At 43.1% G+C, this 142,479-nt stretch overlaps 8 protein-coding genes and 1 long non-coding RNA gene across 14 annotated transcripts; 1 reads left to right on the top strand and 8 right to left on the bottom strand.

The window, feature by feature from the left end:
* Positions 1–1,408: 1,408 nt before the first annotated feature.
* STX7 (syntaxin 7) lies at positions 1,409–31,899 on the bottom strand. Of its 2 annotated transcripts, none has more exons than XM_081187800.1 (10): positions 31,754–31,899; positions 22,839–22,980; positions 14,290–14,359; positions 11,594–11,684; positions 10,008–10,145; positions 8,176–8,228; positions 7,681–7,771; positions 6,848–6,920; positions 5,375–5,457; positions 1,409–3,391 (listed from the first exon to the last, which is right to left on the bottom strand). In XM_081187800.1, exons 2-10 carry the CDS (start codon positions 22,921–22,923, stop codon positions 3,296–3,298), a joined length of 780 nt encoding a protein of 259 aa, XP_081043926.1. In that variant the 5' UTR covers positions 22,924–22,980; positions 31,754–31,899; the 3' UTR covers positions 1,409–3,295. The 2 variants fall into 2 exon arrangements, with proteins under 2 accessions (XP_081043926.1, XP_081043927.1); XM_081187801.1 differs by having other exon boundaries at positions 31,758–31,877.
* Positions 31,900–40,673: 8,774 nt separating this feature from the next.
* Positions 40,674–41,687, bottom strand: LOC308583309 (trace amine-associated receptor 5-like; the record flags this gene model as incomplete). The annotated part of the gene is made up of 1 exon (XM_081187121.1): positions 40,674–41,687. The coding sequence occupies one exon, from the start codon at positions 41,685–41,687 to the stop codon at positions 40,674–40,676; it is 1,014 nt and encodes a 337-aa protein (XP_081043247.1).
* An 8,749-nt stretch (positions 41,688–50,436) lies between these two features.
* Positions 50,437–70,438, bottom strand: TAAR2 (trace amine associated receptor 2; the record flags this gene model as incomplete). The annotated part of the gene is made up of 4 exons (XM_081187779.1): positions 70,350–70,438; positions 55,271–55,361; positions 52,734–52,810; positions 50,437–51,478 (listed from the first exon to the last, which is right to left on the bottom strand). The coding sequence occupies exon 4, from the start codon at positions 51,469–51,471 to the stop codon at positions 50,437–50,439; it is 1,035 nt and encodes a 344-aa protein (XP_081043905.1). The 5' UTR covers positions 51,472–51,478; positions 52,734–52,810; positions 55,271–55,361; positions 70,350–70,438.
* LOC308583612 (trace amine-associated receptor 1-like) lies at positions 57,103–70,481 on the bottom strand. Of its 2 annotated transcripts, none has more exons than XM_081187780.1 (2): positions 70,350–70,481; positions 57,103–59,926 (listed from the first exon to the last, which is right to left on the bottom strand). In XM_081187780.1, exon 2 carries the CDS (start codon positions 59,832–59,834, stop codon positions 58,800–58,802), a length of 1,035 nt encoding a protein of 344 aa, XP_081043906.1. In that variant the 5' UTR covers positions 59,835–59,926; positions 70,350–70,481; the 3' UTR covers positions 57,103–58,799. The 2 variants fall into 2 exon arrangements, with proteins under 2 accessions (XP_081043906.1, XP_081043907.1); XM_081187781.1 differs by lacking the exon at positions 70,350–70,481 and adding an exon at positions 60,645–60,728.
* A 5,390-nt stretch (positions 70,482–75,871) lies between these two features.
* VNN1 (vanin 1) lies at positions 75,872–87,184 on the bottom strand. Of its 2 annotated transcripts, none has more exons than XM_081187719.1 (8): positions 86,990–87,184; positions 85,271–85,501; positions 85,071–85,201; positions 81,425–81,617; positions 80,132–80,423; positions 78,715–79,085; positions 77,079–77,249; positions 75,872–76,188 (listed from the first exon to the last, which is right to left on the bottom strand). In XM_081187719.1, exons 1-8 carry the CDS (start codon positions 87,167–87,169, stop codon positions 76,063–76,065), a joined length of 1,695 nt encoding a protein of 564 aa, XP_081043845.1. In that variant the 5' UTR covers positions 87,170–87,184; the 3' UTR covers positions 75,872–76,062. The 2 variants fall into 2 exon arrangements, with proteins under 2 accessions (XP_081043845.1, XP_081043846.1); XM_081187720.1 differs by lacking the exon at positions 86,990–87,184 and adding an exon at positions 86,086–86,168.
* Positions 87,185–92,281: 5,097 nt separating this feature from the next.
* LOC308583592 (pantetheinase-like) lies at positions 92,282–103,215 on the bottom strand. The gene is made up of 7 exons (XM_081187740.1): positions 102,960–103,215; positions 102,571–102,701; positions 97,813–98,005; positions 96,556–96,850; positions 95,136–95,506; positions 93,571–93,741; positions 92,282–92,519 (listed from the first exon to the last, which is right to left on the bottom strand). The coding sequence occupies exons 1-7, from the start codon at positions 103,173–103,175 to the stop codon at positions 92,403–92,405; spliced, it is 1,494 nt and encodes a 497-aa protein (XP_081043866.1). The 5' UTR covers positions 103,176–103,215; the 3' UTR covers positions 92,282–92,402.
* A 2,499-nt stretch (positions 103,216–105,714) lies between these two features.
* SLC18B1 (solute carrier family 18 member B1) lies at positions 105,715–126,167 on the bottom strand. 3 transcript variants are annotated; one of them, XM_081187749.1, is made up of 14 exons: positions 125,859–126,167; positions 124,268–124,407; positions 123,129–123,224; positions 122,020–122,093; positions 121,201–121,348; positions 120,272–120,428; positions 118,953–119,089; positions 113,200–113,301; positions 112,575–112,666; positions 111,440–111,535; positions 110,695–110,769; positions 107,687–107,780; positions 107,543–107,592; positions 105,715–106,289 (listed from the first exon to the last, which is right to left on the bottom strand). In XM_081187749.1, the coding sequence occupies exons 1-14, from the start codon at positions 125,890–125,892 to the stop codon at positions 106,223–106,225; spliced, it is 1,362 nt and encodes a 453-aa protein (XP_081043875.1). In that variant the 5' UTR covers positions 125,893–126,167; the 3' UTR covers positions 105,715–106,222. The 3 variants fall into 3 exon arrangements, with proteins under 3 accessions (XP_081043875.1, XP_081043877.1, XP_081043876.1); XM_081187751.1 differs by lacking the exon at positions 107,543–107,592; XM_081187750.1 differs by lacking the exon at positions 125,859–126,167 and having other exon boundaries at positions 123,129–123,220; positions 124,268–124,394.
* Positions 126,168–132,535: 6,368 nt separating this feature from the next.
* RPS12 (ribosomal protein S12) lies at positions 132,536–136,999 on the top strand. The gene is made up of 5 exons (XM_081187833.1): positions 132,536–132,581; positions 134,477–134,593; positions 135,750–135,852; positions 136,118–136,219; positions 136,910–136,999. Exons 1-5 carry the CDS (start codon positions 132,568–132,570, stop codon positions 136,970–136,972), a joined length of 399 nt encoding a protein of 132 aa, XP_081043959.1. The 5' UTR covers positions 132,536–132,567; the 3' UTR covers positions 136,973–136,999.
* Positions 137,000–137,044: 45 nt separating this feature from the next.
* LOC308583660 lies at positions 137,045–139,026 on the bottom strand. The gene is made up of 2 exons (XR_014006321.1): positions 138,928–139,026; positions 137,045–138,551 (listed from the first exon to the last, which is right to left on the bottom strand). It is a non-coding gene; the product is annotated as an uncharacterized lncRNA (long non-coding RNA).
* Positions 139,027–142,479: the final 3,453 nt, after the last annotated feature.

A 142,479-nucleotide genomic window follows, 5' to 3' on the forward strand; every position in this document is an offset into this window, starting at 1 on the left:
GAATGGGATACCATCAGAGCAAACCCACATATTACGAAGTTCCAAAAAAGCTTACAACTTTCCAAGTGTGTTGTTGGCAAATTGAACGCTGAAGAATCCAGACAACAAGAGCATTTGGCACCCCACCTCTCACCCCACGCTATACCCTCAAAAATGGCTGAAAGGGAACATGATTAGTTCAGCCACTTTGGCATAAAAAAACTAGTGGGCATTTATACATTATTCTTGTAAATAAGAAAGGCTGAATTGCAAAATTCTAGAGCAATTTCTCCACAACAGTTGTGGGAACAAAAATACCTCGTTGGACATATATTAGAGGACATTTATGGAAAGGTTTCTTATTCATTAGGACTGAGTTTTTTTCATTCCTGCACCCCTTTCCTTTGGTCATAGACAGTGCCCCAAGAAGTGACAGGATCTGAGGAGCAGAATGGTGCATCTCTCCCATTGAAAACTATATGGCTAACTTTTTGCTCACCTGAATAATATACCGATGATCAGATATGGGGTTTAGGAGAAATCCAGTTCAGGCTGACTAGCAACCAGGAGGAGTCTTTACTTTCATGTCCATTAAGTTGTTCATTAGCTTAGTTCATCAAAAGCTACTTGTACTAGCATCTTTTTAAAAATGTGCTTATTCTGAATCAGATAGGCTGAATTGATGGACAGAACAGTTGAGCTGCCTTTTGGATTCCCATTACTTCTGAGATGGACAAGGATTCTTCCAAACAATAGGTTTCTTGAGCTACTAAACATTGCTCTTTGCCTACAAGCTACTAGGGAAATTGCAAATCATCTTGTAGCTTACAGCAATTTTTAAAGCATGTTTCTAATTAGCACTGTAATGCTCTTATTAATTTATGTAAAGCTGGAAAAGTTAGTGCTGTGTATTGCTTTTCCTGGATTATGTTCCAGCCTAATGTTGCTTCCTTTCAAAATGCTGAGATTTTTTTCCTCATTGGTAAGCTTTATGAACAGAAGGCAATTGGCAAAGGAAGGGATGCAGGTGGCGCTGTGGTCTAAACCACTGAACCTCTTGGGCTTGCTGATCGGAAGGTCAGAGCTTTGAATCCACACAACAGGGTGAGCTCCTGTTGCTGTCCCAGCTTCTGCCAACCTAGTAGTTCGAAAGCACACCAGTGCAAGTAGAAAATAGGTACCGTTGTGGCAAGAAGGTAAATGGGATTTCCGTGCGCTCCGGCACTTGTCATGGTCCTCTGTGCACCAGAGGTGGTTTAATCATGCTGGACACATGACCCGGAAAACTGTCTGTGGACAAACGCCAGCTCCCTCAGCCTGAAAGCAAGATAAGCGCCACACCCCATAGTTGTCTCTGACTGGACTTAACCATCCAGGGGTCCTTTACCTTTTACCTTTACCTAAATGGCAAAGGACAACCTGCAAAGCATTCACTTTCAAAATTGCCTTTATTTAGATGGTGCAATCCAAATTTCGATTGTAGATACTTTCAGTTTTCCCCAAATCACAAGTCTCAGAGCTTATCATGTAAACATTGCTTCTCTATCAAACTGCATACAAAAGATGTATAAGCTAGAGATAATATTTGTGCAATACATTTTAATTACTTCAATAATATATTAAAAAATAACCTGATTAGTTCGCAGATAACAATGAATAACTTTTCCAATATATGTTATTACAAAATGGAACCAAAAATAATAATAATCAAGTTGTTGTTTTTTTAATAAAAAAACCTCAGGACTCGAGAGAATTAAATTCAGCTTAATCATCGGGAAGTCAAAACTTTCCAAACTCTGTTCTGGACTCCTAGTACTTACTAATACAATGAGGGATCAATCACTTTGTTAAAAACAAAAACACCAGGTTTGATGTTTATATTGGCCTGGGAGCCCTGAATTCAAGCAGTACACAACTCAGAATCTTCACTAGTCACCATCATATACAGGAATATGAAGACCAAAGTAGTAAAGATAGTGAGGTTATCCATCACCAGATGGCCTGTTGTTTTTAAAGGGTAAATGCAGAGGCAAACCCTTTTCCCTTCAGATTGGGGCCATGAAATGGGACATGGTTGATCCTGTCCCCATGCTGTATTCCCAATCCAAATGGCTTCCTTCTTCTCAGCTGCTTTGGTCCTGTGGGGGATCTTGTACAGATGTTCACAAGTATACAAATCGATGATTGTGAATCCCCCACTGCCCCAATCCAGCTGTGTTGCCTTGAGTCACAAACCAACTAAAAACAGTTTTCTAGTTAGGAATGTGTACATTATTGGAGATTCAAATCAGAGAGCCAAGTTTGAAGCTAAGCCACTATACATATTAATTTCACCAGCATACTTTAAACTTCAAATACCTAACAAGTACATAAATTAAGGTGCAAATCTTAGCTAATTTTTAAATGTATTCCAATGACTTATCTTTTAAAGATAAGTACAAACACACAGCCTATCATTATCAAACCCTTTTTGCTAGATTAGCCTTTGCCAAGTTTGCTGATACCCAGTATCAGGTTTTTAATATCAAAATATGAAGAGAAAGATACCGTTCTTTTGTAAAACAGAAACTGCACATTTAATCCAAAAAAGTTCCAGAAAGATTAAGTCAGAAAGATAACAACAGAAGCAAGGCTCCAACCTCCAGTAACCCAGTTATTAGATTTGAACTGTGCAGAGAGTCAGTCAGTGGACAGAGATTTCCACTAGTTTATGGAAAGAAATCCTTGGGACCATATGTCTGTCTGTGTGTGTGTGTGTGTGTGTGTGTGTGATCTCAGAAATGAGAAATGTTTCACTTAGTCCAGAGATACAGGTTAATAGTAACAGTCATTGAAAGTGATTGATGAATTAATTGTTGCAGTAAATTAACTTGGCCCTATAAAGTTGGGGGTTAAGCTGACATATCAAACAGTGTGTTTGACAATTTGCATCCTGCTCACAAGCCCCTCTATGATGCCTCTAAAGGGTTCAGCTGAATGACCTTGCAAGACAACTGTGTGTGTGTGTGTGTGTGTGTGTGTGTGTGTGTGTGTGTGTGTGAAATCCTGGCCTACTTGATCAACAGATCCACACCTGGAGGTAAAGAGAAGAGTAGTAAGCACCATATAAGAAGTTGCCTATACCTTGATCGAGTATTGGCAAGTTACATTGCCACGATGAATTCAAATTAATCGTACTACACAAGCTGAGGGGGAAGCACTCGTGGATTAAAAATGCATCTTGTGACAAAGCAGAAGTGATAAAGATGGGCACATCATTTACTGAACAGCTTCACAATGAGACATGACTGGAAACTCTACTACGTAATTTAGCACATCATGATTTTGTTACTCCCCAGATGATGAGGCCAAGGATAGTTGCTCCTGCAACGAGCACAAGAATGAGGATACACAATTTCTTGCGGGACTTGCGCTGTGGGGAAGCAAAGAGGAGATTGTCAGCGTAGAAATTCCTGAACTGAACGGTTCAAAGTGCTCCATCGTCAGATGATCTACCATCCAGTTCTCACCAGTGGCATGGAAAATTGTGTTTAAACCTTTCAGACTTCAGGTGGGGATACCCATGGTTTGAATATTGCTCTTCCATTTGAAGCAAATTCCCTCCACATAGAAAACTCAACATTAACAAAACTCTACAGAACCCAAAACTGAGACAGTTCACATGTTTCGTTGAGAGACAGAGTGCAAGTTGAGAACTTGCAAGTTAGAGGTCTCTGGCGATTTCGAGATAGCAACCATGCAATCCTAACCGTGTCTACTCAGAAATAAGTCCTACAGAATTCAATGCAATTTACTGTTAGTCAAACTGGGTTAGAATTGCAGCCTTAGTCACTATTTAGATTTACAGAAAAGACTAAGTTATGGGCACTCAATAGTTTGCTTTTAAAACCTGAAAAACCCCAACTCATAGGGAAACTTATTAAAATTTGTGGTACTTAGATCTCTCAACAACTTTTTAGATTACACATTACTTATTCTGTTCATAAAAAGAATAATTTTACTACTGGGGAATCAGAACTAAGTAGGTTTGATGAGTGTAACATTCACAACTGTGCTAAAGTTAGTTTTCATAAATACTATACATGTGATGGGACAGTCTGCCCAATAAACGTGAGAGCACACCTCTTAAAAGCCACTTGCTTTCCATTTCAGTGCAGTGTATTAAATAGGTTCATGGTCATTACGGTTAACAAGTGTTTTCAATCTGTGCCTCAGGGCTGTCCCCAGGTCAGCAGTCCTGGGCTTCCCCTTCCTTAAGGGCTTTTGCATGGCTGAAATGTATCCTTGAACTGGGATCATAGTTCTTGCTTGCCTGAAGAGAGGATGGTTTTGTGTGTGTAGAGATCTCTTGACCTTCTTACGATTGCAACACACGACTCTTACTGTACAAAGGTAAAAGTCACATTTGTTGCTCTACCCACTTTGGTCTCTGCTCTCACCCACTTTTTGATTCTGCTGCATCCCCTAAACTTTGACCATGATGGAATGCAGCCCTAAGCCTGACAAATGTTTCCCAATACTGTACTACATTATCAGGCTTGCCGCTTGAGACTGCTTTTAGATTGGGCCTTATCCTCGGAGGCCCAAGTGGCCCCTGTGGATCAAACTGCATCTCCCCAACTTAGCTATCCATGAAAAGTTGCAACAAAGTGCTTGCTACAGTTATCCATCTTCTGGTCATGGCATGGTTTAATGTAATGCACTCTACATGGAGCTGCCTTCAAAGGCTTTCTGCCTGTCCAAAAGGAGTTGGCAAGGCTTCTGGTGCGTGAGTGTAATTCAAAGTGATGGTTTTGATTTAAAACCCAAGATGGCCATGTCTCAAAGCATCTGAAGGACCACCTTCTCATATAATTCCCTTGTCATATCTGCACTAGAAGTCCTTCTCTGGATCCCTCCACTTGTTGAGATAAGGCAGCTGGTGATTAAATTGTTGCTGGCACCCATCTGTCTTTGAAGACGATGGAGCAATGTGCCTTGGAGGTTGAAAGATGGGTCCTTTTCTGTTTCAGCACCACACATCTGCAACCCACCCTGTGGAACCAAGAGGTCTGCTTGTTGCCTTCTAGGTCAGCATTCAGGAACCGTACAAAGATATTCCTGTCCATGCATGATTTTGAGTGGTGTATGTTTGTGCTTTAACTCATCCTGCCTCCCTTATTACAAATGGAATGTTTAGTATGTGTTTTTTTTAAATACGATTGTAAACTGCTCTGATTTTTTGTTGGAAAAGCAGAGCATTAAAAACGATCATTAAAAATATGGCCTAGAGGAGAGTGAGTCACCTGTACCTCACATTGCTAGCCTCTTAGTAAGTCTGAGAATTAAGCTTCAATTTTTTAATCAAAGGATGGAAAATTCCCAACATAATCTAGCTGCTTCTGCTCATATTTACCTGGTAGTCTGCTGCTCTGGACAACTGCTGATTTGCTTGCTGGACATGGACTTCAGCTGTTTCTACATTGGCTTCTATGCTGTCTTTGAGGAGAAAAATAAACCACAGAGACTTTAATCTGAAGGCAGAGTGAAATTCTCAGTAACAGATAGAGATTGCTCGGGAACCTTACATCTTTAGTCCTGTTACTTGACTATGACACAGGAAAGGGGGGGGGGAATCATAAGCATACTTATTTGCAAGAACGTTCAGCTGAAACAAACCAGGAAAAAACTACAGGTAACAAAGGACACGGGGCGGATGGTGGCTCATTCAGCTTAACACATACACCCTCCCACAATACCAACCCATTGACATCGCACCCCTGCAACTTGGGTATCTGGCTAGCATGAGAAGGGTTATGGTGACCCAACTGACTGATTCACATACCAGTCAGATGCACAGGCAATTATGGTGGGAGGCTGCTACACGTGTGGGCAGCAAGGGGCAGCCCCCGCAGTCCTTTGACCTGCCTTGCACTTTCTTCCAACATGGGAGTGTGGAATTGCCTGAGCCTCCACCTGAGATCATTACAATGTGCATTATTTGCTCCTGCTGGCAGTAGTCAAAGATGAGCCATTGGCAGGGACATACATACTGTACTGATACTGGGACAGGAGACAAGTTGAACTACACATACAGTGGGTAACTTTAAGTAGTGGCAGGGGGTGGGACTCAATGCAGGATCATCATTTTTAATGGCAGCCCTCCACTGTCCTCCCACTTTTATTTTTAAAAGGTGTGATTCCACTCCTACTAAATGTGCTTAGGATTTTTCACCCCAACTAATAGGCTTCGGTTACACATGCAGAGAAGGAAAACGTAAGCTATTTCCCCAAGGTATGATCATAACCAACTTGTGGAAACAGACTGTATCCTGGACAAAAATGACTGCAACTAAGGCCACCGTGGTGGCATTGCTCACCCACTCTGTATGCAGGCACAGTTTTTCTTTTTTTGAAAAAAATCTGTTTAAAAGTTCAGCGCCTTCCTGAGCTTAATGTATAGGTCTATAAAGTGTATACTTAAAACATAGATTTTTCTTATGCATAATGCTTTTTCTGTCAACTCTTCATTCTGAACATGCTCTGAATTTAATCCTAGGAGGGCACAGCTCCTTTGAAATCTGAAAAGCTGTCAAGAACCATGTAAGTTGTAATACAAGATACCAAGCTGAAGTACACTTTTCCCACAACAAAACAGAACAGCCCCTTGAGCACATTTCATATTGTATCTCTTTTAGCCTGAAATATAAGGCAGCTACATGTCAGTTAATAAAATCCAGAAGACGCATGGGCATATTCAGATTCTTCACAAGCCAAATTTTGCCTAACCAGATGATTGGGAAACAGCTAACTCTAGCTTTTATCAAATTACCGGGAGATTTCTAGATGCTAACTGAATCCAGCTACTGTGCCCAAATGTTATGCTTACCTATCACATCTCCTTGTTCATGAATCATCATCCCCAGATCTTTAAATATTTCATTAATATCCAAAATGTCTGCCTGTAAACACAGAAGATGTTCATGTTTATACATCTCCAACAGCCCTTAGCACAACTGCAGGAATTCACTCCCAGCAACGTGTAGAAAAAAATGGAAAAAGTGACAGGACAAATGGTTGGGGGAAAGAGATGTTTGGACTACGAAACCACAAAACAGCAAGCAGCACACACAAATCCTTTAACATTCATCATGCTACTTTTAACATATCTGGAAAACAAATTGGATGTCGTGTATTTGCATATGGAATGTTTTAGCTAATTAATTAGGGTATAACCATGATCAGTTCCAGTCCTGATAGTTTTGTGTTAATGAGACACCAAAGTGTTCAACTCTGTGCAATCCATGTCTTTTTAAAGGTACAATCTAGTCTCCCTGTTTTAGCTAGATAAATCAGAGGTGTAATTCCTCCAATGAAATCAATAGGATCAAGTGGGCCTAGACTGTGCCATTTAGCAAAAAAAATTGTTATCTTTACTTAGACACTGTTTCACTCCATTTATGGTTTAGGAATTAAAATTCTGAAATATAGATGTACTTTGGTGAGCATGGTTCACTAGGTGGTGCAGGATAAGACCTTTTCTTTGGTTTTAGAAACTGACATTCAATCAATGACATGGAACCACAAGACTTAAGGGCAACAAATACTGGGGTAGGGAGAACCAATACCATAAGAGAAGTTTTTTAAAATACACTGTCAAATTAAGGAAAGAAAATTCCGCTCTTTATCTCAGTGCATTTCTAAACTTTGCCCTCTGCTCACCTCAAGCTGCCTGATGGCAGACTCTCTCTCCTCAATAAGACGAAGGTCATCTTCTGTGATTTCTTCTTCTAGTACTTGGGTCTGAGGCTGGCTATAAGTTAAAGCACAGGATATCCAAGCAGATTATTAATTAATATACTTTACACAGGAATGTTGATTGCTAGCTGCCACTGACAACCAGATTGTGGGACCTATTTGAATACCACACACAGTACCCACCGAGTGAAAGTCATTAATTGAAGCTCTTAAGAGAAAATACATATAAAAGCTGTTAAGTTTTTCTAACAGAACAATGCAGGATTAAGATCACATCACACTTTGGCAATGAAAGCACCACATTTATGACACCTCATAAAAAAAAAACTTCAACAGGTTTTATTGCCTACTTGTGAGTGATTTCAGAATTTATAGCAATATTATGTGCGCACAGTGTTTTTTACCTAGTTTACTTAATTCAATAAATGAAACAATGTCAGGTTTTACAGCACTTCCTACCTGTCCCAGGACACAAGCGTTCCTTCTTTGTAGCTTTCCTCTGGGGCACCACCCTGCAAAGTTAAGAGTTGGAAAAACAACTTATTCTGAGGCATGGAATTACATCTGCTTCAATATGACACATCCACAAAAAGGAAGGTATAAGGAAAAAGGAAAAGTTGGATCAGCCCAATTTAATTTGTGTTATATCCTTAGCACTCCCTGAAGGGCGGAAAGTAATGCAATTGCAGGTGTAGGTTTCTACACTAGGGGAAAAAATAACTTCCTTCTGTGAACTTCTTTAACTTCACTCATCTTAGGATCCAAGTCAACGTCTCCCCCCACAAAAAAATAATCAGTAAAAACAGAAAAGAAGCAAGATCACTTCAGTGTCATAACACTTCTTAGAACCACCTTAACTTCTTGTTCACATTAGGTTGGTCTGGGCCCTGCTAGATTTGCATACCCACCATACCCAACAGTTATGGAATATTTAATGCACAAAGTAGAGCAGCCATGATAGAATAAGATGGATGAATTTATATTCTCTTAGGCGGTGCTTTTTTTCTTTAAAAAATGTTTAGGGGTACTCTCATTTTCCTACTCATATTGAGTAGGCCAAACTTAGATTCACAAAATGTTTAGGGGTATGCGCACCCTTGCGTCCGCCCCCGCCCCCTCCCCCCAAAAAAGCACTGATCTTAGCACTTAGCTAGACAGGTAAAGAAAAAGCGATTTATATGTGCTGTATGCATGATATAACATTGTGCCACCAGATGGCGTCGTGAAGTCCCGTTTTTCTCTACCTGTTTTCCCTGTTTAAACTTACAATGCTTTAAACTGAAACGCCTTGGGTGTCAATTCTTGCAAAAGCTTATTTCACCTTTATGCTAGTTTCTGCTGCCCTAGATGCTACTAGATGAGACCTGTTTGCAATTATGTGGAGTATCACATGGTAATTCCTACTCACGTAAATATCACTCAGCTTCAGATCAACAAACATGAGAAACCACACCGTGTTCCCCAGGCAATTGCCCGCAAAGCCACATGCTGACAAAATCAGGCATGCTGACAGGGTCTTCTGGGTCCTGCATGCTATTGTATTCAAACCCAACTCTGACCACATGAAAGCTTCCCGTGTTCTATTCCACCCCAACCAAAAAGCTCCACCCTTGCTTGCGGCCCTAGGAGATTATCTGGTGCTTTAATAATAACAATTTTAAAAGCCACAACTTTTTGTTACAGGTGAAATTCGAGAGCTTGTCATTCATTCACAAATGGAGCTTAGCAACTGATTGCATGTGAAACACACATTTCACCATGCATCCTAATATGGAGATAACTGCTAAAGTAGTATTAGAGCAGATAAATGATAAATTCTACCCTGATTCCTCCATTATTCTATGTAATTTGTTTATTTGTTCATTTTTTAAAATTTATGTACCACGTGATTGTAAAGAAAACCCTCAAAGCGGTTTATAAAAGGTAAAACAGTATAACCAATAAAGATTTACAAACCTACTTTAAAACATGCAAAAGTTAAAACACTGAAACAGATTTTATACAGTGGTACCTAGGTTTTTGAACAGAATGTGTTCCGGGAGTCCGTTCGACTCCCGGAACAGTTCTAAAACCCAAGTGTGGCTTCTGATTGGCTGCAGGAACATCCTGCAGCCAATAAGAAGCCGCGGAAGCTGCACCGGAAATTTGGCTTCCGACAATTGTTCAAAAACCAGAACACTAACTTCTGGGTTTTGATCGTTCAGGAGCCGATATTTTCGGGAGCCAAGCCGTTTGGCTTCCAAGGTACAACTGTAAATGGAAACATCACACACACATTGGTATATACTTACTGATACCCTAGAGCTGGCTCGCACTCTGGCTACAAATTCTCTCTCTTTCTCAGCAGCTTGTCTTTGGACCCTCTGGAAATTCGTCAGTGCTGTAGTGAACTCATTTACAAGTCGGTCCTTCTGTATTTTTCTCTGACGCTAAGGGGCAAAATGTAATATATATTACATACGTGATAAAATGAGATAAATTTATTGTACAGTTGTTATTTAACTGGGCCAGAGTCGGTCATCTGTTTATTATTCAGTGCAGGAGTTTTCTACAAGCTGCTGGACAGAAGCAGCATATATGACTGCACATTTCATTAAGGCAGACATCAAGTAAGGTCAGGGGCGATATGGACAGAAGTATTCTACACATTGATGCATCCTCGCTCTCTTTTCAACTATGCAGTGTGATGAACACACATTTATCTAAGTTATGGAAGGGCGTTTTATTATTGCAAAGCCTCTGGCCACTGAATGACGTCAAAGCCTTGCACATCAAGGCTTTGGAATGGATTGCAGTGAAAGTCCAGCACTTACACAGACAAGGACAGCAATTTTAAGTTGCGCCATGCCGGAACAGGATCACATGTACACCCCTTCCCCTGAAAGGGACCCACAGTAAAGATCTGCAATTAATATGCATTAACGATAGTGTAAAGGGCTTTATCGCTAAGCAACAGTTCAAAATTGGCACCCCATAGCTATCCCCTAGTCCATGCTGGGTTCTAGCTTCTGACAAAGAGGCAAGAATGCAAGAGAGGCAGTCATTTAAACCAGTGTTGCCCCACCTAAGCACTACTCTATGAGAGAAATTTGGTGCTGTGTGTCCTGTAGCATAAAAATGCTACCAGGATAAAAGTGGTGAGATGACTGGGAAAATAATTTTCCCTAGAGTTAACATGACGACGCCTCAATTTTTAACACGATACAGAAGAAGCTGAAGGAGAACGCTATATAATTGCACATATTTTGAGCAAGTGGGAACCTGCAGCTCTCTGGATATTGTTGGGCTCCAACTCCCAAAAGCCTCAGCCAGCATGGCCAATGTTCAGTGATAATGTCCGTTGTATTCCAACAATATCTGGAGGGCTACAGTAGGGCAGGATTTCCTCTGCTTTTATTCCTTCCTCAAAGCCAGACACAGGCAGACCTGTACTCTTTTTGATGGAATAATGAGAAAATATTAAGCTATTTGTTAGAATGGCTGTAAGACAATTGCCCTGAAATGAATGTTAATTTCATTTCCCCATACAATACCATACAAGCACACTCACAGTTAAGACAAAAATGTCCAATGTTCTGCACATATTTAGACTGCTTAAACCCCACTAAAGTCAATAGGATTTAAGCAGCCTAACTGTGCACAGGATTGCAGTCAAAATGATTAAAATGATCATAATCCAAGTGCCTGTACCAAAGTAAATCCTATAATCCTAGTAGTTCAAAAAATACTTGGCCTCTTAATTATACTACAAACCAAGTTCCATTAATGTATTTTGCTTGATGTGCCTCAGGAGTAAAATGTTTTCAAACACACATGGCAGAAATGAAAAAGGCAGTTTTAGGGTTGTTGTTTTTAAAAAAATAACACATTTTTATACCTGCTCGCTTATTGAAGGCAGAGATCCAAACTCCTTAATGTATTTGTCTGTCTCTTTGGCAAGTTGGTTTGTATACTGCTGCTTCTGCTGCCTAAAACAGAAAGTTATAGCTCAGTGACGTGATTACTCAACCAACGTTTTTACTCCATTGCTGAATATCTTTAGAAATAAATCTTCAGGAAAGGCACCTATATTATTTCATATTTGCAAAATAACTGCTGGTTCCACTGGTAGAAACCAAGAATGAAGAATTCAGAAATAGTGGACCAAACTTTGCTTTAAATATATATTTTTTAAAATGAGTACTTAAATGATAAAGATTGCATTTGTCTGACAGGTTGATAGATGGGCCATGAAAAGTAGATTCGGTATTTTAAAATGTAAATAGTCAATATGGGAAGGGGAAAGAGAGAAAACATTTTTAATTATGACTAACACCATGTTCATCAGGAGGAGGCTTACATATTCTTTTTTGGAAAAGAATAAGAGTAAAAATCTCTTCCCCCCCCCCAACCCCTGAATTATGATCACAAGTTAATTCTAAGGAAAATAACATATTCTAATGTAGAACCATGATTTGAGTAGCAACATGATGTACTTGATTACTGTAAGCATTCCTAAATCAACAGCTCCTGCGTCTATTGAAGAAAAAGGCCATCTAGAGAACAGGTTGCAGTAAACTCTTCCTGTTTTAAAAAACACAAGGCACCCTGATCTACCCGTTACATCTGGACAAAGCACTGGCAATCAGGCCCAAGTGGAAGTTGGTAGGCATTACCGTATTTTTCGCCCTATAAGACGCACTTTTCCCCCTCCAAAAATGAAGGGGAAATGTGGGTGCGTCTTATGGGGCGAATGCAGGCTTTCGCTGAAGCCTGGAGAGCGAGAGCGGTAGGTGCGCACCGACCCCTCTCGCTCTCCAGGCTTCGCGGACCTCTCCCCAAGCAGCGGGAATGCTCCCGCTGCTTGGGGAGAGTTGCCGGCATCCCGAAGCCTGCGCGCGCTGATCCCAGCGCCTGCAGGCTTAGCGGATCTCTCCGCAAGCAGCGGGAACGTTCCCGCTGCTTGGGGAGAGTTGCCGGCATCCCGAAGCCTGCGCGCGCTGATCCCAGCGCCTGCAGGCTTCGCGGATCTCTCCGCAAGCAGCGGGAACGTTCCCGCTGCTTGGGGAGAGTTGCCGGCATCCCGAAGCCTGCGCGCGCTGATCCCAGCGCCTGCAGGCTTCGCGGATCTCTCCGCAAGCAGCGGGAACGTTCCCGCTGCTTGGGGAGAGTTGCAGGCATCCCGAAGCCTGCCCGCGCTGATCCCAGCGCCTGCAGGCTTAGCGGATCTCTCCGCAAGCAGCGGGAACGTTCCCGCTGCTTGGGGAGAGTTGCCGGCATCCCGAAGCCTGCGCGCGCTGATCCCAGCGCCTGCAGGCTTCGCGGATCTCTCCGCAAGCAGCGGGAACGTTCCCGCTGCTTGGGGAGAGTTGCAGGCATCCCGAAGCCTGCCCGCGCTGATCCCAGCGCCTGCAGGCTTCGCGGATCTCTCCGCAAGCAGCGGGAACGTTCCCGCTGCTTGGGGAGAGTTGCAGGCATCCCGAAGCCTGCCCGCGCTGATCCCAGCGCCAGCAGGCTTCGCGGATCTCTCCGCAAGCAGCGGGAACGTTCCCGCTGCTTGGGGAGAGTTGCAGGCATCCCGAAGCCTGCCCGCGCTGATCCCAGCGCGGGCAGGCTTCGCGGATCTCTCCGCAAGCAGCGGGAACCACCGCTGGGCTCCCACGGCTTGCAGAGAGCTGCCTGTTTGCGGGCTGGGGTCGGGGGAAGCTCGGGCTGCCCCAGCCCTGCGCCTGGGGGGGGAAATAATTTTTTCCCTTTATTTCCCCCCCAAAAAACTAGGTGCGTCTTATGGGCCGGAGCGTCTTATGGGGCGCAAAATACGGTAGTTAGCGTGCCCAGTGGTATTAACTGCAAAGCCAGCTCTTTTAGTGTCCATGTATATGCCCAACACCCCTCTTTCAGGAGATTCTATTCTTATTTGCAGGAATTCTCTCACTAATGAGCAGGGGCACAAAATATATTAACAACCAAGATCTGTAGAAACCACCAATAAAAACCTGTAGGCACAGGACTGTATACATCTATAATCATGTGGCTTCAGGCTAATCTAAATATTACATTTGATCTACATAACCTTCCGGTGCATGAGTGACACTTGCCAACATAACATTATAGAAACAATGCATTCCTAATTTCTTTCTTTCTTTCTTTCTTTCTTTCTTTCTTTCTTTCTTTCTTTCTCTCCTTCGCAGTTATTTTGGAATATATTCCTTCTTTTGATTTCATACTATACTATACTTTTGCATCACTTAACAAAACCTAACTTGCTGAAACTGTTGTCAAAATCCTAAGAGTCATTTCCAAAATGCCGGAAGTAGCAAACATGAAAGTGGTTTGAACTTTTAAAAGAACCTCAGTGGGCTTTGTTGGCTCTGTACATTCTTGCTTCCAACACCATCTGGGTGCTTAATAGTGCCAACAATGCAACTTGGAGGATTAACAAGTCAACATACAGCTAAGATGTTGGTTTATCCCCACACTCCTTTTCTGTTCTCAAATGTTTCAAAGACGCAGAGCACTTTGGTAAGACAGGAACACATATTGAGAGGCTATCTACAATGCAGTTAAATGAAGGTCATCTCATGAAGCGCTTACAGCTGTTGCCGCAATTCATGCGTGTCTTGTGGCGTTCCAAGTTGATTCAGTACTCTTTGTATTTCTGCAGCTGTTTGCAAAAAGAGGAAGAGGGTTTTTGTAAATGATACATTTCCACCACAATTTCATGCATCTCTAATTGACAATTCAGAAACATATACCAGTTGACAGAGCTGTGGTAGGTCAAATTCAGCGAAGTTTTCAAAAGCAAAGATATACATACACATACACAAAAAAGATCATGTTATAGCTGAACTGCTGAAAACGAAAGCCTTTCAAATAATGTTTTTAAACTTAAAACATTTCAAGAGCCTCAATGCACCTTTTGTCTGTCCTGTCTAGTCCAACATGCTCTTCCACAACAAAATGTCTATGGGAACCCTAAAAGCAGGATATATGTGCAAGAGCGCACTCTCAATGTGTGATTTCTAGCAACTCATATTCAGAGGCATATTGCCTTCAATACTGGAGGTCATATAGGTAAAGGTAAAGGACCCCTGGACAATTAAGTTCAGTCAAAGGTGACTAAGGGGTTGTGGTGCTCATCTCACTTTCAGGCCGAGGGAGCCAGTGTTGTCCACAGACAGCTTTCCAGGTCATGTGGCCAGCATGGCTAAACCACTTCTGGCACAACAGAACACCATGATGGAAACCAGAGCACACGGAAACACCATTTACCTTCCCGCCACAGCGGTACCTATTTATCTACTTGCATAGGCATGCTTTCATACAGCTAGGTTGGCAGGAGCTGGGACAGAGCAACGGGAGCTCACCCCGTCGTGGGGATTCAAACCGCCAACCTTCTGATCAGCAAGACCAAGAGGCTCAGTGGTTTAGACCACAGCACCATCCACATCCCATTGGAATTTATATATTGTCATCATGACTACATGCATTGATAATATCCCACATGAATTTGTCTAATCCCTTTTTAAAAGTCATTCAAGTTGGGAATCATCGTCACATCTTGTAGCAGTGAATTCCATAATTTAACTATACCCCGTGGTCATTTTGCTTGCCCTTTTCTGCAGCTTTTCCAGCTCTGCAATATCCTTTAGGTGCGGTGACCAAAACTATTTCAAGTGTAGCTGCATCATGTGCATAAAAAGCAATATTATATTGGCTGCTTCATTTTCAATTCCCTTCCTAATGATTTCCCCAAAAGGAATTCACCTTCTTCACTGAACTATCCACCACAATCACAATCCCTTTCCTGATCCCTTTCTTGGTCAGTAACCACCAGCTCAGACTCCATCAGCATATATTTGAAGTTGAAATTATTATTATTATTGCCCCAATGCACATCTCTTTATACTTGCTTACAATGAACTGCATTTGCCATTTTAATGTTGATTCCCCAATTTGGAGAGATCTTTCTTTGAAGCTCTTCAATATCACTTTTTTATTTTATTTTACCACCTTAAATAAATTGGTGTCATCAGTAAACTTGGTTACCTCGCTGCTCATCCCTAATTCCAGATCATTTACCAATGAATTAAAAGCCCTGGCAACCAATATAAATCCTTGGAGGCAGCCCACTTCTTACATTTGCTTATTCCTACTCTCTGCTGTCTGTTCTTTAGCTAGTTACTGATTCATAAGGTTACTTCTCCTCTTAGCGTGTGATTTCTAAGCTTATCAATATTAACTAGTGGTTACCTGATCATCCCCATCCACTTGCTTGTGGAGGCAAATAGCTCCTAGAGGCTGCTGAGATAGAAGCTGCCTCTGCAGATACTATGTTAATTCTTGTCCACCTACCGTATTTTTTGCACCATAACACTCACTTTTTCCCTCCTAGAAAGTAAGGGAAAATGTCTGTGCGTCTTATTAGGGGAATGCTACGGGTGGCATGCCTACGGATTTTCCTCCTCTAAAAACTACGTGAGTGTTGTGGTCGGGTGCGTGTTATAGAGCGAAAAATACGGTATATGCTTGATAAAAGTTATCTTTGAAAGAATGCTTCAAATCAATTCACTCAGAGGGGAAGATAAGCTAGTGGGCCTGTAATATCCTGGATGCCCTTTGGATTCCCCCCCAACCCCCAACCCCCAAGTCTTTCCAGTCCTGTTCCTAAAACCCTGGAGAGTCATTGCCAGTCATATCAACAAAATGGTCTGGCTTTCGACAAAGCAACCCCCTATGTTCCAAACATACAGATGTCAGGGGTGGAGCTCATGGGTTGTGAGCCACATGCTCATTCAGTATGTGGAGCCAAAGTTGAGAACAGTGCTATCTTACTACCCTCATTCAACCATACAGTATATGAACAGTTGAACAGGTTTTCAACCTAGGTTTCTCATGCCTCAGCCATTATTAGTACAGGAAGTTGGAAGTCAGGCGTTACTATAGGGAGCATACGCCTGAGGAAATCACACACTCAGTGGAACTCAGGCCATGAGATCCATTCATAAAGTAGCTGACTTTCAGGAGCCCAAGGCACAAGTGCAAAGCCCTTTGAGATGTGCAGAATGAATCCTAGTTACAAAGAAATGTGGTTAGAAGAGGGATACAGCTCACCTGCACATGTTATGAATAAATGCCACCTGCTGGCCATCTTGAACAGACATAAGCATCCTAATTCACTAACAGGAAAGTGTTTGTCATTGTGGATCTTCTATATTGTAGGCGCTAAAGGCTTACGGGGAACCCCTTGCATTTAGCGCACAGGATGCCCTGCACACCACACAGAGCAGATGATCCTATCAACTCTTGCCTATGTAACCCCTTCCACATCTATGCTAGAGGCTTGCTACCATGTTAATGCAAAACACCAAGATCATGGACTGAAACGGAATACCAAGTCATTTTCATAATCAAATGCTAGGTTAATCCACAAGGAAGAGATTCCATCTGATCAGCCTGGATAGCTCAGTTGGTTAGAGTATGGTGCTGATAATGCCAAGGTTGCAGGTTCGATCACCGTATGGAACAGCTGCATATTCCTGCCTTGCAGGGGGCTGGACTAGATGATCCTCAGGGTCCCTTCCAACTCAAATTCTACGACATTTTCATAGCTACAATACTCTCTTTGTTCATGTCCTAAATTGATCAAACAGCAACAACCTAACTTAAAAATTAGTTAGGGCAGACCAAGTTAATTAAGACTTTAGACAACTGAAGTTTAATTGGAAAGATCATTTTAAAGCCAATGAGCTGTCATGTTCTTACATCTTATCTTTTTCTTTATGCTTGAATTTTAGCACCTAGGATTCTTGCAATGTTAACTTAGAAAAGTTACCCAATACTGCCCTCTGCAGGATGCACTGTGCAACAAGTTGTTAAAGTTTTTCAGCGTTGCTCTATGAACAGCAGGCCTTTATGACTACACACATGTGGCAGGGCTTACCAATGCACTTGTTTTGCATTTTCCTTTCTCTTGACCTTATTTCCTTAAAAATAAATATATATGTTAGCACAAACAAGTTCTGGACCTTCTCTTTCTCCTCAGCTGAATGTCAACAGCTTGTAAAAGTGGGGCTGTGCCTTCTAGTTTCAATTTGAAACCACAGACTTCTTCTAAACAGCAAGCACATGTTTTTTCTCTGACAGGGCCCAACTATGTCCCTGTTGATCTCAGGCATGGAGAGCAGTCATCAACAGCCTCTCTCAGCATGTTCCTCCTCCATTCCAACTGCTCTCTCTTCTTTCCTTCTGTATTTCCTCCTACCAGTTTAGCACAGAGTGCTGAAGCCAACTTTGGGCGGGGGGAGGCAAAAGTGCCCTCTAGACAAGCAGATATCCATCAGTTATCTGAGTTACTAACCCACATTTCCCCCCTCTAGCCCAGCTGCCCACATATACGTCTGTCAGTCACCTAGGATATAGGAGATAGTTATCAAACCCTTCCTTGCATAGAGGGTTTTCCTGTTCTACCAGATGAATAGATTTTTATGTATTATTTTCTGGCTGAAAATGGTCCTACAATTCAGATTTATTTTTATTATTTTTACAATTTAATTGAGCTCCACAGAGAAGACTCTTCAGTGAATGGGTATCAGCTAGAGAAGGAATTGCCCTTTATTGCAGCATTCTATGGGAGTGGGCTTCTTCTACAGGAAGGGCAAAGACATAAATTCAATAAATAGATTCAGTATATAAATTCAACTGTTGTTGGACTACAACTCCCATCATCCCCAGTCACCTTAGTAGCTAATAGTTAGGGATGATGGAAGTCACAATCCAACAACAAGGATATTGTACGATTCAACCTCCATTAGGTAGAATGGAAGGAGAAAAATGGTATACAGGAAGTTTTCGACTACAGTCAAATGTAGATGCTTTACTATTCTTTCAAATCACTGCACAATAGTCACCTTAAAGAAGATAACCGACCCAGTTTTGCAATCAACATAGCAGGTTCAAAGAAAAGTGCCGGCCTTTACCTCATCATTTGGAGCATTTATTAAGCTAAATTACAACCAGAAACTCAAGGGTTTAGCCTCATAGCACATCATGCAGCCTATTTGCAAAAGCTAAGCAGTTCTAGTTCTGGTTAATGATACAAAATGCATTCAGTAAGAACTGCATTATATGCCCATAGCATAAGAACTTTGCATTCGCTACCTGAAAATAAAACTTGCATTATAATTAACTCCTTACACATCACATAGGCCTGACGTATCACCTGCACAAAGCAATTGTCCAATTAAAGAGAAACAAGTTACACCATTAGAACTTGTTTGTCTTGTTTAGTCATTAAGGCAAAACCTTCATAATAATCTAGTCTGGGTGCTAGAGCAGTGATTACATCATCCATGTGGGCTGATTTTTCTGACAGCAAATTCCTCGTACTAGTAATTTATTTTCTCCTCCCTTGACCCACACAGCATTCCAATGTGAATTTAGCTCCAACCAAAATGCTTCAGAAGTTAACAGATTAGGCTACCAAGGTTAAATAGATTGTGATGTTGACAGAGTTTAAGGAGCCTCCCACTTTCTAGCAGTCATTCATTCACCGTCTTTCAATTCAAGGACTTTGGCGATACCAGAGTCCTGAAGTGGAAAAGGGGCAGGAAATCAGGAAGAAGCACTATTTGGCAATTCTGTCTCTAGATCAGCACAGGACCCTATGAACTGAGACAACCCCAAAGAGAAATTATTGAGAGAAGTACTCCCACTGCGAGATTTGCAATTTCCATGCTTTCTACCAATTTTGGAGAGAAAGAAATGGATGACAAGCTCTTCACTCCCTTTCATTTCCAACTCAGGGATCTCCCCTCTGAAGCCTCCTCCCATTTCAAGATTTTATTTTAGTATTAAGCATCTCAGTGTTTAAAACTTGGGGCACCCTCTAACCGGCTGTTTCAGTTCTTATAATGAAGTAATATGCACATTTCATCAATTGCCAACGTTCTGAAGCAGCTCCTAGCAGCATCATGCTCCCACCCCTAGCTCTTTTAGCACTCAGTCCTCTTTTTCATCTTTACCAGTTCTACAGCATCTGCCCTGCCAGCCCAACCATAAGTGCACAGGAGTCTTTCTTTCCCATGTGGTTTCCCTTCCCTTTCAGAATTTCATCACACACAAGTGGGGAACCTCCCAAGGGGCTGGGCATTGCCACATAAAGCAAGATGAGTCAAACTGGTAGAAGAAGCTTATATGTGCCAGAGAGAACACAAATGTAGCAGCAGCCACCAGTCATTTAAGCAAAGCCTGAGTGGGAAACCTATTGCCCTCAAGCTGTCTTCATGCCTCTTCCCCAGCAGCACTGAGAAGGTGGCGTGGCAGAATGAGAGCCAGGAAAAGAAAAGCGGGTGGTAACCCCCCCCCCCCAGTAGCACATTACCCCCAAGAGAATATAGCCTCTCCCCATATAAACTGTCCTGAACTCTGTGTTCATCGCCTGAGGCCTTTCTTCATGTGCCTCCTCCATGTGAGATCCTGAGAATGGAAGTTCTCTGTAGTGGCTCCCTGTTTGTGGAATGCTTTTCCCCTGAGAGACTCGCCCGGCATCTTCATTACAGAAGAGGCCAAAATGTTGCCCTTCAACCAGGCCTTGGGCTGATTAATATTCTACAGCCTTTTAAATGTGTCTGTGAGAAGGGCAGAGGGCCTTTTCGGTGGTGGCACCCGTCCTGTGGAACGCCCTGCCATCAGATGTCAAGGAAATAAACAACTGTCTGACTTTTAGAAGACATCTGAAGGCAGCCCTGTTTGGGGAAGTTTTTAATGACTGATGTTTTATTGTATTTTTAATATTCTGTTGGGAGCTGCCCAGAGTGGCTGGGGAAACCCAGCCAGAGGGGCGGGGTATGAATAATAAATAATAAATTTATTATTATTATTATTATTAGTAGTAGTAGTAGTAGTAGTATAAGGGGGGTATTGTTTTGCTGCTTTGTTTTCCTTACATTCATGTTTTTATCCGGCATTTTATTCTGTGAACCGCCCTGAGATATTATGATGAAGGGCGATATATAAATCAATCAATCAATCAATCAATCAATCAAATAAATAATTAAGCCCTTGACAAATATAATGGTTCCCCACCCCTGAGGAAAAGGTATATGAGAAAGGGAAGCAGGCAACCCACACATTCAGAAACAGTCTGACACTGTTCTTTGGAATTACCGTATTTTTCGCCCCATAAGACGCACCGGCCCATAAGACGCACCTAGATTTTAGGGGGGGAAATGAAGGAAAAAAATTTATTTCCCCCCCAGGTGCGCTGCGCTACACCAGGAGCTTGGGGCGTGCTGAGGTCAGCGCGCCCCAAGCTTCTGCATGCCGGCAAGCAGTCCGCTGCCGCCCCAAGCCTTGCGCACCCTGCCTTCAGGGCGCCCGACGCTCCGAGAAGCAGGCTGCTATCCGCAGCCTAGGCAACCCTGTGGGACCCCCCACAGGGCTGCCTAGACTGCGGATATCTTCCTGAAGCCTGGAGAGCGAGAGGGGTCGGTGCGCACCGACCCCTCTCGCTCTTCAAGCTTCAGCGAAAGCCTGCATTCGCCCCATAAGACGCACCCAGATTTTCCCTTCATTTTTGGAGGGGAAAAAGTGCGTCTTATGGGGCGAAAAATACGGTAGATTTCTTACCATGACTTAGTGGAGAAGACTATATGCTTCCCACATCAATAACACTCTGCCTATCCAAAATCAGCACGTGAGGGAGAAAGCCTCAGGCCTACCATTTTCCCCAGCATGCTAGCTTTCTATCAAAAGGATTTTCAGATGGAAGAACATCTGAATGCATATAGAAGGGCTTTTACCAGTTACTGTTTCTGAAGGTGTGGCTCGACACACAGTTCTACAGAAGGCTATGTGTTGTGACACACAAGGATTATGACGTTGTGAATCCTTTACAGCGGTATGAGTAAATATAAGTGGCCCAGTACAAAGGGAGGAGGAAGGATGAAAGTAAGGGAGGAGGAAGGAAGAGATAAGTCAGCAGATACAGCTCCTAATCATTTAAAGGAGAAGCAAGGGCATGGCAACCAGAAAGTGCCCTCTTCATCATGCTACATTGGAGCTTGCTGCACATATATTTAACAAGGTCACAACAATAATTACAGTATGGAATTTAATGAGGATTCAAGCCACCTGCTCACAGCTGAAGAATAATCAGTTGGTATGCATTGATAAGATCACCCCAAAGCTAAATTGTTTAGCAAATAATAATAATAATAATAATAATAATAATAATAATAATAATAATAATAATGGCACAATATGTACATGCAAATGGTGCGTCACTCATGATCTCTAGCACCATTCTCAAAGTGATGAATTTTCCTCCACATTCATCTGGCCCAGTGGACTTCAGTCCATGAAAATCTATGTGACAATAAGATGTATTTTAAGGTGCCACAGTACTCTCTTCCAATTTCTTCTTTTCTACAACAGTTTAATATGGGAGAGGGGGGAATCTTACCAACATATTTATGCAAACCAACAATAACAGTTTTTCTTCAAAACATAGCCTTATGACAAAAGTACTCTCATAGAAGGAAATATCTACAGAGGATTTTTGAAGACCATTTGGGTACATTGTTTTTAGACACACCTTTCCACACCATTCAATTTTGTGCTGCCTTTTCCTAGTACTGGGCCATTCTGAATTCAATCCTTCACCGCCCAGAACATGTACAACAGACTTCGGATAAGATAGTTAAGGTGTGTAATTCATGACTAGGTCCTGAAACCTCACCAGAAACCAGATATTGAAGTATAGTTGCAGAACTGCTGAAGGTTTTGCTAACAAAGTCCAGAATTTTGAAAACTGACATAAAACTAATATTGGCACAAACTTTTGAAATGTTAAGGATCTCGTCAATAAAGGGCAATATACTGTGCCTATCTGCCAGTGGAACAGATGACTGCTTGTACTATGAGACTTTCTCTGTCTCCTCCATGCTGCCGCCCCTCCACCCAAAATCTGGTCTGAAGTATTGGGTGGTCCTCTGGGCAGAGGCTAGGAGGAAGAGAGGGAGAAACAGAAGTCTGCTTGGAAAACACTGGATTTCACCCAAAGCTCCTAAACCTGTCATGACAAAAATAAAAGATATAGGGACAGGAACATTTGTAAATAGGAATAGCTTTAAGGAACTTACTGCATTGTGTGATTTTCTGGATATTTGAAGTGATGCGTTGTGCTAACTGGTTAGGGTCCCCAGCGATGCCTGCATTGTACGCCATGGCTGATTGGGACGATGCACACTAGGTCATAAACGAAAGATTCACCAATAATGCCACCTGAAAATATAAGGAGAATATCTTTTTTAAGAAGTTACACATAATAGGGAAAAGCATCATAAAAACTCAAATGTTCAAGTAAAACTTTAATCACCCTTTTTAATCACCCTTCCTATGGTACCTCCTATTTCCTTTGAATGATCTGCAGAGCAAGTTAGATTTTGAAAGGCTAGGAAGGAAATCCAAAAGTGCAGTAAAGAAGAGGTTTATAGCGCAATTAAGATATCTGGCTAACTCTGTTTATAACTACACTGTAGGCCAGTAATGCTGGTACATAAGGGGAAGTAGAGAAGAAAAGAGGCGACTTTGGAAGGATGTCAACACAGAGAATGCCAGTTTCCACATCCAGACAAACTTGCTTGCAGCTTATACGAATCAAGACAGACACTCTATAGACTATTGTGTTAATTCCCTACGAGTGGGTAAAATTATCAACTTGAGCTGGGAAAGTTTGGCCATGAAGTTTGCTGGATAATTATGAGCAGTAACCATCCTTCACTGATCTCATGGAATTGTTGTGAAAATAATAAAAGTGGGAGGCATATTCTGGCCTTTAAACTCCATGAAGAAAAAAAGAGAGTAAAAATAGGGGCTGTGAATCAGCTCTGCATGGAGGAGAAATAATGGGCATCTTCTCACACTCCTGGGTTGAAATGTGATTTCAATAAACACTCACCCATAAGCCAGATCCGCCATCCCCAAATCACTTGCCACATGGCAGTATAGTTCTTTCCCCCATATAATTCTAGGCAGGGCTTTTTTCAGCCAGAACTTACTGGAACTGGGTTCTGGCACCTCTTTGGTGAGTGCTAGCACCTCTTTCGTGCATTCTGGCACCTCCTTAGCATTTCAGCCTGATGGCATAGCAGCATGGCATTACAGAGGCTGTGGGTAGTGGCGGCGTAAGAATAGAAGCTTTTTCAGGGGAGATATCCCCTAAAAAAAGCTCAAAAAGTTCTGGCACCTGTATCTAGGACCAAGGGCTTTGCGAGGAGTGAGGTTGCCTTCAAAGCCCTGAAGAGCAATGGATTACTTTTTGTTAAAGCACAACAATGAAGGTGACAATGCCTTTCATTTTATGAGCAGCCTCAGACATTACAGAAAGAACCAGCGTAATCAGCGAGAGGAGCCCCGCAGACCATCTATTTCACTACACCAGTGTTTCCCAACCTTTTTTGGGCAAAGGCACACTTGTTTCATGAAAAAAAATCTCGAGGCACACCACCATGCCAGATGGGGAAAGGTCACTTTTTACTTATGTAAAAAAAAATAAAAAAATAGTAACAGCATAGAAGGTAATGGTTAGGCTAGCATCCCTCTTCCAAATATGCTAGGTTTTTATTTGCAGGGACTGTTCTACATGGGAAGGGGAAAGGAAAGTTAATAGAAGGAAAGGCGGGTGGGAGAGAAAGAGAAAGAAAGAGGGAAGGAAGGGGGGAAGAGAAGTGGAAAGGAGGGAGACCGAGGCGGGGGAGAAGCATCTGGAGAGTTGCTCTGAAGTTTGGGGGGCCGCGGGGGTGGGCGCGCGTCCCAGGAGGCGGAGGCCAGCCCGGGCTGGGAGCCGCGCCGCGGCCCGGGGCGGAAGGCAGACCGCGGCTCCTAGGATGTGGAAAGGGGACGGCGGCGCAGGGGGAGGAGACCCGCACAGCTAGGGCAGCGCGCAGGGGGAGGGGAGCGGGCCGGAGGCGGGCGAGGGGGGCCGCGATCCCGCGCGCTGCGAACATGGCCTCCTTCCCCACGGGCCCCGCCGAGCCCCCCGGCCGGGGAGGGCGGTGCGCCCCCGCCGCCGGAGGAGAGCAGAGGCAGGAGGAGGAGGACGAAGGCGCTGCCGAGGAGGCGCGCCAACTTCTGCCAACTTCGGCGCCCGCCCCGTCGCCGCAGGCTCCTCCCGGCCGAGAGCCAGAGGACGGCGGCGGAGCAGGAGGAGGAGGATCGGGTTTGGCGACGGCTGCTGCGTCCTCTCCAAGCGCGGGGCTGGCCTCCGCCGCGCCCGATCCTCCGCGCTCGCCGCGCTTCTCGGCGGAGCAGGTCTCGTGCGTGTGCGAGGCGCTGCTGCAGGCGGGCGAGAGCCTGGCCAAGGCGCGCGCGCTGCTGGCCTTCCAGCGCGGCGACTTCGCCGAGCTCTACCGCCTGGTGCAGAGCCGGCGATGAGATGTGGGAGGGAGCTCGCTCGCCGCCCCGCGTGTGCCTATGTGGGGCACGTTACAGCCCCGTGACGTCAGCGCCACGCAGGCAGCCAGGCAGGCAGACGGCAAGAGCCCCGCGCTGGGCGGCCTCTCCTGGCTGCCGCTGCCCCGCCTCTCGCCGCCTGACTCGCCCGCCTCCCTCCCACGGCACACCAGGCAACGTCTCGCGGCACACTAGTGTGCCGCGGAACACCGGTTGGGAAACACTGCACTACACTACCACCTCCATCTTGTAATAGGAGCTGTGCAGAGATGCACACAAGCTCTAGATGCAGGAACAGCTTGAGAGAGAATAGCCTGAAGACACAGGTCAGGGATGGGGAATTGTGGCCCTCCAGATGTTGCTGGGCTAAAACTTATGTGAAGCTAAGCAGACGACAGTGCAGGCTGTTTGGATTGTAGACCATGTTCACAGAATCATTTGGATGGTTTTCCAAGTCCCTTGGAGGAACAGCAGGACATTTGTTTTGGAGGTGAGCTATTATTTTTTTAATGTTGTTGGAATATTGCTAGATCTTATAACATATTATGAGGGGATTTAATTTCATAGTACATTTTATGAGATGTTTTCATTAACTTCTTGTTTAACTACTTGTTATATTTTGTAACTTAGTGAATTATGTAACTTTTTCACAATTCTATGATTCTGTGTCATGAGAGCATAGGCAGCATACAAATAAATGCAGATGATAACATTAAGACTGAACTTCCTCTGCTCATGTTTTCCCATTGTTACACTAGGAATTCTCACAAAGCCTCCTGAGTCCTGACCAACATTTAAATGTTCTCTCAACATAAAGATATCCCAGTGTTTTAACATAGACTGTTATTTTGAAATAGCTTTTTGCTACGTTGTATGAAAGTATATAAAAGACAGTTAAAAGAAAGTATATAAAAGACAGTTACTTCGAAACTACTCTCTGCTACGTTGCATGAAAGTGAAATAGCAGTTACTTTCTCATATAAACAGCTCCACGATAAGGACACAGTTAACTGTCAAACCAGCTTCTCATGAACAGAACTGCTTTGCATGGAATGGTAAGCCAAACCATGGCTTAGCATGAATGTGCACAAGTGAAGGTTTTCACAGAGAAGATCATGGATGCTGCACTCCTGAACTGGTCCTCCTGGTGGTATGAGCTAAACCATGGTTTGGCTTAGTGAGATGTCTGAACCTGAACTTATGGTTTGTCTCCTGCAGACAAACCATGAACGTCTAGGATCTGGAAAACCCACTCTGCCAAACCACTGCTTAGCTCATGGCAGTGCAGCAGCAGGAGGACTGGAGGTGCAAAGTGGTCTGTTCGACTTCCAAAATGTTCATAAACCAAGGTGCAGCTTCCAATTAGTTGCAAGAAGTTTCTGTAGCCAATTGGAAGCCACAGAAGCTGCACTGGATGCTCGGGTTCCAAAGAACGTTCACAAACCAGAACACTCACTTCCAGCTTTCTGGCGTTTGGGAGGCAAAATGTTTGACTCGGAAAGCGTTTGTGAACCAAGATATGATTGTAGTAGGTCAGAAATGGTGCTATTTCTGTAGAGACACAGAAATCTGCCTTACAAAGAATCAAACTGTTAGTTCATCCAACTCAGTCTACACTGAGGGTCTTCCAGGGTTTCAAACTAGGATTTTATGTGGAGATGCTAGGGACTTAATTTGGGATCTTTTGCATGAAAGGTATGCACTCTCCCGTGCACTGAGGAGGAAAGTCTATATTTGTAGACATCTATGGGCCTTCGCTTCTGCGAGAGCTGAGAGTGCAGGGTTCAAGCTCCTGTAGAGGTTTGTGCACATAAGCTTCAGTGCTCAATCAGTGCTCAAACATGAGAGCAATCTACTAAATGATCCCGAGGCAATCAGGATAGCTTCAGTACCTCTCCACATGGCTTGTAATGTGTGAAGGGGCCACTGAATTATAGGGCATGGAAGTGTGATCATCTGCTCTAGGGTAGAAGATCTATACATGAAAACCCACCCTGGCTGAGATCCTAAACAACTTTACTGAGAACACGTCTGTCAGCCACCTTGTATAGGCCACAAGCATTTTGCGCAGGGGTTCCATTCCCACTCCTTCTGCGTGCCCTACCCTGTCCCATTCCAGCCTGCCCCCATTCTGCCTTCTTCCGGATCCAAAAGGACCCACACATCAGCAATCACACATCCACTGACATGCCTAATTCATAAACCACTTTGAGGACTTGTTGCTGAAAAGCAGGTACAAATACGTAACAATAATGAAGAGCAAGCTTGGGAAGAATTCCAAGAAGACCGGGAGACAAACAGGAATAGTCTGGAATCATCAAGCCAGGTACAGAGAGCAGAAGTGGGCTGTGGTCTTTCAAATTTCAGTGACTCCCTGTGTGAGGCCAAAATTCAGCGCCTTCCATTCTTCTCAGTTCACTACATCATAGTTGCAACACCCTGTGGCACCCCCTAGGCTTGGTGTCCAGTGTAACAGAACTGGTTGCACTGCCCTAAATCCATCTCTGTGGGAAGGCAGCCCAGTCCAGCAGGGGTCCAGGCTTAGGACCATGTTCAGGGCAATACCAATGGTTTCCCGTGGGGCAACTTTCAAGACGTAGAGCTCAATTCTATTTTTAACTCCTCTTTCAGTTCCTTTTACTGCAACATCACCTCTCTTACACACCTGGTGGTACTTCCTCTTCAATTTGACTTTAAGGTGCCTGAAGTGTCCCACAGTCTTGCACTGAGATTTATGGTTACTAGCACGACTGGGTGGTGCACCTAATTATCCTGTGGAAAGAAACTTGCTGGAGTATACAGTATCTACGCAGGCATGGGAGATTTAAGATACTCTGTTGCCCAACTTTTGAGATTGTTTTGCAAAAGTAGTAGCGATTAGCAACCCTAAACACTAGGGTGGAGCATCCTAAAGAAACAAACTTGGAATAGAGGGTAGGGACAGTTATTCCTCTACAACAGGGGACAGCAAACTTTTTAAGGAGGGGGTTGGTTCACCACGCCTCAGACCTTGTGGTGGGACGGACTACGCACACATGGCGGGGGGGGGGTTCTCTCTCTCCTTCAGCCCTCCCCCTGCTTTCCTACCTCCTCTGCCACTCTGCCTGCGGTTGGGAGCCAGCAGTGGTGGCGGCGCCTCTCCTTTCTGGGCCAGCTTTCTTGGACGCCAGGCGTGCCAAGCTCCAGCTGAAGCCCCGCAACACTGCCATCACAGGGCGGCCATGGATGGAGAGGCCAGCGCACGGGCGGCAAGGCTTTGGATTGTCTGGCTGCTCAAAGCCCAGCTCCCTTCCTCTGCAGGGCAGGGAGAAGCCAGGAGGAGGGAGGGGGAAGGGAGGCGGCGCCACCACGGGGTGGGGGGGGATGGCACTCCCCAAAAATTGCAAAAAAAAAGTGGTGCAGCCCGAACGATCACGCCAATCCAAGCGGCGATTCCAGGACCGTCTGCGGGCCGGATCCAGAGGACAATTGGGCCTGATCCAACCTGTGGACCTTAGTTTGCCGACCCATGCTCTACAAGGTCATAGTGGTTAATGCCCCTCTTACTGGGAACCTCATGGTCAGAGCACAACATCCCAGGATTCTCTGCACCCGTAAAGTACCATCAGTGGTAAGATACACACCCCACTGGATTCAAAGTGTAATTGATAGGACTTTCAAAGATGACTTCCAAGGAGCCACAGAATTTTAAAGCAATTAAATAGTTGCAGTACTAGATTTAGGCTCTTTCTTTCATATAACTGCAGTCTAAGAAAAATAATAGATTGGTAATCTCAGCCACCTAAAAAGCTTTCTCAGAGATGTTCACACCATCAGTTCAATAAGCCCAGTTTTATTTTAGAACAATGCAGCATACTGGACAGATCCTGGGATGTTTTATAGATATATGCAATCCAAGTTTTAAGATCATTCACAAGATACCTTGGAAGACATAAGAGTGTTACAGAGGCAATTTTCATCCTTCTTTAAGAAAAAAAAGTGTCCTTAACTGAATTATAACATTTATTGTTTCAGACCCTACTGAAGATAAGAGACCCGCGGTCAGCAATACCTCATCTGTTTTACATTCTTGAGAGAGCAAGGACAGTTCAATCGGTAGAGCATGAGACTTAATCTCAGGGTCGTGGGTCGACCCCTACTTTGGGTGAAATATTCCTGCATTGCAGGGGGCTGGACTCAGTGCTCCTCCTGGTCCCTTCCAACTGATTCTGTGAGGTTACTTGCTAAGTGGTTATGAACACAAAAGAGCCTGCTGGATCAGGCCAATGGCCCATCTAGACCAGCATCATGCTCTCACAGTGGCTGGCCAGGTGTCTCTGGGAAACCCGCAAGCAGAATTCATCACAATGACACGCTCCCTTCCTGTGGTTTCCAACAACTGGTATTCAGAAACACTGCGGAGGCAGAACACAGCCATCATGGCTAAGAGCCGTTGATAGCCCCCTCCCCCGTGAATTTGTCAAATCCTCTTTTAAAGCCATCTATGTTGGTGGCCAAGGGGATGAGGGTGGCGCTGTGGGTTAAACTACAAAGCCTAGGATTTGCCGATCAGAAGGTTGGCGGTTCGAATCCCCACAACGGGGTGAGCTCCCGTTGCTCGGTGCCTGCTCCTGCCAACCTAGCAGTTCAAAAGCACATCAAAGTGCAAGTAGATAAATAGGTACCGCTCCGGCGGGAAGGTAAACGGCGTTTCCGTGCGCTGCTCTGGTTCTCCAGAAGCGGCTTAGTCATGCTGGCCACATGACCCGGAAGCTGTATGCCAACTCCCTCGGCCAATAAAGCGAGATGAGCGCTGCAACCCCAGAGTCGGCCACGACTGGACCTAATAGTCAGGGATCACTTTACCTTTATGTTGGTGGCCATCACTGACTATTGATAGGAAAGAGTTCTATAGTTTGACTATGTACAGAATGAATAAGTATTTTCTTTTATCTGTCCTGAATCTTCCAACATTTGGCTTTATAGTTCCCAAATGAGATTTAGTTTCAATCCATAAATGATTTAATAATCACCCTGTATTATTTATTAGGAAGGGAGACTGCATTGACAGTGGCAGTTTGATGCATACCAGTTTTTCAAGCAACTTGTCACTACCACATTTCTGCAAGCATTCAAAAGCTGCAAGAACTCACACCACAGCTTCAAAAACTTCTCACCACATCTTCATAAAATGAGGAAGCCTCCGGAGGAAATATCCACCCCAGTGTATTTTGTCTTATTAAAACAAAAGCAGCTTCAGGATGCTGCAAGTTTGAACAGAGGAACAAGAGGAGAAGGGACTGGCTAACTTTCTGCCGTCTATCCTTTACTCACTAAAACCCTCCCCACCCTGCCACTTGTCTCCTACGGCAGAGGGGCGGGGGGGGGGGGAGAGCTGCACAGCTGGTATTGCATTCAATAGGCATGGTTAACCACAATAATGGTATTTTCATTTAGCCCTTCATCCCTTTCATCTCTCCACCCAGTACTGCATCTTCCAGTGACATGCAGCAGTCGCTGCTGCCCACTGGTGAGGGGTAAGGCAGAAGGCAGGGACAGGAAGCCAGAAAAAAGCAACTGCCTGGGCAGAGTACACAACATATATTTAAAGCACACGCCTTCTTCCAAAGAATCATGGGAACTGCCATTTAAGGGTGCTGGGAATTGTAGCTCCATTTGCTGCTGCCAGATAATAATAATAACAACAACAACAACAATAATAATTTATTTTTTATATCCCGCCCATCTGGCTGAGTTTCCCCAGCCACTCTGGGCGGCTCCCAATCAGTGTTAAAAACAGTACAGCGTTACATATTAAAAGCATTAAGCATTAAGAGCTGCTGTTTAAAGCCTATATGGCTTCCTTAGCAGGTCTACTCCAGGAAATGTGTCGCCGCAGGAGCTGCCACGCATTACGCGGCCTCGGGTGTCCGCAACATGCCCATCCACACATCGGTGCGCGCCTAATACTATCTCTCCGAAGGCCCCCATTGAAAGAAACCCTGTGATTCCTTATCGCTATCACATGATGGGCTCCTCCAGCCAGAGAAGGGAGGAGGAGGAGCAGCTCCAGGGAGCCAGAAAATAACGTTGGTTTCTCATCCCCATCAGCGCTTGGAGCGCGCGCACACGCAGAGCGAGCTCATTCACACGCACACGCGTGTGTCACCACACACGTATCTCAGAGTGGGGAGCAGCCCTTCCTCTTCCCCCGCCCACATAATGACTTCCCGAAAGCAGGGGAAATCAGTTCCGGAAAAACAAGGCGAGCGGCTCGACCGGCTTGGCGGAGACTCCTGAGAAGCCGCGGAGACAGGCAGGCAGACGGCCGGAGAAGGAAGGCCGTCGTGCGGAGGGGCGGGGAAGGCGAGGGGCTATAGGAATGCGGAACTGCCAGCCAGCCAGCCCTCCGCTCGCTCGCTCGCTCCACGCTGAAGCCGCCTGCCTGCCCGAGTTCGACGGGGCGCCCCTTCCCGTCCGAGCTGACGGGAGGGCGGCTGCTCTGCGACAGGGCGGCGCCCACCTGAGCCCCGCCACGCACGCCGAGCGGCTGCAGCGAGCGAGCGAGGAAGGGACGCCCTTCGACGCGCGCGCCCCCAGCCCGGGGACTCCCGGCGCTCCTTACCCGCCTCTTGTGTGGCCTGTCGGCGCGTCCCCGCGGGGCGAAGAGGGCAGCCTGTCTTGCCCCGCTCCCGGACTTGGTCGCCCTGCCCGCTCAGCTGACCCGCGGGAGGCGGCCCCGCCCCGGGAGCCCCGCCCCGTTGCTGCAGCAGACGGAGCGGCTCCCGGGAAGGGGCGGGGCGAGGCCCACAGGCTCCGCCCCTTTTCGCTTTATGAAATGTGCAGCCTGAGTTTTCTGTGTGGAACATCTAGGGGTTTTGTTGTTTTTAAATTAACACCCAGCAACTATATGGAAATGCTGCTGGTGGAAGGTGTTTAGCTCCGTGTCTTCTTGTAATTTACGTCTTGGAAAAGACTTCTCTTTTTGCCATGGCCCCGTAAGATTGGACCCTGTTTGATGTGCTGGAATCCCCCGGGGTTTTGTTTTAATTTGCTTTTACATGTTTTTATACTGCTGTCTGATCGGTTTCGGGCTGCATTTTTGTTTCGATTGTGTGTTTTTCTGTGTTGCACACAACACAGAGGTTTTTTAAAATAGAAGTTTATAAATGCTTTTGAATAAGTAAATTGATCCGTCTGCTTGTTTGCTTTTGCATCAGCCTGCGTCTAAGCATGTGAAACAGCAACTGTCACTAAATTCCCTGGCAGAAAGACCTCCTTGGGGAGGGGGTGCCCAGAATTTCTACTATACACCTTGACTTTTTGTGCTGTGGCCCCTTTAATGTGAACTTCTTACCATTAGAAAAGAGGAATGCTCTTGACACCCATTCTTTCAGATGCACTCATACAATAAAAAATAAAATAAAATACCCAGAGCTTTTCAGAATTAATTTTTTTAATTATTGTCCACTGCTCATCTTGTATGGTTAAACTGCCACATTAACTGTATTATTTTTAGTGTATAATTGATATTCTACATTCGATTTTCTGTATGCAGTTTTCTGTGTGGAATTTTGTATTGTAAGCTCCCTGGGGCAGGGGCCTGCCATCTGGTACTCAGTGAAGTGCCGTGCATACACTGTGGAGCGGAATATATACTATAATAAATATTCAACAAAAAACTGATGGTGCACACTGAGGGCAGTGCCAGGTAATACATATAATAAGAAGATAAGGGTGTTGTCAGGCTGCAGTTTGCTTGACCACCACATGTGGTGATGCAAGTACAGCATCACAACGGAGAGCAGCTTTGCCATTGCTGCTGCACTGAACCATAAGAAGAATGGAAGTGGAGAAGGGAGATGTAGGCAGGTGTATAGTGTACCTTTGAATCACCTTGTTATGGTGCAAATTGGGGTTAACATAAATTGTTGCATCTTTTTTAAAAAAATAAAATTTTATATGTTTGTTTATTTATTATTATTTTTTGCTCACTGTTCGCCACAATGGCCCTGGGCAGGTTACAACCATGTAATCATACATCTATGCTAATCAGCATATTAATAACATTTCTCACCAATTTGCTGAAGAGCACCATTCTTATTTCTACTTGCTTTATATCATTTCAGTGACAAGATTAATCCATATTTCAGTAGTTTATTTAGAAGGGCAATTTTAATAGCATTTCCTACTAAGCATGAGGAAAACCTGAGAAACAAGGATGTACCGATTATTTTGAAATATGGGGGTGACCGTTTGAAGCAAGAGAGTCTAGTAAGGATCCTGGCATTTCATTTAGTCACTAAATTTAGCATCGAGCTCACAGTATAAATGGGGTTCTTGGGGTTCCCCCATTCAAACCCTGATCAGATCTAGTCTTAGCCTAGTCTTCAGCAAGTTGCATCATGTGAACTCAGACCATACCCTGGAATTGACAGTAAGGCTTGGAAGAAGTAGATGAACAAGAGGTGTAGTTGGAGTCTCAATCCTAAAAAAACAAAAAGTGTCCAAGGTACAATATAATAGTTACCTTGCTTTGTGATAAATATTAAATATTAGCTACCTACTTGTGGTTTTTGGGAGGTATGTCCAGCATTGCCAGGCTCTCTTGCTGAATACCGACAGCCACACTGACTTCTGGCACCAGCCATGTAACAGGGATGTGTGTCAGATTTAGACACATCCCAAGCCAAAGTGAGATGCCTCATATACCACGCAAGTGTCCTGGGCGGGGAAAACCGAGACATCCCATTTTTTCCTGTGAGAGCATTTTGGGTGCTATGATCTCTCACAATTTCCAGTCAAGATCTTGCCCCTCAAAAAGCACATTTGGGTGGGCATAATATTGTGCAGGGCCCCAAAACACACATTTGTGGGCACTATGAGAGCACAGCCACCACCAAAGTGCTTCTTTTGGGCTCTGTGATCTTGCATAGGCCACGTGATTCATGCAAGAGCACGGATGGGAAAACGTGTGTCCCAGTTTTGGGACTCAACATGTTGGAGGGTATGGCCTCAGGGCCTATCTGAGGTGAAACAGGGCCTCTGCTAGATGGTCATGAGGAAGCAGGGACCTCTGAAGCACTCTGTGGCACATTGGGAATCCAGACATCACAATACCTGAGTTTGCCATAATGACATAATACCAGAGTTCAATGATGGAGGAAGGCGGAGCAAATAACAGAGTGGGGATCAGGTACAGATGAAGTGGTCCATTATGACTGATGGGTCTAGCCTGTAATCAAGAGAGGATGATTTAAGCAGTGTTCTCCAATCCCAGTGCTTTGGGATAGGGACTAGCATTGCAAGAGCAAAACTGAATGCCTCTAAGGAAGACGCCAGGGTGGAGAAGATCCTTCACATGTCTAGTTTGTAATGAGAGGAAATGAGTTTTACCCAAAAAGCAAATTCTTTTTAGGATCCCGCCAGATGTCCTTTTTAGTGATTATTTCTGCTCATGACGCTATCGGGACAGTCATACGTAATCCTACTTTCAATACTGTTTGCACCTGCAGACGCTTTAGGGCAGTCACACTGATTCATTTCCAATCAGTGCAAATTCCATAACTTCCTGCTTAAAGCAGTATTTCTTTTATACCACAAATGATTGGGTCCTCCTCCCATTGCCTCCCACTTCTACTGCCCTTCTGGACAGGAAGATTGTGAAAGCCTTGGGGGAGCACTGCAGAATAAACTAAAGCGAAATAAATCTACAACTAATACTAGTAATGTATCAAGAACACATTTCAGAATACACCTGCAAAAAAACACCAGTCCGGAGGGGTGAGCTCCCATTGCTCGGTCCCTGCTCCTGCCAACCTAGCAGTTCGAAAGCACGTCAAAGTGAAAGTAGATAAATAGGTACCACTTCGGTGGGAAGGTAAACGGCGTTTCTGTGCGCTGCTCTGGTTTTGCCAGAAGTGGCTTAGTCATGCTGGCCACATGACCCAGAAAAACTGTCTGCAGACAAATGCTGGCTCCCTCGGCCAGTAAAGCGAGATAAGTAGGCTGGGCTGGATGAATCCCAAGCCAGAATTCAGATTGCCGGAAAAAATATCAGCATCCTCAGATATGCAGATGACACAACCTTGATGGCAGAGAGTGAGGAGGAATTAAAGAACCTTTTAATGAGGGTGAAAGAAGAGAGCGCAAAATATGGTCTGAAGCTCAACATCAAAAAAACGAAGATCATGGCCACTGGGCCCATCACCTCCTGGCAAATAGAAGGGGAATATAGAAGGGCAAATAGAATATAGAAGGGCAAATAGAAGGGGAAGAAATGGAGGCAGTGAAAGATTTTACTTTCTTGGGCTCCATGATCGCTGCAGATGGTGACAGCAGTCACAAAATTAAAAGACGCCTGCTTCTTGGGAGAAAAGCAATGACAAACCTAGACAGCATATTAAAAAGCAGAGGCATCAGCTTGCCGACAAAGGTCCGTATAGTTAGAGCTATGGTTTTCCCAGTAGTGATGTATGGAAGTGAGAGCTGGACCATGAAGAGGGCTGATTGCCGAAGAGTTGATGCTTTTGAATTATGGTGTTGGAGGAGACTCTTGAGAGTCCCATGGACTGCAAGAAGATCAAACCTCTCCATACTTAAGGAAATCAGCCCTGAGTGCTCACTGGAAGGACAGATCCTGAAGCTGAGGCTCCAATACTTTGGCCACCTCATGAGAAGAGAAGACTCCCTGGAAAAGACCCTGATGTTGGGAAAGATGGAGGGCACAAGGAGAAGGGAATGACAGAGGATGAGATGGTTGGACAGTGTTCTCGAAGCTACCAGCATGAGTCTGACCAAACTGCGGGAGGCAGTGGAAGATAGGAGTGCCTGGCGTGCTCTGGTCCATGGGGTCACGAAGAGTCGGACACGATTAAAAAACTAAACAACAACCGGCGGGAAGGTTCGCCAGAAGCGGCTTAATCATGCTGACCACATGATCCGGGAGCTGTACGCCAGCTCCCTCAGCCAATAAAGCGAGATGAGCGCCGCAGCCCCAGAGTCGGTCATGACTGGACCTAATGGTCAGGGTCCCTTTACCTTTTTAAGTAATTAAAAAAAACCTGCACTCAATATTTTAACATTTCTAACCAATGTTCAACCAGTAAAACAGTATGAAAGCATATTAAACAAATAAAGACAAGAATTCAGGGAATTCAAATGAATTAAAAACAGGGCCCAATTTTACGGGTCAGGGAAAGCCTGGACAAAAAGGTATCTCTTTACAAGACATCTGAAGCAACTGATGGTTTCTGCTTCACATATGGCAGATGAAAGTACATTTCATAGCACAGGGGCATTAGCAGGAAATGCCTGCTTTGAGGTCACCACTGTATGGTATTCTGAAGGTTGCAGTACGCTGAATAGAATTTCCCCAGATGATCTAAGTGAGACTATACAGGGGCAGTTGGCACGTAAAGTAACTAGGAACTGCAGCAGCGCCTAGACAGCAATAGAGTTACCACATTGCAGGTGGAATAAAAGCACATATCATGTGCAACTTCTAAATCAGCCACTTGTGGGAGCCAAATATCATGGATCCAAACATAGTATAAGGCTCCTTTCAGAGCTAGGTATATAAGCTTCTGGTCACATATTCTATTTGTTTGCAATTTCAGTCTTTTATGTCTTTTAGTTTGTGGGTGTATTCTTTTACCGGTAGGTTAAACATTTGCAAAGTGAGTTGCACAGGGATGAAACAACAGATAGGACTTTTTCTTTTGTACACTAGGCTACACTCCAGCCACACAAAGATCAGAGATTTCTATATGCAGACACACACACCTCTTCAGCCTGGCAAGGAAGAGGAACCACAGTTCAAGGATACAGTCTAGTTGGACCAAAAATAAAACCATGCAAAATGGCACGTTGTAGGGCTTCTGAGGGCCCTGGCTGAGGGCTCCCAAGAGACAAGCATATTTATTTATTTATAAAAACATTTATATGCCACTATAAAATTAAATATATATAATAAAAACACATAAATAAGTTTAAATTCAGAGGTTATAAACTAACATAGAAAGATGTATTCTTATTTCTTTTTTTAAAGTAAATTTTATTTATAATTTTCATCACTACAATTTCTCCACATTAAAAGTAACAATGCATTAAGCCTCGACTTCCCTTCCTGCCTTCCATGGTTTCCTCCAAAACTCCATTACTACTGCATATGCTAGTCAATCCATAGCCCCTCTATCTCACTTCATCTCAACATAACTTATAGTGCTGAATTTACTCTTAAATCTGCTAACATTTTAACCTGTTGGAAAGACATAATCAGTGCTTTTTTCTGGGGGAATGTAGGGTACCTAAACATTTTGTGAATCTAACAGGAGAAGAAACTAATAATTTTTTTTAAAAAAAGTTCTTCTATAGCACGGTGAATCATCAGTGTGTGAAGTAGTGTGGAATGTGTGGAGGTAATGCATGTTCTTTGTACTTTTGTCCATTTACTGTATTTATTTTTCCCAATTTGAACTATAAAATGGTGATTTTGTTGAGTCAAAATGAGAGTACCCCTAAACATTTTTTTTTTTAGAAAAATAGCATTGGATATAGCATTTTAAAAATCCTAACCGATCACTTAAAAATCCTAACCAACCACCCATTCAACGACCTACTATAACCTCCATGCCTTCAAAAACAAGCAGCATGCAGAGCAGGAAAGGTGGAGGAGAAAAAGAGATGAGGGAGCAGAAGCAGGGGAAAGAACAACCCAAGATAGAGAAGGGAGCGGGAAGGAAGGTAAGTAAGTAAGTAAGTAAGTAAGTAAGTAAGTAAGTAAGTAAGTAAATAAATAAATAAATAAACAGACCTCAAACCCCAAACAACAACAACAACAACAACTTCTTCTTCTTCTTCTTCTTCTTCTTCTTCTTCTTCTTCTTCTTCTTCTTCTTCTTCATACCTCACCTATTTGGCTGGGTTTCCCCAGTCACTCTGGGAGGCTCCCAACAGAATATTAAAAACACGATAAAACATGAAACATTAAAGATTTTCCTAACCAGGGCTGCCTTCAGATGTCTTCTAAAAGTTGTGAACATAGTTCTTTATTTCCTTGACATCTGGTGGGAGGGTGTTCCACAGGGCGGGTGCCACCACCGAGAAGGCCCTCTGCCTGGTTCCCTGTACCTTCGCTTCTCACAGTGAAGGAACTGCCAGAAGGCCCTTGGCGCTGGACCTCAGTGTTTGGGCAGAACGATGGGGTGGAGACGCTCCTTCAGGTATACTGAGCAGAGGCCATTTAGGGCTTTAAAGGTCAGCGCCAACACTTTGAATTTTTCTCAGAAATGTACTACTGAAAACTTGAGTGCAACCCAAGCACCCGTTATGGTCTATGGGCCACGTGTTTCAAAGTGTCCACAGCTGGTTTCCATTCTCCCCTCCCCAAGGTCAGTCAAGGCAAGGAAAGGGCCCAGGAGAGCAGGGCTGCCAGGAGATAGGTGAGCAGATTTGGCTTCTGCTATAATTATAGCTGAAGCTGAAAATATGCTTCTGCTATTTAAATATTTCTTCAGGTCAGAAGGTCAGAGGACAATCTATTTCCACAAAGAGAGTCACATTTGCTCAATATATGCAAACAGAAGAGCAATCAAATAAAAATGGAAATAATCATTCTTATGAAATAAGTTGTGATAATTATTGAGAGGCTTTGTGGATAGAATCACAGATGTCATGATTCACAGAAGAAACTGCTGATGCATCCTGCTGGAGCAAAACCTCCAAAAGAGAGGAGGGGAGGGAAAGAGAAGATAGAAAGCGCTTGTTACAAGAAATATTCTCAGCCGGGCAAAGAATTTTAGTCCATTAATCATCTTGATTGATTGATCGATTGACCATTAAATATATTTGCATATTTCCCAAATATTGTCAACAACTTGAGAATGACCGCTCCCCGCTTAAAACGGGGGGCGCCCTTTGCGTGGGCGCGTGCAGCCCCTAGATCTGGAGCGGCCCCAACAGCATAGGCTTGGCTTTGCCTTCCCTCAGGTGTGATACCTGGAGGTCTCCGCCTACCTCTGTCAGTTGTCCAATCCCACCTGGGGAAGCGTTGCCAAGGAGACCAGGCCAGGTAGGGGAGGGATTACCTGCCCACACAATAGAGGGAGGATCTTACCTAGGAATCCTCACTTGGCTCCAGAGCTTCTCCCACCCTACCCGCCCTCAGTTAATGTCTTATTTTGCAGGTTAACTTTTCTTCACAGGTTTTGCGGTTAACTTTTCTTCACAGGTATGCGGGCGCTGCTACGTTAAGGTCGCTGTTAAAGGGCCGGAAAGGAATTTCCCTGCATTGGCAGGTTTCACTTTTCCCGTAGCAAAACGTCACAACTTTGGCGGTATCAGGCCTTGGGCGGAATACTTTTGTCCATCTTCCTCTTGCGGCGGCGATACCAGGGTTCCCCGTTAAAGGGGTTTTCTGAAGGGAGGCTTTGGCCGTACACCGAAAGGTCGTCATTGCTCTCTCCTGTGGCGGCGGCGTTACGGGGGCGGCCATCTCTGCTTGAACATATGTTCTCCAGAGCCGGCCCATCCCCCCCCCATGCTGGATAACCCTGATGCTCCCTAGGTCCCCGGCTGGGGACCGGGGAGGGAGAACGCCCAATGCCTGAGCCAAGGTCTACCCACATTTGAAATTTAATAAAGTTGTGGCCAATTTAATCCCATAGCACGTTGTCTTGAGTCGTTATTCCACATGACAGGGGGACCGTGCAGGATCTGGGGACTCCGCCTGTCCACGCAAATATTGACAAATATTGACAAAAGTGTGAGGTGACTTAAAAAGAAAGCAAACTTTTAGAATTGAAATCAGTTTAATATTTTATTCATCATCCTTTGTTACAATGATGCACCAATATCGTTTCAAAAAGCAAACTGAATAAAACGTACCCTGAAATTAGGCTCCTACCGAATGATCAACCAAAAATCAAGGTGTTTACTGTACCGATTAAATCCATTTGGGCTTTCAGTCCTATTTTGACTTCTGTACTATTAACAGCTACTGTGTTTGGATAACTTTCTCTTTTCATTTGGTAGCATTTCAATCCATTACTAAAATGAATTACTCGTATGGTAATAAATACATACATACATACATACATACATACAAACATACTGTATTAATAAAGCAATAAATGAGTCCCTCTCCTCGCCATATCTTTCACTTACAGGGTTTCGTTTAATTCCACATTTTTCTCACTCTATGGCCACCATACGTTTACAACACTCTTATACCAATTTAGCAGTCATGGAGAATCCTGGGGGCTGTAGTTTGTTAAGGGTGCTGGGAATTGTAATTCTGTGGGGTCAACAACCTTTGCAAACTAAAGTTTGCAGAATCCTTTTGGGGAAGCCATGATGTTTAAAGCAGCATAAGAGTTGTTTAAATGTATGGTGTGGTTGTGACCAAAATTACTTCAGCCATGGGCATTGGTCCATGGGATGGTCCAGGAGATCTGAATCCCAAGCCTTTTGTGCTAGGCCCCAGATCTCCTGACCTCTCCATCTTTGGATGGTATCCAGCCATCTAGTAAGTTAGCACCTCTGGGTTATTCCTCCTGGTACAAGTCCACAGTAGACGTTCTTGTATAGAAGATCTGACGGGATAAAACAAGCTTTACAGCTTTCCTGAACCAGTGGTAGGAAAACACATAAATCAAAGGGTTGCAGGCTGAATTAAAGTAAGCAAACCAAATGAGAACATCAAACACAACAGGTGGGGTAATGAAATCAAGAAGGCTGTCTACCATCGTGTCCACGGTAAACGGCAACCAGCATAAGAGGTAGATGCCAACAGCGATTCCCAGTGTTTTCGCTGCCTTCATTTCTCGCCTTGTCGCTCCTGACCGACGCATGGACCCAGCTCTCTGATTGACACTGTTTATCTGCTTGGCTTGCCTGGTCGCCACGATAAATATCTTGACATACAGCCCTACCATCATGAGGCAGGGGAAGAAGAAGAGCGGGAAGTTTATCCAGCCCCAGAGTTTGTTGAACAGCAGCTGGCAGCTCCCAACGCAAGGCATGTCCTGCAAGAACTGGCCTAAACTTTCCTCAACTCTTTTGCTATAGAGGAAGATGGACGTGTAAAGCACAGGGACTCCCCACCCGACCACGACGTAGACGCCAGCGACCCTCACGGTGAACTTGGTGGTGTAGCGCAGAGGGTCGCAGATGGCACAGTGGCGGTCGATGGAGATAAAGCAGAGGTGAAAAATGGAGGCCAAGCAGAAGACAGTGTCCAGGAAGGTGTGGAAACGGCAGAAGGCATCCCCGAAGTACCAGCAGCTCTCCACCGAGCGGATCGTGCTGAAGGGAAGGACTGTTAAGCCTAGCAGGAGGTCTGCCAGCGCCAAGGAGAGCAGCAAGAAATTGGTGGGGGTGTGAAGGATTTTGAAGTGGAAGATGGAAATAATCACCAGCAGGTTCCCCAGGACTGTAAGTAGCATGCCCAGGGCACAGACCACGTAGATGGTTAGCTGGACCCCAAAGGGATGTAGGGTTCGGTAGCAGGAGCCATTAATCTTAAAGCAAAGCGGGGCTGCTTCCTCAGAAGAGCTCATTCTTCTCCACCTTCTCCACTTTCTGCCCCTCTCAGCTGTTTTGGCTCTGGCAATCTTTCTTCTGTATCTGAGGGAGGGTGGGCGTAAATACGTAGCTACTTATTTTATTATATGACCGAGTTCATTAATTTATGAATCACCTCCCACGTGAGTCTCAAGGTGATTTACAAACACACCAAGCAAACAACTAAAATTGTCTCTCTTTCCTTTTTTAAGGCACAAAAGATGGCACTTTGAAATACAGAATAAACATCTTTTTGCCCAGCTGGAAAAGCTGGTCGAAACAAAAAATGCCTTCCAACTGTGTCTGGAAAATATAAATAGTAATATTTAAGGGACTTGGAGTAGATACTCTCCTGCAGACAGCAGCAGTGACCTACTGGGTATATAAGGGGAAAGGCAGTCTTTCAAGTTACCTGGTGCCTGGCTCCAAAGGAGCCATCTCCATTTCAGTTTCTTTCATTTTCCTGATCTTAAGTTCAGTTTTCCATATTTCCACATCAGTTTGTGATATTTTTTTCTTGTGATGTTCTCATGAATATTCAACAGCATTTGAGTGACATATATACATTTTTGCAAAACAATTTCCCCTAAATAAGTGCACCTCTGTGTGCTATTTTCACTAATATCTGATTTTATTACCCTACTTTTATACACGTTACTTGGCTGGAGAATGCACTACAGAATTTGGAGAAGTGCAAATGTAGAAAGATGGCTGTATTTTCTTAAAATCATTTTGGAAAGTGAATTTAGTAGGTTCACCATTAAATGTGAACTGAACCAAATTTCTCCCTCGCCTCTAATAGGGCATTATTTGTTGATACCAAAACCTTGAACTTTGCCTGGTAATTATGAAGCACAGAGTGTAATATTTGTACAAAGAATTCTTAGGAGAGAGTCTGTCTGGCTCAAGGAATATTATTACAAAACTAGGTAATCAGTCAAACTGGTGTAACCCCACTAGTTTCATACATACACAAAATCACATCCTTTTCCTATTGATTCATTAATCTGTAATAGCCTCCTCCTCTAGTTCTATACTGTATTCATGATCACGAAAGCAGACTAAGATCCCCTTTCCACTTTTAAGTGGACAAAGAATGGACAAAATCCACCTTATCACTTTTAAATCACCCTGATTTAAGTACAGTGAAGTGTTACAGGGAAATTAATGTGAATTAGGAGGTTTGTGAGTGCTCACTAGTTCTGTTTTGTTTGTTTTTTGTTTCGCCTGAATGCCATGACACTTTATTATGATCATAAGGTTGCCTGGGGTAGGAGGATTTTGTTTTTGGCTGCACCCATTCTAGAGGCGCAACTACATGCTTGCTCTGTAACAGCATTCACAGCATTCTTCAGGGTTTACAGGACTAATGTGGTGGTGGGGCAATATTTCCATACTGAGAAGACTTTAAAATGTTGTATAAAACATTGCAAATAAAAAATAAATGCAACAGCAACTCTCCAAAAAGACAAAGTGCATTTCTGGGGTATCTTAAATATGCCCCCCTCTCAATAGAGAGGTAGATAGTCAGATAGCTATAGATACAGACATAAGAAGAGCATTTTCCCTTTGTCTCACCTCTGATAATAATAATAATAATAATAATAATAATAATAATAATAATAATAATAATAATAATAATAATAATTTTATTGTTTAAACCCTGCCCATCTAGCAGGGTTGACCCGGCCACCTTCTCCTAGAAGTCGTAAGTCTATACAGGAAACAGGGTTGTTAGGGTGAACTTAAAAATTGACTTGTTACATAATTTACAGATTTATCTTCTGCTTGTTCACTCAGAGGAAAGTCCTCATACTTTCAATGGGACTTACCCCCAAGTAAGTGACAGCATGGCTCAGTGTTGGAAAAGGGTGATTTGGGCTACTTCAGTAAATCTACATATTTGTTATACTGTACGTGCATATGGGAATATTGCACTGTGTGCACAACGGTGTATTTTTTAATCTTCAATCTTTGCTTGGTTATGAGTCCCTTTTGTATTTTTATAAATCTGTTTTTAAAAATGAAAAAATTGGTTATGTAGATGAAGAGGAGAACAAAATAAATGTTTATGTAATGGTGGTGGTGGGAACTTTATTTCTCTCAATTTCCCAAAAAATAAGTTTCAGGTTTTTTAAAAAGGGTGTTTCTTCATTTCCAGTTACTGAAAAAATATAAACAGAATAACAGGACTGAAAATCTCACATCCAAAAGATTAAAAAAAACAATAGTCAACATTTATTGATTTCTATGGTCTAGTATCACAGTTTAAATATCAAACCTCTCTTTTACAAAGCAAATCAACCAGGATAAAGGACAGTACTGAAGTAAATTTCCAAGCTGTGTGTGTGTGTGTGTGTGTGTGTGTGTGTGTGTGTTTGGAAGTCTCCAACAATTAGTCTGGATGATTTGGATTTGTTACATTCTTTGAAGCCAGAATTAAGACAAAGTCTTTCAGTAGTTTATCTGAAACTTTTTTAAAAAAGTAACTGAAATGCACGTTTATTTAGTATAAAGACTTGGATCATATACATGAAAATGAAAATCCAATTTCTTGTAGTTGGGTTGAAATAGAACAAAGTGCAGTAAGAATTACCTGCTGTTGCCCCCCGCCTTAACTTCCAGAGTTTCTCGTCAGCTGGGAAGTCTGAAGTCAGTCAATGCCTTATATAATCCAGTCCTTTCTAATGAACAGTGTAACTGAAGGTGTGGTCAGCAAGGCACATGTGTCTTCAGCAACAGCAATGTTGCTGGCTGTCAAATGTCCTGTGATGTACAGACCTCCATGCTCATTACTCACTTGGCTGTTTAATCTTAACAGCAGGGTCACCAATTGCCTATACATGTCCTGCCTATAATAATGTTGCTCTAACTGTCCACTGTTTTCCCCACAGATTTGGCCTGTTCCCTCTCATCTAAGTCCCAGATAAGGTCCCTCTCGTCATTCCTACCTCTTCGATTAAGTTGCAATTCTACTTTCTTTAAGATGAGCTGCATTTTCTTGTGAGAAATTTCTCATTCTCATCCATATTACTTACACATTCCTTTACTGGAAGCTTCGTATAAATGATTTACCTTATCAACCAAATATTGCAAGCTTGGACGACAATATGCAAGGAGGGCAGGCAATGTTATTATTCCTCAGACATGTTGTTGGGTTGTAACACCTGTCTTCAGTGCAGACCCTTTGAAATTAATGACTAAACTCTGAGCATGTCTAGAGTTGGAAAGCACGGATTGTCTCTCAGCCTAACCTCAACGTATTGTTGTGTTGATGAAATGAGAGCAGTCCATGTAATCTGCCTTGGGCTTTTTGGTGGATGGGTGGGATGCAGCAGTGATAGAGGGAAAAAATCTGGGAGGTACAGAACTTGCTCAGGTCTTGACAGGACAGTAGAATGCTGAGAGAAAACTATAATGATATTTTGGGTGCTTGCAAAAAGTGTTTTAAAAGCAGCAGTATAACAACAGTTGTTTGTTAGCAAGTAAGCCAACCCAAACAGCATCTTCTTTGTACTGTTTTACTATATACTTTGTGAAGGCTTAGAGTCGCACTTTAAGGTCAACCACACAATCACCCCCTGCCCAACGTGCTGCTCAAGGAAACACCATAGGTATGACAGAGATTATTATGGGCCAGAAAAAGAATGGGAACAACTGTCTGATTCCCAGCACAGTCCTGATGTTTCTGCCTAGGATCAGGACATCCTGTCTCTGTCAATGGACAGCTCAACTACCCGCCAGGTTTCTGTGATTTGCTACAGACAAATCTAAGGTAGAGATGAATAGAGTCAGAGCACCTAAGACCTAAGACTCCTCTCCAGGATTGGGACCGGGTCTTTGTAAATCAGACCGCTGGTGCTAAAAGACTGAATGCTCTAGAAACTGCATTGAGTGTTGAATAGGGAGGCTGGCCTGTTGACTTCAAGGACTACCCTAATGTCTTTGGTCATGCGGGATAAAGCATCTCCTCCCTAAAAGAGGGCACATGTTACGGTAAGACCTGGAGACTGACCTCCTGGTTGTGGGTGGGTATATTGGACAGCTACAACACCCGATTGGTAGGTCCCTCGTTGCTGCGTTGAATCTGGCCAATTGGGTGCAGTCTAAATGGATCGAGGGACCTATATATACACCTATGCACGTGACCCAGAGCTTCCTCTTTCGGCTTGTGCTTCGGAACACCCGCCCACCTCTCCCTATATTTAGGGCATTTTGTGATTGACCTTGCTATGCCGTCGTGTGTCGTCTGTCGTTGGGACAGGGGCACGGCGGGAATTTTCCCCACTTGGCTGATTGGCTGTTGCCATTTGGGTTTTGCCTGCCGCGTAGCAAATCGTCATAACTTGTAATGTTGCGGATAGGCACTGGTTCAGGTGATAGGGATGGGGAAACGCTCTCGCCATCCCTATGTTAAGGGTACAGTGGTACCTCGGATTAAGAAATTAATTCGTTCTGGAGGTCCGTTCTTAACTTGAAACTGTTCTTAACCTGAGGTACCATTTTAGCTACTGGGGCCTCCCACTGCCACCGCACAATTTCTGTTCTCATCCTGAAGCAAAGTTCTTAACCTGAGGTACTATTTCTGGGTTAGCGGACTCTGTAACCTGAAGCGTCTGTAACCCGAGGTACCACCGTATTCCGTTGAAGGAATCCAGGGACTCAACTTGGTTTGGTCAACCCCCCAGAGGGGGTTGTGCCCGTGCCTGAGTCCAGGGGAGCATCTGGGGTATGAACAGAGTCTGTTCCCGGGCCTTTCACCTATTTCAGGTGTTCACCCTTGGCTGACCTATGATGGAGCTCTGGGTCAGCACTACCTGCAAGGGTGCAGGGAGCTAGTCGAACCAGAGCCTATGCAGCCACTCACTTTTCTGTAATCAATTAAGTTGTGGCCTAAATTCTGCCAAAAACCCAAACTAAAATTTGAGTCAAATTGGAGTGTACTTAGGGGGGAGGTCTCTGGGTCTGAACATGTAAACATAGGAAGCTATCTTATCCTGCATCGAATTGAATTAGTGCATATACCTCCATATTGTCTGCAATGAGTGGCAGCAGCTGTCTTGCATTTTGGGCTGGAGCCTTTTCAAGCCCTACCTGGATATTATGGGGATTAAACCTGGGACCTTCTGTATGTAAAGCAGAACCTCTTCCACTGAGCTACAGCCATTATCTGAGGCACAAGACAAGGTTGGTGTGCTTTATATGGAAGACTGCAAATAACATAATGAAATTCCAATAAACAATTATGGGCATAGCCCCAGTTCAAAAATTGGTGTCAAAAGAAAAGTTCCCAGTTTAGTCATACAGATGTTTCTAAATAATATTCACTGGTGATGTAAAACTTGTTTGTGAGACATCAGTGTATTGTGCATCTCCCCTGAGGGCACTTACTTACTTTTGTGGTCTCTTCTGAGCTGTTTACTTCCGACAAAAGGTGTTTGAAGTGTCAGACCTGAACAATTATTTCAGCTGTACTCCCTGGGCTTTTTTTGTGAGCTCTCCTTGTTATTCTAGGTACGTGTAAGTAAAGCCCATGAGCTTCTTTTACAATTACACAAAGTTCAGAAAGAAGTACTCCAACCTAACGTGTTCAAGAGAGAATGGCAGTCTCAGCTTCAATCAAGTTACAGCAAAACCTTTGTTGATTTCAAGGGTGTTTGGCAGAGGTGGGGAACGTCAGACCTTGGCGTATGAAGGAGGTTCTCCAATCCTCTCTGCTTGGCCCTCAGAACTGTCCCCAGGTCTCACCCTCACCCGCCCTGCTCTTCATCCTCCTCAAGTGCTTTTGCCTGGCTGGAAGGAGTCCTTGAATCATAATCCTGCCTCTCACTTGCCCCATTGGAGAAACGCATATGTGGAATATGGGTGGGTGTAGAAACCCCTGGCTTGGCAAGGCTGGGCTGTTACCTACTGTACTAAGGCAAGAGTGTCACCTGTTGCTCCATCTGCTTTTTGTCCAGTGATATGTGGGCCCCAGAAGGTTCTGCATGAGGGAAATTGCTCATCAGGCTGACAAGGGGTTTTCCACTCCTGGAGTATGGAGAGAGAGAATTGCAGATAGAATGAATATGCAAACATAGAGAGACTGAAAGTCAATAGGCCATTCTGTATTATTTTTATTGAATGTTAAGGGGTTTTTTTTGTTAATTTTTTTGTACACACAATTCCCAATTTATGCCTGAGTTACGTTCTGGGCCTCCGCACGTGTAACTGAAATCACATATCAGCTCCCCGGAGACTCCTTCTGGCTCATGAGGAGACCCTCCCCAGAGCCTGAAGCTATTTTAATTCACAAAATGTGTTTCTACCAGCCCAGTGCTTTGGGGGGGGCTCCTCTCCCCCACATGTCTTAAACACAGAGGTTGGTGAATAAATTGTGTCTAAAGTAGAAGTAGAATTGTGTGTAAAGTAGAAATTTGTAAAGGTCTTGCTGTGACATTTGCCATTTTTGTTTTGGTGGACTACAACTCCTGGCACATCCTGTGTCTTAAACTCTGAGCTTCGGGAATAGATCGTTTCTGTGTGTTTCTGTTTCAATCAGAGGCTGGGGAAGTTAATCTGGCCATAAGCTGCTTTGTGCTAGTACCCCCACTCCCACCAGATTGCTCCCCACTTCTGCTAGACTGATTTATATGCCAGACAGGCAGACCTGCACCACAGCTGATTTTGTATACTGATGTTAATGCAATGTGCTCCTATGAACTCCTAAATGTGGTGTTCTTGTTTTCTGAACAAGCAAGAATGTCTTAAGGAGTCACCTTAAAAAGTAAGAAAGTGTATAATGGTATAAGGGTTAGTGATCAGGGTGTGTAAATAGAGAGGTCAGAAGGAAAGTAAAAATATATACAGTACTGACTGGCTTTGCATCATTACCACCAGCTGTTCACAAGAGCAGTTCACAACCAACATAGGTTGCAAGGCCATCTTCCTTTTCAGGTTCTGCACCATGGTTATTACTTAATGTGTGATGTTTAATGACATCACCATGACCCGTCATCATGACATCACTGAGGCCTGCCTCTAGACCTTAGGTTTGGGCCTCAAAATCCCAGTATCTGGGGTACTCCTGACCTGACAACCCTAATAAAAGCAACATTCCAGCAAATAAGCAATTATGAGCATAGCCCAAGATATGGTGTCGGAAGAGAAGTTTCATACAGGTGTTTACAGGTATACCTAAAATAGCTTTTGACTTTTCTGAAGAATATTCATAGGGGGTGCAAAAGCTGCTTGGGAGACATCAATATACTGGGCTTCCCCTTGGGGGCACTTACTTCTCAGCTGTTTGCTTCTGACAAAAAAGTGTGCCTCACTTGGGAAATGTCAAACCTGAACTATTATTTCAGTCGTATTCCTTGAGCTCTTTTATGACCTCTGCTTCTTGTTCTTTGTAATGTGTAAATATCAGGTTGCCATATCCTGAAGAGCAAAAAAGATGACAGCCTGAGCTGCTGCCAGCCTGAGCCAGGGAAAGAGGCATCCGGGGCCGACTCAGGCTGGTAGTGGGCACAGTGTGCAGAGCAGCCCAAGCCCCCCAAACCCAGACATTTCCTTTAAAATGTAAAAATCTCCCTAGATGGGCATGTTGGCCCCCCAAAAGAGGACATGTCCAGGTTTTCCTGGACATATTGTACAATGATGTAAAGTTAAGGAATAATTGGTCCAGCTTAGCATCTTCAAGACAGAGTGAGAGTCTCAGCTCAAGTTAAGTTACAGCAAAACCTTGTTGACTTCAAGGATGTATGGCAGGAGTGAGAAATGTCAGGCCCTGGAGGCGGAAAGAGGCCCTCCAATCCTCTCTGTCTGGCCCTCAGAACTTCACCCTGTGCCAGGCCATGTCCTCTCCAGGCCTGCTCTGCATTCTCTTCAAGGGCTTTAGCTTAGCTGGAATGTGTCCTTGAATGGTGAGAATGGTTCTTGCTTGCCTGGATGGGGTGTGTGTAGCCTATGTGTGTAAATAGACGCCTCTGGTTTCTGCATGGCTGAAACATCAGCTACATCTGCTGTTCAACCCACTTTTTGCCTCTGCCCCCCCCCCCCAGTGTGTGTCCCCACACCCCAAAGGTTCCCTGTGAGGGACCATGACCATCAGACTAAAAGGAGTGCTTCTACCACTGGAATATGAATAAAGATAATTGCAAATGAAATGGATATGCCAAAATACATAGACTGATATACAGTGGGCCAATCTTTATTGTTTTTATAGGATATGCTTCTTGACATTTTCCTTGTATGACACCATGATATTTTATTTCAGTCTCTCTATATAATTGTAAAGAAATAAATATGATTTAAATGTATTTAAAATACATTTTAAAATGTGTCAAAAGTGTTCTTAAGAAGTTCAGAGTTGACCAATTTCCCTTGTGTGTAGAGGATTTCCCCTCACTGGTATCATGGCTGCAGATACACTATACATTTGTGTGCATTCTGTAAGCTCTATGTCCTGGGTTTTGTTATTATTAAACGCATGACATCAACACTGATCTGGACATATTTCTTTTCTTTCTATGAGTTAAAGCACTTCAGCCCATGTGTGTGTACAAAAGAAAGCACGTGCAAACAGTACAAAATTCAGGTAAGTGTGAAATTCAAAGCTTAACCACATTCCAATATCTATGAGATAGATTCACAGTTCCAAGGTACAACACACCTCCAGTTCTTCTGGTACATACTTTGAATTTATTTAAACATACATGTTATGTGAGAGAAACCACTGAATGCCTCACTTGAACACATGTTAATTTATTGATTTTCAAGGAAAAGGTTAGCAGTGCAGGACTGTGAGTGGAAGATATTTCCTATGAGGATGTACCTAAGTGCTTTTTGAAACCATGGATAAAAAAACCCATATATTAATGGATTGCAGGTGGAGTTGATGTAGGCAAACCAAGTTAAGGCATCAAATAATACTTCAGGAGTGGAAAACCCTATAAAAGGGTCGATTAAAATGGTGAAGAAACATGGAAGCCAACACAAGAGAAAAACCCCCATCACAATACTCAAGGTCTTAGCTGCTTTCCTGTCCTTACTCTTAGAAACCTGGTTGTGTTTTTCATCACCCACATTTTCAGATCTGTTCTTCATGACCCTCAGGTGCTTTTTGGACACGTGGAAGATTTTTGCATAAATTCCTATCATCACAGAGCCAGGGATGAAGAAGCCAAATGAGAACAGAACTACACCCCACAGCTTATTAAACATCACCGGGCAAGAACTAGAACATGCAACTAAAAGCTCATAGCCTTCGATGCCAGAGGCATATGCTTCAGAGAAAACCACCCCGAAGGCAAAAGAAGCTGGGACTGACCAACAAACAACAATCAATTGCCTGATTGTAGGGATAGTCATTTTCAATGAATAGTGAAGAGGGAAACAGATGGCATAGAAGCGATCGACAGCAATGGAGCAGAGGTGGAAAATGGAAACCAAGCAGAGCATCAGGTCCAAGCTGTAGTGGATTTTGCAGAAGGTGATCCCAAAGTACCAGCAGTTCTCTACAGATCGGATCATGCTGTAGGGCATAATGAGGAAGCCGAGCAGGAAGTCAGTGACTGCCATGGAAAGGATGAGGAAATTAGTTGGGGAGTGCAGCTGCTTGAAATGCGAAATGGAAACGATGATTGCCAAATTCCCAAAGACAGTGACAACGATGAGTCCAATCAGGGATATATACATGGCTCCCCGAACACCTGCTGACCTGAGATTTTCAAGGCAGCTTCCATTTCCAAAGCCAGAGCAATCAATGGCAGCTACAGAGGAGTTAAGAAAAACCACCATTCTTCATCTGAAAATAGGAATATGGAATATTTAATGCAGAAAGGGACACATGCTGTTTTGCAGCTCTCCTGTAATCTGTCCAGAGGCTTTACCATAAATCTTTCTGACCTATTGTAGCTGATTGTGTTGACTGATGGCCACTGAGAATGACATGCAAGTTACCCCACACTTGATATGTCGCTGGCCTCTCCGTATCTTGTTTCTCCTTAACAAACAAGGAGGATCTTGTTTCTTATTGCAGAGGTAGCACACAAGGAGGTGAGGCTCAACTCTTCACTACCTCATCCCATGTTTTTGAATAAGGCTGCTTAAGAATGGGCATCTAGTGCATTTGGGGTGCCAATCTCTGTTCTCTGTGCAATGGGAGAGTCAACAGATAAGCTTCCCTGCCCTCTGCATGTTGCCTTCATAGTGAGAATCAGGCTCCCCAATGCCTGTATTTAGTTAAGGAAAAACAAGATAAATGGCTGCCTGCTGCTTAGTAAGAGCACATCTAGTTTGGTCCTCAGAACAGTGTCTTTGCCATGGCAGTGTGCCAGCGTATGCCACAGCTTAATTGTGTCATTCATCCTGAATCCATGGGAAAGTCTGTTCCAAAACCAGAAGTCATGAAGCAAAGTGGCCAAGATTTTTGCCAATCTTGAATTCCTCTTTACTGGTGCAGTAACTGATGGGATTGACTCTTAAATCCTATTATCGGTAATTGGCTTAGTCCTCCTAAGTAAGCCACGTTAACCAATTTGTGGATCAGTTTGTCAGGCTACCCTGTGACTAATCTGCCCCATTTGGCAAATGTGAATAACTCCCCTATGTTGTAACATGGCTTTGTGGAGAAATATACAGGCAGACAAAATCAAAAGGGGGAGGAATGGGAGAACTGAAGGCAGGCAACCCACCTTTTCCTATGCCCTATTGAGCTCATGCCAGCAGCCAGAGAAGATGGAGGGCTGCTTGGTCCCTTTTTCTTTTTTCCTGTTCTGCTTCACTGGGATCCGGGGCTCATATAATCTGCCTCCTGTTCTGGGAACATGTCAAGCAAACTGGAAGACTGTGGCTCTACAACCTCTCCCAGAACAACCCTAACATGCCTCAACATCAGACGGACGTGGAAGAGGAAGAGGAGGTCTGATCTTCCCCCACAACAGTGGACCTCTTTAAAAATGAAAACAAAACTGTGGACCTCTTTCTCCTTGCCCTTGAGATGGGTACACAAAAAGTCAAAATAGCATTTAATACATTTACATGCTTCTTTCTTCTCCTACCTGAGTCCGCTTACACACCACCATTTAAATATTAAATTTGAATGAGACGTCTGGAAGGCTCAGACCTTTCTGATATCCTGTTTTAAAATAAACTGGGATTATAAAGCTGCTGTGCTTTTATGACACGACAGCAAGAACTCAAGAGAATATGAAGCACAAGAAAAGCTGAAGTTTAGTTGGGAGGTGGGGTTAAGTACAAGTGTGAGGTCAAATCTCCAGAAAGGTTGGATCCTCTCAGGATCACACATACTCTCCAGCAGCTAGCAGACTTTATGATCAAATAAAAGGTGACTTGAATGTGATTTGAAAATGATAATAAAATGAGCTGTTTAATTATTAATGTGAAACTCCTTGTTTTCATTATTTTCTTTTTTAAATTTAGTTTCTACATTCTTTTATTAATGTTTTCTGTATTTTGCTTTTGTGCTTGTTGTATTTCACCTTAAGCCCTTTTGGACAAAGGGTGATCCCTAAATATCCTAAAAAATAAATACATACACATGCATATAAATATGTACTATGTATAGGTTTGCCCAAATACATCATGAAAAGATTGATTCTCCAAAGACCGATGAGATCATGTGACCTAAACTGCATTTTAGCAATGAACATGCATGCTTAAAAACTTTTTGAAACCAACATGGGTGTGTAGGGAGCTGTCCAAAGGAAAATCCCATCTCCCCCAAAATGCTATTAACCCTGGGACAAAAGCTCCCATTGGTACCAATGTGATAAATTCCATTTTAAATGTGGAACACACACATATCCAGTTGCCAGACAGGAAGAAGGAAGCAGCAGCATGGTGGTTTAAGCTCTACTGTGACAGACACATAGAGAGATTGACCCCTCTACTGTCCATGGTTGAGCTATGGTGATGCAATTGTATAAACAAGCCTAAGCAAGGTCTGAGTTTGTTGGCTGAGCTTCCATTCCTTCTGTCCTCCTCTGATGTGGCATCCATTTTTAATTAACCACATTTTATTGAAACATCGTAAGCGTAAGCTGTGGTTAATTTTGATATCATATTAAAAATACAACAGCTTCATAAGCCATTATTTGAAGCTGTCTTGATTCAATACACTATATCTAAGATTAACCACTGCTTGTCTGGATTGATGCTGAACTAGTTAGAAGTAAAAGCTTCCAGTCTCCTCCCCACGACCATACCAGAGTGGATGGGGGTCGGTGCACAAGTCTGAGGTTCATCTATGTACATTCCAACCATAGCCTACATCTCCACAAGAGCTATGAGGGCAGGCGGAAGGAATGGAGAAAGGAACTTCCCTGGAATTGAATTTCCTATCCTAGCAGGATCCCAGATAACCTTCCATATAACAAAGGCTATCATGGGCACAGAGAGCAGCAAAGTCCAAAGCCAACCCAAGGCCCAAGTGGTTCTAACAGGGGTTCAAGGCAAGTTGAGGGCCAGTTTGGGGGAGGTCTAGGTCAAGCAGGGACTCGGGGGGGAAATGCAAGTTGATGGACAAACCAAGGTCCAGGTAAGCAGAACACAGTGCTGGCAGCAAGATGTTGTTCCAGTAGCTCTCCCAGTCTCACATTGAGGCTTTTAGGCCAGAGCTATCAGAACCTCACCATGGGCCCAGCTGAAGCCCTTTAGAGGTTTCCATAGAGTCCTCCTCATGAAAAGGACCCTCCTCACAAGGAATCCTCTTCTGCAACCAAGCACTCCTCCTAACTGTGACTATCTTGGCCTGCCTCTAGAGGTGCTGTCATTTGCAGGGACTTGATGGTGGTTCTGCCTTCTGCTTCTTGCTTTCTGCTGGGAGTGGTCCCTGCTAGTCTCCCACAAGGGTCCCGGCTCCGACTCAGCTGCTTTCTGGGGGCTCCAGATCATCCTTGGCCAGGGCATGACAGTGATGAGCAGGAAAAGGCCAGTGAAAAATTGAACTTTCAGAATTATTACCTGAAATACCCTGAACAGAGAAAACAATTCTCTTTGAGGACCTTGACAGGTAAGGAAAGGGTTGTGGCTTCTCTTCCCATATAAAAAATTGGGGGGTCCCTACACTTGCTTTTTGGTTGCAGTTTCCAATGGCATATTCATCATCATGACTACTTTGACTCTCAGAGAGCAGCCCATAGGGAAGGCTAGAAGGAAAAGCCAGAGAGGAGGAAACACAATAGGTGTGTAGTAGGGAGTAGAAGAGAAAGTGGTCCCCCATTATGAGAGGAAGAGGCGGCGGCTATATTGAAAAAAAATTAAAGGGGGTAGTTGTGATTAGACACAACTGTCTCTTTGAATTTCTAATTCACTAGCGAATTGCTTGATTTACTTGAACCGGTTCACCAGTAGTAGTTTGCTAAGCAAATGCTTTCATACTATCAGTCTTCATGATCTTTTTAGTTCTCATGAAAGAGAAAAAGATGACATTGTCCACAAAGTACCTATTTAAAACAAAAGGGAAAGGGAGTTGGCCTCCGGGACCTGTTCAGTTAGATGAGCAATTAGATGTGCTGATCACCCATGTCTCAAGTGCTAATAAGGCTAATGATGCTTTGAAGACGTATTTGTTTACCTGCTCACAGGTTAATTTCCATCCAAAATGGGATCAGACAAAAGTGCAACACATTTCCCTCATTTGCTTCTCATTTGCTATATGACTGGATCTGAACAGAAACCAAGAGACCTCATTAACACATCTCTGATGCATTTCTCAGTTTTAGTGAGGACAGCTACACAACAGCACTGATTAGGTGCTAATGAAGCCATATACTGCAGGACTTTTGCAAAAACATGGTTGTCTCTGATGGGACATTATACTTTGAAAACAAAAGGCAGCGAGACTCTTGGGGAAACTTTGCCTAATCAGTCACAAGAGGAAGAAGTTATTCCTGAGTTAGGTCACATACTTAAATAACCATGCTGATGGATACAAGGTCAACCTTTGATCTATTTGTTAGGAAGAAATTTAAATTGTAGTAAAAGAAATATTGAACTGGCAGTGACATATTGACAAATGGGAGGTGTTTTGTCTCATTTTACTGAGTTATCACTTATTTACTGTTACCAATTGTCTGATGTGTTCATTGCTGTAAACTGCCCTGACATTGTATGAAGAAAAGTAAGATATGAACTTTAAATAAGTAGTAAAATTTTCAGTAATAATAATAATAATAATAATAATAATAATAATAATAATAATTTATTATTTATACCCCGCCCATCTGGCTGAGTTTTCCCAGCCACTCTGGGCAGCTCCCAATCAAGTATAAAAAACAATACAGCATTAAATATTAAAAACTTCCCTAAACAGGGCTGCCTTCAGATGTCTTTCAAAGATACGATAGCTACTTATTTCCTTGACATCAGAAGGGAGGGTGTTCCACAGGGTGGGCGCCACTAGTGAGAAGGCCCTCTGTCTGGTTCCCTGTAACCTCACTTCTCGCAATGAGGGAACCACCAGAAGGCCCTCGGAGGAAGACCTCAGTGTCCAGGCACAACAATGGGGGTGGAGACGCTCCTTCAGGTATACTGGACCAAGGCCGTTTAGGGCTTTAAAAGTCAGCACCAACACTTTGAATTGTGCTTGGAAACGTACTGGGAGCCAATGCAGATCTCTCAGTAAGTGGTTTACGAAACATAATCAAGGAGAATTAAATCAAGGGAAATCATGCACATTGGTACTGAGAGGAATACAGAGCACAGGAAGCCACATAGCTCTGAGTCAGTCTAGCTCAGCATTGTCCTCACTGGCTGGCAGCAGCTCTCCAGGGTTTCAAGACAAGGGATTGAACCTGCTTTCTGTATGGAAAGCAGATGTTCTACTACACATACACAGAGGAGGGCGACCAAGATGGTGGAAATCAAGCTTTATGAGGAACTGTTGAAGGAACTGGGTATGTTTAGCCTGGAAAAAAGAAGACTGAGAGGAGATATGATAGCCGTCTTCTTCAAATATCTCAAGGGCTGTCACATGGAAGATGGAGCAAGCTTGTTTTCTCCTGTTCTTGAGAGCAGAACTCGAACCCATGGCTTCAAGTTACAAGAAAGGAGATTCTGACTTAACATCAGGAAGAACTTTCTGACAATAAGAGCTGTTCGACGGTCTCCCTCTGGAGGTTGTGGGCTCTCCTTCCATGAAGGTTTTTAAGCAGAGGTTGGGTGACCATCTGTCACTGATGCTTTAGCTGAGATTCCTGCATTGCAGGCGGTTGGACTAGATGACCCGTGGGGTCCCTTCCAACTCCATGAACTATGACCCTTCCCCATAACTTTCCTTTTTGTTAAAAGTCAGGTCTTTTACTTAAAGGGGGGAGTGGGGCCACAATTTTCATTTCAGCAATCAACATACTTAAGCCAGGTTTACAAAAGCAGACATGTTGCTTTGATCAGCAAATGTGTTTTATTGTTATCTGTTGTATAACATCACATACTGGACAGATCTGGTAACTGCACAGGTTTAAGAAACAACAACAACAAAAACCCATGTGTATAGCAAAGGTTAAGTGGAGCACTGCATTTGAAGGCACTGTTCCAGTGCCCTCACAACCTGACCCAACCCCAAGCATCTCTGCAATATGCAGCTCTTTCCTTCACAATCCCTTTCTCATCAAAACAAGGGCCATTTCATTAGTGATAATGTAAAGAGAAAGAGCGGGACAGAAGCACATAGCCATTAATCCCACTTTCTGTTTCTTAATATAAAGTTGCACGTCACCCCAATCTCTGAGCAGTGCGACATTGCAGCAGTTCCAGGGTTCATGTTTCCTTTTGGAAATAAGGCATGGCAGAGACTGGGGTGTCTTTATGATATATGGTTTATATTAAACATATATACAACCTAAACCTCTGATGGAGGGGTTCACAGCATTAACACCCCAAAAGCATCTTGTTTCTTTCATAGCCACAGCCGTGGAGTCAAACAGAAATCAAACATTGCTCTCCCTTTCTCCCCAGCTTGCTACTTTCCTTCTAGGCCACATCACTGCTAACTCTCTCCTCCAAACTTGGTTTTGTCGGGGGGGGGGGCTACTTATTTTCTGTCTCGCACAGAGCCCTTTGTTCTCTTAACAGTCCATCACCCAGGCTATCACCTCAACATAGGAAGCTAGCCTGGCTTATATTTTAACACTTGCTGAAACCAGGGTTTTGAAGGATCTTGCATACAGCCTACTTCGTCCTCCCCAAACTCATAGCAGTAACAAACTCCAAATCCAAAGTAACAATAAAAATGTTGTGACCTGCTTGCTGATCAGTTTGACAGCTACAACCCTTGGCCCAGTGAACTCATGAGAGCTGCCAGGATGGTTGGGAGGGCTGCCATGGCAAAGGAAGAAGGAGGGGGCTTTTGCAATATCGGCGGGGAGGGGGGCTGGGCTGCATCTTGTGCAGCCGAGTGGAAACTTCTAGAGTTGTGGGGTTACAGGAACCTTCCAAAGGACCAGCTACCATTTCATTCTTCCTCCTTTTCCATCAATAGACAAAACTTCCTGGGGCTTGCAGCAGTGGCTGGTTAACAGGGCTGAAAATGAATTCCACACTCAATCTCAACTGGCCCTTAGTCTTTCTCTGGGTGGGTAGCAAGAGTTCTGTTACGCGTTCCTTCTTCTTTGTTGCAACTTGGCAGAAATAGAATTGGGTAGGCTGGGTGGATAAAGGGGGCTCCCTTTAGGGGACCTGAAAGGTGAGCAGCTCCCAGCTCAAGGTCCAGTGGGCTAGGCTGCTTAGCAGCCATCTCAAGCTACCAGTGGTCTCAGATGCTTGGTTTTGTACCACACTGGTCTCTCAGAGCTGGATAACCCACCAAATGGATGCCCCAGCCAATGAAGGTTGGCTTACAGGTTGAAAGTCTTTGATGTCAACAGAGTGTGACCCAATGCATGCTTGCTCTGCCTATGTCTGTTTGCCAATAAGTTGTGGCCCATTGGCACCCATACTTCTCTCTTGGTTGGTTATTTGTCTGCACCCTGTTTCTGGGCCATGATGGGGCTGCTGGAGCAACTGCACTGAAGCATCCCACATGCTTTTTCACTTTGACCTTCTGCTTCAAAATGGACAGTGCCTGGTAAAATACTGAAGAAAATGCTCTCAAAGCTCGACGTGCTTCACTCCATAAAGAGCTGAGTCCTGGATGAATCTTGCTGAAAAACCTTCCCCAGTACAATCATCTTCAAGGCCCTTCGAAACCACAGGTAAAAATACGCATAAACAATTGGGTTGAAGGTGGAGTTCAAGTAACCAAACCAAACCAGGGCATCAATGAGAACGGGAGGTATCGCATAATTCATAAAGGGATCTGTTGCCGTGCAGAAAAAGAATGGGAACCAGCAGATGAGGAAGACACCGACCACAGTGCCTAAAGTCTTGGCTGCTTTTTGTTCTCTGCTGTGTGAAATGTGATGCTCAAATCTGATCTGTATTTGGTTTGCAGCAGCCTTAATGGACCTGGCTTGCCTTTTGGCTATAGTGTATATCTTCCCATAGACACACAACATGACAAATCCAGGGATGTAAAAAGAAACCACGGAGGCCACCACTCCTGATGTTTCATTGAAGAAGACAAAGCAGCCTCCCACGCAGTAGATGAGCTTATAGAAGGTCTCTTCTGCTCCAATCATGTTTAACTTCAAAAAGACCATCCCAAAGCCAAATGTAGCAGGGAAGACCCAACTTACAAAGATCATGATCAATACGACCCCTGTGCTGATCTTTGCTTTGTATCGCAGTGGGTCACACACAGCGTAGTAGCGATCAATGGAGATAAAAGAGAGGTGGAAGATGGAGGCTGTACTCAGAGTGATATCGATGCTGGTGTGGATTTTGCAGAAGAATTCTCCGAAATACCAGCAGTTCTCAACCGACCTCACCATGCTATAAGGCATGACAAGGAAACCAAGGAGAAGGTCCACTGTGGCCATTGAGAGGATTAAGAAATTGGTTGGGGTGTGGAGCTGCTTGAAGTGCGATATTGAGATGATCACAGTCAAATTGCCAGCTAGGGTCGCCAGGATCACACACACCATGAAGATATACATGGAAATACGAATGCTGATTGACCAGCTGCTCTTTATGCAGGAGCCATTTATGTGTTCACAACACAACTGCATCCTTCCTAAAGACTCAGATTCCTGAAAGCACATTTTAGGCGCAGCCTGATTGCGGTGTGTGCAGTTCTTCTTTTATGGTCAAAACAGGATCTATTTATTGTTACCATCCAGAAGAAGGGGGCTTCCTGCCAGGAGAGAAAATTACAACATTAATATTTAGGGCTGAGACAACAGGTGTGAGTTTTATTTTCTTCTGTGTTAAGAGTTTGTAATTGTGTGGATGTTATGTGAGAGAGGGGGTGGATTTCATTAAGGGTGTGTGATTGTGTGAATGCACTTTGTAGTGTGTGTGTGTGTGTGTGTGTGTGTGTGTGTGTGTGTGTGTGTGTGCTTGCATGTCTGGGCACACAAATGGTGTGGGGAGCTGGCTCCTCTCACCACATGTGTGCAAGCGACATTGCGGCAACTTTCCCCATCAGAATATGGCCGTCAAGAGGAAAAAGTTTCCACACCTTATGTCAGCTGTGCAAGCCTGACATAAGCCTTGGAGCCCTTTCAAGGTGTTAGCAAATCTTTAGAATGGCATATTCAGCTTTTAAAGACCCGATGTGTAAATAACGTACAGAGGAAAATCATGATGCAGGAAGACTTCACACTGTCAATAATGGACTTTTAAGTCTATCACAATATTTGCCAGTGGGCTTTCCAGTAAAAAATAAAACAGTCATAAGGAGGAGGAAGGGGATGCGGCTTTTCAATCAGAAATGGAACACTGGCAATCCAGTCAACAAACCAGTTCCTTAATACAAATGGACTCTGCCTATTTGCCCAAATGAGCTGAGCAGAATGATTCCAGCCAAATAATTAATCATTCAATAGTACTGATTACTTCACTGCAGTTACCAAGAAATGACTGTGATGCAGTAGGAGCTGGCCTGGACAGTACTGCATACTCAGCAGGTAAAACTCTTTGGTATTCTCCCCTCTCCCAGGCTTCCCATTCTTCTTAGTGCCAACACAGTTGTTTGCTGGAATATATCGCTGTGGAGGGATGAAAGTTTGTTCCACTTGCCTTGCAAAGGGTGACACTTTAGCTGCTGCATACAATACTTTGCTTGCCGCTCTACAGAGGATAGTGGCAAAAAGCAAAAAAAGGATTAGACTGTCAGGATGTGGAAATGTCTTGTTCCTGGCATGATAAAAACTCAGTTGAAATGAGGATATCAATAAATAGATAAATAGATAAAGAAATACATTATTTTGGAAACACACCAGCACACTCTTCTAGCCTAGCAAATGGTTCCCTTAAGAATCTCTTTCTGGGCATTTAGCCCATGAGATTTTCTACGTTACTCTTAAGAGAGTTTCCCCACCCACACCCCCAAGTGATTGAAATGCTTTTTCCAGACAGTGAATATTTTACATGACAGGTCCAAATCCTTACTTTCCATCTTTACTGCGGTGCAGCATGGAATGATGTATGAGCTATGATTCTGGACCCAGCCTAGATGAAAACAGCTGGACTTAAACTTTCCCACTGTTGTGACAGAAGATTTAGTATCTTGAAGGTGCTACTCATCCAAAGGTTCATCTGCTCCCTTTCAGTCTGGTTTCCTTGACTTTTTGTGGGCTATTTTGTTGATTCATTTCTAAGAAATTCTCCTCTGTGTTCTCTTCATCGTGAATGAGAACATGATAAATTATGTTAAATGATGGATTCCAGAACACAAGAGGCCATGAAATGTTTTGGAGTGAAGGGTCTCAATCTGATTTTTTGCCAAAGCCATTGGTCTCTCTTTAAGCCACCCCCAACCTGATGCCCTTTAGATGTTTTACAGCACAACTCTCTTCATCCTGACCTTCCTGGCTGGGGCTGAGCATTGGAGTTCTACAACATTTGGAGAGCACTTTGTTAGAGAAATCGACCTTAGGCCAAAATATTTAAGAAGGGAGGGGAGATAAACCTTTAAGGATGCCTAGATTCACCATTGCAGCTTAAATTAATGTTTTGGGTCAATATTGTTGCAATTTACTATGTCATACTCAAGCGGTATTATACAGAGCAAATGTCAGGCTGCTGCCAGCAACTCCAGGCTGGTTGCCCAGGAATGTACAAGACAAGGGTATGTTTCTTATCATCCTGTTTTTATTTAATATTTACTTGGATATTGGCATTGTCCTGAGTGAATCTCCACCCCCTGTTTCTCCCACTTCCTCATTTGTCATTCTCATTGTCTCTTCCACGGGTGCTGCTACGTGCCCTCTGTCTTTGAGCTCTTTGCTCTCCTACTTTCAAGGCTCACCAGATTCTGGGAGATGGAGGGTCTGGAATGCTTTCTAAAGACACTGTGTCTATCAGCAGTTGCCCCTCTGCTGCTTCCTCTCCTATTATTTCCCAACTTTCCCCCTCATCTGCCTATGAGCTGTGACCTCCCTCAAACCCCTGTTGTAAATCTAAACCATCTTCCTCTTCTCTAGAAGGGTCAGGCTAGGGAGGCGGTCTCCACCATTCCTCCTCTGCCCAGTCCCTAACAGCAAATGAATACTCTTCAGTTGGACCACAGTCTTCTGAGGGCCTGCTTCCATGTCATTACTTTTACTCAAACGAGCTCCTCCCAAGTGCTGCACATGGGAAAGTGTAACACTTGTGGCTATTCAAGAATCAGACCACAGTTCAGCAGGCAGCTGAGCAGTGCAGCTCGTTTCCTATTTAGCAGATCCTCCATCTTGATTAATTTAATATTTTACATTTCCTCATTTTAGTTTCCTTGTGAGTAATTGTCTCCAGTCTCCTTTCCACCTAATGATGACAAATGGCTCTGTTTTAAGAACTAGCTAATCAGATCTGATCTAATTGGACAATTCTTAAAATTTATCAGTTAGAGAAATAACTGCATTAAGAAATAATAATTCCCATCACTATCTGTCAGTTTTGTTGAACGGACCAGGGGAATAATAAAATAATGCAAACAAACAAATTAAGAAAAGCACTTTAGCTAAGAGAAAGAGACATTCCATTTAAATGGGCCGTAGATTATAAAAATGCATATCTAGAACGTTGTTCTGTAGAGTGCCTGGCAGGGGGACTCAGATTTAGGCTCCCAGCTTTATTAGACTTTCTAGCAGTGATCTCATCCACAACATCATCTAGGCTGGGATCCTATTTAGTGCCTCAGATTAGGCCCAATCTAACCCAGGATTACTCAGAGCCAGAGATTACTCAGTGCAGGGCCAGTGACATTGTCCCTATAAGGGAGAAAATGCAGAATCAAAGAATAATCAACTGAGCAACCTAGTAGCTCCAAAACCAGCCCTCACAAATATGGTATACAGTACAAGGGCATTTTAGAAATAAAAAGATCACCATAAGACATTGCAGCAGAAAATGTGCAATTAGGCAATTTCTAATAAGCAATGCAATAGCGGTGATTGGAAATACAAAACAGTGAAATTCATCTGGTTGCAGAGTGCTGAGGCTGTTTGTTGATTCATCATTTGGTCTTCAATCACTCTCACTCACTCACTCACTCAATCAAAGAAATCTTTATAAAAATATTCCACTTCGTCTTTCTGTGCCTACCATCTCCTCTGGAACATTTTTACTGAGGAAGGCAAGAGATGTAGTATCAGAAAGCTGAGAGGTAAGGGATATGTGGCCATGTGAACCACTTTTGGAGGTGGAAATTTGTGCTGCTAATCTGCCACCTGACACTTCCTGGGATGTAGCTCTCTGGAAAAACCTATTGCAAGCCCACATCCTTGTTTCTCATCTGTCCACAAATCCAAGCTTAATAATAATAATAATAATAATAATAATAATAATAATAATAATAATAATTTTATACCCTGCCCATCTGGCTGGGTTTCCCCAGCCACTCTGCGCAGCTCCCAACAGAATATTAAAAACATGATAAAACATCAAACATTAAAAACTTCACTAAACAGGACTGCCTTCAGAATTGTGAGTGGGTGAGCATAGTTTATGACAATTTATTATGGTATATATTTTACATATATTGAAAAATGTGTTGATGCTTAAACAAATACCTTAGAGAGACCTCGTTTTACTAGACAAGTTGCAAATTATGTCAGCTTTTCTTGTATTGAAAAGTCAATATTTCTTTTTATTTATGAAGTTCAAGGGTAAGTGCCAATCCTTATGTAGCCCAAACAGTATCATCCACACACAAGAGAGAGGTTTCAAGCATGATTTTCAGAGGATGAAAAAACCTCTATGATTGAGACCCCCCCCCAAAAAAATTCCAGAATGGACTGAGCATCCTCAGTAGGCAAAGAATGCTACCTGGGGGACCCACAAGGGATAGAATGGAGTGGCTGGAAATACGTTCAGTAGGAACCCATAATGGCAACATTTTCCTGCATTCCTGGCCATCAGATGTGTTGATGGAGCATGCATATGCCCACCCAGCCCTGTTATGCCCCATTACACCTCTGCCCCACCCCATACCACCCTCTTCCAGGTCCAAAAATGACTCGCTTGTGCATGTTTGTGCATGCTTTGAACACACGCAAAATGGGGTTGCCTGTAAATGTCTCACTTTGCTTATGGTAAGATCTATTAGTCGATGTATTTAGCTGAGGTATTTCTCTAACATTAGCAAAGATTTTTAGCCCTAGAGCATCCCATCATAATGTTTGTGCTAGTCTTGAACTTTCCATGGAATGTCATGCCATCCAAATGCAACAATGTTTAATTTGGGACAATTCCTTTTTTAGTGAACTATTTTCTCAGCATTTGACAAACTAGGGTTGGCAATTAAAGGAAACCGTAAATCATATCCATTAAACTTTTTTTCTTTTTAAATAATCTTTTTTAAAAGTAGCAGACATAAAAGGTTAAACAGAAGCTATAATATCTGCATCTAGTTTACAAGTGCCACAAAAAAATGGCAAGGGAACATGCCATATTAATGCTAGGAGCTGTCAAAAACTTAACAGCTGGTGCAGCACAGAATGATTTGCCTTGTAACTAAAGCAATGGGGAGAGCAGTGAGGTTGGTACCCAGTTTCCCAGAGAATAAAATCTGTGTTGCAACAATAGGCTCCAGGTCCTCTTGCTTTCCAATCAAATTCAAGCTCCTGGATTTAACCTATAAACCCCAAATGGCTTTGGGCCCTACATATCTTACAGCCAAGTTCTAAGCATGTTTACTCAGAAGTCCGATATTCAACTCAGAAGCCTCTACTCAATGGGTCTATTCTGAGTAGGGCTAACAGAGCAATCCAAACCCCTTGTGCTGTGTTACTTGTTTGCCCAGCTCTAGGGCTGTGACAAGTGACACTCTGTCCCTGCACTCCATCTTTCATCTGTCAAATGTGCAGGTGGTAGAGCAGCCCTCGTAAGATCCTCGCCACCAGTAGCCAACAGAAAGTCCCCAATGGGATGGGATGAAGGTGGGTAGGGGATGAGTTGGCCCAGGAACTTTTGGACCAGGGGACAGAAGGAGCTGCCCCTTTCAGTTCTTTCCGTTTCTCATTTTCCATGCTTAAATTTCATTCTCCACATTTCTGCAGCAAATCTGAGATTTCTTTATTTTTCAAATCCTCATCAAAACCCACCAGCGTTTTAGAATGAATTTCTTCGTGTACAGCATTTTGTATGCAGCCTTGACTAATTTGCAAGCAATTTCCCCTCCTATGATGCATTTTTGTATGTTGTTTTCACAAATACGTCCACACTTTCCCCTAATATTTTTGGTAAGCATTGTTTGGTTGGAGAATTGCATTGCAAAATTCAGAGACATGGGAATTTCAAAGGAAGGCTGCGTTTTGGTTCCCATACAGCTTTGAAAACTGCAGATTTGATAGACTTGCATTTAAATGCCAACTGAATCAAATTTCTCCCCCATCTCTAGGCTGGGTCCCCTTCAGATCTCACTGCCATCATACCTTTCTAGGCTTGCACAGCCAGCTATCTTCCTGTCTTCCTAACTTCTGCTCCAGTTGCAGTGTGTGGTAGGACTGTGAATGTGGTAAGAGGTGGTTCAGCCACTCCATAAAGCCCTACCAGAGCAAGGGGCAAGAACTGGATTGCAGTGATGATGATGATGGCAACTTCTAATTTATATGGGGGTTACGTTCCAAGATACCACACATTTAGGTGGAATCACATATATTTGAAACACCATTGAAAAAGCCTGCAAACACCCCATTCTGCCCCTGCCCTGCCCCATTCTTCCCCTTTTTGTGTATATTTGGGTCACTTACAGGTTCAGCAAGATAGGCATGTGCATGGTCACACACATATCGGATGCACCTAAAACAACAGTTGCTGCCTGTAACAACAACTTTCTGATATAGGGCTGCATTAGCTAGATATCATCCACTGACTCAGTTTTGAAACTGCCTCTTTCTCTGTGTCTTGAATAAGAGTGATATTTTCAGGAAGAGAATATATTTTGCTCTTTCTCCCCCCCCCCCAAAAAAAATACTTTAACGTAGTCCATCTTGGAGGTCTTTTCTTTATACAGTAAGAGGAAGGTGCTGTAGAATAGCAAAAGTAGGCTTTTAAACTATCTCAAATTTCTACCTTCTCTGTTAAAATGTGGGGTCTCTGCCATAGCCTCAGTTTCCCATTCCCATGGGCTTTCTTCATCTTGCAAGACATCTTTAGATGAGAAGCCACCCAGCTTGTAAGCTGTTCCTAAAAGGTACAAGTCCCGTTTACAAACCCCATCGCAATGCTTGTTCTTAAGCCCTCTAGAAGTCAGACTGGAGTACATTATTAAAAGCCAGTATGTCCAGGAAGCAGCTGCTAAGAGAGAGAGAGGACCAAGCAAATGATTCTATAAACTTTTTCCACTCCACTCACTGGAAAGGCAAATCCTTACTACTATTTAATTAAACATTATAGGCACATAAGGAACAAAAGGAGCCACGCAGCACAGCGCATGCAGCCAACCTTTTGCGCAAGCCTCTATAAAGGGAAGAAAAGGCACAAACGGAGCTCTGTTTTGTGTTTCTTTTTCAAAGGGGTCACTGTGTACAGAAAGCAACACTCGGTGGCTGAGTTCTGCTTACTTTGTTGAGCAAACAGGCGTAATCCAGCAGATCTATCTGCTAATATTTGTCTGAAAAAGCAGAACTACTAGATACACAATTGCTGTGTATGTTAAGCACATATTACAAGACATATTAAGAGCTATGGGTGAACAATACTAATTGCTTACTCTACAGTGGAAACGGCAAGGCTTCTCCGCCCCTGCCCCCCAGCAGTGCGTGGCTATAAACATGTTGTATATAATCCCTGTTCTTTTAAAACAGATTCTACAAAAAAGCAATATAACTATACAGTGATACCTCAGTTTAGAAACTAAATCTGTTCTGGAAGTCCGTTCTTAAACCAAATCCATTCTTAAACTGAAGCATGCTTTCCCTAATGAGGCCTCCCGCCGCCGGTGCCCTTCCACTGTTCAGCTTCCGTTCTTAGACCAAGGTAAAGTTCGCAAACCAGGACACTACTTCCAGTTCTGCGGAGTTCATAAACCGAATAGTTAGTAAACAGGACTGTTTGTAAACCAAGGTACCACTGTATATTATATATCTAGCAAAAAGTTGCTGTACAGACTGAACATAAGAACATAGAAAGTGCCCTAGAGGATGAAGCATCCCCTCCTCACATTAGCTAACCACTGATTGTCATCAGTCAGAGAGGGAATTATTAGTGTGTGTTTTCGTTCTTATTTTTATTATGTATTTTGTGTTTTTTATATTGTAATGTTGTGAACTTCCCTGAGATCTATGGATGAGGGGCGGTGTACAATTTTAAAAAGATGATAGATAGATAGATAGATGATAGATAGATAGATAGATAGATGATAGATAGATAGATAGATAGATAGATAGATAGAGATGATAGATGATAGATAGATAGATAGATAGATAGATAGATAGATAGATAGATGATAGATAGATAGAAGATAGATAGATAGAGATAGATAGATGATAGATAGATAGATAGATAGATAGATAGATAGATAGATAGATACCTATGGAAAGCAGACACTTTCTCCAGCTGTGATTCCCAGCAACTGGTATCCAGAGCCATAATGTCTCCAATAGTGAAGGTAGAATATAGTCATCACAGCCTGTAGTCATTGCTAGCCTTGTACTCCATGAATTTGTCTAATCCTTTTAAAAAGCCAACTAAATGTTCCCCGTTCCAGTTCTTTGGGGATACTGCATTCCACTTCTCCATGTCCTGCCCTTCTCCCAATATACACTTAAGATTCTGTGGCCTCTAAACATGCTCAGACTTCAATGGATTGCGTCCTCCCCCCACCCCTGAGAGGGAGGTGCCAGACCTTAGGTCCCCTGTCCCAAGAACTACTCCTACTTTTGCAAACTTCAGGGCTCCCCTGAGCATGTTGATACCTTCCCCCTCCTGTTACTCAATGGCCCCACTTGGGCTACAGTCCTGCCAATACTCATCGGCTGGGTTTGCTGTTGCCCCTCATTAACAATTTCATTGCAGATGTTGCGTAAATGAAATGTGTAAGCCTCTTTCCTAAGCTCTGCAAGCAAGCCTATAACAGGATGCAGGAGCCAAGCCAAAAAATGCTTTCCCCTCATCATCTTCCCTTGGTTTCAAACATAAAGTGGATGCTCATTCTTAGATTTTACCCAAGTTGTTCACATGTTGCATTTGCTTTGTTTATAATCCCAGGAAAGTGAGTGCTACTGTTTATAGTCCCAGAAAAGTGAGTGCTACTGTTTAGGAATGTAAACAGCTTGGAATTGAGTGTGCCTGTATTTCCCATGGAGTTTATTTAAAGGAGAGAGAGAGACCCCCAAAAAACTTGTTTAGTTTTTCTGACTCTTAGTTCTGTAAAGAATTTTGGAAAGGCAGAATGTTAGAAGCACAGCGTGAGATTTTGCATGGTTAATGAAAATATTTCACATTACTTTAATAAATGTAGATTGAAACATGCACTTAAGAAAGTACCTGGTGCTTATGGGGAATAAGGAACTCCAGTAGGTGAGGAAATAGATCAGCATTGTAAAAGTGGAATCTATTTATCCATCTTGTGACACAAGAAGAAGAAAGGCATGCTGGACTAGCAAATCATTGGATAATTTCAGCGTGTAATTTCTGTTCCATTCATACAATGGGGAAACTTCTGTGGTCCCCCCTCCCCCCTGCGGCCCTCCACACTGCACCCTTTTCCAAGGGCAGCCCAGTTTTCAGAAGCACATTCTTAGGAGACCCATGAGAAAACCCTATTCTGTGAATACAAATTCAGTTCTGTTGGTGGAAGGAAAGACAACTAATCAGCACCACCCAATCACAGTTCCTGGGTTAGAACAGGAAAAATATTATTTACCTCTTTCCTCCTCAAAGTTTGGAAGATCAGAAGCAGGCATGGCCCTATCACATGCTTTCAGCCTGTGGCAACAGCTCAGGGGTAGATGGGAAAGTGGGGCACAGATGAAATAATGTGTGGGGAGGTGGAATTGGGATAAATGACTGGAACTTCCCCCACAGTCAAGTTTCTTAGGCTGGAATCGTAACCCCACCTTCCTGGGGGTAGGCTGCACTGTATTCAATGGGATTTACTGAGTAGACATGGTTAGAATTGCAACCATAGTTATAAGCAGTGCTTTTTATTACCATACTCACCAGTACAAAATACCATTTCCTCTTTTTTTTTGCTACCTATGGCAACCACTGTGTGCTGGCACCCACAGCATGTTTATCAAAACATGAGTACCGGCACCTCATTTATTCCCATTGAAAGCACAGGCTACAAGTAAATTTTCTTCATCTCAGGAGTTCTCAGAAACAGGAGTGCAGGAGTGCTTGTGAAAACAGAAGTATGCACTAAAGCATCTTTTATTTAGTGTGAAAATATATTTAAACAAGCAATACACAAGGGAACAATTTTCTTGGTAAAGGAATGCTCTTTGTGTTAGGGCAACTGGCATTTTAGGATATGCACCTCATCTCATGAGATCCATCCACCCACTGCAAAAGGTGTTTTTCTTTTAATGTCTAGTTAACTTGTTTTTAATTAGGGGCATCTCAGATGAAAATATTGTAATTCTGAGGTCATAGCAGGAAACAATTTATGTATATCTCTTCAGACTAGCCATGTTTCACATGCTTTCCAAATAATACATTGTCTTTCAGCATTTCCTAAGCAAGGTAAACTGCTATGTGTCTTCAAATATAAGTACCATAATGGTTTCAAAACTGAGATACTTTATTTAATGCAAAAATTTATATGCTAAACAAACAAAGAAACCCAGACCGTTCAGAGTATCTCACTTCTACTGCAATATTTTCAGGCATAATTTAAATATAACTTTTATTCCAACTAAAATAAACTTTTATTCCAACTAAAATAAACCAATTAAAAACAAGATGCCCATTGACTAAATGTCACTTTAGTGAGTTGCCAACTATAACTAGCATCTTATATTTGTGATATATATGCATAACATTGAAATGATAAGAGAAAGAGATTTAGTTTCTGTTTTGTTTTTTAAAAACATCCAAAATCTTGTGTGTAGATTCAGAGTCATTTTATTCTCTTCTGGCAATAGGAAATCTTCCACCAGAATCCCCAAATAATAAATTAAACTCACCTCAAAGAAAGATAGACTCCACCTGAGCAAGCATCTCTAGCATCAATCCACCATCAAAGGTCCAAATCGCCACAGATGCAAGCCTTATTCTTGGCTTATCAGTTCATGCAAATCCAAGTTGATGAAGCTGTGTCCATTCAAGTCTGACTTTCGTTCACAGCCTAATGCAAAGTCTCAACCCACATGATGACGCAGACATTAAATATTCAAACAAGATAAGCAGATGAAAAATATTTCCTGCCACCCATTTGCAGTGCAGGGAAGGGCAAAGGGCTTATATTATGAAATGAATATATATAGCATGCTAAACAGTTATGACAACTTAATGTACATTTCTTCTACCTGAACATGACATAGACACATATTACATTAATAATAGTTATAACAACTTAATTTACCTGTGTTCCACGTGTTATTATATCAGCTGATAATAAAGCAAGAAAAGTTGTCAGCATCATCTTGGAAATCTACTTTTTCATTACATTAAAATTCAGTGTAAAACTTTTAACACCCTTTCTTTTTAGAGTTGTCCCACAGTTTACCTTTCCCTAGCTAAATATTAATCACATGGAAAACCTACAGAACTGGTTTGGTTGTGTGTGTTTTTTATAGTTTTCCTGGACAGCAAAATGTGTGTGTGTTTCAAGCACAGCAGCAGTACTATCAACCCACCTGTGAAACCACAGAAAGTACCAGTTGTGGAAGGTGCCAATTCTGGAAAATACCAGTAGTCATTTGAGGAAGCTCTGTTCAGCCTATAACTAAATGCTGACTGCATCCATAGCTCCAATGTCAGCTAACCTGGATGCCACTTCCTCATCTCCAGTTTAGATTACTGGACATGGTTGCCTTTGCTTTTGTTCTATAATAATAATAATAATAATAATAATAATAATAATAATAATAATAATAATAATAATAATAATAATAATTTATTTATATCCCACCCATCTGGCTGGGTTGCCGCAGCCACACTGGGCGGCTCCCAACAGAATATTAAAAACACTTCCTCATCTCAAACATTAAAAACTTTCCTAAACAGGATTGCCTTAAGATGTCTTCTAAAAGTCAGATAGTTGTTTATTTCTTTGACATCTGATGGGAGCCGTTCCACGGGATGGGCGCCACTACTGAGAAGGCCCTCTGCCTGGTTCCCTGCAACTTCACTTCTCACAGTGAGGGAACCGCCAGAAGGCCCTCAGAGCTGGACCTCAGTGTCCGGGCTGAACAATGGGGATGGAGACTCCTTCCATGATAGAAGGATGAGGGTGGAGAATGTCTGCCTTTCAGTCTCCATTATCTTTTAAAAAATACTTTTGACTATTGGTCTCCCAAACCAAAATTTCACACCCCTGTTTATGCTTCATTACTCCCTGCCCCTCTTTAAAACAAAAACAAAAAGCTCAGCCATGGCATTTCTCCTGTTGCAAAATTCTGCCGCTTCCAACCTAGCCTCCAGTTCATGTTGTGATTGTTTTCCACCTTGCTTTCTTCTGCCACCTTCTCTTTGGACCTTCATTGCCACATCATTGTCCTTTCACTTCCACCTTATCCCCTGCTGCCGAAGCCATTCACTCTCTCATTGCTAAGACATGTAATGCCCTTCCTCAAATCGTTACTCCGGCTCCACATTCTCTTGAAGGTCCAGCACAATCCCTCTGCAATGCTCCAAGTCCCAATTGATTCTGACTCCCTCTCATCCACCAAGTCTACTTTTCCCAATGGCAAAAAAGGAAGTCACAGTGCAACTCTATGCATGTCTATATGAGACTTACTCTCACATAAATGGTTATAGGATTGCAGACTTACTCCCTGTCTCAGAGAGTCAGGAAATTAGGGGTAAAATTACAGAAATGCCCAAAATGCCTATGTAGCACTTTAACTTATGTCCCATCACCAAAATAATTATTCCTGTCTTCTTTCTGTCTTCCCTTCTGAATGGGCAATCAGGGTTGAGGTGGAAAGGTAAAGTACCCCTGTATGGTTAAGTCCAATCAAAGGCAACTATGTGGTTGCGACGCTCATCTTGTTTTTCAGGCCAAGGGAGCTGGCATTTGTCCACAGACAGCTATCCAGGTCATGTGGCCAGCATGACTAAACCGCTTCTGGTGCAACGTAACACCATGACGGAAGCCAGAGTGCACAGAAATGCCGTTTACTTTCCTGCCACAGTGGTACCTATTTATCCACTTGCACTGATGTGCTTTTAAACTGCTAGGTTGGCAGGAGCCCACCCCATCGTGCGGCAAGCCCAAGAGGCTCAGTGGTTTAAACCACAGTGCCACTCTTTACTTCACACCCCTACCAGCAGATAAGGCCCCTGTGTTGATTTCACAAACAAAGTGGGGTTTTTTTTTGGGGGGGGGAATGTATGCTGCGCTAAGTCCAATGCTAGGAGTCTTCAGCTGGTGAGGTTCTACAAAAACCACACTGTTCATCTGCCAGGGGGATTAACAGTAAAGATGGATCTGTCAATTTCAGTGTCTCAGTTTCTAATTTTTCCAATCTGAAATTCACTTCTTCACATTCCTGCAATTATTCTATTTAAAAAAAGCCATGAAAATTGTTCAGCCTTTGCAAATTCTTAAAACATTTTTGAATGTGGTTTTGACTAATACACACATTTTTTGCAAGCAATTTGTCCCAGAGAATTAACTTCCATATGTTATTTTCACCCATAACTTCACTTTTATGCACACCGCCCTCTAACATATACATTTTTGTAATTGTTGTTTGGAAAACTGCATCACAACATTTGAAAAAGCATGAATTATGAATGCCAACATTCTGCATGCCTGGAAAGGCTTGCCTAAATGTTTTTAGCAAGTGAAGACACCTCATTGATGCCAATTGGCTGGGTGTTCCGAGGCGTGGGTGATGCGGCATTAAAATATCAATTTATTACAAACGTGGAACAAGTATTATGTGGCACCTGTAACAGTACCAGATCTGCAGATTGAAGCAGTTGTGTGGGCACATTTGGGGTAGGGTAATCCTGCAAATAAATTGATTTCATCAGTTACCAAAGGTGAGCCATCTCAACAGTCCCACCACCTGTCAAGGCTCAGGGAATACTATCCCTTCCCAGGGGGCAGCCAAAAGAAAGCAGATAATGCGAAGAGTCCTTACCACATCATTTATTCAGTATTCACAGAGAGAGACAAAGGGGTGTAGTCTCTATGCCATGATGGCATTGCTCCAAGTCCCACTCCCCTACATCGTCCCTATTCTGCATCACTCCTGCATAGGCTAATCTGAGCTTTCTGCCCCTGAGCTCTTTGTTTTACCATCTGCAATACCCACCTGGTACTGGGAGTGGGGGGGGGGGTCAGGAATGCTTTTCAAGGGCACTGAGTCTGTCAGCTGTCTCTTCCCTGATGCTTCTTCTTCTTCCTGCTATTCCTCTTCCAATATTTCCCAACTTTTGCCCTCTGCAGCCTCTGAAATATGCCCCTCTGCAAACCACTGTTCTAAATCTATACTGTCCTCCTGTTGTGAGGAAGATTCAAGAGGAGGGGTGGCGTCCCCCACCATTCCCCCACTGAGGCCCAGCTCCTGACACCACCATTGCAGGTGAACCCATTGGTAGCAGTGAACTTTCTGATTTGATCTCAAAAAGGGTACAGTGGTACCTCAGGTTAAGTACTTAATTCGTTCCAGAGGTCCGTACTTAATCTGAAACTGTTCTTAACCTGAAGCACCACTTAAGCTAATGGGGCCTCCTGTTGCTGCCGCGCCACCGCCACACGATTTCTGTTCTCATCCCGAAGCAAAGTTCTTAACCTGAAGCACTGTTTCTGGGTTAGCGGAGTCTGTAACCTGAAGCCTATGTAACCCGAGGTACCACTGTATAGCCCATTTAAACCGTGTAAGAGCCCATGGAATTCAATCTTTCTCTCTCAGCTTCTCATTGCTCATTTTAAGTCCGTCTGCAGTAGTTACTCTGACTCATGAACCACCCTTGTCGAGAAAGTTAATTAACTCTTTTACAAGCACAGGGCAGACTAGCCTCTAAATATTACCAGCTTGAAAATGTTTTGCAATGCTGTGTAAGCAATTAAAAAGCATTTCATCGTTGTTGTGTTTTGATGCCCAAACCTTTCCAGGCCAAACGACACTTAACACGATGAGCTGCTCTTTGCAGTGCTAATATGGTTTGACATTCATTTCAGCATCGAAGGATTAAGAACCATTTTGAGAGCACTGCCGTCCCTGAGGCAGAAGCAGGTGCTTCTTGTTTACCCCAGCAACACCAAAAGGTTGTTAAGGGAAGATATTGACAAGAAGAAAGCAATTTGTTCCAGCCGGGGAAGAGCTATAGTAACTTATCCTTGCATTCATAATTCATTGTCACACCATATGGAACTCCTTTTGGAGCAGTGATAGGGGATATATAGATAGCATTTGATGTTGACACTCTCATTTGATACGCAAACCATTCAGAGAGCAAATATTCTTAAAAGAAGTCAGGCTTTCTCCTTCCTGTGTACGTGTTGAGTCCTTTTTGCAGCATCAGGGTGACCAGATAAAATGATTCAATAATATTTCAATACTTCCTTTTTTGGAATATTTTTTGCAGCCATTTTATAGACGGAAGTGGGTGGTGTGAAGGCAGCCTCATCATCATGTCACTGCTGACTTGAAAGGCACATAGGGCATCGGATTGTGACCCACAGCATCTGTGCACAAGTGGTTCAGACTTCCCCCAAATCTTTACACACATCTCAGATCTGCTCCAGAACCTTTGGAGCAAATCTGAGAGGAGGGGAGGGGAGACGAAAGGAAGAGGAAGCCTGATCACGTCACACTGGATGCCACCCACTGTTTTCTAGCAAGATACTTTCCCGCGTGAAACATTTGAGGCAAACACCTGTAGGGTAAATGTGGGGTTGGGGTGGGACACTTGCAATGTCCCTCTGTGTGTAAGCTACATCATTCCTTTCCATGTTAAGAGTGTAAAATCCTCGTTGCAACTGGAGAACTCTGATAAGACAGGAATCCTGATCACAGGAGGATTCTTAGCATGTTCTGCTGCCTATCATGACATTTCTCTTTTGACTTTCAGTTTAAAATCTATCCTCCATTTTGAGGAAAACAAGAGTGCCAGTTATATAACAAATCCTGTGTACACACTGTGCACATGACTTTCCCCACAGAATTCTGGGAACTGTAGTTTGCCCACCACAAAGCTATATTTCCCAGCACCCTTAACACGCTTAAAGTATACAACACCCAGACCTCTTGGAGGGAAATCATGAGCTTTAACTACATGGTGTATAAAGCCATGTTTGTCATAGTCCATGCCCTGTTGCAGCTGTGAAGTGCAGTATCACCTTAACGTCATCAAAATAAGATTGTCACAGGAGCCATTTTTTCTCCCAGAATATTCATGGTGCACATAATGTGCAGAGGCCTAGTTCTCTGATAGAAGTGAACAACCAAGGACCCCAGGGAATTTCAGGAATAAGAAAATGGAAACTCAGAAAGTGTTCCTGTTTGAAGAAGAATAAAAGATGAGTAGCTAAAATTAATTCTTTGACCTTTATTAATGCAATCTTCGAGGAACTTGTGTTCTTTGGGATTTGACGGTCAACAACTAAGCAAAATAATCTATGTGACCATCACAGCAAGCTGTAGCAGCCCAGTCATATCAGAGTCAACAAAAAGCAATTTGCGTTCTTTCACAGTTGTGAACTGTCCAGCTCAGAACATCTCAAGGAACCTCACTGAGTATGTAGGGATGTGGAGGATCCTTCTCATACCACCTGCCCCAAAGTGTCACCGTTAAGACTGGCTTCGATGTACCATTATGAGTAACCAGCTGTCCATCACTCAAAACCTAGTTGAGAACAAAAAGAGGAGGGAACATTTACAAAGTAATAGTTGCACACAATATCAATATTATAGGTTTATGCAACATAGCACTAAAGTGAACATTCTGTTAGAACAATAATTTCCCTCGCACAATGGAACATTCCCCCCCCCCCATCCCTCCTTCTGCGCACGTGTCCCTCTTAAATCTGTTCTGAAGGTTTTTCCCAACCCTACAGATCAGATTTGGGCAGCGCTTTTTTTCTTTAAAAAAATGTTTAGGGGTACTCTCATTTTGACAAAAAATAAATAAATCACCATTTCATAGTTCAAATCGGGAAAAATAAATACAGTAAATGGACAAAAGTACAAAGATTCACAAAATGTTCAGGGGTATGCATACCCCTGCATCCCCCCCAGAAAGAAGCACTGGATTTGGAGATGGCGCAGGGTGTGTGCTGGAGGGGAAGAGAAGGAAATTCTGTTTGTGCTGGTGCTTCGCTTTGCACTAGTGGAACCATATAGGCAAATATGTATAGAAATCCATTCAGAAAAGTGAATTATCATAGAAGGGATGGAGAGATCTGTTTCTCCTCTACCAAGCCAATTGGTAGAAGACAATTTTTAGTAGGCCAGTAAAAATAATAATCATCCATGCTGGTAAATTTCCTGGCCTAATAACCAAGGCCGTATTCAACAGTCTGTGCGGCCCCCATAGATTTCCCTGTACAGCTGAAGGCACAAGAGAGGTAGCATGATTTCTTTCAGAAGCCCACTGTTATCCTGAAAAGGCTACTGAGCCATCTGAACTTTGCTTATGATAATGTCCTTAAAGGAATTTGTCTCCATTCTGATACCATACAGCCACAGTTTTTTTCCATCTCAGCCAGAAAACATTTGCTAGAAGCACCGCCCTACCTGAAATTCTCCAGGCGCCAACTGAACTCCACTGAGCAGGACTTCTGGGAAGACATAGCTAGTGCTAAATGTGCCACTGAGAGAAAAGAAATCAAAGCGGGTATGAGCAGTTGTCACAGGCTGGCCACAGGTCTGTTGGTCTGCGCTTGCACACTTCAGCAATGTACATATCTAAAAAGAAAAAGAGCAATGCATTGGGAGAGCGCTCAGAATAAATATAAATTTTACTGCTGCTGTACCATCACAACCATGGTGCTGGTTTAAAATACAACCAAGTTGGTTACAGTATAAGAACAATAAGAACTGTTGCAGTACTAATACAGTATTATATGAGCTATATACCCTTTATATACCCAGGTGATCACCGCACTTTGCAGGTGAGGCCTTCCGCAGATACCATCTCATCAGGAAGTCCGTTCTGCACCATGTAGGACTCAGGCCTTTAGTATTCTTGCACTTAATAATTTGGAATCCCCTCCCCTTCAACAATAGACAGGCTCCATCTCTGTTGTCTTTTTGGCACCAATGGAAGACCTTCTTCCTCCAACAAGCATTTTAAGTAGAGATCTTTCCCAGTCCATATCTGTGTTGGAATTGTTTTTAAATATGCTTTATTATCAATTGTGGTTTGCTGCCCTGGACTCCTTTGGGAGGGAGGGCAGGCTATAAATTGAATATAAATAAATAAATAACCTGCCCAACTGCTCACTCAGTTGATTCAAGAAGTTTCCTTGATGGTGTTAGCTGCAACAAGAACACCCTACAAATGTCAAATGTAAGAAGTCAAAAGCCAACATTGATTTCTTACATTTGACAGCCCTCACCTAGTTTCCAGTGTACTTCCACACACAACTACAGGCACATTGGTCTCCAGAATTATGAAACAGGTGCATATCTCATTACTCCAAAACTAAAAAACTAAACATACCAAATGAAATTACAGTCTTAATTATCAGTGACAGCGTTCCATGGGGCTAGAAGGCCATATTTAGACTGCAGCCCTGTGCACACTAACTTTGGAGTAAGCCTCACTGAACTCATTAGAACTTTGTTCCAAGTTCACCTAGCTACAAGTTACTAAGTTACTAAGACTTTGGAATTAGGTTTTCTTCTTTCCTTTATTCTGGGCACGAGCCACCCAAGAAGGAAGCACATATTTTTGTTGTTTTGTTGTCCTCTGTCTTGGGAAGCAATGGAATTCCAGTAATTTAAACTGGAAAATTAAATTCAACTCTCCAGCTGAAATTTGTAGGAAATTACAGTGGTACCTCAGGTTACATACACTTCAGGTTACATATACTTCAGGTTACAGACTCCACTAACCCAGAAACAGTGCTTCAGGTTAAGAACTTTGCTTCAGGATGAGAACAGAAATTGTGCTCCAGTGGCGCAGCAGCAGCAGGAGGCCCCATTAGCTAAAGTGGTGCTTCAGGTTAAGAACAGTTTCAGGTTAATTAAGTACTTAACCTGAGGTACCACTGTATATTAAAAGTGCTTAACTTGAACCAGATCACGTCCTATGTTTCTATGGCAATATACGGCAATATATCTAGAACTTCCTCCTCTCTCCCCTCTCTCCGATGATGAATAAAAATGAGATCCCACCTTCCCTCATAAGAAGAAGATAAAAAGAGACCTGTAAGTAGTAATTTCCTTCGACCTCATGAAGGCCGTCAAATGCACCTAGCACATACACTTCATTTTCTTGCTTTTCTGTCATTTTGTAGCTCAAATGGCAGCAGAGAGCTCCCTGGCAGACGGTAAGATTGCCAGCTTCTTTGGCGAGTTCAGAGAAAGTGTATTCATCAAAGAAAATCAATCCTGTGAAATCACCATCTTTGGGGACCGGTTTGATAGTTGTGGCATATGAGCTCCAGTTCACAGGGGCAGGATGGGTAGGAGAAAGAGAAGGATGGGAATCGAGCTCTGCAACCAGAAGATGCCCCTTCTCTGATTCTGCATCATAATGATATGCTCGGGATCCATCCGGAGCATAGATGCCACTGCCTAAGAATGACACAAAACAGAAAGACAGAAGCAGCTGCTTCATATTGCCCGTCCTGTCATAACCGCAGACAGCACCCATTTAAGTTGACCAACACATACTCTCACACACCCAAAACCCACATGCTGTACTCCTTTCAATCTGGGTGTGATGATTATCACTTTGTCAGGCAGGGGGAACGCTGAGACGAATATCCTCATTCCCAGACTTAGGATGAAACAAATTCCTTGGTCCAGACTCAGCCCAGTGAAGAAACAAAAATTAAAGCCTCCAGGTGGCATCGCTGACAACCTGATCAAGCAGAAGTTCTGCTACAGCTGGGGCCCAGAGGCTCCTTATAGCGACTAAAGGCCAAATCAGAGGCAAAAATTGTCTGCCTTTGTTTAAAAGAGAGCCAACTACAGCCCAGTCTTTGCCACCAGAAGTCCTATGAACTTTTCGAAACCTATTTTTGGAAAGGGCATACTAAGTACACCTCCAATTGTTCTTTTTATTGTGTATTCATAATGATTTGTGTTCATGGTGGTATCATGATAATATATCATGATAATGGAATATTAATTAATTATTATTAATTATTATTATTATTATTATTATTATTATTATTATTATTATTATTATTTATACCCTGCCCATCTGGCTGGGTTTCCCCAGCCACTCTGGGCGGCTTCCAACAAAAGATTTAAAATACATTAAAAGTACTGTTGGCATCTACTTCATTTCCAATCAGTGCATGCCCTTCTGTAATCCTGCAACTTTTTATGCCGCAAAAGTTCCAGTTTATTTTTTTTGTCCCCATTTTGTTATGCTACAGTGCAAGTGATGCAGTAACATTGGGGAAGCACCATCTAATAAAGCAGAATGATTTCTGGACAGCCCAGTAAAACTCCACCATGAATGCTTTATTATTGCATCAGTGTGACCTTGCAGAATGCACCCTCAAAAAACAAAAACAAAGACATCCATCTGGAGGGGTCCTAAGAAGGGAGAGGCCAGCTAACTAGTGTATATCTAGTTATACATAATCTTATTGAAAACTGTATATTACCTGTCATCTTCAAGCTAGGGCTATGGGTATTAGATGCCAGGACATTGACACGCATGCCCATAGCCCATGCTGAATGGAATTCAATGGCAGTCAGATGTGGGAGAACGTTCATCCAAGCTGTTGGGAAGAGGATGGTGTCCACCTGCAACTTGCTCACCAGGGTCACCGCAGGGTCATGGAACAGAATATCAAAGCAGGTGAAAAGACCAAATTTCCCAAAGGCAGTATTGAAGGTCACCAATTCAGGCTCTGGGGGGGAATCAAACTGGCGTTCCGACATAAAGAGATTGAACTGTGGAAAGAGAACACCTTTTTTTTTAAAAAAACCACAAAACCACCACCCACACACCATTAAGGTACTTGGGTATATTAAAAAGAAACTATTGTACTTAAAAGTGACCTACAAAGTGTACTGCAAGTTATTTAATTTTCATTTAAATTAATGAAAAGCTAAATAAGGAAGAATGGATACCAAAACTTATGGAATAGGCAGAAATGGCAAACTTACCAGAAGAATAAGAAATCAAGATAATAAACTTTTTATAGAAGAATGGAAATGGTATATTGAAAATTGACAGATAAATTGTGAACAGGTAAACACATTGGCAGGATTGTTGTAATAACCTGCAGTTTTATAAGAGTATATATTTAAAGTAGATGGATAAATGAGCAAATTAAGTTAATTTGGATATGCAGAAGACATAAAAAATCAATATAAGGAACCGCAGAAAGAGAGGGAAGGAAGTCAAATTTTGAAATGTTAAAATGAAATTAAAATTAGTGAAATGTATAAACCTGAAAGGCATATTTTATTTTATTTTTAAAAAAGCTAAATAACATTCTTTTTAAAACTTTTTTTAAAAGGTTTTATTTTTGTTTCAATTGAACCACCTTTCGGGGTTGTTCTTTCTATGCCAATGCCATCAGTGTGTTCTTATACTATTGTGTAGTCTGTGCATAAATTGTTAATAAAAATAGGATCATTATTATGTATTCAATGTATTAGTTGCTTCCCACATGGGAGCCTCTAAATGACTTGCAAAATCACAAGAGAATAACCCATAACAGAAAAATGAATAATAGGTTGTGTACAGTCAAAGGAATACAATGGCCCATAAAATGAACAGAATAAAACAGCAGCAGAAGACATCTTCAATAGACAGCAAAATGTGGCATGCATCCTACATTCTCTTGCCTTTTCTTCCCACTTCATAAAACAATTCCACCCTATACAATATTATAACTGGGGGATGGGTGGGGGCCAATGATACCCAGTTTGTAAAAATGAATTACCTTGTGGTAACGTGCCACGAGTTTTCCATTCGAGTCCATGACAATATTGGTGTTGTACTGATAGTGACCATCACTAGGGCATTTGGCGTCTGTGTGATTGCATGGTTTCTTATCTCCCATGTTGGCAACCAGATAGATAGAGTTGTGCCTCGCCAGGCAACTCAACCTTTCTTGCACTGGGGCAGGTCCAAATCTAAGCGGAGAAAAGCAGAGAAATGAAGGACTCGGAGGAAGAGAGATCCGTTGGTAGGCCACCTAGTTGAATCTCCTGAACGGAGGGGCAACACGCTAACATTCATAGCAGAGTAGCCCCATGTTCCTCCAGACTGTAAGAAATAAAGGGCCCCTTCAGATTTCCATTTTATTACACTTTCAGGATGATTTGTGCTAAGGATGACATCAGGGCAGTTATATGCCATCCTGCTTTCAATATTGTTTAAACCTGCAAAAGTTTCAGGGCTGTTTGGACGTCCCATAGCTTCTAACTGAAATCCCACATCCTTTTACACAAATGTTCCAGTTTTTGTGTTTTTGTTTTGGTCCCACTTTTGTTGCATCATCGTGCAAGGGTGTCCCTCCCCCCCAACAGCACTAATGCAGTGACATCGAGGAAGCACTGCAGAACAGCCAATAAAGCGGAACAATGTGTGGGTCGTCCCCTAACCCACCACTAATGAAGTATTACTGCATCAGTGACATGTTGCAAAATACCCATCTGGAGGGGCCCTAAATAGATAGAAGGTAGAAAACATATTCTGGGCCACACTAGACCTTACATAGAGATAAATGTTGCCCAAATTTTTCAAAATGAAACACAGCCACTGGAAGACATCAGTTAGAGGAATGGGGATGTTTGTTCTCCAGCCATTTATCCATTCAAAGTTACCTTATCTGAGCTGTTATTTTTCTATCTGTGGGTAAAAGATATGTATACAGGCAACAATTCACAGAGGGATTGCGTTCTGAGGCACCGCACGCATTGGCGGGACTTGCGTAAAACCAGCTCACCCCTTTCTGCCGTACTCCCCACTGCCCCCTTCAAATGTCAAAAACACCATGTGCATCAGTCGATGCATGTGCTTTGAATGTGTGCAAATGGGGAGTTGTCTGTCCCAGTAGCTTTCCCCCTGTGGTTAGAAAAATAGCTTGGGGAAGGTGGGGAATTAAGTGGACCTCCCAACACTGCTCCTGTATCCAAGCTGGCAACATCTTGTTGCTGTTCTTCCTTAAAGGCATTGCAGCATCCTTACCTTCTATGTAGCATTTAATATGACCCTCAAAAGTTTCAAGTAAATGGGACAAAACAACATGTTGCACATCAACATATATAACTGCAGCACAACAGCTTTTTCTCTTTTCTTAAAAAGTTGATTCCACAGTGGGTGGCTGAGAACTGGGGTGGAGTGGGGTGGTGGAGCTTAACCTCATTCTCCACTCCAAATTCCTTCCACCATCACCCTGCCAGCACTTTGCAATATAAGCAAAATCTGTCTGTTAAGTTTCCCATTCTGTTCTGCATTTATGTAGCATAACCACCCATTCAGGGTTATGTGATATAAAAATAAATAAATAACTCATCTCAAGCATCACACGTCACTGTGGATGGTTTCAGAAGCTAGTTTATTTTATTTTATTTTATTTTAAACCCAACATTCTGACATTATGAAGCCAAATACTGTACAATTACATTCCACAACCAACTAACATTTCTAAAGTGTTTATTAATAAATAAAAAAATACACACAGAAAGCAGGGAAGTGGTACTCTTCCCAGTTGGTTTCCATCACAGCCTCCAAGTGCAATCTTTCTCGCTATCTTTTATGCCAGTTAGTACATTCCTGCTTAAGTGAACATAGCTTCCTCTAAAAGCCTTCCCACACAAAATATTTATTTTTCAACTCATTTCCTGCTCAGCTGCTTATGATATCCATCACAAAATGTTTTTTTAAATGAAAGCGCCCTCTCTTTTGTTCTGTTGCTTCTGGCCCTCAGAAGTGTGCAGTTGGAAGCTGTGATTGAAGCTGTAGGTTTTCCACAGCCAAGAAGTAAATATTGGCATATTATTTGTAAAGCGTGTATGTTTGGGTGTATGGGGTGTTAGGGGAGAGGTAATGGGGAACACCTCATACTCCTTCTGTCTGGCAAGGGCTCTCCATTGCTTCAGACAAGAGTCCTTCCTAGCCATAGCTGCAGATGCTGAGGATTGCACCTGCAATCTTCTGCATGCAAAGTGAAAAACCACCAATGCTCTGCCACTGAGCTCTTCCTTAATAGCTTCCTTCTGACCTATCAAAATGGCAGCCCATACTTGCTCTTGCTTTTCCATTTCCTCACCCTCCTTTCCTAAGTGCTCTAGGAAGTATGGTCTGGTCATTCTAACCACAAACACCATCAAAACAAGGGAACAAATCACTGTGGTGTCATGGTTAGAGTATTGAATGTAGATAGAAGGGACCCAAATTCAAATAATAATTTATTATTTCTACCCCGCCCATCTGGCTGGGTTTCCCCAGCCACTCTGGGAGGCTCCCAACAGAATATTTAAAACATGATAAAACATCAAACATTAAAAACTTCCCTAAACAGGGCTGCCTTCAGATGTTTTCTAAAATTCAGATAGTTGTTTATTTCCTTGACATCTCATGGGAAGGCATTCCACAGGGCGGGCGCCACTACCAAGAAGGCCCTCTGCCTGGTTCCCTGTAGCTTCACTTCTCGCAGGGAGGGAACCACCAGAAGGCCTTCGGCGCTGGACCTCAGTGTCCAGATAGAATGATGGGGTGGAGATGCTCCTTCAGGTATACTGGGCCGAGGCTGTTTAGGGCTTTAAAGGTCAGCACCAACACTTTGAATTGTGCTTGGAAACGTACTAGGACTATGCAGAACTGGCAAAACTGACATATAAGCTATGAGACAAGGATAACTGTGACTTTAAAGATGAATGGAAACCCTTTACAAAGTATTTGAAAATGCAACAAAGTGAACTGGACTCCTTGGCAGGTTTTGAATAAACATTCACAAACTTTTTATTGATAATGATCAGCTAAATAGTTTGAGGATCTATACAACTTTGTAACATGCAGAAAACAGCAGTCTCAGAGAAACCAAAGACTGGAACTGAGGGAAGGAGGAAAGGGGGAGGGAAAAAGAGGGAGAAAAATGGGGGGGCAAGGGTGATATATTTTTGGATAATACGTTTTGTTTTAATTTTGAATATTTGTTTTTAAAAAAATAGATAAAATAAAGGTCAGCACCAACACTTCAAATTGTGCTTGGAAATGTACCAGGAGCCAGTGTAGGTCTTTCAGGACTTACTTGTTTAGTGACATAGCTTACGGGCTAAGCTTGAAACAGTCACCATTTCCCAGTCTAATCTACTATACAGGGTTTTTGGAGTCCTGATTTTGATCCTCTGCCTGCCCATCAGCCATCTAGATTGTGCAGTCCATAAATGTGACTTCCCAGCAGTTACCAGGTGCTTTGGAGAAACCTCTCTTTCTCCAAAACACCTTTATTTGAAGCTGTACATACATTACAACACCGACCACAAGGATGGAAGAAGCCACCATACTGAAGTGCCTTTATAGGGTGTTTTTTCATTTTGTTTTTTAAGGCTGCGTATGAAACCAACAAAATCCGAACACACCTTTTTGGGTCCGTACATGGAATCCAGTCGACCTGCGGATCAGGAATGTTTTCAAGGTAGGGATAAAGTGTTTCTCTTGTGAATCTGAAACCATATATGGCATCTTCAGGAGTCACAATGATGTGTCCACCCTGTCAAAAGAAACGGTGCTGATGATCTCTCCACCACAGGATAAACCAAGTCACTTTATCAAATAGTACCTGCTTTGCGGCCAGTTTGATGGCCTCTTCCAAGACGTCCATGTTCCTGTTCATCAGTTTTAATGCCTCTTCAGAAGAAACAGGCTTTGGGGTGGGCTTTGCCAGTACGACTGAGTGCTCGTATACTGCTGCAATGTATTTGTCCAAGGCCGAGGCCCCTGGGTCCAGCAGGAGGAGATAAACAAAAACATGCCATGGGGATGGGAAAGAAATCATTGCTGGGCTCGTCTGCTGCAAAGAGGAAAAAAGTTCCAATAAGGCTAAGAAAAGAGAGGGAAAGGGATGGCAAAGTCCACACTTGTATCAGCTGACTTGTATCACATGACTATCATGTGGATTATTTCATCCCTTTCTGGACTCTGGCCAGTTATTTCTTTCTGGACTCTGGACAGTTATTTTGAAACTAAGAGTGTTTCACAAGATCAGCATTAAAGAAATTGACAGTTGTACTTTTAATCCTTTTTATGCACCATATATCGCCCCTTTGTTTTAGTCCGAAATGGAAACTGCTTAGATGAATCAAGCAGTTTATAAATTTTGTTCTTTTTTTAAGGAAAATCTGTACACATGGGCTTTCTTCTGCCCTGAGTAAACATGCATAGTGTTGTGCTTTTAGCCTTATTTCTCTTTAAGAACAGCAACAAATATATTCGACACTTTCCTCTAAACATGCTTCTGTAATAACTAGAGACTCTGAAAAACAGGTTTTCTTAAAAATGGTAACCTCCTGTTATAATCTTAAATACTCTTTCCTACATTCCTTATTTTATGGTTCTATGAAGAATAATCTAACACATTAAAAATATTAACTTTACCTGAATGTGCCATATGAAGAAACAGCTTAAACAGTTTCCAGTGTTTAAGTAGTCCATATGAAAGCTGTCAGAGCAAATGTATGTAACCTGACACAGCAGCAACCAAGGTGCTGCTTATATAAGGAAGCTGGGATTAACCCTTTAGCTGCTATCTAGCATTCTAACGAAGTGATCCTTGAAATATTCCATAGCAAAAAATACCCTGTTTTCACTTCCTTTTATAGTCTTTCCTGTGTTTTTCCTCTCCTGTAGATTGCTACAAGAAAGGTCTAATTAAAACAACCTCACAAGTCCCATAGGAAAATATACCTTTACCTTGCTTATTCCTGCCAACCTAGCAGTTCGAAAGCATGTCAAAGTGCAAGCAGATAAATAGGTACCGCTCCAGCAGGAAGGTAAATGGCGTTTCCATGTGCTGCTCTGGTTCACCAGAAGCGGCTTAGTCATGCTGGCCACATGACCCAGAAGCTGTATAGAGCCTATAGAGCGAGATGAGCGCCGCAACCCGAGTCAGTAACGACTGAACCTAATGGTCAGGGGCCCCTTTACCTTTACCTTACTTATAGGGTTAATACCTATGGATTTCAGGAGTCCCCCCCCCCTTTCCATTTATCCAGCACCATCTGAATTCTTTCTTTTTATTGAAGTGGGGAAATTTTGTTTAAATTCCTCTCTTCATATCACCATGAAGGTGATTTCCTAGTAGCCACAATGTCCTTTTTCAAAGGGCACTACCACTGAGGAAAATACAATACTTTGTAGAAGCAATGTTACAAATTGTCATCAACAGTACCACAGGCAAGGCCCATCAAGAACATGAAGATATCACAGGCTGTCAGAGGTTAAAAGTATTGATCATTCAAGTGCTGATCACAGCTCACAATCAATCAGCAGCTCTCCAAACCTGCAGGTGAGAGAATATACAGACATCAGATGGATTGTTGTTGTTGTTTAGTCGTTTAGTCGTGTCCGACTCTTCGTGACTCAATGGACCAGAACACGCCAGGCACCATATGCCTGTTGTCTTTGTCCATGGAGTTTTCTTGGCAGGGATACTGGAGTGGCTTGCCGGTTCCTGCTCCATTCAGATGGATTAGAAATACGCAATCAACCCTCAGATGGTTAAATGCTGATTGTGCACTTTATCTGCCAGAAAGATAAGCAAATTTAGTACACACCCTATCTCTTAAGAATGAAAGCTTTAAATGTTACTCAGCAGTTACTGCAGCAAATGACAACAAAATTCAGAGTTGGATTATTTTTCACACATCAAATGTGTATTTATTTATTTTGAAACTGCCATTTAATAGTTTATTTGTGCGCCAACAACATAAAAGTTGTTTTTTATTCAAGCTTTCCGGCTAGTTAATGATATGCCTCTCTTACACCCCCATTATTTCTGTCACAATTGTAAAAGAATTTCAGAAATGTCATTGTACCATATAATTAGTACATGAGAAATGCACATTGGCAGCCGTAGAAAGTGTTTCTTCAATAGCTGATATTCAGCAACAGAGAGACTTACATGGCAATTATCTTGAACAGGAGCAAGGTCAAGCCAAGCATTTCAAGAGGTCTCAAAGATCGGCCAGCTGCAGTGAGGCAAGCCATTTCCACCTAAGCTGCCTACCTGCCCTGGGCTTGTGTGCCACCCACTGCTCTAGTTTCTGGCAGGGCCTTGAAGAAGTCTGAAGGCTGCCTTGAGATTCTGCTTGGACAATTAGCTAGAACCGCCCTGAGACCTTCAAGTATAGGGCAGTATAGAAATTAAATTAATAATAATAATAATAATAATAATAATAACAACAACAACAACAACAACAACAACAACAACAACAACAACAACAACAACAGAAGGGGTGGTCATAATGGGCCGTCCTTTTGGTGTGGGCATAAGATTCTGCCTGGTTTTAACTGATATTTTAGTTGTTAGGCACCCAGGGAGAGTGAATGAACAAGATAGCTAGTTGACTAGACTTCCCACTGAGAGTGGGGAGTCTAAGTTCACTGTGGGGAATGTAATGTAGGCTACATTGACTTGTTGTTGGTAGTAGTATGTCTCTGGAATGAAAACGAAGAAACTGAAGTGGGTTCAGGTTCTGAGGTGTTTGTTTGGACGGGGAAGGATCCAACAGCCATGGGTGGGTGGGTGGGGGAGTGGTGGTGCCTCAATAGGTAGCATTGAGGGGAGGGAGAAAAACATGGCAAGGAAATATGACAAAATGGCACACATAATTAAGGACTTTTGGCACCAAAATGGCACACATAATTAAGGACTTCTTCCATTCCTCTTCTCTGTATTGTTTACTGAGGGAACTTTTGGGCCTCCAGATATTGCTGAATCACAAGCCCCATTACTCCTGGCCATTGCCTATGCTTGCAGGGGCTGGTGGGAGTTGTAGTTCAACAACACTTGGTCTACCCTACACCATAGTGGTGTGGCTCTCCTGGGTTTTCAGCAGGAGTCAGTCCCAGCCCTACTTGAAATTGCTGAGAATTGAACCTGTGACCTTCTGAGTGAAAAGTTTGTGCTCTGCCACAGCCCCTTTCTGTGGCTGAAGAGCCTACAGGGTAGATGACGCTAGGCACCAAGCAAAAACATTCATCTTCTCCAAGGTCTTTGACTAATTAAACAATCTGTGGCCTTTTAAACTGCAGGAGGGTACATTGTTTGTTACTGTGTTATTTATTTTTGTATTTTTAAATGGTAAACTGCCGTGTGCTCCTCAGATAAAGGGACATATAGAAATTTAATCATCATCACCTTTCTTTTGCTGAGATGGGAAATCAGTATCTAAATTAAAGCATTGTCCTAAGCCTAGCTGGTACCGTTTTGGAGAGAGGAATTTCTCTCCTCCCACCCACTAGTTTTTAGCAAGATAGTGAAAGGAGATTTAATCCTCTCCCTACTCCCCTTCCCTACATTTAGACAGTCCTTCCCTCTTTGCTCTCATCTCATTTCACCCCACCCAGCCCAGGGGTCCGCCACCCAACATGGAATGCTGTACACCTTCCATTGACTATCCTTTCACTCAGATTTCATATACTCTTTCCCAGAATGCTTTCAGAGCCTACTAGATCAGGGCATTTGGCTCCTTTAGGCCAACATCTTGTTGTAGTAGCCAACCAGATGCGTGTAGCAAGACTGCAAGCACGCCAACACTCTCCCATCCTGCTGTTTCCAGCAACAGTTATTCAAAAGAATAATGTCTCTAACAGTGGAGCCTCTCATCCTCAGATGGTCTGCTGCCTCAAGGCGAGATTTTTGCATCTGATAAAAAGTGGCAACAGATTGATTAGGAAAGGGGAGAGAAGTGAAAGTTCAGCTCAGTAACTGTAGCTGGAAAATCAGACGCCTCACCTTTCTCCCTTATAATGGACTGTGACACGATTATGTCCATCAGGATTATGGGACCTGACAGCAGAGATATCAATGAAAGTAGTAGTAGTAGTAGTAGTAGTAGTAGTAGTAATAATAATAATAGTTGTTGTTGTAGTAGTAGTATTTATACCCTGCCCATCTGCCTAGGTTTCCCCAGCCTCTCTGGGCGGCTTTTAGCAGAATATAAAAACATTATAAAACGTCAAACGTTAAAAACTTCTTGATACAGATGTCATCTAAAAGTTGTGTAGTTCTTAAACTCCTTGACATCTGATGGGAGGGCATTCCACAGGTAGGGCATTACTTCTGAGAAGGCCCTCTGCCTGGTTCCCTGTAACTTCTCTTCTCGCAGTGAGGGAACCACCAGAAGGCCTTCAGCGCTGGACCTCTGTGTCCAGGCAGAACGATGAGGGAGGGAGACGCTCCTTCAGGTATACTGGGCCAAGGCTGTAAACAGAAACTCCAAATGGAATAGCCTACAAACTGATCTGCAGTGGCTGTGGAATCTAAGCAATGATGTCACAGTCCTGTCAGCCAATAGTTTTCAATCTCTTGCCAGGATTGTGGTTTTCAGCTAAATCTAAAGCTGTTTAAAATCAAAATGGTAACATCTAGAGTGATTATTCATATTTCTATAACTATTGGGTTTGATGCTTTTGAATTATGGTGCTGGAGGAGACTCTTGAGAGTCCCATGGACTGCAAGAAGATCAAACCTATCCATTCTTAAGGAAATCAGCCCTGAGTGCTCACTGGAAGGACAGATCCTGAAGCTGAGACTCCAATATTTTGGCCACCTCATGACTCCCTGGAAAAGACCCTGATGTTGGGAAAGATGGAGGGCACAAGGAGAAGGGGACGACAGAGGACGAGATGGTTGGATGGTGTTCTCGAAGCTACCAGCATGAGTTTGACCAAACTGCAGGAGGCAGTGGAAGACAGGAGTGCCTGGCGTGCTCTGGTCCATGGGGTCATGAAGAGTCAGACATGACTAAACGACTAAATGACTAAACAACAACAACAACAGAACAGACCCACAGAAATTAATCAACATATCTAAGTTAGGTCCATTAAATTTCAACAAGTCTCCTTTAGTAAAACTTAGTTGAATACCTCCCATTTCTTAGCTTAGTATGTCCTCACACAGCCAACGTGTATCCAACGGATGATTCATAGGTCAGAGACTCAGAACACCTGTTTTACGGGTAGCAGTCCCAAAGTTTCTCACATTAATTTAACAAAACAAACGAACAAGTAAGTAAATATATAATACTGCCAACTTCCTTGAAGAAAACAGTACTAAATAAATAAAAGAAAGATCAATGGACCAGTATGGTGGGTTAGCTTGCGACACTGGGGTTCAAATCCCTTGTCAACTATGAAGCTCACTGGGTGACCTTGGGCCAGTCACTACCTCTCAGTCTAATTTATAGGCTATTTTTTCAGGCTCACCATTCTTCTCTCTTTTAAGATTTACTTACCACAGTACAGTGTAGCAACTTATAACAAAATGGTGTTTTGGACCAGAGTGTATATATGTCAAAATAAGCCAAGGGGAATTACTTTACTAAAGCATGATATTTATTTTAAGGGCAAAAGCAATGTAAACATAAAAATGACAATTCAAAACATTTTATTCATTACCATGAGAGAAACCATGGGAGAAATTTAGCACAGCACTTAGTCGGTGCAAGTATTCTTGCTTGGCTGATGTAACAATCTCCCCTCTCCTTCCTCTGTGCACTATTTGGGGGCTTCTCTTGACCCCACAGAGCCAATTTTGGAAAGCATGGGGGCATACATGGGGGAGGAGGAAGAAAGCCATATTGCACTAGTAGAAGCCATTTTGTGGGCTCCTGCTAGCAGGACTGGTTAGCTGAATTCCTTCCCAAGTGTATGCATAAGTCTCTGAACAACGCAGCTGGAGACCCAAGTAAGGAACAAGAAACTGGATCAAAACACATACAGCACATATTCCCCAGAATCCTTTTGGGGACTGAGTTTGAGTTTGACTCCATTTTGGAATCTGACATATGATTTGGGCAGCAGGAAGATTACAAACTCACAAATTCCGGTCCTGGACCTACAGAGGGCCTTGGGTGCTTAGTATCTTCATGAAGTGTGGGCAAGACTGACCACTCACAAACAAACAACAAAGGTTCATTTTGGGTGCTTTCTCAGGATGAACCAGACGACAGGCCTTTTATCAAGTATTGGCCCTATTGAGCAGGGCACAGGTTTCAGGAAAAGCAAAGAAATGTTTATTTCTTTCTGATAGACGACAAATTAGTCGTCTGAATGCTTACAGCAGGGAGGATGGTACCTGTGGCCCTCTGAATGCTGCTGGATTCCAGTTCCCATCAACCTCCCCAGTCAGTGTGGCTTGAGGTCAGGAATGATGGGAGTTGGAGTCCAACAACCTCTGGAGAGCCACTGGTTCCCCACCCTGAATTATAGTTTATATTTGCCCTAGCAGCAGATTTCTTTTGGGTACAACCAAGAGGAAGAACACAAATATTAATAAAGTCTAAAGCCAAAGTCCTTCTTCATTGTATGCCCCATGCTCCTGTTTAAAGCAATGGGAAACTGCCATGTAGCTAGATGGTGTGTTCATCTCCTCTTTGTGGCTGATAACTGCTCCTAAACAGTGGCGTAGCTTGGGTTGTCAGCACCCGGGGCAAGGCAAGTAATTTGCGCCCCCTAACCCGTGGATTTGCGCCCCCTAACCCGTGGATTTGCGCCCCCTAACCCTAACCCCCAGATGTTGCACCCGGTGCTGCCGGCCCCCCCTGCACCCCCCACGCTACGCCACTGCTCCTAAAACAAGCTATTTGGTTTGTCCTGCAGCAGAACACACTGATCCTGTTCATTCCGCCTTTGTTGTACAAGCACCCACAAAATTCAGGAAAAGAGACATGATCGTGATTGGATGAGTCTTATGAAGGAGCACCCTCTGGATGTGGCGGGTCCCTTTCATACCACCTTCCAAAAAGAGCCACAGATAGAACTGGCTTTGATAGGCCATTGCTTGTCAAACGTCCGTCAGTCAATACCTGGGAGGATGGAAAGGGCAGGCAAAAAGTTATACGTTGGGAAACATGTTTGGCTTAGAATACATAGGACAATACAGACAAACATTTATTACTGGAAAGTTACAGGTGCTTGCAATCAACCGTTTTTTTCTTGTTCTCTGATACAGGGTGGCCTTGCATCCTTCTTTACACAGGACATCCATCCTGTTTGAAGGCATCCTTGCGCAGTCCAAGTCCAGTTTAAAAATAAAGAAGGGAGAGCAGGGCCCTTATAGCTGTTCGCCAACACCTGTCACCTAGACAGCAGACTGAGCCAGCCGGTCACCTGGCTGCAGTCTTCCCCACTATGGTGAAAAGTAATGCATCTCTTTTTAAGTTGTAGCAGTTTTCCGTGAGAGTCATGTGCCTGCACCCAAAATACATCTAGAATTACTGAGTGACATGCATAACAGCAGCTTCCATGGACTGTTTGTCAATGAGCAAGCAAGGAAAGTGGGTAGACTAGGCCTCAGCCTGCCTTTCTTTGCTGAATACTGTAGGCCAGGGCTGGAGAACCTGTGGCCCTTCACAGAGGCAGATTTAGGGCACTTGCTCAGCTTTGGGAAGCAGGTGTGAGGGCTTTGCCAGGGTCCTAGAGTCCTCCTTCCCAAAGCCGGGCAAGTGCTTGCCAGGCTTTGGGAAAGAGGTGGGGAGACTCTAAGACCTTTCCAGAACCCCACACTTCTTTCCCAATGCCCGCCGTAAGCTGGAGGGAGGGCATCAAACGGCCTTGCCCAGGGTGGCATATGACCGAGCTCCAACCCTGCGCTTCAGATGCTGCTGGGCATCATTCCCATCTGGAGGACCACAAGTTCACTACCCTACTCTGCTACAGGCAAGATGAGAGAGACCAAATTCACACACACAGAGGAGGGAAAGCTGTTCAAAAAGTTCAGTGCTAGAAAGAAAGCTGTGACTATCGAATGATTAGGAGCACAACTGTTTTGAGAGATGGAGAGGAGGAGCTGTTTTAATCTAAGAAATGGCTTGGGTCACTGCTTTTGCAGAAGTTTGAAGCCACTTTGGTCCTTACCTGAAATTCTCCAGTGGTCAGCTGAGTCTCAGTGAGCAAGACTTCCGGAAACACGTAGCTTGTGTTAAAGGTGCCGCTGAGGGTGAAGGAGTCAAATCTTGTATGAGCTGTCTCAACTGGCTCCCCACATGATTTCAAGTCTGTGCTCTTACATTTCAGTAGTGTGCATATCTATGGAAAGAGAGGGTTGTGGGAAAGGTTATTTTGTGGAACTAAGCCATTCAAAGAGCCTTGTGTTTATGGAATGGAGGAAGATACTTCCCATGCAAGTGGGCTATACAGGATGCTGTTGTGATTCAAAACAGTACACAAACCAATGATAACACTGCACAATACTAAGCCTGAAGTAGATCACTTTCGCTGATTATTTTGAGACAACTCTAGAATATTTGGAAGAAATAAACAAGTATTCTTTTTGGAATACAGTATTGAAGTTATGGGATTGGGGGGGATCTTTCTTTCTGTTTCCCTTTTGAGGACCAACAAACAAGGATTGCTTTTGAATCAACAGAGAATTCTGAGGCCTTTTCTATAAAAATAAATGTGTGCATCCTTCGAAAAACGCTATGCAATACTGGGAGTACTTAGCATTTGCATGACACTTACAGTAAAAAGCAAACAAACCCAAGACAGAATATGAAGTTAAGCAGGAAGCCACATGGTGGCACTGTGCAAAGTAAAGGGACTACCATCTCCAATGACTTCAGCAGACCTATTTTCCCCAGAATCCTACTAAATTTTTAAAATTATGTTATGAATGTAATATATAATCCCCACCCCCTATATCAGGGGTGCGGAATCTGTGGCCCTCCAGATTTGTTGGATTTCAGCTCCTATCAGTGAGGCCAATGATCAGAGATGATAGGAACAAGAGTCCAACGACTACAGCCATCTTGGCTCTAAGCAGTAGCTGTGCTCTAAAGAAGGGAGGTGTCTTACAGGGATTATTATTTTCTTCAGTAGTAATCCCTCTAATGATTCTTACAGGCTTTTGGAAAAGCTTCTGGAGAGTACAGCTTCTGGTTTCCTCAAAGGCTCTGCCACAATGAAAGCATGAAACACATGTATCCTAGACGTTGTTGGTAGGTAGGGATGGGAAACGCTATCAGTTTCTTTTTCTCGCGGTTTCTCATTTTTCCAGTCTTAAATTCAATTCTCCATATTCTCACATCAGTTTTTGAATTTTCTCTTTTAAAGAAGTTCGCAAGAAAATTCACCAGCATTTTAATAAACTAATTTTTAACGTGCTATTTGGCCCAGTATATAGATTTCCCCCCTCTAATATAATGCATTTCTGTATGTTGTTTTCACTCATATTTGCATTTTTATGCACATGTTACTAGAATATATTCCTCTTGGTTGGACATATTACTTGGCCGGAGAAGTGCAGTGCAAAATTCAGGAATGTGCCATTTAAAATGATGGCTGTGTTTTGGTTCACATATTGTTCCGAGCTGGGTAGGTTTGCCTTTAAATGAGGACTGAGCCACATTCTCCACCACTCCCACTGGTAGGGCATTTCCCTTCTACATGGCCTGCTCACCCTACCCCACAAAACCCTTTACCTGCAGATAATATTCCCCTTCGATCACATGAAGCCCATCAAAGGCGCCGAATGCGTAAACCTCATCCTCTCGCTTCTCTGCCATCTTGTAGCTCAAGTGGCAGCAGAGGCCCTTTTGGCAGACGGTGTGGTTTCCAGCTTCTCGAGAGAGTTCAGTGAAGGTGAAATTATCAAAATAGAAGCTTGCAGTAAACACTGGGCTTGCGGGAAAATGCTTGATATTTGAAGCATATAAGCTCCAGTTGACAGCAGGAGGGTATGTGGGGGAAAGATGGGGGCGAGCATTGATTTCTGCAACCAGGAGTTTTCCAGTCTGCATTTTCATATCAAAGCGATACACCTTGGCTCCTTCAGGTGTAAAGATACCACTCCCTGTGGATGGCAAAAGACACTGGGGTGAGGCGTAAGTTTTACTATTCCATTCCTTTACCCAAATGAATGGAGTACCAACAGCAATGGTAAAGGGAAGTAGAGCAGACTCTTAATTCACTGATTTGGGGCTAGAAGCTAATGCATAGGGCAAATGGTGGGTAGTGACCAGAGCAGGTGTGGGTAATTGCTGAACTACAGTTCCCATCAATCCCAGCAAGCACGGCCAATGGCCAGGGATGATGGGATGTGTAGTTCAGCAACATCTGGAAAGGCAAAGGTCCCCCACACAAATAGCTTCAGCAGGGAATGCATCTCATTAGACAAAGCAAGGTAGGCAACAGATCCTGGGAACTGGCCTTAGTCCCCAGATGTTCTCTTCTATGTACTTAGAATAGAGCTGTGTGCAACCCCCTAAGTTAGCATGTTACCCTCAAAGCCCGTGGGGTGTCGTGGTGAGTGTGTCGGACTAGGACCTGGGGAGAGAGAGAATCATGCACACCACCTTAAGCTAAATAGGGGGAAAGGTGGGCTATAAATGCATTAAGCACACATAAACACAAACAGTGGAGGATGCTGTCCCTTTGCCAGTGCTGAAGTAAAATCCAGCTGCTTCTGTAGGTGGAATTGGCCCATACCGTTTTGTCATTTGCCTCAAGCTGCAAAATGTATTGGGTCAGCACTGGGCATGTGAAGACAAATAATGTATTAATGCAAATAATGTGTTGCCTGCAGAATATCATTGTGCGCTCATCGCCCGTCTTGAAAGAGGCTGGTAGAGAGTTCATAACTGCGACTTTAGCACGGGTAGCAGATGCTGGTGGACTCCAACTCCCATCAGCCCCAGGCACCATGGTCAATGGGAGCTATAGTCCAGCAACATCTGGAGGGCCACAGTTTGCCATCATTATTTTATAAGGCTGATCTCTGAAGGAAATCACATTTTTAAAATAGCAATTAATAGGTTAATCATTTCCCCCCTCTGTGCTCTTTCCCACACTCAAATTGCCAGATCTATGTCTACGCTGAAATTATTCAAGGTAGCACTTTACCAGTAATGTCCAAGGTGGGTTTGTTTATATTAGCAGCAAGGAAGTTGACACGCATCCCCATTGCCCAGGCTGAGTAGAACTCAACAGCAGACAAGAGTGGCAGGCCATTCTGCCAAGCAGTTGGGAAGAGGATGGTGTCCACCTTGTACTTCTCCACCAGTGAGATGGCAGGTTCGCGATAATTCAGAACATCAGCACAAGTCATAAGGCCAAGCTTCCCAAAGGAGGTGTTGAGGGTGACAAACTGTGGGTCCTTGGCGTAATTAAAGTATACTTCAGAAGCGAAAAGGTTGTACTGTTTATAAGACAGAAAATATATACAGATATTATTGGAAGAAAAGCACCTCGTGGAGACAGGAAAAATAGTATTAGGAACATAAGAAGCTGTCTTACACCAAGACAGAACATTGAGCTCAATATTGTCTAGACCAGGGAAACCAACAAGGTGCCCTTCAAAGGCCATCAGCCCCAGCCAGCCAGGATAATGTCAAGGATGACAGAAGATACTGTCTGCTACTTTCTGGAGGGCACTGTGTTGCCTACTCTTGTCTTCACTGACTGGCAGTGGCTTTCCAGGATTTCAGGTAGGAGACATTCCCAGCTCTACCTGAAGATGCCAGGACTGAAACTGGGACCTTCTGCGTGCAAAGAGGATAGTCTACTACTGACCTACAGTTATTCTCCTAGAAGTTGGTGGTGTTGCCTCTGTTTTTCAGCACACTTACAAGACCTGGATTATCTTGTGAAAAGCATCTACAAGTAAAGTCCTTACAGCAAACATCTCAAATATTGTGATTTCTCTTTCAATGAGACACATCCATGCATACTGGTGCAGCTTCTCTGCCTGCTCCACATGAGTGCATACCTATCTCTTATTTGGGTGGGAGAAATGGGGGCTCCTTTTTCTTCTAATTCAAATTGAGCTACGTATATTAATTTGCATTACTGTCTGTTTTGTGTAGACCAGGCATAGGCAAACTCGGCCCTCCAGATGTTTTGGGACTAGAACTCCCATCATCGCTAGCTAACAGGACCAGTGGTCAGGGATGATGGGAGTTGTAGTCCCAAAATAACTGGAGGGCTGAGTTTTCCTATACCTGGTGTCAACTCTAGGGTGCATTACTGTGCTTTCTATAGCAAATGGAGAACCTGCAGCCCCCCGGAGCACAAACTCCCATAGTCTCTGACCATTGGCCAAACTGACTGGGCCTGATGGCGTCCAGCAACATCTGAACCAAAACGAAGAAGAGTGCTTACCTTGTGGTAACGTGCCACAAATTTCCCTTCCGTATCGTAAACAACGTCTGTATTGTATTGATAGCGACCGTCACTCGGGCACTGGGGGTCACTGCGGTTGCATGGCTTCTTGTCCCCCATGTTGGCAACCACATAGATGGAGTTCTCCTTTGCTATGCAGCTGAGTCTTCCCTGTATTGGATTCGACCCAAACCTAATGTTGAAAGGAAGAAGTAAATCATCGATGCAAAGTCTATTAAAATGGGGAGAGGCCAATTTAATTCTGATCATTTGTGAACCCTATCAGTTCAGAATGTGGCAGATTAAAATAAGAACGCACGGTTTCAGGTCTAATTAAGACTGTTCTTACCAGGCTGGGGACAGAAAAAAAGAAGTTGGTCCAATAAATATTCATGGCTTTAGATCAGCCTTCTCCAACCTGGTGCCCTCAAAATGACCAGCCATACTAGCAGTGGCTGATGGGAATTGTAGTCCAAAACATCTGGAGGGCACCAGATTGGGAAATGTTGCTTTGGAAAGATCTTGTCCAGGGATGGAGATGGAGTGAGTGGGAAAAGATCTTGAAGTGACTAGAGAAAAGATCAAGGATATCTTAAAGCAGCAATAAAACGGTGTCGCATTTCTGTTTATATTACAGTGGCAAAGACAGGTATAAGATTTTTTTAAAAAACCAAGCAAGTTGTCTCTGAGTTGGTTCACACTGGCTCTATTTTGAATGCAGCACAGGCCCAAGATTGAGGCCTGTGCATGTTCTTCCACTGCATGTAGTCTTCTTCGTGTAAAGTGATGCCTATGCCCATATAATTGTACTTGGGAAGATGAACAGAATCCATTCCAGAAGTCCGTTCGACTTCCAAAAAGTTCAAAAACCAAAGCATGGCTTCTGATTGGTTGCAGGAAGCTCCTGCAGCCAATCGGAAGCCACGGAAGCTCCATCGGATGTTCAGCTTCCAAAAATCATTCCAAAACTTCCGGGTTTCAATCGTTTGGGAGCCGATTTGTTCGGGAGTCTAGACATTCAAGATCCAAGGTATGACTGTATTCATATGCAAGTATAACCTTCCCATATGATCCATCCACCTTCTGCAGCATGTGGGCAGTGTAGGCAGGACACGTTGGTAATATAACGGTAAGTGCAGAGAGAGTAAAATGAGTCACGGAGTACAGTGCAGACTGTGATTGAACCGACAGCCCTGGTGCTAAGCATATGGATGTAACTGGGCACCAGCAGAAGTCTTATCAAGAACAGCCTGGATTATCCAGTACAAATACTCTCTTCTGTCCAACTTGCAAGGACTATACTATGAGAATGAATGATGTAAGCAGAGAAGACCTGGGAAATATAGCAATTTATTTTATGAGGAGGAGCTTTGTCTCTCCGCTAATAATTTTTACAATGCATATTATTGTTTTAAGGCAGTTGAGTGGTATTTTTTAATAATGCTCTTAAAATGCTTTAGGTTTGGCTCAGAGGATCCATAGTGTCCTTTCGACACCTGTCCTCAAGATAATTCTGTGATCATGCATAATCTGTCCTCTTTAATTTATTTTTCTATAGGTCTTCTAATATAGCACCCTGAGCAAAGAACAGTTTTTTGAAACCAGGAGCAACCTTTGCATCTTCCTAACATTATTACCTGTTACTAGACCATTGTCTACAATCTTGCCAACAGGCTGCTAAAACCCAGTTGACTTCAATATAATTTAAGCCACCTGCCAACTACCTTTGCGGCATTTATCAGCAAATGATTAAACATTTACATGTAATTTTGCACTAATGCAACTTAGTTTGAATTATAAGTTTCAGGTAATGCAGTCCTACGCATGCCTACACAGAAGTAAGTCTCAGGGAGTTTGCAGCATTTAATCCCAAGTAAGGGTGCACAGGACTGCATTCTAAACTGTTGTTTTTAAAAAGGAATACTGTTTCAACATGCTATTTTTAACCAAGTAAATTTGTTAAAATATATACTTCCTGCGAAGTTTATTTGGCAGACATGAATCAGGCCATTTATACAATGACAGTTTTGTTTCTCTGTTTAGTATTATTGCTAAATAATTCACTAGGAGTGAATCAGTACATGAACTGAATTTCTCTTTTATAGAGAACCAAGATCCACTAAGCAGGGAAGTCCCGTGAATGACTAAGGAAAATCTCACAGGACATGCGGAAAAGGTGTCCCTTTGCTGCCACCTTGTGGCAGACAACTGAGCAAACAGATTCATTAAAGGTAAAGGGTAAAAGGACCCCGACCATTAGGTCCAGCCGTGGCCGACTCTGCAATACAGTACTTCTAAATTGAATCAGGTACAATACTTACAGAAGTCTAGAATTTTGGGTTTTGTTTTGTTTGCCCGTTGTAGGTAATCTGATATCTGCTCCTAAATGTGTTTAAAGGTAAAGGTACCCCTGCCCGTACGGGCCAGTTGTCTCCAACTCTAGGGTTGTGTGCCCATCTCACTTAAGAGGCCAGGGGCCAGCGCTGTCCGGAGACACTTCCGGGTCACGTGGCCAGTGTGACGAAGCTGCTCTGGCGAGCCAGCACCAGGGCAGCACATGGAAACGCCGTTTACCTTCCCGCTATAAAGCGGTACTTATTGATCTACTTGCATTTCGGGGTGCTTTCGAACTGCTAGGTTGGCAGGAGCTGGGACTGAATGACGGGAGCTCACCCCACCACAGGGATTCGAACTGCCGGCCATGCGATCGGCAAGCCCTAGGCACTGAGGTTTTTCCCACAGCGCCACCCGCGTCCCGATGTGTTTACTTAGAAGCAAATTTACTAGGTTCATGGTTAAGTATAGTGTGCTTTTTGATCACTATTCCTAGGAACCAGATCCCAGCTTTAATGGGATCTGGTAAGTATATTTTAAAATCAAATGACATGGATTCCCGTAGGTAGATGGATGCATCTCCAGCTTTCACTGAGAATGCCTTTTAAGTGGCGGCTGCCCCAATTAGGTCACGATCACAACTTGTGAACTGCAACACCGCTCAAATAAAATGTAAGAGAGCAATCCCAAAAGAGTTCCTTTATTTTAGTACCCTCAACAAGAGCAGCGTGAGGGTGTTTCTGGGTCCAGCTCTGTCACTGGAGGCCCAGGTAACGTCAGTGGCTAGAAAGGGCTTTTATCAGCTGTGATTGTTGCATCATCTGCAATTGTTCCTGAACTGGAGAGCGTGGTCACGGAAGCTGGGACACTGCTGACTTCAAGACTGGATTACAGGAATCCACTCTGTGTCGGGCTTCCCTTGTGCTTATTCTGGACACTGCAGCTGGCGCAAAATGGTGCATCTCTGCCCCGGTTGCCCATTTGTCACCAGGCCAAATTCAAAGTGTCACTATTGGCATATAAAATCTGTAACACCTTAGAGTCTGTTTATTTGCAGGATTGCCCTACCTTGTATCTGCCCAGACAACTGTTTTGACTTGCAGAACTTGCACTGCTGCACGTACATTATACTCATTTTTTCATGGATAAGCAATAAATCTTTTAGGCAGGTGTCATCACTGTACTTTTTGCTGCCTGCTTAATATATATTTTAATTCAGAAAGCCTATCCAGGCATATAGAATGCTTATATGAATTTTCAAACTGGTGTTTATCTTCCTATTTGGAATCCCATACCAATTGACTTCAGGCAGACACTTTCCCTGTACACTTTTTGGCACCTGTTTAATATACTTTTGTTTAATGTAAATGTCACGTGTGTGTTTAGCTACTGTTGATTCTAATCATTGTTCATATATTTTGAAAAAACCTGTTAAAAACTGTTTAAAATCTATAATCCGCAATGTTTCATCTTATCTCTTTGTAAACTGTTTAGAGGGTTTTTACAATCCAGCAGTATAAATAAGTTTTGTTAAATAAATAAAAGCATGCGAACTTAGAATCATAGAGTTGGAAGGGATCCAAGAAGCCATCCAGCCTACGCCCTTGCCTGAGGACAGCATTCCATACACACACACACACACACACACACACACACACACACACACACACACACACACAGAGATATATACATTTCACTGATTTTACAGTCATTTTGACATTTAAAAACTTGATTTCCTTCCCCCTCTTTCTGCAGTTCCTTAAATTTATTTTTAATATCTTCTGCATATCCAAATTAACTTAACTTACTCATTTATTTATTTTCTTTATATATATATATACTCTTATGTAGCTGCAGGTTATTACAATAATGCTGCCAGTTTTTTTAAATCTGTTTACAATTTATCTGTAAATATTCAATAAACCATTTCCATTCTTTTATAAAAAAGTTTATCTTGATTTCTTATTCTTCCAGTAAGTTTCACCATTTCTTCATATTCCATAAGCTTTTGTATCCATTCTTCCTTTGCTGGGACTTGCCTGATGACAGCATTCCTCTGCATAAGCCTCTGCTTAACTTCCTCATCACCTCCTGAAGCCCTTTGTGCTACTGCCAAACAGCTTACTGTTAGGAAGCCTTCTTTAACTGAAATCTATTCCCTTGCCATTTCCAACTGTTAGTTCTAGTCCTACTCTGGAGTAACAGAGAGCAACCAAAAAGAGGAACAAATTCCACATTGTACTGGAATTGCCATTCTGCACATATCCTGAAAAGCACCAGGGAACTCCACTATTACTTCACCACAACAAATGAAGGTGTGTTTGTAAAGAAGAATCTGAGTCATATTTTCTGATTTTGAGGCTACACCCCGGAGCTGCTTCTGTTTTTATCTTAATGAATAACATGAAATCGGCAAGAAAATACCTTTTTGGCTCATTGCATGGAATCCAGTCTACTTGCGGATCTGGTATATATTCCAAATAAGGATATAGAGTTTCTCGGGTGAAGACCCAGCCATAAAGGGCATCCTCAGGCGTCACAATGATGTGGGCACCCTGCAAAAAGACATCAGTTCAGACATATTAACCCCAGGACCAATACTGCCATCAAAAGGTTGCTATCCAACTCAGAGTGGGGAAATCTGTGGCCCATCAGATACTGTTCGGCTCCAACTCCCATTGGCCTCAGACAGCATCATGGGCAGTGGCCAGGGATGATGGGAGTTGCAGTCCAGAAACATCTGGAGGACCATCCGGTTTACTAGTCCCTGATGTTGCTGCTGCTGATCGGCTCTAACTGGTATGCAGTAGTACCTGCTGGGCAGCTGTTTTGATGGCTCCTTCTAAGATGTCTAGATTTCTGTTCATCAGCTCCAAGGCTTCTGCTCGAGAGACGTTTCTCGGAGTGTCTCCTGTCAGTATCACAGCATGCTCATAGACAGCGGCAATGAAGGTATCCTCTAAGGCAGAAGAAGGGAGAATCATTCCCATCAGAAACGCAGCACAAATGTGAAGCTGGAAGATCGCCATGCTGGTGGAATCTGCCCGTCTGCTGCTCAAAATGAGAAAGACTAGGAGGTTACCTGATTTTTAAAGAAGTTCCTGAAGCTCCAGTCATGGGGAAGTAAAATTGTGAAACGCAGATTGCCAAACTCAGCAAACTGAATTCACCTTGGATTAGTCTTGCACAAGGCAGAGAAGCAGTCTCTTCCAACAACAGTGTTTGTTGACCTAAAAGCAAGCGCTGCCAATCTAAAGCTGGTGAGTTCATGCAGAGGGCTGGAGAAGGTGCATCAGAACAGGCAAAGAACTTGAAATTCGTGGTTCAAAGATTCATCCTAAAAAAGCAAATAGACTACTTTGAAAGTCAGAGCAGGTTTTTTCTGCAGAATCACTCAACAGTAAGACTTTCATGGGATCCAGGTAATGTCTTGAATCCCAGATGCAGAGATCAACAAGAACATGGGGCAGAGTTTCTGTGGCAACATTGCTTCCTTTGTCCTGTGTCTACCTTCAGTTATTGAAGTACTGTAGCTCAAACTTGCTCACAGCTCCCAAAAGTTGGTGGCCAGGCCTCCTTAAGGACAACTGCAACATCTGGTCCTTCCCTCCCACCCAGTCCATCACCATGATGGATGATTTGCTAGGTGATGATGATGCTTCATGGGGGGAAAGCTCTGTTACCATCTTTTGAAATCACATGCTTGTGGCTCCCTATGCGACCTGCAGGTGACCAGTGATCTTCCTCTGTGCCTAGGGGATGGGACCATAGCTTAGTGATGGAGAACTTGCTTTGGGGGCTCCAGATTAACCCCTGGCATATTCAGGCAGATTTGAGAGTCATGTCTGAAATGCAACAGAGCCATTGCCAGCTAGTGTAGACTGAGGCTGGGCAGGCTTGCCAACTCTACTTTGTGTGTTTTGTTATTTGAACTAGAAGCCCAGGAAGATCTACCTTCCAGAGCTAGCAGCCCAACACACAGAGTTTGAATTTCTATCGATAAATCCTTCTAAGGCAATCTTTCCACTGTATTTTGGCTTGCCAGATGGAACAGTCACCCCTTCCACACACACCCCAATGCTGTTTCCTGACCCCTTCTGCCAAGGCAATTTAAGGTGGCATGCATGAGGGAGGAAAGGTTAGAAGCCCCATTGTACAATTTCTTGTGAAGGGCTTCTGCTGACGAGACTCATTTAGTTGAATCCCACCCTTTGTTTTTATGGGGCGTTTTTTATCTAGCTTTGTACACATTCTTAAACAGTTCAAAAGTGCTTTTAAACAAACACCCAGTGTGCCTCTGAATATGTTCGGAGCCAAGGAACTTTTCAAGACAAGAGCAGAGCTGCAGTCTGTCCTTTTGCACAGAAATCCTCTCTTGCTTCGCTTTCATTTCAGCAGGCTACGTTTAGGTAGGAACATCTGTTTGGTTGCTGCTAGTGCTAACAGTTGGGAATTGGAAACATCTTGCCGAGCTACTGAAAATCCCGTGTGTGCATAATCCCTTAAGGGACCAGTGGTGTGTGTCTCAGAAGAAAGCATTGTCTTATGTTCCGATAAGTTTCAACAACATCTTACTAAATAGAGAACTAATATATTTAGGGAAACTCACAACTTAATGCCATCTTGGCAGAGCCCCACCATCCACTTGTAGAACGGCAATTCTGCCAGCTAACAGGAGTCATAGATCTACCTTCAACAGAAGCCAGACAACTTTATGGCTACATTGAATTAGATTTTTATTTGCAAGGTATATAATGTCTGCTGGAAGCAGTGTCAGACTAGAATCTTGGAGACCAGGTTCAAATCCCCAGTGAGCCTTAGAAGCTCACTGGGTGGTCTTGGGCCAGTCATGTTCTCTCAACCTAACCTACCTCACAGGGTTGTTGAAAGGATTAAATGAGGAGGTGGAGAACCACAAACACCACCTTGAGCTCCTTGGAAGAAAAGGTGGGATATAAATGCAATGAATAAAATAATGTTTTAATGTAGTTTTAATGTATTCTAAATCTTTTTGTTGGAAGCCATCCAGAGTGGCGAGCGAAACCCCGCCAGATGGGCAGGGTATAAATAATAAATTATTATTAAATTATTATAATTAACAAAGCAGGAAGCAATGTTTTTCAAATGAAGAGGGCAGCTCTACACCTTGCAAAAGGAATGTGCCTGTCTCTTTTTTTGAAGGTAATGGAAAAGTCCACATTTACTGGAGCTGAGCACACACACTGGAATGCAAAACAATTCTCTGGGGTTAGACTGTGCATGCAATACAAGCCGCTGGGGCATGATGATCTAAGGACACTGGCCTGTTTGTACAAGGGCTTCCACTTGTACAATTTGACTTCCCCTTCCTTTCCCCTCTCTCTAAATTCCCCCACCAATGCACTCAGGGGGGCTACAGTGAGCCACCACAACAGTAGAAAACTGGGGTGTGTGGAGAAAGAGAAAAGGGAATGGAAGTTCAGTTGCACAAGCAAAAGGTTTTGCATCAACGGGACGATTTTGCTGGACACGAATCAAGTTCTCAGACAATCAGTAATTTTCCACATTCAGAAAAAAGTACACATAAAACAGCTTTTAGTGTTCTTTATTTTAAATTAGCAGGCAAACAAAAGTTTTAGGTCACAATATACCTTTAAAAGTTTCTAAGAATATTAATCTTTTAAAAAAATATTAGCAAAATGCCCTAGAACATTTCACACACTTTCGAAGAAACTAAGTTTATTGAGTGCTGACCATCGGTGATATTAGAGTACAAAAGTAGAGCATTACGGAATATATTTCACATAGTGGAATATATTATTTTCACATTGTGCAAAGTACTTTTGTCCGCCAGACAACCTTGCTGCTCTCACGTAGAACCAGCCCAAAGAGGTCTATCACACGACTGTCCAAAAACACAGGCATTCCCTCTAGAAACAGAAAGCCACAGTACAGCGGTCAAGAACCTACACCCCACCATGAGGCATGAGGCAAAGGTGGCCACCTTCAGTTGCTTGCTTGCTTCTTGCCTGTGTATCAAGCTCCTAAATTATCCGTACAAAAGTAGCTTTAAATTGGCAGCAGGGAAGGCTTCCAGCTATGTTGCACTTGGCAGAAGACGAGCCCTTTCTTCCTCTGTGCCTGGAAGGTTTTGGGGACGGGATCTGCGCAAAAGAAGAAAGACAAGGTTCGAAATGTTCTCAGCATCCACAGCAATATTAAAACAGAAAGGCAAATTAAATTTTAAAAATGCCCACAAAAAATTGCCTATTAAAAGGGAAGAAGGCTATAGAGCTGCAAATGGATTTGTGTTGCTTCAGTGCGGTTTCACATTTCCCCTTCCTCTTTCTTTTGCGAACCATGATTTTGTCTTAGTGGCTGTGACGACACACACGGTTTCACTCACCACCACGACACAGCAATATTTGGACTTGAATGTGGGGGGAATCAAAACAAGTTGCCATGGCTAATATAGCTAAGTGCCAGAGCTAAACCAGCCAATGCCTCAGTCCCAGGAAAAATTTCTCTCCCTGAAGCTGCCTTGAAGTTGCTGTTGGGAACTTCCCTCCTGTGGGAAATAGCAGCTTTAGATGAAAGATTTTGTTAAGTTGTGGGTGAACATATCAGACGACACAGCGATTCTTCAAACAGCTCTTGTTTATTCACAGGCCAGGACAGAACTGAACTGAAGGGCTCAGTCAGCCTGCTTATATAGAGCTCCAGGACCACGTTATTGTAACAGCTTTCTAAAACTATCCAATCACTGAATGTCACTTTCGATCCTTCATTTGCATAACTATCTACAGTATCCCCCTGCTGGCCTAGAGTGAGAACTTCAGTACATAACAGATTTCATCAGGATTATGCCATGGCCCCTATCCTGATCAGCTTCCCCCACCCCCAGCAGCTGTATTATGATAGAAAACATAGCAGTGAGGGGGGTATCCCAGTTGTGGAATAGTCTCCTCACAGAGGCTCACTCGGTTCCTTCTTCATAGGGAGGGTGACTTTTTTTAATTCACCCAGGCCTTTGAAATCATTTGTAGTCTGGCTTCTGACTTATTGTGTATTTCTACTGCTGGTTCTCTTTTTCCTGTTAAAAATACTGTCCCCACTCAGCCATGAAGCTCCCTGGGCAACTCTGGGGCAGCAGTGCTCTCTATCAGCCCAACCTACCTCACAGAGTTGTTGTGAGGATAAAATGGGAAGGGGCTTTGTATGCTACCTTGAGCTTCTTGGGGGGAAAGGTGGGCTATAAGTATAAATAAATAATTTTTAGTTTAAAGCGAGCTGAATAATCCAGAAGTAAAGCAGGAAAGACTTAACCATTTGCTCAAATGGTTCTTTGTAAGTTTAAATGAAAATAGTCATTTCCCCCTTTAATTCGTTTTTTTAAATAAAAAAGTAGTCACAGTACCTTCTTCTGTGCAAGGCCTCATAGATATAATAAATTGCAAGAGCTAACCCCTGAAAAGAAAACAAATAGTATTTTTGAAATGTGCCACACATTCAGAGACAAACGTAATAAAAGCTCATATCAAGAAAACACTGGTTTACATACACTTATCAGCGCAAATCCACCCTGTATGGCTGCAGCCCATTCAAAACCCAGCTTGTCGTTTAGAAATCCACCTAATGTTGGACCTACAAAAGACCTAGGAGAAGGAAGCGAAATACACATTTAATGTAGATCTGAGAAAGAATGACCAATGCAGCTTGCACAGACTTTGCATCCCGGGTTATGATTCAAGGTGCTTTGAAGAATTTGCCCACTTCTTAAGAAAAGCTAAACAAAAACATCCCTTCCCCCCAGTATGGGCCACTAGAAGGATCCCGGGTAATTCTGCCCCCTGCCAGAGCAGCTGCTGCCTACTATGCTCTGCAAGACAAGAGACCAGAAAGGTGTGGCTAGCCCAAGACATTATAAAAGACTGGTTTGCATAGTTAGTGCCCCTAAAAAAACATGTTGACAGCTTAAAACGTGTTGAGTTTATAAACTATTATTACATTAGTCACACTTAGTTCTCAATGGGACTTCACTTAGTCAAGAGTAACTTTTCACAAAGTGCAATTAACTTATCATGGATTGAAACCTAGATTTCCAATAAATTTTTCAAGACTTCTGAACTTGTACCCTTCCCGCCCTTATCTTCTGCTCCACGTCACCAATTACCTCTGGATCCAGATAAATTATTTTACCTAGGTTCACATCCACACCACACACTAGTGGCCAAAATTGTGGAAACCTTTTGGAAAAAGTATATTTCTGAGGTTCGATGGCTCATAACACCCGATTGGCTCTCTAAACACTCATGCTCATTGGCTACATTCAAATGAGGAAAAACTACTGCATATCAACCTAAACAAGTTGTGCTTCCTTTTTCGTTTGATAGAATACAGAAAACTGAACAAACTTTGTTGCACGACATTGTTCATTAAATTATCTTTCCATTGAATAATTTTATGGTATTACTCCCAAAAAAGTGGTGTTATGAGCCATCAAACCTCAGAAATACACTTTTTCCAAAGGTTTACACAATTTTGGTATATTTAAAGCACATTTTTACCAATCGAATAGCTATGGCTTCTCCCAAATAATCCTCAGAGCTGCTGTTTCCCTCTTATAGAGCTATAATTCCCAACACCCTTAACAAACTACCGTTTCCCAGGATTCTTTGGTGTGGGAAGCTTTGCACTTTAAATTTAGGTTGTGGGTGTGTCCTAGAACACCTAATGCCGCCACAGAGTCTAGAAATGCATGGGCTCAACCCAGTCCCCAAAGGGCATAACAGGGCGTGCCCCTAATCATAGAATCATAGAGTTGGAAGAGACAACAAGGGCCATCGAGTCCAATCCCCTGCCTAGCAGGAAACACCATCACAGCACTCCTGACATATGGTTGTCAAGCCTCTGCTTAAAGACCTCCAAAGTAGGAGACTCCACCACACTCCTTGGCAGCAAATTCCACTGTCGAACAGCTCTTACTGTCAGGAAGTTCTTCCTAATGTTTAGGCGGAATCTTCTTTCTTGTAGTTTGGATCCATTGCTCCGTGTCCGCTTCTCTGGAGCAGCAGAAAACAACCTTTCTCCCTCCTCTATATGACATCCTTTTATATATTTGAACATGGCTATCATATCACCCCTTAACCTCCTCTTCTCCAGGCTAAACATGCCCAGCTCCCTTAGCCGTTCGTCATAAGGCATCGTTTCCAGACCTTTGACCATTTTGGTTGCCCTCCTCTGGACACGTTCCAGTTTGTCAGTGTCCTTCTTGAACTGTGGTGCCCAGAACTGGACACAGTACTCCAGGTGAGGTCTGACCAGAGCAGAATACAGTGGCACTATTACTTCCCTTGATCTAGATGCTATACTCCTATTGATGCAGCCCAGAATTGCATTGGCTTTTTTAGCTGCCGCGTCACACTGTTGGCTCATGTCAAGTTTGTGGTCAACCAAGACTCCTAGATCCTTTTCACATGTACTGCTCTCAAGCCAGGTGTCACCCATCTTGTATTTGTGCCTTTCATTTTTTTTGCCCAAGTGCAATACTTTACATTTCTCCCTGTTAAAGTTCATCTTGTTTGTTTTGGCCCAGTTCTCTAATCTGTCAAGGTCATTTTGAAGTGTGATCCTGTCCTCTGGGGTGTTAGCCACCCCCCCCCCCCAGTTTGGTGTCATCTGCAAATTTGATCAGGATGCCCTTGAGTCCATCATCCAAGTCGTTGATAAAGATGTTGAATAAGACCGGGCCCAAGACAGAACCCTGTGGCACCCCACTAGTCAAACAACTATAAGAATGGGTGACCTGGGCATGCCCCCCTTCTGCCCCTCCCCTTGGTCAAAACAGTTCTGAGTTCTGAGCTGTGCTCGTGGTCAGTTGGATCAAGTCCAGTAGCTATTTCTAGAAACAAAAAGGTCTTTTGAATTATTTGAACAGAGGCTTAGAAATGTGTGCTAAGAGTCTGAAATGGCCTTTTTTAAACTTGTTTGATTTCCCCTCTAGTTTCTTCCCCATTATCAATATACACAGCCAGTGCTGGATTTACGTAGAAGCTAAACAAGCTATGACTTAGGGCCACACTCTCTTGGGGCCCCCAAAACATTTAAAGGGGGGGGGACTGGATGTACATTTCCAAAATAGAAGATAAAAAACAAATAAAATAAAATAAAACCTACACACAGCAACAGTGTTTTGTGTAAGTAATGGGCATATTTAGCATATATTCAACACAAAAACCAGTGACAATTTGTTGTTGACAAAGGACAGGTGGACATATAAAGGGCCCCATTACCTTCGGTAGCTTGGGGCCTCATCAAACCTAAATCCGGTCCTGCACACAGCACTCACATTCTTACACAATGAATACTTTTGGGGTTTTCTCCAATGGAACTCTTATTTATGTAACCCACGTAAACTCATGTTTTGTACTCACCTCCCACCCCCAAACCTATGAGACCTCTCCTCCTGTGAGTAAGCAGTGTTGCTTTGGCTCTGTAAGTATCAACACACAGAGAAGAGAGGAGGACATAGGAGTGCAAATGATAGGCCATCCATGACCTTCTACATACCCAAGTGACCATACTGCGCTGAAGAGTCCAGATACCAGGCCTAACAAGCTTAATCCTTCCTCAAAGCCGTTCTCACTGCAGGACAAAAGGCGAACAAACAGATCATTACCAAAGGTACCAACTTTTCATTTTGAAATGCAAGTTTTGGAGGTCTGCAGTTTGGAAGACAAGTCATAGAATCACAAAGTAGCAGCATCCAAAACAGACCTGCCTTGACTTTCAAAGGCAGCTGCAATCTTTCCTGCAGGGAGAATAAAGGAATGGAGTACTGTCTCTTCAAAATCTTCTTTTTGTACATGAAACCGCATCTCATTCTGTAGTGAGACGTGGTTGTGGCAAGCGTGAGGTACCACACTGGTACTCCAGTGGTACTTGCACTGGGGAAAGGGTTCATTAGCTCAGGGAGAGAGGCCGTTCTTCTAAAAAATAAAAGCACTGCCATCATCTTAATTCATATGTTGTCTTAGCTTTGCATATGAAATAGGGTGGAGGAACCTGTGGTCATTTGGATGTTACCGGGATGCAACTCCCATCATCTCTGAACTTTGGGTCATATTGGCTGGGAGTCCAACAATATCTTGGAGGAACAGTCTCTCTGCCTCTCAATATAAAGTATCCTGGCACAGACCTATAACCATCAAAGGAATTCACTACAGAACAAGGGAGCCATATTCCAATTCGCTTGCAATGAGCTGCCAAAGAGTAACATTTTTTCCCCAAAGTGTATGGAGAGACAATAACTTACTATGCATGATTGAGCATTTCAGGGAATATCGGGATACCGCTCATTCCAAGGGAAAAACCCATCAGGACCAACATTAGAACAAAGAGCCAGAGTTTGCTGGGGAAGGGAAATCAAAATCCTAAAATAAGTTGAGGAAATGATGCAACATTCCTCATTTGGAGGAAGGCACTGGATATAGATAAATATAATAAATAAAATAATAAGCAAACACACACTTCATTATACCTTTGATTCATATATTAACATTTTTTTTAGCATTGGTAACATTTATTTTATAGGAGCCCCTCCCCCCGATTGTAGTATTAGTAATAATATATTCTAGCAACAATGTGTGTTAATGACTTTTGCTAAGTTGCTTTATATAAAATAAAAAAAAGATTAAAAGCCAAATTTTTAACCAATAATGTAGAATACAAAATTCCTATAATGAAATTGTGATTTTGTTAGTCACAGGCAGGCACCTGACGTTCTAGGCTAATTGTCATGATTTTTGGACTGTGCTGAACATACAAACCCTTCATAATCGCTGAACTTCTCTGAACTGAAGTTCAGAGATTATGTTTGCCATGAGGAGTTGAGTTGAGAGGCGATGTGTGGCATGATGACTTGCCTAAGAGCATACAAGATGCTGCTATGTCACCTCCATAACTAGCTTAAGGAAAGGACCTCAAATTTACCTCCCACAGAATGAGAAAATATTGTTTGTCAGGGCATTCTGGGCATGAATTGGGAAGGCCAAGCTTGAATCCGTGGCATTAACTGCTGGGATTTACACTATCTCCCAAGCTCCTTAGGCACAAATGAGATGGAAGTAAATGCCTTCATTTTTCTTTCAAAAAAGGGGGTGCATGCTTCTAAACATTTCAGGTTAAAAGTAAGGGGGAAGGAATACCAAAAGCTCAATAGTACACACTCTTTTCTTGGTGGAATAAACAGCAGGCTGTGTACAGGCTGAATAAGGTCATAAGGGGACCACATATGTGATATTAGAATTCAACAGCTTTTGGATACAAAATATGAATATTTGAGGGCAGAAGATACACTGCCCTGCTTACTGATTTCTGAATAAGTTTGAAAGCTTCAGAACATGGGCAGACTGCCAGCGCCAGAGACACATTCATCAAGTGTGCATTACCTTTCGATGTGCAAGATGGGAGCTGGTCCTAACATAAAGTAGCATAACGCTGTCAGTATGCCTCCAAAAATCATTAGCCACTTCCTTAAGTACTGCAAGAAACAGAGAAGTGAACGACTTGAATTTTGTCAAAATAACTACATTTGAATTAATTCAACTGACAGGAGGAAAAATTATGTACTTTATAAGTGTCACTTCATATTTTCTAAGGCAGAACAGTGACATTCAGGACAGGCTGTGATGCACAAGCAAAACCAGCATCCAGTCTCATACTTTGAGATAGTCTTTGGGATTGATGGAGCCATTTCAAAACCGGTTGGTTTTCCAGCTTTCTGTTGTCACTGCAGCTTTTACACATTAATTTAAAGTTTTCCCTGTTCATTTGTCTAAAGGGGCACCTTCATTTTGCAGAGATTCCAGGGCCTAGAACAACCACCAAAATCTTACATAATGGGCAGTGGGATATGGCTTGGCTGAAATGGGTGCCAGGCACCACTGTTTCTGCCCACAGTGAGGCCTGTGGGATTGGTTGTGTTTTGACTTCAGAACAGGAATTTCTAGTTATGAAGCCTACTGAACTTTAATCACTCTATAATGTAGAATCACAGCAGGATTTTGAACTCACCGGGAATTTATCACTGAGAAAACCAAGCAATGGTGAAGATAAGGAATAGGAGAGTGCTAGCCCCAAGAAGACCAATCCCACATAACCAGCAGGCAATTTGAACTAGAAAAAGAAAGCAGATTTTTTGATATTTCATAAAAATAGCATCTGACCCTCAGTAAAGTTCATTGTTGCAGCAGGGCAAAGTTTGATTTACAAGCAATATATTCTTATGCAATTTATACACACACACAAACAAACAAACATAAAAATGAAAAGGCAACATTTCTGCATTTTTAAAAAGAAAAACTTGCAACTTTTTTTAAAAAAAAACTGCTTTGGGGGGGAATGGGGGGGGGAACAGGCAGAAATCTGCACCCCCCCCCCCGGTTTTCCCCCAGGCCTTCCCATCTCTAGCCTCAACAAAATTGGACAAAATGAAAAAGTTCACTGGTAGAGAAATGGGCTCTTATTTAGAAGTGAAACAAGCCCCAACATTTTAATGTTTTCAGTTTTTGCTGGATACTTTTAGTTTTCACCAAGATTAGCCTATTTAATCTCTGCATTTAAAGAATCTTGTTCTTTAGTTTTAAGACTCTTTTATCATTGGCATGATGTTTCACATTTTATTTCTGTACACTGTTCAGATATTCCTTATGTCTGAAATCAAACAAATTATACTGGAACACAAAGCACAACTTTGTTATGAGTAACAGATTTATTTATTTTAAACCTAGTACTTTAAAAACAAAAATAAAACCAAACAAAAATTATTAAGGATTGTTATCTGCCAAGGGGGGACGCGGGTGGCGCTGTGGGTAAAACCTCAGCACCTAGGACTTGCCGATCGCATGGTCGGCGGTTCGAATCCCTGTGGTGGGGTGCACTCCCGTCGTTCGGTCCCAGCGCCTGCCAACCTAGCAGTTCGAAAGCACCTCTGGGTGCAAGTAGATAAATAGGAACGGCTTACTGGCGGGAAGGTAAACGGCATTTCCGTGTGCTGCTCTGGTGCCGGTTCGCCAGATGCAGCTTGTCACGCTGGCCACGTAGAATCATAGAATCATAGAATCATAGAATCATAGAGTTGGAAGAGACCACAAGGGCCATCGAGTCCAACCCCCTGCCAAGCAGGAAACACCATCAGAGCACTCCTGACATATGGTTGTCAAGCCTCTGCTTAAAGACCTCCAAAGAAGGAGACTCCACCACACTCCCTGGCAGCAAATTCCACTGTCGAACAGCTCTTACTGTCAGGAAGTTCTTCCTAATGTTTAGGTGGAATCTTCTTTCTTGTAGTTTGGATCCATTGCTCCGTGTCCGCTTCTCTGGAGCAGCAGAAAACAACCTTTCTCCCTCCTCTATGTGACATCCTTTTATATATTTGAACATGGCTATCATATCACCCCTTAACCTCCTCTTCTCCAGGCTAAACATGCCCAGCTCCCTTAGCCGTTCCTCATAAGGCATCGTTTCCAGGCCTTTGACCATTTTGGTTGCCCTCCTCTGGACACGTTCCAGTTTGTCAGTGTCCTTCTTGAACTGTGGTGCCCAGAACTGGACACAGTACTCCAGGTGAGGTCTGACCAGAGCAGAATACAGTGGCACTATTACTTCCCTTGATCTAGATGCTATACTCCTATTGATGCAGCCCAGAATTGCATTGGCTTTTTTAGCTGCCGCGTCACACTGTTGGCTCATGTCAAGTTTGTGGTCAACCAAGACTCCTAGATCCTTTTCACATGTACTGCTCTCAAGCCAGGTGTCCCCCATCTTGTATTTGTGCCTCTCATTTTTTTTGCCCAAGTGCAATACTTTACATTTCTCCCTGTTAAAATTCATCTTGTTTGTTTTTGCCCAGTTCTCTAATCTGTCAAGGTCGTTTTGAAGTGTGATCCTGTCCTCTGGGGTGTTAGCCACCCCTCCCAGTTTGGTGTCATCTGCAAATTTGATCAGGATGCCCTTGAGTCCCTCATCCAAGTCGTTGATAAAGATGTTGAATAAGACCGGGCCCAAGACAGAACCCTGTGGCACCCCACTAGTCACTCTTCTCCAGGATGAAGAGGAACCATTGATGAGCACCCTTTGGGTTCGGTCAGTCAGCCAGTTACAAATCCACTGAGTGGTAGCATAGTCAAGACCACATTTTACCAGCTTCTTTACAAGAATATCATGGGGCACCTTGTCGCATGCCTTGCTGAAATCAAGGTAGGCTACATCCACTGCGTTCCCTTCATCTACCAGGCTTGTAATTCTGTCAAAAAACGAGATCAGATTAGTCTGACATGACTTATTTTTCAGAAATCCATGCTGACTATTGGTGATCACAGCATTCCTTTCTAGGTGCTCACAGACTGTTTGCTTAATGATCTGCTCCAGAATCTTCCCTGGTATTGATGTCAGACTGACTGGGCGATAATTATTTGGGTCCTCTCTTTTCCCCTTTTTGAAAATAGGGACAACATTTGCCCTCCTCCAGTCTGCTGGGACTTCGCCTGTTCTCCAGGAATTCTCAAAGATGACTGCCAGTGGTTCTGAGATCACATCTGCCAGTTCTTTTAATACTCTTGGATGCAGTTCATCTGGCCCTGGAGACTTGAATACATCTAAACTAGCCAAGTATTCTTGTACTATCTCTAGTTATTCTGGGCTGTGTTTCCTTTGCTGAATCATTTGCTCCAAATTCTTCAGGTCGGGCATTGTTTTCTTTATCGGAAAAGACTGAGGCAAAGAAGGCATTGAGGAGTTCAGCCCTTTCTGTGTCCCCTGTTTGCATTTCACCATCTTCTCCTCTGAGTGACCCCACTGTTTCTTTGTTCTTCCTTTTGCTACGAACATACCCATAAAAGCCTTTTTTGTTGCTTTTAACCTCTCTAGCCAGCCTGAGTTCATTCTGTGCTTTAGCTTTTCTGACTTTGTGTCTACACGTGCTGGCTATTTGTTTGAATTCCTCTTTGGTGGTTTCCCCCCTTTTCCATTTTTTGTACACATCATTTTTTAATCTTAACTCAGTTAAAAGTTCTTTAGATAGCCACCCTGGCTTCTTTAGGCACCTTCCATGTTTCCGTCTCATTGGTATTGCCTTACATTGTGCTTTTACTATCTCCCTCTTAACAAACTCCCAGCCATCATGAACTCCCTTTCCTTTTAGTATTACTGTCCATGGGATTTCACCCAGCACTTCCCTAAGTTTTATGAAGTCGGCTTTCTTAAAGTCAAGAAATTGAGTCCTAGTATGCTTGGCTGCTCCTTTCCGCTGTATAGTAAACTTCAGAAGAGCATGATCACTCGCGCCTAATGATCCTTCCACTTCTACCCCACTAACCAGGTCATCAACATTGGTTAGGACCAGATCTAAAATGGCTGTTCCTCTTGTTGCTTCTCCCACTTTCTGGACAATGAAGTTGTCTGCAAGGCCAGTGAGGAATCTGTTTGACCTTATGCTCTTGGCTGAGTTTGACATCCAACAAATATCCGGGTAATTGAAGTCCCCCATTACTACTATCTCCCTTCCTTTTGCATGCTTGGCCATCTGTTCCAGGAAGGCATCATCTATGTCCTCCGTTTGGCTTGGGGATCTATAGTAAACTCCCACAATGAGATCTCTGTTGTTCTTCTCTCCCTTAATTTTGACCCAAATGCTCTCACATTGGCTTTGAGGTTCTAAATCTTGGATCTCTTCACAGGTATACACATCCCTGACATATAACGCCACTCCTCCTCCTTTCTTGTCTGGTCTGTTTCTCTGAAATAGATTGTATCCCCCCATTATTACATTCCAATCATGGGACTTATCCCACCAGGTTTCAGTGATGCCTATTATGTCATATTTAGTTTGCTGTACCAAGAGCTCAAGCTCATCTTGTTTATTTCCCATGCTTTGCGCATTAGTGTACAGACATTGAAGTCCATTAATCATTCCCGCGTGTCTCTTATTTAAGGATTTTTTCCTCCCACCACTAGGTCTGCGTGCTGTTTGCTCCATTTGGTCTATGACATTTGGATGATCATCTTCATCAACTGATAGACTCCTACCTTCAGGAGCACTGTCTCCCTCCCCCACATTAGTCAGTTTAAAGCCCTCCTGATGAGGTTTCTGAGATTTTTGGCAAAAACATTTCTCCCAACCGTTGTGAGGTGCAGCCCATCGCTTGCCAGAAGTCCATCTTCAAGAAACTGCAGTCCGTGATCTAAGAATCCAAACTGTTCCTGTTTACACCATTTGCGAAGCCAGCTGTTCACTTCCACGATTTTTCCCTCTCTCCCTGGGCCATGTCGTTCAACTGGGAGGACAGATGAGATGACAATTTGTGCATTTAGTTGCTTCAATTTCCTACCGAGAGCCTCGTAGTCTCTTTTGATCTTCTGGAGGCTATTGCTTGCAGTGTCATTGGTTCCCACATGAACCAAGAGGAAGGGGTATTCGTCAGTGGGTTTTATGATTCCTTGCAGTCGTTCAGTTACATCTTGGATCTTAGCCCCGGGGAGACAGCACACTTCCCGAGACATCTTGTCAGGCCCACAGATCACTGCTTCTGTTCCCCTCAGTAGGGAATCCCCTATCACCACTACACGCCTCCTCTTAGGTTTGGTCGGGGTTCTTCCGTGAGCTGTCCGTTCCAAGGTCGCCTGCACATTCCCTGAGGACTGACTTTGCTGCTCGTCTTCATATACCTGATCGACTGTAATGAGGGAGAGATCCTCAAATGGAGTCTGCTCTTCGTCTTCCATGCTAGGGGAGAGGACCTCAAAGCGATTGTGTATTTCTAAACAATCAGAGCGAACCCTGGGCCTCCTACTTCTTTGAGTCACGTTTCTCCATAGGTCTGGCTCCTGTGTTGGTGAACTAGCCTCGTTCTCAGGGGAGTCCCCTGTCTTCCCCTTTGGTGGAGACGGTGTGCTCTGTTGCTTCCAAGAAGAGCTCCAGCTCTCTAATTCTTTGGAGCGTAGCTACACGTTCCTCCAGTTGCTGGACTTTGTCTTTTAAGAGGGCAATCAACATGCAATTGCTGCAGGTAAAGCTGCCTGCAACCTTTGGCAAGATGGCAAACATTGCGCAGGAACTGCAGGCGACTGCAGCTGTTCCCTCCCCCTCCATCCTGAGAACGTGTCGTTGGGGATGGCTACAGCGGTCCTCCATCATAAAAAGCGTGAAGACAGGACAAATAACTCCCCCCACAAGAAAAAAACCTAGGTCTCCCCCAACAAACGTTTGAGACTAGCTCCCCTAAATCTAAAAGATGGATCAAACTGCGCGCGCTGCTAGGCGCGCGCCGCTGCCCTGCTAGGTCTGACGTGACCCGGAAGTGTCTGCGGACAGCGCTGGATCCCGGCCTATAGAGTGAGATGAGCGCACAACCCTAGAGTCTGGCAAGACTGGCCTGTATGGGCAGGAGTACCTTTACCTTTACTATCTGCCAAGGATGCAGCAGAAAATTGCATTTGTGTTTATTTCACTTAGGCTTTAGCATTATGAATGCTAGGAATGTCCACTAACTCAATTAACTTGGCTCCACTTTGCAGTTATAGAGAGGAAGAGCTTGTCATCTGCTCACCTTGCTGAGCTCTACCTGCAGTACTGCATTTCCCACTCCCCTACTTCATCTGGTCTTAAAGCTACAAGACAGCAACTGCCATTAGGACACCTCTTGCGACTGACCCTTATGGAATTCCCACCAGGACCGTCGCAAAATTGATAATCTTATATAATTTTAGTTGATTTTGATAATTTTAGATAAAGCATTTGTATGAAAGGCTTTTCCCCCAATTGCACTTACCTTTTTCAAGACAAATAGTGACATGGTAGGATCCAGAAAGCTCAAGCATCCACTCAGTGTGAACATAGTTAAACAGAGGAAAATAACTTTTGGAAGAACAACAAGCTTCCAGAATGAATCTTTGCTAGGAGTGGAATCTGTAACAAGACAAAGAGTGACATTTTGGGCAGGTTATTTATTTTAATCACACTCGGTGTGAATGACATGTTACAGAATGGGATAGGGTCCTACCCCAAAGCAGCATACAATTTTTAAAGTTGGCACTGGGAAAACAGAGGAAGACAAAGGAAAACAAGACTCCTGAGCAAAGTTAGCAGTCATGGGAAAAGCACAGAGATTGTCTTATGGATCCCTAACTGATTAGAGACCAGGAGGCAGAAAGTAGGAATAAATGGAGTGGAAAGTTCTTGCAATAAAGAGTGAACAGTGCGTCCCACCCACCCCTCCACACCCACCTCATCAATACTAGTAGGCACCACTATTTTTTATATTGCTCATAAATGATGTAGAGGAAGGAAGTGAATACTGTGACAGCCAAGTTCATTGACGACACCAACTTATTGGAATAGCAAAGAGCTCCAAAAGGATCTCTTCGCCCTAGGGGAAATAACATTAGAATGCTGGCTCAATGCAAACAAGAGCATACTGGGGCACATGGGGGGGGGGATATCCTAATTTCATACATATATCTTGGGGTTGCGATGGCTAGTTCAATGAAAACAGAGCTAATGTACGACTGCAGTAAAAAGGGCAAATTCCACAATTGGGATCATTAGGAAAAGAATTGAAAACAAAAGTGCCAATATCTTGACTTGGGCCAAACAGGTTTCTCAGGCTTTCAAAATGCTACAAAAACCTGCATCAATTTCATCTCCAGCTTTAAGGCACTTCAAAAGTATCACAGAAACACACAGAAAGCCACTACCTGCAACACCCAAAGGGACTTTTTACTACGTTTTCCAGTCCTGTCCTTTGGTAGGGGGAAATAAAGCAAAGCTAGCATTCAGGATAGACGGGAAAAACCCTCCTGAGTATGCATGGGTTGTTTTTTTTGGGGGGGGGGGTTATTTGCTATTATGTTATGTATTTTGTGTTTTATACTGTGATGTTTTGATGAAGAATGGTATATTCTTGTTTTTGTTATTATTTTATAATACAAGGGCTCTGTAGACTGGCCACAGCTATTACCGTCACCAGTATTACCACAGGTGAGAGGAAAGTTTCCTACATTAATGTGTGGAAAAACAGGCTCCATGAGACTATCTTCACAGTGGAAAATAGGTAAGTTTCAACCAAAAGGCAATAAAGACACCACTTACCATATTTTGGTAAGAGGAACATATTCAGTGGCACCAGGATCAGCACTAGGCACCCAAGTACAATGAAAGGGACTTCATAGCCAAAAGACTGATACAAAAAGCCACCGAGAGGCGGGCCCAGAACTAGTCCCAGTCCAGTAAAAATTTCAAGGCTGCCCTTAAAAAAAGAAAGGAAGGACAACAATACCGTCAGATCAGGTGGCCTAGTTGGTGCAGCAGGACAGAATTAGTGAGAAGTACAAATTTCATTAGCATCAATGAAGTGCTAAGTTTTGCTTCTATGAATGTATTAACTTTTTTACCCCTTGGCTTATAGAGCGTTTGAGTATATATAAACCTTTAATCTCTTTTTTTAAAAAATGCCACAATGCCACAATGGTAAAGCACAAGCTTGTTTTCTTAAACTAAAAGGGGGTGGAGAGAACAACAATATTGGTCCAAGGATACTAAAGCTAAGCTCACATGGTGTAGTGAAAGCTATTATATACTATCATCTTTTTTTCTGGTTTGGTGCTATCAGCATTCAGCTAAAAGGTCAGCTCTTAAAGCAACAACACAGACCTGCCTTTGTAGTTTAGTTACTTGTGATGGTCATGCAAAATTAAAACATCACAATCTTAACATCCCTTACCAAATGAAACTTTCCCAAGTTAATTTCAGTGTATTGAGACGACACCCAAGATGGTATTTGTGTGATGCAGGTCTCCTAGTCTCAACAGGTCCCAAGAGCATCTGAAGTGTTGGAACTTCTGCTTCACAGCCAAAAGGTCACAGGTTCAACCCCTCCCCCTTTTGTCTCTTCAGACAGGGATGGAAAAAACTCCTGCCTAGAACCCTGCAGAGAATGCTCCCACACATTGAAAGCAGTATCATGCCACATTACATATTAACCGTGATTACTCAAAATCAGCTCCTGGCTTCATACATACCATAACTGTAGCAATGTTGTTGGGGAAAGCCTTTGCTAGAATAGAAAACGAGGCTGTTATGGCTGCGGCAAAGCCAATCGCATCCATGGCTCGAACTACAAAACACAACCCTATGAATATTGGCCCATCGGGTGCTCTGTCCAACATCCTAAAATCAAAAGAAAAGTTAACGCAGCTTCTAGGCCTAGGCCTCTTATGCATAAACACATCTAGTACAGTGCTCTCGTATAATAGACATGTTGGCAAGGCCCTCTTGTGTAAGTAGCACAGGCTGCACCTTACGGCAAATATTGGGTCAAATCTGCCTGGCAAAGTTGTCGTCTGCAGTGAATGCATAAAAGATATCTGAGAAAAGCACTGCAATTAAGCAAAGGTTCATAAGTTGGGAGGTGCTTTGGACAAGACTTCAGGCATCAACGAACAGACCCCTAACCAATTTACATTTCCACTTTTTCAGGATTTCAAAGGGAAATGTACTTTGGAGTGAAGCGGAATCCATATCCACATCTTGAGCCTGTTCCTTTTGCATGTAAGGTTAGGAGCTGCTTTGGGCAAAGCATTTAAGTAATCTTTTGGATCATACAAATGATGTATATATTTATATTTCTTAAAGCATGGAAAATTTAAAAATGCAGTTCCAATAATGGCCAAAAATATAAAAAATATTAACAGATGCTATATCCTGCCAAATATATGAGGTCCAGAAGAACAGCAATGGCTCAGGCCCTAGCTTACTGAGTTGAAGTCTCGTATAAAGTATTTTTAATAATTTTTATTTTTATTTTTTTAAGATGCATCATAATCCCAACACACACTCACCCAAAGATAATTGTGGCAACTCCTGAGATGAACATTCCAGCAACAAACATAAACTTTGCACCAATCTGTACAAGCTGCAAATTACAGAACAATAAAGTTATAGCGCTTCTGCAAGTTTTATAGAAGTTTTAGTACTCAAATTTACTGTTCTTCCTTCAGTTTTTTATGAAAACAAAATTAAAAATCTGTGAGCTTAACGTCTGCCCACTCTACAGATTTACACCCAGCTCATTATCACACCTAAAAATATTCTAAATGGATAAGTGAATTAACCTACTTTCACAACAGCAACAGGTGCAATTAACTGTTACAACACTCTTTGCTGCTGCTACTTTCCATGCTGCACCACAGCACTACCATTAGCTAATAAATCCACTGCAGTAGTCCAAATACAAAGGTCAAGTCATCTGTCCAAGAGAGGGTCACAAGGGGGTGAACCTGCCACAGCTGGAAAAAGGCACTCTTAGCCACCAAGGCTACCTGAGCCTCCAGTGACCATGTTGGATCCTCCCAAGGTATAGATCTATTCTGTCCAGGTAACTACAACCCTGCCCAGAACAGGTTGCCGTTATACCTCTTGCACTCAAAATCTCACCACACATAACACCTGTGTCGTCTTAGGATCCACTTTCCATTTATTGTCCTGCATTAAGTCCATCACCACCTCTAAGCACTGGTATAGCAGATGGTGGATGAAGCTCAATGGGAGCACATTGCTTCAAGCCACATGTCTCTTCATTGTCTGTACAATTCAGGATAATGGGTATTAGGCTATAGTGACCTGGATTCATTGGGTGGTATGAATTTTACAGACCTCCTGTCTCATCACATTATGGGATCTGCTGAGAGGACCTTTCAAATGAGTCTACCTGTTTGCAAAGGGTACAGGACAGACTGAAAGGTATTCAAAGTAACGACTCCATAAGCATGGAAAACCCTTTCCTTTAATTTATGGCAATTCATTTAGGAAGCTTGAGATTTTCTAGATGTGTTAGAACACCTTAGTAAGGATGTACACAGGCAGGAGTTTAAGATAGCCAAATGAAAATTACATTGCTCTTCTGACGATATTTGAAGCTTACATTATGGAAATTGTCAAACATACTTACATACTTTCCCATGATCAAAGAAGTCAAGAAGTTGAATAATGCAAAGCACCCAAAAATGAGTCCAACTACAGTGTTACTAGCACCTTTCTTTTCTGCCTTAAACAAGAAAAAAAGAGGACACAGCTTACACAGATGCAAAAAAACCCTGCTTTAAATGTGTTGTAAAGTGTAATATACAAATAGTGAGCTATGCAAAATTCAATGTATTTTTAAAACTTTTTTAAAGCATTTTTACAGCATTTTTTTTGTGTGTGTGTGTGGATTCCACCAGAGAAAAGGTTTCCTTTTAACAGACCTGCAATCTACCAGGCACTTAGCCAAGGTGTTTTATTTTCTGAAGAAGAGAATGTGCCCTGCACCTAGTCATGGAAAGAAAATAAACCACCACACCACATGCCCCATATCTGCTTATATGGCATGGGTTCAGAGCTGCTTCCCACACTGCATTTTATACACAGGGGTGTATGAATGCACCTACATGAAAAGTAGAAATCGAAATATTTCCTACCACCGTAGAAAGTTGTTGGTGGGACAGGTCTCTGGGAAGAGGTCTAGCAGAGCAAGGATGGGATATCTGCAGGCCTCTGGAAGCTGTTGGATTCCCAACTCACATCAGCCCCAGAGAGCACGGCCAATGGTCAGGAACTCAGATGACAACATTGGGAGGGCCACAAGATCCCCAACCCTGGCCTAGAGAGTTCACAACCCTTCAAGTATTATCCATGAGAACAAATGGCAAAAAGTGTCTTCAGAGACTTCCCAAATAGAAGATTTTTAAAAATTATGGGTAGAGAAATTGGATTCACCAGCAACATTTTGCAGTTTATATGTTGGGAGTTCTTTACATCAAACACCACAGCACACTTTCCTCTCTAACCTACTCTTCCTCCCAACCATCCTTGTATTCCAGCCTTGCTTTTTATGATTCTATTTATATAGTGTTTCCTCCCTCATTTTTCCTTATTTGCAGTTCAATGGGAAATTGCAAGGAAAAACCTGATTTTTAAAAGACAATGGGAAACGAGACTTTTGTTAGACATGTTGCTGGACAAAGTGTCATCAAGCAAGTCTATCAAAGTCTTCATTTAAAAAGTTGTAATGATGTAAGCACTGGATTGCCAAGTTGTATATCCATTTACCTCTCTTGGGAAAAAAGGTCCGAGGATTGAGTAGCAAATCATTGAACTGAAGTTGATAGATGCTGTAGCTACCAGTATAAATATCTGTTCTTTAGAGAGCCTTCGGGATTCTTCAGTTGCCACCTGTGGTATGTCATTGTCTTAGAAGGAAAACAATATATTTCTTAGAACGTAAAAAGCAAGATAGCAATACATGTACAGTTTTCACAGGTTAAATTAGAAATATAAAAAAGTTCAGATTTTTCAAGAGTCCAATGCAATTCCCTTTGATCCACTTGCACCCTGAGTCCAGTAATCTGGGCCAACATTCTAAATAAACTTGCGCTAAAGGGGTAGAAATAAGAAACTTATTAAGTTGTAAAGTACATATTAGGTTGTATTTTTGTTCTAGCCTGAGAAAGATCCACATGCTAATTTGCTAAGAGCTTTTGAAACTCAAGTCATAGAGATATTGCTTAACAAACATAGTGAGCTGGAGATTATCCTTGAGGTACTAGCTTTAAGTTTGGCATAGGAAAGGAGAATACATTTCTATACATGCATTTTGTCCAAATTAGTAAACTATTCTATTCAAAAGTCCATTTCTACAATGCTACTGCAGAAAGCAGATTAATATTTGAGAGTGGGGAGAAATGAAGAGACAAAACCTAGGTTTGACCTTTGAATAGCCACACACAATGCTTTATTCCATAACCTACCTTTCCGGTTTGGTTGTGTGGATAATGTATGAAAGAACCACGCTGAGTTCCATTGAGAAAGGACCACACCTAAGTCTAATAGTACAATGAAATAAGCAACATGTGCAGGCTAGCAGTACAGGGGTCTAAAATAGCTGTACCTTGTTACCTTCATGTCTAATGTAAGATAAGCCCACATGAAATTGCAGTGTCAGTGGGTAAGTCCTACTGTGATTTAATCATTTTTCCAGGGAGACTCATGTCTTTTCTACTATTCAGCTATCTTTACACACTCAAAACTTAAGACCACCCCCTTTTATTCACTTCTTGGGGAATAAAACTTGGGGAAGGAGTTGGCTCAGGTGGGGGAAAGTAACAGCCTAGTGCTATGTACGTCTACTCAGAAGTAAACCCCAATGAGTCAAATGGGACTTACTCCCATGTAACTGTATACAGTTAGGTAAAAAGGCAGAAAGTCAAATTAATGAGATGTTGAAAGGAAGCCTGGCAAAAAGTTATTAACTCTCTAGCAACGTATATTTACCAGAATAAAACTGCCCCGTCATTGTTTATAACTCCACAATTTTAAAAAAACACGGATTAATTGTTGGGATTATAGCCAATTTACCTTGCTAATTTTGTTTTGATTACCTTGTTTGGAGTGTAGTATAGCAAAAGACTGGTAAAGCATAGCTAATTGCATGTGAGCTGCGACCCTACCACCCTTACTTGTGAGCAAACTCTAAAACCAGTGGGATACATTTCTGAGTAAGTGTGTACTGTAGTCGGACAACTCGCTATTAGGATTCAATCCCGCCCGGGGATTTGGAGATAGAGAGCGCGGGGAGAGGGAAAGAGACCTCTCGAAGCGACGCTAATGGAACAGCAGCATTTCCGAGCATTTTTACACCCACCTGGAATCTCGCCCGTCGCTTCGGGGCTGCCCATTGTAAAATAAGGAAAAGGGAAGAAAAGGCTGGATGCTGCAGCTTCAGGCAACTTCCTCCCCCCGCGAGAAAAGCGCGATGGCTCCCGGGCTTTCCACAAGTAACAACCGGATCTTCCCAGCAAGGATGGGTAACGACTTCAGCTGCTGCGACCCAGTAGGTTCAAGCCCGGGGCATCCACTCGGCAGAACGGTTTTGCCGGGCGGCAGCGGGGAAACAGCTTCGGAAGCAAACCGGCGCCGAACTCTGATCCCGCTCCGGATCCCGGCAGGCTTCGCTTCGGTTAGTTGAAAGCTGCGCTCGGAAGTTGCCTCATCCCGCAAGCTTTCCTCGGGGTGGGGGCTTTTTAAAGGCGTAAAACTTCCTCCTCTGGTTCAGCCACTGGTACTATTAATCTTAGATCCTGAGGCCGCTGGGAATTTTAGAAGTGACCCTGCAGCTGAAAAGAGGGTTTTCCCCGTTTTTTATGACTTAAGCCATCCGTAAGCAGTCTTGCTGAAAATCTGATGGAGCTGTTTCAGTGGGGCTAATTTGGCTGCGACTGCAAGCATGCCTGATTTCGAAGTGAGACCTATTGAAGTCGAAGTATCTTACTCCCAGGTACGTGGGTGTCTCCAACTCCCAAGGTGCAACCGACCCATTCGCGACAGTGATGTAAGCAGCTCATCTCTGGTTTCAATGGCCATTCAGAAATGTGATGCCCTCCTCTGGAAGGAGCCAATGTATTTCATTGGCTATTTTTGCATGCCTCTGGGCAGGGGGTGGACGTGTTGACCACAGAATAGTAAGAAAGCTAAAACAGACCTCATTTCTTCTGTATGTGAAGTATCTCCAGCAAATGTCTGAATTGCATTGTGGAAAACTGCCTAGGATGGAGCGCTCATACAGAAATGTGGGCAACTCGTCTCTCTGTGGTTTCAACCTAGGAGCAGTCCAAACATTTATATTCTCAAAAGTGCAATGCACATGCTCTCTGATTGCCATTGTAATTCTAACTAAATGGTGTTGAGTCCAGCCTTGAACCCACTTCCTCAATGAATTTTGTTTCCTCTTCCATAAATGTAGGGGCAGTGCTAAGTGCTGTAGCACCTGTGTTTTTCATTTCATGATGGCAACACACCTCTAAGACTATATGGCAAAAATGAACTTTTGATCAATGCGGCCAATTTGGCTTCGGAATCAAGGCAGCTTCCCCACCCCATTTACAAAACATCCAGCCTTATAAAAAGTTTGCTCACTTCAGAGTTTGCGCACTATTTTGATTGGTCGCACTAAAATAATTCTGGGATTTTCCAGAATAAATGTGTTAGCTTAAGAGTTAGCTATGCATTGTTTCAGCCTCATTAGTGTGTGTTTTTCTGTCTCTCTAACAAAAACTCATTTATTTGGCACACAGACTATTGCACCAAGAGTTGACATCAATGACCTTTGCTGTGATATAAGTGGTATTGCTCCACCACACTGCTGCTTAGGAGTGGCAACCTAGGACTTCACACACACACACACACACACACACACACACACACACACTGTATTTAAATTTTCAGGCCTAGAATGGTTGGCTTACTTCTGCAGTTATACAGTGGTGCCTCACAAGACGAAATTAATTTGTTCCGCAAGTTTTTTCTTCTTGCGAGTTTTTTGTCTTGCGAAGCACGGTTTCCCATAGGAATGCATTGAAAATCAATCAATGCGTTCCTACGGAGACCGTCCGGGGACAGAGGGGAAGCGCCGCTCTGTCCTCTCTTTTGAAGCAAGGGGTGGAGAGAATATCGCTTCTCCCCCTTGCCGTCCCTTGGTTTAAAAGGGGTCCGGGGAGAGAGGGGAAGGCGCTGCGCCATCCCCTCTGTCCCCGGAGCTTGCGGGGCTGGCAACGGGGAGAAGCGATCTTCTCCCCGCCGCCCCTTGCTTCAAAAGAGGTCCGGGGACAGCGGGGAAGACACGCTGCGCTTCCCGCTATCCACGGAGCTTGCGGGGCAAGCTTTGTTTTGCGAAGCAAGCCCATAGGGAAATTCGTCTTGTGAAGCAACTCGAAAACGAAAAAACCTTTCGTTTTGCGAGTTTTTCGTCTCGCGAGGCGTTCGTCTTGCGGGGCACCACTGTATATGTGTACAATTTACTCACAGTAGAATAACGCTTTTTTAAAAAATGTGTATCTTTGTAGGATTAATTTCTTGGTTTTAAAATTCCCAACCCTGTAATTGGGCTGTTTTATATTCCAAAGTCCTGTCATCAAAATTCCTTACTTCAAAGTGAGTGGCAGGCCTTTAAACTAATATCTAATGCACCGGGTTCTTGAAATGGGGAGGGATGCTCTCCCACTTCTTTTCAAGCATCTCATTTCTTTTTGAGCAGTTGTAATTGTGTCTGGTATAACTTCACCCCCCCCCACACACCTCCTTCAAACATGAAACAAATTAAAAGATTCAGCTTTTCAGTAGAGAACAGCAATATTCCAAGTATGTCCGTTTTGCATCACAGATAGACAAGGGGGGGGGAGAGCCATAGATGTTGGTAGAAATAAAGTAATGAAGACACTTGGTGGAGATTCAGAAGTTATCAAGGTATTAACTCTCTTAGTTTTCTCTCTAAAGCAAAATATGGTCAATAGTATTCCAAGTAATGCTGTGCCTCATTAACATAATGGAAGAAGCAGAAATTCAAAACTGCAAGGTCAGATCTGAAATAGTTAATTGCTTATTCTGTATCACTGACATCATAATCAAAGGCAGAATTGCTAATTATTGATAACTTGTTAAGGTCAGTGTGCATTGGGAGTTTGTAGGGATTTTAAAAAAATCACTTGTTACCAGAAGCAATTTGGTAATTTTAGACTCTGCATTTACTGACCTTCCAGCATGGGCGTAGCCAGGATTTTTGTGGGGGTGGGGCAGAATTGACGTGATTGGTCAGTTAGTTACCGTATTTTTCGCTCTATAACACGCACCTGACCATAACACGCACATCGTTTTTAGAGGAGGAAAACAAGGGAAAAAATATTCTGAATGAAACAGTGGACGTATCATTTTTGTGCTTCATGCTGTGGCCACAGACATGTGATCTGATGGTGAATTTTGGCTGACCCAATGCAAAGATCCTGAGGATCCATGTGGATCCATGCTTTGTAACCACGTTTTTGCACCATTGCAGCCCCAGGCAACAGTGGGTGCGTGATTTTTTTTGGGGGGGGCAGGCTGTAGCCATGGGCATGCTGTGTGCTCTGATGGTGAATTTGGGGTGACCCAATGCAAAGATCCTGAGGATCCATGTGGATCCATGCTTTGTAACCACGTTTTTGCACCATTGCAGCCCCAGGCAACAGTGGGTGCGTGATTTTTTTTGGGGGGGGCAGGCTGTAGCCATGGACATGCTGTGTGCTCTGATGGTGAATTTGGGGTGACCCAATGCAAAGATCCTGAGGATCCATGTGGATCCATGCTTTGTAACCACATTTTAAGTGGGGAGGGAAGGAAAAACACAGAAGGCTAAGAATGCAGGAGAGGGCTATAACGTGAGGAAAGGAAGGCAAAAGTTTCCCCCCACCCACCCACACAAGCCAGCCAGCGTGTGCTCTCTCTCTCTCTCTCTCCCTCTTTAAATGGAAGAAAGCATATTTGAATGCTGTGTGTCTCCAAAAACAAAAAGCAGGAAGTCAAATCAGAATTTTAAGCCGAACCTGTAATCTCTCTTCCCTTCACAAACATTGTTCCTCCGGAGCAGGGACAGGATAGAAGGACGGACGCTCTGCTTTCCCTCTCTACTTGCCTGGAGGGGAGGGGCTTTCCCTGCTCTTTGTTCGGACGCTCTGCTTTCCCTCTCTACTTGCCTGGAGGGGAGGGGCTTTCTCTGCTCTTTGTTTGGACGCTCTGCTTTCCCTCTCTACTTGCCTGGAGGGGAGGGGCTTTCCCTGCTCTTTGTTCGGACGCTCTGCTTTCCCTCTCTACTTGCCTGGAGGGGAGGGGCTTTCCCTGCTCTTTGTTCCGTTTGAGCAAACACAGCAAGGAAACAGAGAGGGCGGGCAGTAAGACCCTGAGGCAGAATGCAGGAAAGCTGCCACTTCCTGTATCACGGAGCTCCCTTCTCCCTGAAGCGCGGTTTGATTTTTGCCTTATTTTTCCACACATTCGCTCCATAACACGCACAGACATTTCCCCTTCCTTTTTAGGAGAAAAAATCTGCGTGTTATAGAGCGAAAAATACGGTAAGTATGTCTATTGTTTGACAACCATGCCTTCCAGAGGGTTACCCCTTCCTTTAGGTGACCATGTGTGTTCCAGAGTGTGGTAAGCGAGCCCCATTTGGGGAGAGTCCTACTCATTCTGCTAGCTGCACATCTGCCCCAAAATCATTACATGATGGGTCAGGAGATATGAGCTGCCTGAAATCCTGAACACACTTACTTAAAGCAAATTCCATTGACATTAATGCTCCTCTGTCCTCCTTACTCAAGATACTTAATACAAAGCAATACAAAGAATGATTTGCATGGTATATGTGTTCAGTGATTTACCAATACTGTACCAGGATGCCTGTGTTACCAACTCTTTTGTGAATTATAACTGCCTATTGCATAATTACCATTGACTACACTTTCCTTGGGACGCAGGTAGCGCTGTGGGTTAAACCACAGAGCCTAGGACTTGCCGATCAGAAGGTTGGCATTTCGAATCCCCGCTCCCATTGTTCGGTCCCTGCTCCTGCCAACCTAGTAGTTTGAAAGCACGTCAAAGTGCAAGTAGATAAATAGGTACCGCTCCGGCGGGAAGGTAAACAGCGTTTCCGTGTGCTGCTCTGGTTCGCCAGAAGTGACTTAAGTCATGCTGGCTACATGACCCGGAAGCTGTGCCCTTGGCCTATAGAGCGAGATGAGCGCCGCAACCCCAGAGTCAGCCACGACTGGACCTAATGGTCAGGGGGCCTTTTACCCTTTACCTTACACTTTCCTTGCTGGTATGTTCTAATTTGTCTTGACTATCTTTTAGAAAGGCAGGATATACTTCTTGATAACAAATAACATGTCACTCAGAGGGTTTTAATAATACAAAAACCAAAACCTTCCCATTTCATGTGCAGAGTGTACTCAAATGTTTCTGCCTTTCTAGCACAATGTATAGTGTACACACATTGTTTCTTGTGTGTTGCACTGGATCCTGCCATCTCTGCTGAGCACAGCATTTTTGAGGACACGATGCAGCCTACTTTTGCTACTTAGATAATCTAAATCTTAGTCCAGCAAATGCATTCGTTCTGGATTCTGCATAGAAGGGCATTTCACAAACGCCCCAAGCAGCCTTTAGGAAGCGCCAAAGCTACCACATGGGGCAGTGATGTGGCCAACTTATGACTACACCATTCAAGTTAAGGTTTTGTCTGCGCTTTTTAAAGAAACAACAAACAAAAAACCTCAAAAACTTCTCCTAGCCAACCACGGGTATTAAAATACGGTATTTGGCAAAGGTCCATCTTTACAATCCTCCTGCCCATTCCGGCCAATCTCCAGCTGGCGCTCCAAGGAATAGAGAGCATCTCTTGCCATTATCTCGGGACTCTTCTTCCCCATAGTCATCCGTTCCTACACCGGCTTAATCTACCCAAGAGACCCCGAAAGATCCACAATAAAAGCGACTCTTGGCGAGGAGGAGGGCGACCCTGGAGGGGCGTCTCCGCAGAGACCCGAATCTCCTCCGGAGCAGAAAGAGCAGCAACAAGGAGCCTCGAAGGCGGGCAGGTTTAGCAGCCCTGCCCCGCATTCCCACGCCTCAGCGCCCCACATGGCTAGTGGAGGGTCGCCAGCTGCGAGGAAGGCGCTTTCACCTTTCGGCAGCCGGAGCGCTTTCGGAGGGGCGATAAGGAAAGGCTCCGGCTCCAGCAACAGGGAGGCCTCGGAGGGACTGCGCGAGAGCAGCAACCTAGGAACCCTCTTTCGGGTTGTGCTTTGCTCCAGCCTGGTCCGCCCGCCGACTTTCCCGCCGGTGCCTTTTGAATGATTCGGTGTTTTTGTGTCTGCGTTTTTTTGTCTCTCCAGCGTGGAGAATTAGGCATCCTCCTCCTCCTCGCGTAGCAACTGCCAAGAAGTCGCACACTGCGGGTGTGAGGAGCGCTATGTGTTCGCGCAGGACAACAGGGAAGCTGGAGGCGGAGCAGGCACGGAGGGTCTCCGTGCTTCATGGTAGCACGCCCAGCCGCTGCCGCCAGCCGGGCAATATAACGGGCGCCCCCTTGTGCATTTATAGCACCGGGGCGCTACTCTATATAAAGGCAAACTGATGGTTCGCTCAGCGCAAACCGCAAGGTCTCCTAAGGAACTACCGGCAACGGCTTTAACCTCCGTTTGTTTTTCGCCTCCGAGCAGGCGAAATGGTTGGACGCCTAAAACTGCAGGCACGCGCGCGGCTGCGCGGAGAAGGAGAGCGGGGTCCTCGCGGCCTTAAATAGGCGGGCGGGCTGCTCCGCCCCTTCCTTTTCACCATCGGTTCGTGGAAGCTGTGAGGTGGGTGCAGCGCGTGTAGGGTCTCTCTCTTTCTCTCCCCCCCCTTGTTTCTCCTTGTTTTTAGGGGGGGGGGAGAAAAAAGACTACTCTCTTTACTATTCGCTTTCTTTCGTTTTCTGCCGCTCCCCGTTTAACAGGCTCCCTTTTCTTTCAGCCACCCCCCGGGCGGGAGAGTCACCACCAACCATGGCCGAGGAAGGGTAAGTGCGAGCGGACGGCGACGGGGCGGAAACTTGCCTCCTCATCTTCCTCGATTTCCGGGCCCCGCGCTGGGACTTCGCCTTCTGGCTGCACGTGGCTGGGCCCAAGTTTCTCTCCTCGCGGCCGCTTGAACCACGTGCTTAGCGAAGGCCCCGCAGAGCCTTTCTCCTCTTCCCGCCCCCCTCCGGCCGCTTTCAGATAACTGGAACATGGCGCTTCAGTGCAAAATAGGCTACTCCGTCCGTGTTGCGGGAGGGCCTGAAAGTTTGCAGGAAGAAAATTTCCAGTTCTTCCCTCCTCCTTGCGGACACCTGTGCGCGCTCGCACCCTATTCCTCCCCCCCCCCCCGCGCGAATCCGGAGTCTCCATGCGGTGAAGGGAGCGGAGTGCTTTTGTTCCTGGACGCCAGTGCGGGATGGGGAGGATGGTGGGAAACTGGACGTCTGTAAACATTTATCGTGGGATCCCAGCGGAGCAGCAAATGGTCCTGGCAAATTTCAGAGGGGTTTTTAGCCTGCTGTGCAGAGCCTCAAAAAACGTCCTGTCCCGTGTCAACTTCACTGCTATTGCCATTATGACAGCATTGATCCTCCAACGTGGCTCTCTGTGGCCCTCGTTCCTATTTTATCCTTGCAACATAACCCTATGGCACCCTAGGAGTGTTACGGTTTGGTGTTACTCCATGTCTTTTTCATTGCCTCTTTGTTTTAAGGATAAAGCTGCACTAAAGTCTGCAAAACTTTATCCCAGAATATTAGTGTTCTGGGTTGTAATTGGCTGTGTTGATATGCTCCTTACAACCCCATCCCAAACCTCTGTTATTAGTGATACATCTCCAGTGTTTGGCCCTTTCTCCCACATACTAAATTCTCAGGATGCTGTTTTTGCTGTAGTCAGCAGCTTCATGAGTTGCAGCATGCAGAGTGGAAAAGTTGGAATTGTAACTTATGAAACAATACTTATCACCTCCATTAATTGATATAGACCTCATTCTTTTTATGGTCTTGATCAACTTAAAATCAGCATTGTGCTCATAAGCTGCAGATCAGTGAGATTAGCAAGCTTGCAAGTAACTAAAACTCCATGCCACATTATTTTTAAATTTAAAAGATTTTATTTGTCTGGTAGTGTTGCTTAGTAAACAAGGTGGTGTGCAAACTTAATATTCTGTGTTACCAAACATTCATTTAAAGTTGTCAGTAATGTAGGAAATTCAATTTTAGTAGCTTCTAGGAAAGAACAATCTGGGAAACAAATACACATTGTGGCCATATGTAGAATATTTCGTACAGTTCTGGTAGCTCTTTCTCATGAGATCATAGAATTCAAAAATATTCAGGAAAGTACAACTAAGATGAACAAGACCTCCCCTATAAGGAAATGTATAAGCTGCTGTTGCTTTTTGTTTTAAAAAGATACCCAGAAGTAGTCTTTTGAAATTCCCAGTAGTTTTAATATACATAAGAAGACACTGGTATTGCCTGCCATCCTAAAACCCAAATTGTCAATGAAAATGATAGTTTGGGGTAGCCAGGAGGAACTAGAATGCAAAAGCGTCACGGCGTCCACTGTTGTAAGTAAGGTGTTTTTAGAAGTTCTAATTGTATTGTTTAAATATTAGACATTTGCTGATCTGGGCTCTGTTAAGAAATACATGCATTTAACAAATTAAGCCATGCCATTTTGTTAAGGCCTGTGCAAAAAGAATCTCTTTGCTGTAGCAGTTGAATGAATCAGTGTTTGGGTACAATGTATGTCCAATTCCAGATGTTGATTTAAGTGCCATGCCAGTTCAAAAATATCTGGCTGGCCACTGTTAACAGCAAAAGGGGCCTAGGTGAACGTTGGTGAGATAAAGCAAGTTCATGTTCTTCTGTGATTTTTCATTTGCTAGCATTGCTGCTGGAGGTGTAATGGATGTCAACACCGCCCTTCAAGAAGTGCTGAAGACCGCACTTATCCACGATGGCTTAGCCCGTGGAATTCGTGAAGCTGCCAAAGCCTTAGACAAGTAAGTGCTGGATGTTAACTAGTATGTGTGCCTCCATGTTGGAGTTTGGTCGTGCATTTCCTATAAGTGTGAAAAGAAAGTTGCTCAGGGTTGCTTAAAATAGTAAAAAAAAACACCTTATATCCTATAAAAATAATTAAAATACAACCATGGCAGAGACCACAAATAAAACTTAATTAAAGCAGCATATACAGTGGTACCTTTGGTTACGTACTTAATTCGTTCCAGAGGTCCGTTCTTAACCTGAAACTGTTCTTAACCTGAAGCACCACTTTAGGTGATGGGGCCTGCCGCACCGCCACCATGAAATTTCTGTTCTCATCCTGAAGCAAAGTTCTTAACCTGAGGTACTATTTCTGGGTTAGCGAAGTCTGTAACCTGAAGCGTTTGTAACCTGAGGTACCACTGTATTTAGCAGGTAACAGGCTGCTGGAATAAAAATGTCTTCAGAAATTTGTGAAAGACGGGCAGAGAAAGAACTTCTGTGGCTTGCAGGACAAAGTGTTGAACAGTTTATGAGATGAGAGCTACAGGTTTTGAATGATGACTCTCTTAAAAGTCGGATACCCCTTCACTCTTACTATGAGTGAGAATAATAGTCTGACAAACCTGTACATACAGATTGGTCTTAAGAGTAGGAGCCACAAATAGTCTAGTAAGGTCATAGTGGTGGGAGTAATATGGTAAAAGCACCCAGTGTAGTTTGAAAAATTCTAAATAGTTGTGTTAAGATTACTTGTAACTAGGTAAATAAAACACATTTAAAAACCTGGACTAAATTGTTACTGACAGGGCATCTGGTACTTTAAACTACATTTAAATTGCAGCAGTGGTATGAAATTCACTAGTATACTGGTTGTGCAGTTCTTCGTTACTAACTTCAAAGTCTAAGAAAACAAAAATACTGTTTATGATCCATGACTTTGATCCCAATTTTCCTCATCTGTCTTGAAAAGAACACACAGAAAGAGATTCCCTGTTCTACTTCACCAGATAATGTCCTATTGATTTGTGGAATCATGGTAATGGTTTGGGGAAACTGCAGGTGAGGAGTGGGGAGTCAGTGGAATTTGGCCTCTGGGTCAACAGAAGAGCAACTTGGAATTGGATCTTTGCTGTAGTCCACTGTGTAACTAATAATGGTCTATTGTTTTAGACGCCAAGCCCACCTTTGTGTTCTTGCATCCAATTGTGACGAGCCCATGTATGTCAAATTGGTTGAAGCACTTTGTGCTGAACATCAAATCAACCTGATAAAGGTAATGATTATGTACTTCTTTTAGATTGATAATTGAATGCAAAATCTGTTTTGCTTGTTCAGTAAAATATTTTCTACTAGATGCATGACTTTTTAAGAACTGTTCATGCTGTACAGTGATGATAACTTGGCTCCCTCTACTGAGACTTGTGAGGAGAACAACCACTAACGTTACCCTTTATGTCTGAGTGTACAGCTTGCTTGCTTTCTGTGCTTGCCATCTTATTTTGAGGGCAGTACTAATGGAATATAAAAATCTTTGACAGGTTGATGACAACAAGAAGCTGGGTGAATGGGTAGGTCTCTGCAAGATCGACAGAGAAGGAAAACCCCGTAAAGTTGTGGGCTGCAGTTGTGTCGTTGTCAAAGTAAGTTGATGAAAGTGCTCTTTAAAAAATTGGTTCGTGTTTTAGAGCAGTTTTATTCACTAATTTGGTCTCAAATTGCAGCTCTTGAGCTTGATTAATCCAGATCTGAATGTCTTTAACTATTAGCATAAAAGTTAACAGCAAAGAAGCACACCACTTGCTGCTTTGCTACTGTTTAAAGAGAAAGAAAATTTTGGTTGGCGCCTGTGGTGGGTGAATGAGAAATTGGGGTTAGAGGGGACTTTCTGCATGTGGGAATATTGAAAGAGATGCAGTTTGCCAACCCATACAATTAACTGATGTTTTGTTGCTCTTTTAATCTTCTAAATACTTGCCAAATTTAAAAAGTGCACCTCATCTTTCTCATAAGTAAAACATTTTAAATGATTGTTCTGTAATGGTGCACAAACTGATTATTTGTTCCCTTTCTTGTTTAACGGGCAACACTGCCAGCTGGATAAAATCTGCTTAACTTTCAAGTGTTCTGCAGAAATGCAAACTATTGCTGGCAATAATAAAGCCAGGGTACGAGCCTTGAAGACTAGGTAGTCATTGAGGTCCCAATAAATGGCTACATTTTGGTTTTTAAATATGGGTTGACTTTATTTTACCGAATGCCCTGTTTTTAGTACCCCAAAATGGGCTCTGACATTTGGCTTATTGTCTTATTGATGTGTTGTCTTATTGTAGGACTATGGCAAGGAATCTCAGGCCAAAGATGTCATCGAAGAGTACTTCAAGTGCAAGAAATGAACCAATAAAATATATTTGCGCCTGACAGTGTTTGTGTTTTGCTGGTCTTGAGATAGATAACCATTTTTCCCCCAAATGGAACTAGTTGTTCATTCTGGACTTTAATTATGTAGAGGGGCTACAGATAGATTACTCCCATTTCCTTCTAGGACAGTTTTGTATGTATGTAATCATAAGTCAATCTCAATAAGTTTATTGAGAAACCATACAGGAAGCAACTTGAATCAGATTATACATAATGCTGTCTCTACTTGCAAACATGTTTGAGACAGCTGGTTGAAACACTCTTTGAAACCACCCTCCATTAAGTAGGCACTTTAGAGAGCCTTGTCTTCCTTTTTGATATGGAAGTCCCATGCCATGCTGGGGTGTATAGGTAGAACATATGCTAATAAAAACCCAGTCAAGGAGCAAACCAGTGCAATAAGGTCATAATTGTTGCCATATTGCTCAGTAGTGGAAGTTTCTGGACTAAAGCCAGGTTATTGGCCTTCGGTCTTAGCTGGGATACCAGTTTAAGATGGAAAAAGTGCAGGTGCTGTCATCTTTTAGGGGATGGTTGGCACCGCCCACCTCTTGTCACATTGGACCCTCTGGTAGGGGTATTCAGTGCCTGCTCAGCCAATCAGAGTCAGGCTGGGAGCCTGTTAAGGGGGTGGCCACACAACACTGCAGTTCCATGCACTTTGCTCAGAAACAAGCTCCACTGAGTTCAACAGTGTTTGGGTTTAATGGTGGTACTCCCAGATAAGTATGAATAGGACTGCAAGCATAGTCTGTTAAGGTTCTCATAAGAGTCTGCAAGAAAGAACAAGTGTACTAAGGCTATAGGTTTAATGGGCCAGAATCCATTTTCTCAGATGAATGAAATAGGAGTACAGAAAATAAAGGATAAATAAAGCGATGCAAGAGAGAACGGCAGGTATGTCAAATACAGCACAGTGGTGCTTTTTTTACATGTGCTAAAGAGAGACATCAAACGGGTTTGAGCTGAAGCACAAAATGGTCTACTCTGATGTCGTTTCAGAAAAACGCAGACACGGCATGCCTAGGATCTGCGCCCATTGCTCCAAATGACAGCACCATTTTGGCTGCTCCCAGCTTTTTCTACTGTGGTGTCAGCAACTACCTGGGTATCCGTATCTCACGTTTTCCCATAGCATGCAAAATTAGGGTGTTACCAAGGTATTGTGAACACTCAGTATCATTTTGCAGTAATTCGACAGGTCGGCAGAAAGATTTTAATATTCCTGCTTAGTTCTTGCCAAGACCTCAACGTGGTTTCTTGCTTGGCATTTTGAAACTGGGTGACTAATGTTTGCGTTTTGTCCCTTATGCAAATTGTACTGAAGCAGGAGTTGAAGTTGCCAGTGTTCGATGAGAGCTAAATGTCAGCATGTGTAACTTCAAAATCTATCATGCAGACAGATCTTTTCATTTCACATTAGGATTTCCCAATATAATACACTGATAAGTTTTGCAGTTGCTCCAGTGGCAAAGGATCAGGCACTGTCGGCAACAAATCAGTAGACTGGGTAAGCACTTGGTTGCTGGTTCCAGTCATTCCTTTTAAGCTACACTATATCCTTGCCAGGGACGCGGGTGGCGCTGTGGGCTAAAGCCTCAGCGCCTAGGGCTTGCCGATCGAAAGGTCGGCGGTTCGAATCCCCGCGGCGGGGTGCGCTCCCGCTGCTCGGTCCCAGCGCCTGCCAACCTAGCAGTTCGAAAGCACCCCCGGGTGCAAGTAGATAAATAGGTACCGCTTACCAGCGGGAAGGCAAACGGCGTTCCGTGTGCTGCGCTGGCTCGCCAGATGCAGCTTTGTCACGCTGGCCACGTGACCCGGAAGTGTCTCCGGACAGCGCTGGCCCCCGGCCAATAGATGTGAGATGGGCGCACAAACCCCAGAGTCTGTCAAGACTGGCCCGTTCGGGCAGGGGTACCTTTACCTTTACCTATATCCTTGCCAATGAAGGAATATACAATCTGGTAGTAAAAATGCACTCAAATGCTTTGCACAGTAAAGGTAAAGGACCCCTGGGCGGTTAAGTACAAAGATGATTTGTCTACAGACAACTTTCATGTGGCCAACATGATGAAACCACTTTTGGCACAACAAAACACCCTTTACCTTCCCGTTGCAGCGGTACCTTTTTATCTACTTGCACTGGCATGCTTTTGAACTGCTAGGTTGGCAGGAGCTGTGAACAGCAAAGGGATTCAAACCGCCAAGCTTGTGGTTACCTTTACCTGCTAATTACCAAATGGTTGTCAGTGGTCTCTGGAGGGCTTATGAGTGGAGCATCTCTGGCCATCTCCACCTGTTGGGTGTTTTTCAAATGCATATGCTGGTATTTGATTAAATTCACCGAAGAATGGATTGGTCAAGTCTGAATGGCACCCAGTTATTCAGGATGTTGAAAACGCAAGCAGACTGCAGGAAGCTCCAAAAGGATGGATGAGCAACAGAATGGCCCATATGTTTTAATAGAAAGCAACAAAATGCAAATAGCAGGTATGGAAGTTTATGTGAACTAATGTTTTTACTATAAATAATTTTAAAATCTTGCTTCAAGATCTTCTGTTTGCAAGTTATGGGGAAACATTACACTTTACATTTTCTAGCACCCCTCATACTTACAAATTTTTTAAAAAGCATTTTGCTTTTTTTACTTGCACAGTCATGCGCACATTTACTTTGAAAGTCATGTGCACATTCATTCAAAATCAAAATGTAGGTTACCCCAAAGCAAAAACTTAAGACTGCACTAAAGCTTTGTTAGGAGAAATATAATTCAGGACTTGTACAAATTTCATGATGTCTAGGTGTTTTCAGAGAAGAGCCAATTATGCTTAATCTTCATTTTCATTTTTTTGGCTCAAACACGACCTGTCTCCTTCCAGCCGGTCTGTTGCCATATGTTTCAAACATGCCAACATCCTTAGCATAAAAAAGCTGAAATTTGATTGCCTTTCTTGGAACGTTTAAAATTACAACCATCAGTTGATAATTTTCCTTTCTTTTCTGGACCACTTGTAAGCTCTCTATTCCTTGTATGGGTATGTTTTGTTACTTGAAATATTTATAAAAAATAGAGAAGCTGGAACAGTGGTTGAATTTCTGGTTTCTTCCAGCATTGATTCATTTCAAGTAACAACCTTGTCTGCAAGTTTCCAATTAAAAATCTTGGACTCGTCTAGCGGGGACTAGATTTTTACAGTATATCTGGTGAGACCAGCCATTACAGGTTGCTGTCATTCTGTTAGGCAAAACTTGCACACAATTAGAGTAGGTCCCTTGATTAGACCTCCAAGTTGTGTGGGCACACAACCAAATTGCTTGCCAGATGCATATAGTGGAGTTTTTACACATTACCAGAGTACCCTGAGAGCTACTACTGTATAATAGAGGTGGTAGCAGTCGCACAGCTCAGATAATGGAAAGCAGGTTGAAATCCTGCTCTATTATTACAGATCATAGATGGCCAATTTCTTGTAGTAGCAACAACAAACACTGAAGCTGGTGGAACTGAAGACCAGACAATGGTATTGCCAGGCGTGTATTCCTGCTTGCCTCCTGTGTTGTGCGATGGCTAGTTTCCTTGCTCAATAGTGTAGAAACAGAACCACACTGAGATAATAAGCCATTGGGGTGGTGGGAAGTTGGTTATTGCTACTTTCAGTAAACATTTTATGCCATTCTGGAAGGTAGGGTCTTTGTTGCTTTTTCAGATTCCTTTTCAGGCATTAAGAACCATACCTGCTTTTTTCCACTCCCAGAAAAGCTATGCTATAAAACTTCAAGTCTACATTTTAAAAGATGTAACAAAAATAATTTTAAAATTGATTTTGGACCCTTGAGGCTAGCAAAAGCTTACCTAAATCAGGACATTATTTTTACACACTTAAAGTGCAAGTATTTAAATAGTTTTGCCATGAGACACACAAACAATGTGGGATTGTATAACACAGCTCCCGCCCCCCTTCTGTAACTATCCCAGTTTCCCCTTTACTTAACCTCACTGCATGCTTTAAAATTTATAAACTGTTATAAAAATCTTACTTATACCTGGTTGGCTTATTATACAAACATTCTTTAAAAAGGTTTATGATATTTCATATTGCTGACATATGAGATTATTATGTGTGAAGGGGAGATATAAAAATAATAAATACTGTATTCCATAATGGAGAAAGTAAATGTTAACATAAACGTTAATGTAAAATTACAACCTTGTTCTGATTTTGATGTGTGCTGTCTCTAAAAATTATATGTGTGTATATATATGAGTTCACCGGGTCAGCAAGCACAGTATCTGCTGGTAAGTATTCTGGAACAATTAATCCATTCTGTAGTTATGCTCAAGTTAATGGCATTACAGTAGCAACAGATCTGACTTGCGGAATTTTAGACTGCAAACTTACACAGTTGATTAATAAATATACTGGAAGACCGCTGAGGGGTGAGGGGCACATTTATTCAATGTGGGGGGGGGAATTCATACGGAAACAAATGCATTCAGGTTGACATTTTTGCGTGTAGAAAACATTTTGGGGCAAAGCCTAAATTTCTAATGCCACAATCCTCTCAGCGGGGAGCAGGCGGCTTGAATCTGTGGCAATTGCTGTGCTACATTCAAAATCCTGTTTGCTCACTGTGACCAGGATGGAAGGTGAGGGTGATTTTTAGTTCTTCCTCTTCCTGTTTTCCCCCTTCCCAAAGTGGTTGATCACAATGGGAGGGAAATAAACAATGGAACTCCAGTACTGGCATAGTTTCAGGCCCAGTACATGGAGGGAGAGTGGCTTGAGATTCTGCTGATCCAAGAATGCCACCCCCCAGAATGCCCTGAGAGATATTGTCCAGAGCTTTACCAGTTTCTTTTCAGCTGTACTTCTTCCTCCTTCCCTGTCCCCAACCTCTCTCCCATATCACTCTCCTTGTCTGACCTCCCTACCAGATATTTTCTTCAAGATGGCGGCCTGGTTCATGACAAATGGCCATTCAACCTCCTCTTAAAAACCTCCAGTGGGAGAAAGTCCATCTCCTTCTGAGGGAGTCCGTTCCACTGTCAAACAGCTCTTACCATCTTTCTTTTTACCTTTACCATCTGAAAGTTCTTCCTGATGTTTCATTGGAATCTCATCTCTTGTAATTTGAAGCCATTGGTTGCACAATTACACTCTGGATGAAAGAGTGGTTGCTCCTCGAGAACACAGATATCTTGGACTTGGAAGGTTTTAATAATGTATTTGGATGGCATGCATATCTATGGTATGATAAGGTTAAAGCGCACAAAGCTTTAAAAAATCATATCGTTAGGAAAGCATTATACAATGTCTGGATCAGATATAAAGATTTGTTGGAAAATAAAACCCCAAGGTGGCTGTCGCCAATGGAGGCTAAAGCTGTGAAAAAACTCAATATGGAGGCTAAATGGCCAAAATATTGGGAAATTTTGGAACAAGAGGGTGATAAATTGAAATTACAGAGTTATGAGAAATTG

This window comes from Podarcis bocagei (assembly GCF_964188305.1).
Source record: "Podarcis bocagei genome assembly, chromosome: 3".
Taxonomy (NCBI): Eukaryota; Metazoa; Chordata; class Lepidosauria; order Squamata; family Lacertidae; genus Podarcis; species Podarcis bocagei.

Coding starts and splice junctions, on each gene's coding strand:
- SLC18B1 (XM_081187751.1), bottom strand. CDS start 125,892: ATGGGCAGCCCCGAAGCGACGGGCGAGATTCCAG. Junction 111,536..112,574: donor CCCATCTTGCACATCGAAAG/GTAATGCACACT, acceptor TCCCTTCCCCAG/CAAACTCTGGCTCTTTGTTC. Junction 110,770..111,439: donor GAAATGCTCAATCATGCATA/GTAAGTTATTGT, acceptor TTTGTCCTGCAG/TGAGAACGGCTTTGAGGAAG.
- RPS12 (XM_081187833.1), top strand. Junction 134,594..135,749: donor GCTGCCAAAGCCTTAGACAA/GTAAGTGCTGGA, acceptor CTATTGTTTTAG/ACGCCAAGCCCACCTTTGTG. Junction 135,853..136,117: donor ATCAAATCAACCTGATAAAG/GTAATGATTATG, acceptor AATCTTTGACAG/GTTGATGACAACAAGAAGCT.
- VNN1 (XM_081187719.1), bottom strand. CDS start 87,169: ATGGAGCAGGAACCGGCAAGCCACTCCAGTATCCCTGCCAAGAAAACT. Junction 80,424..81,424: donor TCGTGGCACGTTACCACAAG/GTAATTCATTTT, acceptor CTCTTTCCACAG/TTCAATCTCTTTATGTCGGA. Junction 76,189..77,078: donor TGGCGCCTGGAGAATTTCAG/GTAGGGCGGTGC, acceptor GTTCTCAACTAG/GTTTTGAGTGATGGACAGCT.
- LOC308583592 (XM_081187740.1), bottom strand. CDS start 103,175: ATGGCGATCTTCCAGCTTCACATTTGTGCTGCGTTTCTGATGGGAATG. Junction 102,702..102,959: donor TCAAAACAGCTGCCCAGCAG/GTACTACTGCAT, acceptor GTCTTTTTGCAG/GGTGCCCACATCATTGTGAC. Junction 96,851..97,812: donor TTGTGGCACGTTACCACAAG/GTAAGCACTCTT, acceptor TCTTATAAACAG/TACAACCTTTTCGCTTCTGA.
- STX7 (XM_081187800.1), bottom strand. CDS start 22,923: ATGGCGTACAATGCAGGCATCGCTGGGGACCCTAACCAGTTAGCACAA. Junction 6,921..7,680: donor CTGCCATCAGGCAGCTTGAG/GTGAGCAGAGGG, acceptor CTGTGTTTACAG/GCAGACATTTTGGATATTAA. Junction 5,458..6,847: donor TGAACAAGGAGATGTGATAG/GTAAGCATAACA, acceptor TTCTCCTCAAAG/ACAGCATAGAAGCCAATGTA.
- LOC308583612 (XM_081187780.1), bottom strand. CDS start 59,834: ATGTGCTTTCAGGAATCTGAGTCTTTAGGAAGGATGCAGTTGTGTTGT.